Source organism: Cornus florida, unplaced genomic scaffold (genome assembly GCF_030987335.1).
Source record: "Cornus florida cultivar Cherokee Brave unplaced genomic scaffold, ASM3098733v1 CherokeeBrave_3.0.0_Hap2_Chr01, whole genome shotgun sequence".
Taxonomy (NCBI): domain Eukaryota; kingdom Viridiplantae; phylum Streptophyta; class Magnoliopsida; order Cornales; family Cornaceae; genus Cornus; species Cornus florida.
The window spans coordinates 29133617-29277795 of record NW_026775571.1 but is presented as its reverse complement, the minus strand read 5'-3'; the positions used below and the strand labels follow the sequence as shown (position 1 = coordinate 29277795).

Sequence of the window (144179 nt, the reverse complement as noted above, 5' to 3'; positions counted from 1 at the left end):
TACATAACCAACAAGCTAAAAAAGTAGCTAAGTAAGTCTTCTCTCGGATTTCAGGGCCCACTCCAAGACTAGAGAAAACTTCCTCTCCTTGAGATGACCTTTTTTGAATGGGTCCAATGGCTCCGGTGGGATTGTGCGTCTCTCGAGGTCGTTGGGTCTTGTTCGTGGCATTCTTTGTAGGTGGCTTTTTGTGTTTTATTGGGCCCTTGAACCAAAAGTTCACCCAGTCATGGATCTTCACAGAAAGCGCTCCTTTTCTCTTTTTGCAAAGACGATGAAATGCCAAAAACAAATGATGACAACTTAACGGAAGGAGAAGCTTGCCATCATCCCCAGTTTTAGAAAACTCCTCTGCATGGGGAACAACTTAGTAAAAAAATTTTCGTCAAAAGGAAGGCCACCAATTTTGTTCAAGTCCCATATGGAAATGGACAGTTCACCACTGGAGGTGTGAAGCGTGTTAGTGGAAGGACACCAAGATTCTAGAAACACTTTCAGCACATGTCCATGACGATCATGTGAGAACAAAGAGGCGAAAACAGCATCATACAACCTCATTTTCTTGAGGAAATCCCGATGGCGGGCCAAAATATCCTCCAACCATGCCCAATAGCCTTCCACGAATGATAAGTCCCCCACGATCTTAAAAGATGTGTTCCACTTTACTTCATTGGACTGTATCTTGTGACCCAGTACCTGAAATTGGTCTACTACATCCACCGATCTATTATGGTGAGAAGGCTGTAATGTCAAGGCTCGGGGAACAGGTGTGATATTTGGATCTTCTATCTGGCCAATGTTCGAAAGTTCATAAGGAAATTTGCCTGACCACCATTGCAGATGAAGAGAATTATCGAGGCAGGGAACCTTTAGTGCATACTGCCCCATGAGAGGTTTGTGAACGTCCAACGTCGTCCCACCTTCGATAGGGTCGCCTCGTTTCTCAATAATAGTCATGGTCCCTTCTTTGAAGGGTTTGATGTATACCATGGTGCAATACAATTCCTGCAATATAAAATGAAACGATGAGTTTACAAGAAATTATTTTATTCATAAATACACGTAATTTACAATCCAGCCTTGACACCAAACAAGCCTAGAGTAGGTAAGGCAAATAGGCGAAGTCGAGTCTCCAAAGATGAACAATAAATCGTATAAGACGAAGTATGGCACGGTAAACCGAGTCAAATGCAGGCAAGCCCCCGTGGTTGACCAGTAGTACCAGACATAGTCATTGTACAATGAATCAGAAGAGCGTTGTAGGGTGAGCAGCAAATAACACAAGATAAAGTCTAGCACGATAAACCGAATCAGATGCAGATAAGGCTCCGCGATTCAGATGCAGATAAGGCTCCGCGATTGACCAGTAGTGCATGACAAAATCAATGCATGGTAAACCAAGTCAAATGCAGGTAAGCCCCCGTGGTTGACCAGTAGTACCAGACATAGTCATTGTACAATGAATCAGAAGAGCGTTGTTGGGTGAGCAGCAAATAGCACAAGATAAAGTCTGGCACGGTAAACCGAATCAGATGCAGACAAGGCTCCACGATTGACCAGTAGTGCATGACAAAATCAATGCACGGTAAACCGAATCAGATGCAGGCGAGCCCCCGCGATCGACCAGTTGTACTAGACATAGTCATTGTACAATGAATTAGAAGAGCGTTGTTGGGTGAGCAACAAATAGCACAAGACAAAGTCTGGCACGGTAAACTGAATCAGATATAGACAAGGCTCCGCGATTGACCAGTAGTGCATGACATAATCAATGCACGGTAAACCGAATCAAGTGCAGGCGAGCCTCCGCGGTTGACCAGTGGTACCAGACAAAGCCAATGCACAGTTAGTCGGATCGGATGCAGGCGAGCCTCCACAAATGAGCAGATACAATAGGCATGTTTGGTGCAAAGGAAACTAAATACGAATTCCCAATTCATGCTTATCAAATATCAAGTCTAGGAACCTTTGCTGCTTGCGTTCGCTGCTGATGCTGACATAAGTATGGTTGGAAGTTTGATAGTAGATTCTAACCAATTTAGTTGATACAAAAAAAAAATGTGGTGCTTTAGTAATTTTCTTACACATCAGAAATGCAGACACGCCAACAAGGAATTTTGATTCGTCAAGACTAAAGGAGGCGGATGAACCTAAATCTGAAAGTAGTGAGCAGACAATAAGGAAGTCTGCAAACCATGAAAGAAAAGTGGCAAAGTCGATATATGATTTTCTTAAATAAAAAAAAAAAAATGAGGGCAAGTGGTTCAACATGCAATCATCTCCATGTGGTATGAGCCAAAAGGGGAATATCTCAATAAAGGGGTGGTCTTTTATTCTGCATAAAAAAAATAATAATAAAAAAAATAAAAAATAAAAAATATGAGAGATGAAAATTGTGCTTACCTGATATGATCGGAGGCTAGGCCATGACCCTGAACGAGTATCTAGCTCCCACACAGAATTTTGTTGCCTCAATATGAAAATCTCCCTGATCCGACGCGGGAAAGAGAAATCTCTATTTTCTGTTAAAGAATAGAGCAATATCAAGTCATAAAAAAAAAAAAAAAAAAAAAAATGCATGTGTATGGATGATGATCATGGTGACCCAGTTCATTAAAATATAACAAAAAAAAAATGTCATAGTTATTGTGGGTGAAGATTACCAACAGTGAAGCATGGCCAAAAGTGTGCTTAATATATGTGTGTTGTGGGAGATTTGAATAAAAAGGCCAATGTTTTCTCCGTAAAGCAATGACTTTGAGAGCAAATTCTAAAGCACGTTATGTTTCTCACTTAAAGCCTAACAAACTTCTAAATGGTTCTTCACAAATAGATGTGCCCAGCAGTGGAATGGCTACATATTCACATTTGTTTAGATTGGACGAAACAGAGATTGTGGTGTTCATTTCCTTGAATGCAATAATGTCTCAGTAAAATGAAAGAAAATTTACTGGGCATTACATATACATATCCATTAAATACGGACCTGAATTATGCCCACATGTGCTGAAGACGTTTCTCTCCAAGAACAAGGCCAGAATATGCTATGTATATGGCACGTATCAGAGACAAATACATGGTCTTAATACATATGAAGAAGAAAGCGGTGTAGTGCTTAGAGTTTGACTCTAATGACTCTGTATGTCTATAAATAAAATGTGCTTGATATATGTGTAGTGGCGATAAAATAGTCTGGCAGAAAAAAAAAAAAAAAAAAAAAAAAGAAAAAAAAAATTTCAGCTACGAGGAAGCAAGTGATGGATTGCTCGTGTCCGGATGGTGTGCCGCCACTAGCCAGTGATGGAATAAAAATATGGGCATGTCGAACATGATCGAGTGTGACCAAGGAGGCCGATTACGATGTCCTCGTTTATGTATTTAAGTGCAACACAAATGGGACATTCATGGGCCGTGCTACTGGGGATTGGTTCATGTAATTAAGTGGAATTATTCCCCTTGCAGTAAACCGAATATATATATATATATATATATATATATATATATATATATATATATATATCTGTTGATGTCCAAACTGAAGAAGGTTCAAGAGAAAATATGGTGTCCAAGTAAACTCTTGTGGCAACAAAGCAACATGCATTCATATAACCCATTCGATGTCAATTGCAACGGAAGCTTTGAACGCAAAATCAAAAGTGCAGACGTGTGTATTGTGGCAATAATCAACATTTTGATCGCAAAAATAGATTTTTTTTTTGTAGTGATACAATCTGGGCAGTTTAGAACAGATTTACACTCACTAACATACTAGGCACACAAGCATGAGGATAGGAAGAATATAAATTATGCTCCATGCAATGAATGTACACCCTGCGAAATTGAGAAAAAATAATAATAACAATGATATCTAATGATCTTACGGGGTTTGGTTCGCAAAGTGGGCATGAGCATAAGCCCGTAAGAAGTGTGGAGTCGGAGCATGGCCAAGTCAACAAGTTGAACCCATGTAACAGTTTGCCTAAGGATGGAAGTAAAAGTAAAAGAAGAAGAAAAAAATACTCACTGTTGCGATGCCAGAAATTGCCTTATCGGAGTAACGTGTTGTATGATTCTTGGGAAACGTGTGTATAAACATCGTGTCAATTTACTCACAAAAAAAAAAAAAAAAAAGAAAAAAAAAGAAAGGGAAAACTGTGTCTACATGCAAAGAAGAACGGAAATAATATTGCTATTTTTTTTTTTTTTTTTTTTACCTCTGCAAGCGGCGATTCTTTGAATCACAAAAAGATCGAGCAATTTGGGATACGGCATTGTGTTTTATAAACAGGAAAACCCTAAATGTGCGGTGGTCATCCTAAAAAAGTCAGAAGAATTTGCGCAACTTTGGAAAGGTGAGGATCGTGTTCACTAAGTTTCAATGCCAAAAAAATTGGTGTAGACGACGAGAATGAAGGAATGCATGAGTCAACTTTCCTTACTCATTCCAGCCATCTCAATCCATCATTATGGGTATTGGACTGCACAAGCAAGGTGATGTATAGGTTTCCTTTGTGAGTCATAATATATATATATATATATATATATATATATATATATATATAATGACAAACAGCTTTCCTTTATGCTCTAAACTTTAAATCCATTCCCGGTGCACTAAAAAAAAAAAAAATGGCGTGAGAAGATTGCCTTGCATAAAAAAAAAATCTTTGACAAGTATAGGATGGAAGACTTTGGTCCACCCTTTTGTTACACAAGACCCACGTGATACAAAGTATGGAGATTTCACAATATTGGTCAAAATTGTTAACATGGAAAGTGACAACTGGAATTCGAAGTAGAAATCAAAGCATCCATGGAAAGAAATCCCCAGTACATAAGTATATTCATCCTCACCAAACAAGAGAGAAAATTGAACTGAGGGGTGGGTTCGTCCGCTAAAGGTTTTAACTCTCCAATCCGACCTAAAGATGGGAAGAAAATTTTGCCATCATTCAAAACAAATATATATATATATATTTTGCAAAAATTGGAGTTTCCCTTTTATGATGGATAATGAAAATCTTTCAATATTGCTGGCCAAAAAAAAAAAAAAAAAAAAAGAAGAAGAAGAAGAAGAAGAAGAAGTCAACTTGCTAAACTTTGTGTCAGTAACTAAAAAAGTGAAAGGAAGGTATACATTGGGCAGCATGAAGTGGGCTCCTTTACATTTTCATACAAATGAGAAAGGAATCAAGTAACGTAGCATATATTAAAAGCGCCAAAATGGATTTGAGCCAAAATGGAAAGGATTGAGACTAGGGAGAACCAAGAAGTCAAATAATTAATATGGCAACTCTATTTTGGTCCATTTTGGTATTGTGTTTCACTCTCTCGGAGTGCCAAACATGTCCATGCATGGAGGCCTAGTAAAAAAAAAAAAAAAAAATTAAGAAAACTCGTTTTCCCATCAATTGGGTCAACTTTCCATTTTGAAGCATGGACAGAACATTGGATTGATGGTGCATATCTAATTTGGCTTGAACTTCTTGTTCAACCATGCAAAAGAATTCCTACATCAGTGCTGCTTCGAAGACCCATTACAAATATCCACGTGAGAAGACTTGTTTCCGGAGTATTGGGTCAGAATTGTTTGCATAAAAAGTAATGCGGAAATTCGCAATATGTATCAATGATTCAATTAGAAGAAGTTTTCTAGTGCACATATGGCATCGCACCAAGCAAGAGATGAATTAAACTCGCTTACACTCCAACACTTGCAAATCAAGTTTAGTAAGTGCTTTTGATTTTGGGTAGACTCAAATTCTTTCACAAAAGGTAGCATTGAGCGTTTAAAAGTAAATAAATAAAAGGGCGCTGACAATGAAGTGCTCGATGCCACACCAAACAAATACACTTGGCCGAGATAGAACCAAGATATATCGGCGGACCAATAAATACTTCAAAGCTCATTGTCCATGTATGGCAAGCACACATGTTGCCAAGCTTTGAAGTGGGGGCAATTTATAGACGCTGAAAATTTGTGATGGTCTAATCATCGTCCGATTAGTCAAGAAGTCAAATATTTCTTGATTAATTAAATTTCACAAATACGGGTCCCATTAATGGACACATGTTAAAATCCTAAAGGTGCATACCTTTAAAGAAAATGGCGTGTAATTCAAATTCAATTCAAATTTGAATTTGAATTGATTTCCATATAAAAGGAAATAAATCTCTTATTTATGGAAAAATCGCACAATATTGGGAAGTTTCCAAATTGAACAGGCCTATAAATAGAAGGTCACCCCTCACATTTTGAAGACACACAGAGAAAGAGACAAACAGAACATTGAAGCTCTGCCAAAGCTCTGACTCAACAAAGGCTCCGAAGTTTCAGAAGAAGAACAAAAACACTTCGAAGTTTTTTTGAAGAAGAACAACAAGCACAGTTCAACCACCGACCTAAGATCAAGCTTCTGAAGCCCTTGCACCGAGGTTCTAAGGAGATTTAATCAGAGGAAGATTCTAGTTAAAGTAGAATCGAACACAGAGGATTGTACTCCATTTATTTTCTGATATTATTTAATAAAATTATTATTGGTCGCATTTATTTTCTTTCCCAAGTTTTCCGGAATCAAAATTTGTGTGTACATATATATATATATATATATATATATATATATATATATATATATAAGTACGCTACTGAAAAGGCACAAGGAAACAGTTTGCTCTCAGATTTAGGAAGATAAGTACCAATCCAAGAAAAAAACAGTAACTAGAGAAGGGTCCAACTCCTCGCCTATGATCTTCGGTGAATTCACCTCGTAACAGTCCGGTGGCGCTCCATTAAAAGACCCACTTTGAGCTCCATTAACAAACCCAGTTCAGCGAGCTTCAGTTTGGTCAGTCTCTAAGGAAATAGAAAGAACATAATAGAGAGGAGAACTCCAAAATCTTCATCAACGGAGAGTTCCATAGAAGTTCAACAAGTAACCATTAATTCCGGCGAAACCTAAGCTGCACTTAAGTTCTATTTCAGTCCAGCGAAGCCCAAAGAACAGCATCTTAGTCCAGCGAGGTCCGGTGAAAAAACAGCTACTTCACGACCTGCATCTGAGCTTCGGTGAACTGACAACAGGCTTCAGGACCTGCTTGCCTTCTCCGGTGGCAACTATTTTGAATGATTCCCTTATTTTTTAGCAACTTTTCTGTTGCAGATTTGGAAGATGAAGTCGGGGCACCTTTCTGTTGCAGATTTGGGTTGAGTGAATCAGTCGCGATCGCAACGACTGTTTCCATGAACGTCGACCCAAATTTCTTGAATTTCCTAAAAATGATTTTTTGATTTTCTAATTACCGTCACCGTCTTCGTCGCCGGAGAGTTGAGGTGTGGTTTTCATTTGTGGGTTATTGGATTGCATTTAGCAGGCAAAAACCTTCGGCGATGGCAGGAATTTGAGTCTCTGCCGTTGGTCCGTGCCGGAGCTCGACGATCCAACACGTCTTCGGCGAGGATCGCCTCAGCTTGTGGGAGAATTTTACTCCGGCGAGGGCAAGTTTTTATCTCTTAGTTGTGTCTTAAGGGCTAATTTTGTCCTTTTAAAAAATTTTGACCCCTCACGTGACTTGTGCTCTCATTTCTGTTAAATTTACGAGGTGAGTTAACATTTGCAACAAATGGAATAGTTTAGGGAGTTAAGTGTCTTTGTCATAGTTCAGGGGGTTTTGTAAGAAAAAAAAGAAAGTTCAGGGGGTTTAATGCACTCTACCCTTTATTATTATTAATTATTTACCTTGTGAAGAAAACTTAATATTACAACACCAATAGTTCATCACCTTTCTAGTTGTCGTGGAAGCAAAGTTGTGTGTGTATTATACAATATATGTTAAGGAAAAAATATATAAAAATATGGTTGCTAAAACTATATAATGCTTGATTTTGGAGTGACAATCACTAATTTGATTATAACATAAAATTAAAAAAAAAATTATTATTTAGGTGCACTGAGATTCTGGTCACTTCATTATAATGACCTAGGTTGGTATTGTGCGGAAATTTTGTGAAAGGTTTTTCAATGCACCGTAATGCATCATTTTCAACACTTAGTTTTGGAATTATTTCGAAGCTTATAAATATACTTAAATCAATATTCAAAATGGTTCTTCTCAACATGTTCATGCACTTTGGGCCTATTCCGCTAATGTTTTAATTTTTTTTTTTTTTTTAGTATACTGTAGCGAAATAAAAGTACAAATCATATTTGATAATATTTTTTTGACATTTAAATAGTACCGAAACACTTTCGAAAAAGAGGCCAAAATCCTAGGTTGGTATTCTGCAGAAATTTTGTGAAAGGTTTTTCAATGCACCGCAATGCATCATTTTCAACACTTTTTTTGAAATTATTTCAAAGTTTATAAATATACTTGAATCAACATTCAAAATCATTCTTCTCAACGTGCTCAAGCACTTTGGGCATGTTCAACTAATGCTTTTGCTTTGTGTTATTTATTTTTTATTTTTTATTTTATACATTTGTTAGTGTACTATAGCGAAGCGAAAGTAAAAAACATGTTTGTAATGTTTTATGTCATTTGAATAGTATTGAAACGCTTTCGAAAAAGAGACCAAAATCGAAAGCATAAAAACAATGCTTTTATTTACTTCCGCATTATAACAAAATACTATTAAAAATAATAATAATAATAATAATAATTCTAAAATGATATTTTTAACTAGCCATTTAATTTTTCAAACTTGTAATATTTTTTAACCAAACATGCTTTTCATGCTTTTGCTTTCAAAAATATTGTAATAATGTAAAACACACTCTAAACCAGAAATAGTGCTTCTAATTTGAGTCAAAGTAAAAACACAATATAAAGCGGTTGCCAAACAGTGCTTTATGGTTCAAAACAGCATTCTATGGAATTTGAAATAAGTACCACTAAGTCAATACATGTCTTTATTGAATGATTTTTTCCTTTTTTTAAATAAGTCACTCTTGGGTTCAATTACATCAATGAGACTAAAGAAAGTTTGTTTCATTTCTATTTAGAATTGCTTTCGTCGTGCATCTTTTACACGTGATACCTAAGACATTATTCTTGAGTTGGTTAGTTCATGTACTTACTCCGTGTGAGTAAAGTTTTGGGCTAACAAGTCATATGCATTTCATAGTATGATTTTACATGCACTAACACTCAGCACAATGACTTACTTTTATGTTTTATGCTTTGGCTTGTTGCCTGCCCGCAGCTTGTTAGTTTGATAAGTTGGTCATGCTTCCAACAATGTAGAGGCGTTTCCAAAAAAAGCACCCATTCTCTGAAGTAAGAATTTGGTCCTTCCACGTGTTTTAGGCACTGTAGCAACATAAGTGGATCGGGTGGGTATAAAGGGAAAGTTGGAAGCGTTTTGGTCCATTTTCATCAGAATTTTCTGTCTCCTCTGTCGTAAACAATCCCATAGAAGAAGAAATATGCATTGTAAATTAAAATTTCCAGATAAGCAACCTAACACGTAAGCAACTATTAACATTTAAAAGTTCCACGTAAGCAACCTTGTAATTTTTTTTATTATACCCTCCTAAATTTTTGCCCCCCCCCCCCCCCCGCGCGGTCCTTTTTTTTTTTCAAAAGACTTATTTATTGGCCTTAATTACAGTGAACTTAGAAATAAGTGTAACTTATTTATATATTTGTAAATTATAGCTTATATTTTTTCAACATTAGTAGAAATTTTAATTATTATTATTTTTTTAGCCTTACTTCTTAAGTCCAAATCTTCTTAAATAAAAAATTAAGTTCATTATTTTAGTTTTCCTTCCTATAACATATCATTACGCATTTATAATATTGATTATATGATATTTAATAAATATACATGAACATTTATTGTAAGAAATTTTTTTTTTTTTAAATCGTGTTAATAAGGAAAATATCTAAAATTATATGTTGATCTCCATCAACGAGGCCAAAAATTCTATAGTTATTCTTTGTATAAGGTATTAAAGTATTTCTCTATTTTGTTCTTTATAATCACGTTTTATTAAAGCTAGCAAGATTTAGTTCGGTTAAAATGATACTCTATTTATTCCTAGTTTTTCGTCAAGGTAATTGTCGATGCAAAACTCTGAATGATTTGAAGGGGGTGTTTCCACCTGTAGCGCCCCAAATTTTACGATTCGGTGCATTAACTAAAATGATTTAACTTGACCTGAAACCCGAGTAAAAAACGCGGAAGCTGGTGGGTTGAAATATGTTTACCAATAATAATCAACACTTGCAATAGCACAAATCATTGTAAAATAGGGTTATCGTAAGAGTAAGTCAAACCACAAGGATTGCTAGTTTGTGACAATCAAGGTTCTAAAATCACTTTGCTTGATGAAAGAGGTGTATAAGGTTTGATTTGTTTGTCACTTAGAACTAGGAATTAAAATTTGCATAAAACAGTAAATGAAATGAATTTAAGATGAATTAAACTTATGTAGAGAGAGTTAGGGAAATGAATCCACCACTAACCATATAAACATGCTTGCTTGCAATTAACTTGGGGAACAAATTATATATGTGACCATGATATGTAGAAATACATGATTACTACATTATCTTCAAGAATTTCATAAAATCAAGAATTAAGTATAATCCATCAAAGTTTTACATGCTTGAACTACCTAGACTAGGGTGTAGCTTATGACATGCTCACTAAGCTATGGACTATCAAATTTCTCAATAAATATGATGAGAGCATATGAAGTCAAAAACTAAGCATAATCTATCAAAGGGGGGGCCCTAAGCTATGGACTATCAAAATTTCCATACAACATGCCATTAAAAACTATTTCATAATCTCATTTCCATTCTCACTATGAAGATGTAAGCAATATAATCATGAGAAAATACAATCTAAGACAAGATAATAAGTTCAACACAATCATTTATTGAAATGAAGAGCCATTACAACTTGTGTAAATCTCTAGACTATGAAACTATTATATACATACTTCATTCCCCACATTAAAATACAACTAGAGCATGCTTACAAGGAAGGGTTTCATCACCTCCCTAGGAAGGAAGTTAGTTACCCATAACAACAAGGGAGGAAGAGGTTGAAAAACTCAACCCTTCCATCTTTCCCCACCTTCAGAAAATACCCCCCAAAAGCTCTCAAAAACTAAATATTTCTCTCTCTAGAATTAACCTCCAACAACTCAATAATGTTTTTTACAATCATCACCCTTCCTAAAATAGACAAGATGTCTACCAAACCTCCTCAAAATCGAGGTCAATGTCCCCCAAAAGTACTTGACTAACAACCTCAATTAAGGAGGGAATCAAATTGAAAGGTTCAAAATGCCAGCTGGGTCTGCATTGACTGGACAAGCGCTCGTCCAATGAAGGGACGAGCGCTTGTAATTACATTTTATTTTCTGCCTCGAGTTAGACTGCTCATCCATGAGGGACGAGCGCTCGGGTGACATGGTGCGCGCGCCGGGTGCTGATGCATGCCGGACGAGCGCTTGGTGTTGATGAATGCCGGACGAGCGTTCGGTGTTGATGAATGCCGGACGAGCGTTCGGTGTTGATGAATGCCGGACGAGCGTTCGGTGCTGATGAATACCGGACGAGTGCTCGTCCATGCCTTAGAACTTTTCTTTTCTCTTGCTTTGAACTTCTTTAAATTCTTTCAATTCTTCAAGCTTTTGATCCTCTTTCACCTTGGTCTTGGTTTTGGGTTATTGAGTCCATCCTCTGCCCTTTTGTTTTGTAGAAAGTAACCATAAGCAAAATTGGGCCAATTCCTCTTGGAAATCATATGATGCTAAGGCCTGGAATGACTTGATCTTCAAAAAGCCTTTAAGACTTCCATTTTATTTATTTTTGGGGAATGAACCTGAAAATATACAAAAAAACGAAACTGAAGATAATCTATATAAAATGGATCAATTAATGGACTTAACTAATGCAATTAAGGGCGCTTGAATATGCAATATTTGTTACTTATCACACCCCCAAACTTACATTTTGCTAGTCCCTTAGCAAAACAAAACAGAACACAAAATGAAATGACAACAATTCTCCTCTTTCATGAGAGTGACGGTTGCATTTAGTATATGCAACAAGCTTTTTAAACCTCTAAGCATCCCTAGAGGACGAGTGAAGTCTCGTGAGGGTTTAACAGGAATGTTACCCACAAACATCAAACATAGTGCATGAAAATACACAAAGCTCATTTGCAAACCTGGAACATAGAGAACATTGGAGATGGGATTATTATGAAGACTACATTATGTATCTGAAGCATTGATAGAACAAAATGGCTAATCATCTTTCAACTCTCATGTATTAACACCATAATCTATATAAATACTTTAATTGTCATATCTATGATAGAAATCATCTCTAACTTCATTTAAAGTGAACTAGATTCCCAATATGCAACTTTTACCCTCTTTTTCCAATTTCAAGAACACAAGTTTTCAATTCATTGAATTTCCTTTTAAATGAGGTCTCTAAGGTATGATTTTATTCAAAGCACATTTTTTTTTTTAAAATGGTTGTGCAATGTTGAAGTCCCTTAAGCTTTCTAACCAACCCATGTAGCAAGTGTTAGGCCAACAACTCCCAAACCGGATGGCTTTAGGGTGCTAAGTGTAAGGACATTCCAAGGGCTTAGTAACTTGAGTTAGCTAGGCTACGAATTCAAACAAACCATATTTATTTATTTTTATTTTTGTTAATGACCGTGCAATGTCTAAGTCCCTTAAGCTTTTTAACTAACTCATGTAGCAAGTGTTAGGCCAACAACTCCCAAACCGGATGGCTTTAGGGTGTTAAGTGTAAGGATACTCCAAGGGCTTAATAACTTCAGTAAGCAAGGCTACGAACTTAAACAAGTCATTTTTTTTTTTCATATATTATGCCAAAGATATCCATTCATTAGGATCATCAATTCAAATCAACTTAGTCATTGTGATACCCCTCGGATCCGAGATACGGGTTGATCAGGCCCAGGCCCAAACCTGATGGAATATCAAATAATTAATATTTTATAATGAGCACGGAATACAAAATAAATTAAGAAATGAAATTAAAGCTAGAAGGAACTAAAAATAGAATCCGCAAAATATTATAATTATTAAAATCCATCAAACCCAAACTCCAAAACTCCATCAGTTTACAACTTGGGAATCCATCTCTAGTGGACCCCTATTAAACATCCAAACGGAAGATAGAACAACTGTAATAAACGTCCAGAAATAAAACTATAGAGAGAGCCCTACACCATCGGAAGAGTAAATAGAGACCTCTGCTCAGCACGAACACGTCTAAGCCTGGAATTGTCCAAACAGAGGCCCGATACGCATATACATCCTAAACCATTCAACAATAGCTGATAGTCTGTAAATATATATATAGTCACACTAAAGGACTCTCACTGGACTACAGGCCGGTCTCAACCTGAATAGAGGTAACATGCTAAAACGTACACGAAGTGGGCATATGTACCTATACCTAAACAGGGTACACCTCCAACCATCGTAGCCAGCTACACATCCCGATGCATATACGCTCCCTAGCCATCGGTCCTGAGGCTCAAGCTCATACCGAGGCACCATAACAGTACATATATAAAATCCATCCAAAATCCCTGGTATTGCCGCTCAACAAGTAGTTGCCATGACAATACAAATCCACGGGACTTAACTTTTAGTTAATCCCATCCTTATTCCAAGTAGGTGGGTAATGGTATTGTTTTAAAAACCAAACCTATCCTTAGTATGCCACCGTCCCATACCGGTGTCTACTTTCCAATCCTCCAGTAGTCAATAATACCAATAAATCAAGTATATATCAACTAAATTCCAACATCTAACATTCAATGTTAGCAGTGATAAAATAAGCATTGATAAACAGGGTCACAACAACAACATATACATGCCCAATTTAAGTTGTTCCCTTTAGTCTGATATAAAGACAGAATTAATTAAAACTTCCATTTAACACCTTACAAATGACATACAGATATGTAGGGTATGTATCACAAAATCCTAACCTCCACAGTTGATACTAACTGTGATAATGTAAGCATCAAAACAATATTCACAGTATGTATGTAGACATGCTCAAATTATAGTGTTCCACAAAACCGATCTAGTGTTAAACTCAAATCCTCCTAGTATTTAAGTTCCAACAGTTGCTATTACAGAAGTTAAGATAGCTATCATCTAGACCCATCCTTCCAATAATTTATACTAGCAGTGGTAAGGAAAAACGTGAACCATAGAACCACAATGTATCCACAAACATGCTTAGTCTAGGTTGAACAAGCATACAACACTACTGTAACTACCAGTTTCATAGCAAAACAGATATCATTTTAGTTTGGTTTAATCTTCATTAATCCTGGAATCATTTAAGAGTGCAAAGAGTATGAAGCCTAAGGGAAAGAGTAAGGATAGAATCTTGCCTCAGAAACTTTTGTCCAAAGTTTCAACGTCGTCTTCTTAAAAAAACATCCCGGCGAGTTCCAAAACCCGGTTACTGTTCACGGGTACGAAACACTATTCTAGAACTCAAAATCTGATCTCCACCGTCCATATTGTGCGACATTGAGTTATGAACCTATCCTCCAAATTTCAGCTCGATCGGACAACGGACGAAGCGGGATCGGATGTTTGATGAAATCTGGGTAGAATGGAAAAAAAAACCTGTGCGACCCAGTTACTGTTCACGAGTATGAATCACTGTTCCCGAGGTGAAACTCTGATCTTCACCGTTCAGATTGTGCGTCACTGAGTCGTGAACCTATCCTCCAAATTTCAGCTCGATCGGACCACGGACAAAGCGGAATCGGATGTTTGATGAAATCTAGGCAGAATGGAAAAAAAAAACCTGTGCGACCCAGTTACTGTTCACGAGTACGAATCACTGTTCCCGAGGTCAAACTCTGATCTTCACCATTCAGATTATGCATCACTGAGTCATGAACCTCTCCTCCAAAATTCAGCTCGATCGGACCACGGACGAAGCGGGATCGGAGCTTGGATCAAACCTTGGCAGAATGTGAAAAACTGCGTTTTTCCTTCTCCACTTCCACAAAACGTGTGCTTTATTTAAAAAACCCTACACAGACGTCTACTTTATACTTGCAGAGTTTTCCTAAACCCTAGGTTCATTTAAGTCCAACTCACAATCCTAACCGGCCCATCCAATTAACGTAAAAACCTACGACGGCTATAATATAAAACCTTAATTTATACTGTAATTAAAACCCTAGTTAGATGTATTTACCTAGTTACCCTATTCACCATTAAATACTTAACAAATAATCTAATTGAACAAAATAATAATTAGTAAACCCAATTAAACCAAATAAGACACACATAAAATAAGACACACATAAAATAATTAAACCAATTACACTTAAACCATTAATGCCAATTAAATAATTAAAACACTAACAAGTAATTCAATCAAATAACTAAACCAATTACACTTAAACCATTAATGCCAATTAAATAATTAAAACACTAACAAGTAATTCCAATCAAATAACTAAAAATAAATATCATTTAAATAAATTAAATCACCACAAAAGAAAACAATTAAGCACATAATAAAAAAATATAATGACATATAATCAAATAAAATGCACTTAAATAATAAATTAAATACCATTAAATACCAGGAATATCCTTTTTAAAATTAGGGGTATTACATTCTTCCCCCCTAACAAAAGGAATTCCGTCCTCGGAATTCACTCTTACCTTCTTCCAATATTTCAGGAAACCGTGAGCGAATGACATCCTCTCGTTCCCAAGTGGACTCAGACTCATTGTGATGACTCCACTGAACACGAACCAAAGGACTAACCTTATTACGAAGAATCTGATCTCGTCGGTCGACAATACGACACGGTGGCTCTAAATAAGTTGCATCCGGCTGTAACGCAATCTCCCCAACATCGATATGCTGATACCGATCCTCATCTCGAAGAAATTTTCGCAACATGGAAACATGAAACATGTTGTGGACGCGATCCAAAGTATCCGGAAGTGCCAACCGATAAGCAACAGCTCCAATGCGATCCGTAATCATGAATGGACCAACAAATCGCGGTGACAACTTCCCTTTCTTCCTAAAGCGCATAACACCCTTCATAGGAGACACTTTGAGTAGAACCTGATCCCCAACTTGAAACTCCAAAGCCCGAGTACGACGATCAGCATAGCTCTTCTGCCTACTTTGGGTAGTACGCATGTGATCTCGAATAAGAGCAATCTTTTCAGAGGTATCCTTGATGAACTCAGGACCTAAGAATCGATTCTCTCCAACCTCCATCCAACAAACAGGCGACCGACACGGTCGACCGTACAATGCCTCAAATGGTGCCATACCAATAGTCTTCTGGAAACTATTGTTATAAGCAAACTCCACAAGTGACAAATATTCCTCCCAGTGGCCCTTAAAATCCAGAACACACGACCGAAGCATATCTTCCATAATCTGATTCACCCTCTCAGTCTGTCCGTCAGTCTGAGGATAATAAGCAGTACTAAGGTGTAACTCCGTACCTAAAGCCTGCTGAAAACTCTTCCAAAATCCAGATACAAAGCTCGAATCCCTGTCCGATATAATAGACAATGGAATGCCATATAGCTTCACAATCTCTGAAATGTAAAGCCTCGCCAACTGCTCCGAAGTGTAGTCAGTGCAAATAGGCAAGAAATGAGCTGACTTGGTCAACCTATCCACAATAACCCATATGGAATTATGCCCCTTGAAAGAATTTGGCAACCCTTCCACAAAATCCATAAATATGCTCTACCATTTCCACTCCGAAATTGGTAGTGGCTGTAGAGCTCCTGGTGGCCTCTGATGATCAATCTTAACCATCTGACAAGTACTACATTGAGAAACAAAAAGAGCAATGTCCCTCTTCATACCTGCCCACCAAAACTGCCGCTTCATATCTTGATACATCTTATCACCTCCTGGATAAACAAAGAACTCAGAGTGATGAGTCTCAGTCATCACATCATTCCTCAAATTATCAGCAGAAGGTACCATTAACCGTCCCTTATACCTTAAACCTCCATCAGCCCCAACATAGTAAAATGGAACCTCTCCGGAAGCTATCTCTGCGACCTTGTCGACACACTGTTGATCGGTGAATTGTGCTTGTAAAACCTTACGAATGATGGAAGGTGTAACCACCATGCAAGCCATAAAAGCATCCGATAACTCATCCACACTCTTTAAAGCGTTCCACTCAGTAGTGAATAAAGCAGAAAAACTACCAACAGGTCGGCGACTGAGTGCATCCGCCACTACATTCGCTTTCCCTGGATGGTACTGTATAGAAAAATGATAGTCTTTTACAAACTCTAACCACCTACGCTGTCTCATATTTAGCTCCCGCTGAGTGAACAAGTACTGCAGACTCTTGTGATCACTGAATAATCTGAAGGACTCACCCAACAGATAATGCCTCCAAATACGCAAGGCAAAGACCACTGCTGCCAACTCCAAATCATGTGTTGGATAATTAAGCTCATGAGGCTTAAGTTTCCGAGATCCATAAGAAATCGGTTGCTCATCCTGCATCAATACACATCCAAGACCCTGCAACGAAGCATCCGTGTAAACAAGATACTCTATCCCGCTTGCGGAGTAGCCAGAACCGGCACAGAAGTCAGCTTCCTTTTCAGCTCATCAAAAGCTCGCTGACAGTGTTCATCCTACACGAACTATACACCCTTCTTGGTCAGATGAGTGAGTGGTCCTGCTATCTTGGAGAACCCCTGGATGAATCTCTTGTAATATCCTGCCAGACATAGAAAACTCTGAATCTCAGTAGGTGATGTAGGCTGTCCCCACTCAACCACCACTGAAACCTTGGTCGGATCCATTGTTATCCCCTTTTCTGACACCACGTGACCCAAAAATTTCACCTTCCGCTGCCAAAATTCACACTTCTCAAACTTGGCATATAACTGGTGCTCACGAAGCGTCTGCAAGATTATGCGAAGATGTCTAGCATGATCGTCCTCCGACCGAGAATAGATCAAGATGTCATCAATAAAGACAATAACAAACTGATCCAAATAAGCCCGGAAGACTCTATTCATTAAGTCCATGAATACTGCAGGTGCATTAGTTGTCCCAAACGGCATAACTCGAAACTCATAAGAACCATATCGCGTGAGAAATGCTGTCTTAGGAACATCCTGCTCCCTGACCCTCAGCTGATGATACCCAGAACGCAGATCAATCTTGGAGAAATATGTGGCTCCCCTTAACTGATCAAACAAGTCATCAATCCTGGGCAAAGGATACTTGTTACGAATCGTAACCTTGTTCAACTCCCTGTAATCTATATACAGACGAAGCGAACCATCCTTCTTCTTTACAAACAGAACCGGTGCTCCCCAAGGTGATGTACTCCTACGAATAAAACCCTGGCTGAGTAACTGCTGAATCTGATCCCTCAGCTCTCTCATCTCTACCGGTGCCATCCTATAGGGTACCCTAGCAATAGGCGCAGTGCCTGGAGCCAAGTCTATCACAAAATCGATCTCGCGACTAGGTGGCAACCCTGGAATCTCCTAAAATACATCCGGGAAATCCTGTACAATCGGTATGTTATCCAATGACACAGTAATCCCCTCCTCATTTTCCTCCTCCACATGGAACAAATAGGTGCTACCGCCCCCTTTAGAACGTGGCGTAGCTACTACATACATATCCTGACCAGGTATGGTAAAAATAATAGATCTATCAAAACAACCAACTTGGGCATGGTAGTGAGACAACCAATCCATCCCAAGTATCACATCATAAGTGTGCATGTCCAAGACCAATAGATTGGCTAGAAATCTGAGTCTACCAATATCTAGTGTCACAGGCCCATCACTCTCATGTATAATAGCTGTATCACCCAATGGTGTAGAAATACCTTGAGGTCTAGTGCATACCCTCGTCCTCATCCCAGACAAAGCAACAAAAGTCCTAGCTACAAATGAGTGTGTAACACCCGTATCAAATAAAACACGTCCATGCAAACCATGAATAAGAAACTTACCCTCAATAGTCTGAGGTGCCTGAACATCCTGTGGCATGGGGTTATACACCCTGCCATAGTGCAACTGTTGTGGTGTCTGTCCCTGAGTCTGCGGCGGTGCCGGTAAAGCCAGATGTTTCTGTCCCTGAATCCGTAGAACCTGTGGAGCTGGTAGAGGCACTGGCGCCCTCTGTCCCTACTGCACATACTGTCTCTGTCCCTATCCTTGTCCTGCTTTAGGACACTGCCTGGTGGTATGACCATACTCTCCACGAGTATAACAACTACCCTGGAAAGTACCAAATGGCCTCCTCTGTCGGTTAGCCTGTGGCTGACCCTGTCCTGCCTTTGGTCCCCCATTCTGTTGCCTCTGAATAAGTGCCCCATTCCGGTGAGCATCTGAACCACCTTTGTGCTTCTTCCAAGGCTGTTGTCCTTGGAACTTGCCTTTGTCATTCTGCCGGTGACCATTGCCATTCCCCTTTTCAGCTGACTGACTAGTAGAGTCTTTATCTCCCCGCTTCTCACCACGAGCCTGTCTGATGTCCACAGTCAACTGATACTGTTGTAGAGCGGCGTCTACCACCTGAGCATAGGTAGTATAGGCTGGACTACCTGTAATAGCTCTCTTGATAGACCACATCAGTCCCTTGTCAAAACTGTTGAGCTTCTTCTCCTCTGTATCCACCTCCTCTAGGTTGAGCCTGAGAACACAGGTGGACTCCCCTTTGTGAAAGAGCTCCTAGCCTTTCCCGAAGAATCCGTCTGAACCACTGGTGCTGGTAAAGGTGCCGGCTGTACCTGAGGCTGATTCCGAAGTGCAGCTGTTACCCCAGCCTCTATAGCCCGAGCAACGAGGTCATTGAGGTGAGGAGGAATCTCTGGATCTCTGACCTGGTCCAGAGTCTGTTGAACATTCTCCTGTTCCTCCTGAAACTGATCCATGTCATCATGAAACCCAAGCCTTTGCTGCTCTTCCTCCATTTGCTGACGCCGTAGGAGATATTGTTGCCTACGTGCCGTTCTCCTTTCCTTCCTAGTTCCTTGCATGTTCTGTCCATTTCTAGCGTTAACCATCTATTAACACGAAAAGACAGACGTCAGTACCCTTTCTATACGAACCATAAGGAATACAATGAATCCTAACTTAAGCTCTATTCAAGAGAAAACGCTACACGGAAGACTTAATACGAAAACATCCTAGAGACACTTAAACCTGGAGTGCTCTGATACCAACTGTGATACCCCTCGGATCCGAGACACAGGTTGATCAGGCCCAGGCCCAAACCCGAGGGAATATCAAACAATTAATATTTTATAATGAACACGGAATACAAAATAAATTAAGAAATGAAATTAAAGCTGGAAGGAACTAAAAATAGAATCCGCAAAATATTATAATTATTAAAATCCATCAAACCCAAACTCCAAAACTCCATCAGTTTACAACTTGGGAATCCATCTCTAGTGGACCCCTATTAAACATCCAAACGTGTGATACCCCTCGGATCCGAGACACGGGTTGATCAGGCCCAGGCCCAAACCCGAGGGAATATCAAACAATTAAAGTATTTTAAAACGAACACAGATGACAAAAAGAACAATAAAGATAGAATAAAACTGCAAGAAATAATAATAATAAAATCCTCCATGTGTAACTGAAAATTTAAACTCCAATCCTTCAAAACTTCAAAGTTACAACTTGGGAATCCACAGATGGACCCCTAACTAAAATTCAACTGAGACTGAAACTGAAAATAGATAATACTAGAAACATCGGGGGAAGTCCTACGTAATCCGGTGAAAGTGAGACTGTCCTCGACAAGCACGATCAAGCTCTAAGGCTGGAACCGTCCTGTACCTGAAAAGAATGATAAAGGAGTGGGTCAGACCCACGAGCAAGTTCTAATCTAACTGCAATCCATATAGTGACCCAATACGAAGATACACCGTAGACATCTCACAATATCTATCTAGTCCATACGTATAAATATATCCACACTAAGGGACATTCACTAGTCTATAATAGGGGTCTCAACCTGAATAGAAGGCAACATGCGAATACGCACCCAAAGGTGGGCATGAGTACCTAGACCTAACAGGGTACACCTCAACCTATTATAACTAGCTACGCATCCACTGCATATACGCACCCTAACCAAAGAGTCTGAGACTCAAGCTCAACTCGTGGTACCATAAACATATATATAAAGTCCGTCCAAATCCAGGGTAAGCAGTTTAACTATTTATTAAATTGACCTACAATAAACCAACTAGTTAGTCACTCAACTTATTCAGTGGATATGACTTAACTACCATCCGCTAATCCAGGAAGTCATCCAACTTGGTTACAGCTGATCTGACTTAGTCACAATTAGGATTCGATATCTTACAATTCATTCTATTAATCCATTAGGTTAGGTCTTAGCGTTTTGAAGCTAAACCATCCCTAGTATGCCACCGTCCCATACCGGTGCATATAATCCTCCATATCAATGCCAATTACAATATAGAAATCATAATTTAATGAATTACATTCCAAAACATTATCCAAATAATTGCAGGAAGATATTTGATGTTCTAGCAATTAAAAATCCAAACGATAATCCATATCATTGCAGAAAGTATGTATTATTTCAACAATTAGCCTCCAAAGCATGTATAGGTCAACTTCAATACATCAATGACCCTATAATGTATTTAGAACAATTTATAAACATATTAGATCCCACTGGAATGCTCAAAAATAAGCTTGAGCAATTAAGTCTTCTTCCAGCCTTAATCGTGTACAATGTGCATAAATTTTATACAGTTTATTCCGTTAATTTAGAGGTAAACTTTAAATCAATTAAAAGACTTATTAATACCCAAAGTTAACTTCTTAATCACTATGGCAAGTCCCAATATTTTTTTTTAAAAATAGTTCCAACACACAACAGCTTCAAACAGTGCATTAAACACCTTCCGGAAGCAAACTGAGCGAGAACAGGTTATGAACAAAGGTGGAGCCGGCTCCAATTTTTATTGGAGCCTGCTCTACTTGGGTAGAGCCGGCTCTACACCTCCTAGAGCCGGCTCTACACTAGGGGGGAGCCGGCTCCCTCCTCCATGGAGCCGGCTCTCTCCCTCTCTGAGAGCCGTCTGTCCGTCTGTGACTTCTGCGACCTTCTTCTTCAACGCCGGCCGCTTCCCATCCGTTTTATTTAGTTTTAGACTGTTCCCAAGGGTCCTAACTATGTTCAGTATAATCCCCATGGAGTGTTTACAACAGTTGAAATCAAAACAAAAACTACAAGTTCCACAGACAAATCATGCTTAGGAAAACAACTACTGTAATGAACTTTAAAAAACCATCACCGAATTTATTCAAGGCAAAGATAAGGTTAAATTGACATATAAAAACATGCTTAATTCAATTATTGATCCATTAGAACCCTAGAGTATATCTAGGTGCACAGAACACAGGCCAACGGGAAAGAGGAAGAAAAGAACTTGCCTGAAGTTTTGGACTCAAAACTTGTCGCCGTCTTCCCAACGTCCGGTAACCACTGCAACACTGTCTAGCTTCCTAATACCTCTGCCCTTCCCTTCTCCTAGGTCCAACCCTGAAATCCCCATCGAATCCCACACCAAACAAAATCTGTTCTCTCAAAACCTCACTCTGTATCTCTCTGTTTTTATGTTACGCGAGTAGAGTCTTTTGTTTTTCCAATCCTTAATACCAAGAAGCATGTATATATATAGGCGTACAAATCCCAAACCCTAATCCTTGTTTAATAGAGACAGAGCCCTCCTTGGCCCATAAACCGACCTATGATATATACATTGCCGGCTATAAACTGAAACCCTAATATAACTATATGTGTCCCATACAATCCCGTGAAAACCAAATTAAACAAAACAAATAAATTTACCACTTAAATAATTAACTATAATTAAATAAATTAAATCAAAACAATTAACTCAAATAAATTAAAACAATTAAATCAATTTACTAATTAAAACACTTAAACACTTAAACAATCAAATTAATTCAACTAATCACTCATAATCAAATTAAAATGCAGTTAAATTAAATTAAAACAATTAAATCCATTTACTAATTAAAACACTTAAACAATTAAATAATCAATTTACGAATTAAACGCTTAAACAATTAAATAATCAAATTATGAATTAAAACACTTAAACAATTAAATCAAATTAATTCAACTAATCACACATAATCAAATAAAATGCAATTAACTACTAAAATAAAATCCCCGGGATATCCTTTTTAAAATTAGGGGTATTACATTCTTCCCCCCTAACAAAAGGAATTCCGTCCTCGGAATTCGCTCTTATCTTCTTCCAGTATTTTAGGAAACTGCGAGCGAATGACATCCTCCCGTTCCCAAGTAGACTCAGCCTCATTGTGATGACTTCATTGCACACGAACTAATGGCATAACCTTATTACGAAGGATTTGATCCCGACGGTCGACAATACGACATGGTGGCTCCAAATAAGTTGCATCCGGCTACAACTCAATCTCCCCAACATCAATATGCTGATACCGATCCTTATCGCGTAGAAATTTCCGTAACATAGACACATGGAATACGTTGTGTACGCGGTCCAAATTATCCGGCAGTGCCAACCGATAAGCAACAGCTCCAACTCGATCCGTAATCATGAATGGACCGACAAACCACGGAGACAACTTCCCTTTCTTCCCAAAGCGCATAACACCCTTCATAGGAGATACTTTGAGAAGAACCTGATCCCCAACCTGAAACTCCAAAGCACGAGTGCGACGATCAGCATAGCTCTTCTGCCTACTTTGGGCAGTACGCATGCGATCTCGAATAAGAGCAATCTTTTCAGAGGTATCCTTGATGAACTCAGGACCTAAGAATCGATTCTCCCCAACCTCCATCCAACAAACAGGTGATCGACACGGTCGACCGTATAACGCCTCAAAAGGTGCCATCCCAATAGTCTTCTGGAAACTATTGTTATAAGCAAACTCCACAAGTGGCAAATATTCCTCCCAGTGGCCCTTGAAATCCAGAACACACGACCGAAGCATATCTTCCATAATCTGATTCACCCTCTCAGTCTGTCCGTCAGTCTGAGGATGATAAGCAGTACTAAGGTGTAACTCCGTACCTAAAGCCTGCTGAAAACTCTTCCAAAATCCAGATACAAAGCTCGAATCCCTGTCCGATATAATAGACAATGGAATGCCATGTAGCTTCACAATCTCTGAAATGTAAAGCCTCGCCAATTGCTCCGAAGTGTAGTCAGTGCAAATAGGCAAGAAATGAGCTGACTTGGTCAACCTATCCACAATGACCCATATGGAATTATGCCCCTTGAAAGAATTTGGCAACCCTTCCACAAAATCCATAGATATGCTCTCCCATTTCCACTCCGGAATTGGTAGTGACTGTAGAGCTCCTGGCGGCCTCTGATGATCAATCTTAACCATCTGACAAGTACTACACTGAGAAACAAAAAGAGCAATGTCCCTCTTCATACCTGCCCACCAAAACTGCCGTTTCATATCCTGATACATCTTATCGCCTCCTGGATGAACAGAGAACTCAGAGTGGTGAGTCTCAGTCATCACATCCTTCCTCAAATTATCAGCAGAAGGTACCACTAATCGTCCCTTGTACCTTAAACCTCCATCAGCCCCAACATAGTAGAATGGAACCTCTCCGGAAGCTATCTCTGTGACCTTGTCGACACATTGCTGATCAGTGAGTTGTGCTTGTAAAACCTTGCGAATGATGGAAGGTGTAACCACCATGCAAGCCATAAAAGCGTCTGACAACTCATCTACATTCTTCAAAGCATTCCACTCAGTAGTGAATAGAGCAGAAAGACTACCAATAGGTCGGCGACTGAGTGCATCCGCCACCACATTCGCTTTCCCTGGATGGTACTGTATAGAAAAATGATAGTCTTTTACAAACTCCAACCATCTGCGCTGTCTCATATTCAGCTCCCACTGAGTGAACAAGTACTGCAAACTCTTGTGATCACTGAATAATCTGAAGGACTCACCCAACAGATAATGCCTCCAAATACGCAAGGCAAAGACCACTGCTGCCAATTCCAAATCATGTGTTGGATAATTAAGCTCATGAGGATTAAGTTTCCGAGATCCATAAGAAATTGGTCTCTCCTCCTGCATCAATACACATCCAAGACCCTGCAACGAAGCATCCGTGTAAACAAGATACTCTATCCCGCTCTGCGGAGTAGCCAGAACTGGTGCAGAAGTCAGCTTCCTTTTCAGCTCACCAAAAGCTCGCTGACAGTGTTCATCCCACACGAACCACAATGCATCCACAAACATGCTTAGTCTAGGTTGAACAAGTATACAACACTACTATAACTACCAGTTTCATAGCAAAACATATATCATTTTTAGTTTGGTTTAATCTTCATTAATCCTGGAATCATTTAAGAGTGCAAAGAGTATGAAGCCTAAGGGAAAGAGTAAGGATAGAATCTTGCCTCAGAAACTTTTGTTCAAAGTTTCAACATCGTCTTCTTAAAAAAACATCCCGGCGAGTTCCAAAACCCGGTTACTGTTCACGGGTACGAAACACTATTCCAGAACTCAAAATCTGATCTCCACCATCCAGATAGTGCGACATTGAGTCATGAACCTATCCTCCAAATTTTAGCTCGATCGGACCACGGACGAAGCGGGATCGGATGTTTAATGAAATCTGGGCAGAATGGAAAAAAAACCTGTGCGACCCAGTTACTGTTCATGAGTACGAATCACTGTTCTCGAGGTCAAACTCTAATCTCCACCATTCAGATTGTGCATCACTGAGTCGTGAACCTCTCCTCCAAAATTCAGCTCGATCGAACCACAGACGAAGCGGGATCAGAGCTTTGATCAAACCTTGGCAGAATGTGAAAAACTGTGTTTTTCCTTCTCCACTTCCACAAAACGTGTGCTTTGTTTAAAAAACCCTACACAGACATCTACCTTATACTTATAGAGTTTTTCTAAACCCTAGGTTCATTTAAGTCCAACTCACAATCCTAACCGGCCCATCCAATTAACGTAGAAACCTACGACGGCTATAATATAAAACCCTAATTTATACTGTAATTAAAACCCTAGTTAAATGTATTTACCTAATTACCCTATTTACCATTAAAAACTTAACAAATAATCTAATTGAACAAAATAATAATTAGTAAACCCAATTAAACCAAATAAGACACACATAAAATAAGACACACATAGAATAATTAAACCAATTACACTTAAACCATTAATGCCAATTAAACAATTAAAACACTAACAAGTAATTCCAATCAAATAACTAAAAATAAATATCATTTAAATAAATTAAATCACCACAAAAGAAAACAATTAACCACCTAATAAAAAAAAATAATGACACATAATCAAATAAAATGCACTTAAATAATAAATTAAATACCATTAAATACCAGGAATATCCTTTTAAAATTAGGGGAATTACAGTCATGGTCAAGGTAAATTGGGTTGCATGCCTCATAATTAAGTTTCCGATGTGCATATGTGAAGTATGAAGCATAAAAGAGAATGATACTCAAAGATATTTTAATTGAAGCATTTATACAAACCATTTTGAATCCACGTGTTCATTTCAGTTTTTCCTCATTTTATAACTATCATTTACCTCTATACACAAAGTATTCAACACATGTTTCAATCTCCAACAAATTCCAAAATTCCAAAATCATTACTTCCATTTTTTTTTTTATTTTAAATTTTTCAGTTTTATAACAATCTACTTGAACAAAATAGCAAAATGCAAACACTATACAATACACAATATCCCCAAACTATGACACATTGTCCTCAATGTGTGAAAACAAAGATGTATAAATAAAGAGCACAGGGGGTAAAAGGAACAATAATACCAAGTGAGTGAGACAACTTCGGCATTGTAGCCGAATGCAATCCCATGAAGAGATGCCAAAATGATCTTCCCCCAAACTTTGACATAAGAACCTATGAAAACAATACTAAAGCACAAAAGTATAAAAGCATAGGCACACAAAAACAAACTAAAAATGTGCAAAGGAAACTAAATTATGCATATCCACAAGTTCGTGAAATCAAATCTAAAATGCCTCAACAAAATTAAAACATCCAAAAGAAAAACAAAAAAAAAAAAAAAAAAGGCAAAAACTGAAAAAAAAAAAAAAAAAAAAAAAAAAAAAAAATAAAAAAAAAATCTAACTACAAATCTCAAACTAAGTTTTACCCTATACCATGTCTATCTAGAGAGTCATGCTTCTCTAAATAAGAAAGTTCCTTAAAAAGTGGAGGAAATAAAGCTTGAAGATAAAAATTGAGAAGAGGTAAAGGAAAGACCTCAACTCACTCTTCTTCCTCATTTAGGAACTTTGCATTATTTAGAGGCTGTTTTGGATTATGGGAAGGTGGATCAAGTGAGGGCACATCAAGGAAGGACTTGTGAAGGGTCATATTTAGCACGGGAATTCCCGAAAAAATATCCTTCAAACTTTTAACATTCTCCTCACACTTATCCGGTGGTTCGGGCTCAACATCTTGAGATAACTCAAGTGAAAGAATGGGAGGAGGGGCAAACTCCTAAGAGAGAGAAACATTTGATGCTGCCCAAGGAGGAGAGTGAATGGGTGGAGGAATATCAAGTAAATAATTTACCTCCCAAATAGATTTTTCAACATTAAAATCCTCACAATTAAAATGTGCCAAGCAAGCTTTTAGAGGATCTTCCATTGAAAGAGGTGTATCAAGCGAATGATTTTTTAAGGGTTCTTTTGCATTAGGGGAGACAATCTCTTCATCATTATTTTTCTCATTTTGAACCACAATTGCTTCATTTTTATATGTGGCAACAACTTGATCTTCAACCACCATTTCAGCATTTTCACATGTGGTAACCACTTGATCATTCTCATAATGAAAGTTACTAGAAGTAATCTCATCTTTCATAGAATTCTCTTTTGGATTGGCCATAAATTCAAATGAACATGCTTCTTCGTCTTTATGATTTTTAGCATTAATGCTTTGTTGAATTTAGGATATTTGGTCATCTATCATTGCACTAACTTGGGACTTGTGGTATGATACCACTTGATTGATAGACTCTATTATGGATTGCATGCTAGCAAGGGTAACCAATATTTGCTTGTTGGAGTCCATCATGGAGTCCAGCATTTCTTTATTGTTATTGGCAATCATTTCTTCAAATTGAGAGGGCATATGAAATGAGGGCTGGAAATAATGATCATGAGGTTGAAAATTGACTTGAAAATGTTGCCCATGAGATTGTGGGGCTAAATTTCCTATGTCATGCCACAAGAAGTTTTGATGATCTCCCCAACCCGAGTCATAACCATTGAAGTATGGATCATTACCCAGTTCAAATAAATTTATATTTAGTTGCTCTAGATAAAAATCTGAAAATTATCCCAATGGAGGACAATCTCTTGAATAATGTGTATGACTAAAGCAAAATGCACATAACTCCTGTGGTATGTAAAAATGAGTTGAAGGAAAATTACCCTCCATTTAGGACTAATTCAACCACTTGTTTAGATACATAAAAAAAAAAATTCACATATAACATATATACAACATGAATAAGATACACAACAATCACAACAACCCTTTACCAAAACATCCACATGCAATGATCCCTTTCTCTTTAATTCAGCGAAAAATGAAAAACAGAAAATAAATAGCCTCAACAAGGGCTTTTCAATCAAAAATCACTATATTATACTCGTGCAAAGTATTCACACACTTTAGAACTAGAACTTTGAAAAACTTACCCGAAGTCCTTATGACTTTCAATTTTCAGTTTTTTCTTGGCAAGCTTTGAGTTCCTAAAATCTCACAAAAACGCTTAAAACACAAAAAACAGAAAAACAAAATAGAAAATATACACAAAACAAAATATTCACAATCAAACAAAAGGTAATTTTTTAAACCTCGATCACAAAATCGTTTGCAATCCCCGGCAACGGCGCCAAAAATTGGTGGGTTGAAATATGTTTACCAATTTGATTTCGCATTCAATTCCAAGTTGACAACCAATGCTTAATTGTGACTTGTAATTTTAGTTATTGGTGAATTGATGTTGTTAAGTACATTGATATAGATATTGTGTTGTGATAAAATCTTTTAAGTTAGCTTAAGATGATCCTTTAGAACACCTTGAACATAGACGTTAAGTGGAATAATCCCTTGTATTCGTCAATATTAATCCTGCAATGATATTAAAACTTTAGGGTATACGCATATGCTTTTTCCTACGAGTAACTTGATTACTCACCCTAATTGTTTGTGTTATTTTACAGGTAAGGAGACTATGTTCTCGGATGTTCATCATCCTTAGAGGCTTATGATCATTTAGAATATTTTTGTATATTGACATGCAAATGTTTAGCATGCTTTACTTTTGATGATATATTTTGTATACCATGGGTGTATGATATTTTAGAAGCTAATGTGGCTTCCTTGATGTGTAATGTGTATCTAAGTACACTTTTTGATGCTTATTTTGTATGTATGACATGAGGCCAAGGGCCATTAATTTTAAAGTTCACAAGTATGTTTTAAAACTCAAGTATTGCAATAATAGCCTATTTTGTGAAAATTAGAAGTTTGGTATGTCAAAATTCATAAATGGATTGTAATGAGGCCGTACGCATTGTAGGGCGTTTACTATATCATTTTACGTTTGCGTACATGTTCATATCTCACAAAACTCTTAAGTTACGACTTTAGAACTATTTTTGGATGATTTATGAATTTTTATGCAGAATTCATGCATTGGGGTATGATTTAAAGTTTCTTTTTGTTTTAGCATGTTATGGATGCTTGTATGAGGTTAGGGAATGTTTATAAACTTGTTTCAGATCAGATGGGATGCATATATAACTTTAGAATTGGACCAGGCACCTTCTATACACATGAAAGTAGCAATTTTTATTGATATCAGGTGCATCAGTCGGCTGACAACTGATATCAACCGGCTGATAGCCTCTCAAGACCAATTCCAGAGAGTTTGCTAGTGAAAAAGGTCGTTTCGGCCGGTCAATCCTTGCCATCATCTGGCTAATGATTGAGTTTTGGCCAGCTAATCCTTGCCATCAGCCAGCTGATCCTCCCTGAAGCCTTCCCTTTTTAATTTTTCTTGGACAGCTTTCTTATACCAACTTCAGAGGGTCATATCTCCTTCATTTCTAATCCAAATCAGGTCATTCTTAAGTCTAAATTCAAGAGCTTGAAGTTAGATTTCCAATGATACCAACCATATATCAAAACTCCAACCATAGTGAAAGTTATTATAGTTTTAGTGAGATAGGGTCGTGGTATCTCTTAAATGGAGAATGCCACTTTATTCTTTTTTTTATATCTTTTCCGTTCGGACTCCAAATTAGGCGATTCTTCAGTCTAATTTCATTTATTTTTTGTTGTCTTTCCAATGATGTGCACGGTGGAACCCATTTTAGTTTGAAATAACCCTTTTACCCTTGGATCATTTCTTATCGGTTTGAAATCCTTGCTTCATTACTAGACTCATTTGAGTTTCGTGGCTTCATGAGGAGTCATTTTGGTGCCTTAGGGATGACGTACATCTTTAGAAGCCATTTTACTTCTTTTAATTCCGCATTTCAGATCCGTTATCAGGTTATCTTTAGGTTATCACTGACGCACCAGGTTTATAAAACCTTAGGATAACGGGTTTTAGGTGTATATCATGCTTTTGTTGATCTACTTTGATATATTCACATGCCTTTGATAATATGTTTTGGTGTTGTAACATGTTTACGTGTTTCTTGATAACACGCTTGGTATTATGACATGTCTCTATGCTTATATGCTTATGTGTTTAAAAGCATCCTTGTTTGATATGTATGCTTATTTGCTTACTTACTTAACTGTTTAAAGAGCTTTCTTTGATTTCTTTAGTATAACCTTATGTTGTATACCTTGTCTTGCTTCGTGTTTCGTGCATTCATAGTGTGAGTTGCATTCGGTCATAATAGCTTGTGTTATTATTGACCTCTTTCCTTACGTACGTATAGCATCATGGTTGTCACACGTGGAGAATCTTTACGTCAGGGTATTGAGGAGCAAGTGGACGACACCGAGTTTACGAAGGGTCCGGGGAGGCCCAGGATTCCAGTTTGTGGCGTGGATGCTAATCCGCCGCTGGCACCGACTTACGAGGAGCAGGTGGCTCAGGGAATTAATCAGGGGATCACTGAATCCCTATAGGAATTGATACGCAGGTAGGTGGTAAAGATACAGATTCCAGAACCAGCACCGGCACCGATAGTCAATGAGGCAATAGAGTACTTCATGCAACTACAGAGGGTTAAGATTGATCCATTTGTGGGGAGTTCAGATCCGCTATTCTCAGAGGCTTGGTTGGACCTTATGGTTCCCAAGTTGGACAATATGGCGGTACCCACGGGCAGGTTAAGGATTTCTTTAACTGCCTCTATGTTCATGGGAGATGCAAATATCTGGTGGAGGTCTATGACTAATATCCACAATGTTGAGTTGATGACTTGGAATGAGTTTAGAGATTTGTTCTTCAAGTGCTTCTTTCCTAGGGCTATGAGGCGGCAGATAAGGATACAGTTCATAAGTCTTTATCAGGGCACTATGAGTGTCATTGAGTATGAGACATGATTTACTTCTCTCTCTTATTATACCGAGGATATGGTGGCAACAGATGAGGCCAAGGCAATGAAGTTTCAGGATGGACTACATCTTGACATCAGGTCACGGGTCTCAGTTCTTGATTTGAGGACTTACAAAGAGGTGGTCCAGAGGGCTATGCTAGTTAAGGCAGAGGATCTGGATTAGTTACGGATCAGGGGTTTATATAAGTAGCCTCGCGGAGACACTTCGTTACTTGCCGAGAGTCAGTGGAAGAAGGCCAAGGCAGGGAACAATACGCATTCACAAGGGACACCACAGCAGATTCGTTCTGCACCCACAGTCCCTGTATCTTTGGGATCAGCCCAGGGTATGATTTGTCACCATTGTCAGCAGCCGGGGCACATCAAGCCTCGCTGCCCACAGCTTCGACCACAAGCCAGTCAGACATCAGTTTCTACGAGAGCAGGGCAGGGAGCTTGCTTTTATTATAGGCAACCAGGTCATCTCAAGAAGGATTGTCCAAAGTTGTTGAATAAGTCACATAGTGGCACCGATTCACAGATAGTACCAGCACAGTTTGCAGTGGTTCAGTCTGGTTTCAGAGTTCCTTAGGCACCACAGCCAGTGGCGCCAGTTGGCACTTATCCAGCCAAGGGCTCTACACATCAGTCATGCTATCATGGTAGTTCACAGCAGGGCTCAGGGACGGGCCTACGCTCTTTCACAAGCAGATGCTTCCGCATGAACCTCTTCAGTTCGAGGTATCTTTCTAGTTTTCAATTCTTGGACATGAGTTCTTGTTGACACGAGTGCATCACATTCTTTCATTTTTGCATCATTTGCACATTCATTGGGTCTAGAGGTCACACTTCGAGACAGTTTTCTCTTTGTTGACACGCCAGTTAGGGTCTAGTATCTTTGGATCGTGTTTATCAGGGCTGTGCTATTAAGATAGCTGGGCGGACCTTAGAGTTCGATTTTGTTGTTCTCGATATGACAGGTTTTAACGTCATTCTCGGGATGGATTGGTTATCATTCTTTCGGGCTACGATTGATTGCTTCCGCGGGAGGGTGTCCATTTGCACTCCCAAGGGAGATTGTTTCCTTTTTGTGGGAGATCGGAGCGATTCCAACCCGACGATGATTTTCAGCATTGCTGACTGGAGTCGCCACAAGTCTTACTTGGCTAGTTTGCTAATCGATGAGGATATGAGTTTAGGCCGTGTTCTTCCGACAATTGTTGAGGATTTTATTGATGTCTTTCCAGAGGAACTGACAGAATTACCTCCTTTAGGGGAAGTTATTTTTGCCATTGAAGTCATTTTCAGTACAGCGCCCATCTCTATGGCACTGTACCGTATGGCACCGACAGAACTTGATGAGCTGAAGGGTAAGTTAGATGATTTGAAAGATAAGGGCTCTATTCGTCCTAGCGCTTCACCATGGGGAGCACCGGTTCTTTTTTCAAAGAAGAAGGATGGGTCTTTAAAACTTTGCATTGATTATCGCAAGTTAAATCATGCTACAATCAAGAACAGGTATCGTTTGCCTAGGATTGATGATTTGTTTGATCAGTTGAAGGGAGTGACATACTTTTCGAAGATTGATTTAAGATCGGGTTACTATCAGTTGAGGGTTAAGGATGAGGATATATCCAAGACTGTTTTTCGTATACGGTATGGCCATTATGAGTTTCTGGTGATGTCATTTGGTTTGGCCAATGCTCCAGTAGCTTTCATGGATTTGATGAACCGTGTATTCAATGACTATCTTGGCAGATTTGTGGTGGTGTTCGTTGATGATATTCTCGTGTACTCAACTTCGAGGGAAAAACATGAGTATCACTTGAGAGCTGTCTTGCAAATCCTTAGGGATAACCAATTGTATTCTAAGTTCAAGAAATATGAATTTTGGCTATCGAAGGTGAAGTTCATTAGATATGTCATGTCAGGGGGCGATGTTACAGTGGATCCGTCAAAGATTGAGTCTATGATGGATTGGGAGCGTCCGAAGACTGTGTTTGAGGTTCGAAGCTTTCTTTCGTCTAGTGGGACCTATGACTTGACTTACTCACAAGGGAGTCAAGTTCATATGGAACGAGGCTTATAATTCTGCTTTTCAGGAGTTGAAGGTTAGGTTGACATCAGCTCCAGTTTTCATCATACCTGAATGTGGTTTAGGTTACGTGGTCTATTGTGATGTTTTGCGAGAATGTTTAGGGTGTGTTCTGATGCAGACTGAATGGGTGGTAGCTTATGGGTCTCGATAGTTAAAGAGTTATTAGTTAAACTATCCAACACATGATTTGGAATTGGCAGCGATTATCTTTGCCCTAAAAGGGTGGAGACATTATTTGTACGGAGAGAAGTTTGAGATTTTCTCCGATCACGAGAGTCTCAAATATCTCTTTTCTCAGAAGGATTTGAATTTGAGATAGCGCAGATGGGTCGAGTTCATGGAGGACTATGACTTTGAGTTTCAGTATCATCCGGGAAAGGCCAATGTGGTGGCCGATGCATTGAGTAGGAAGTTACGGAGTACTCTTGTTAGCATTTCCGTCCACAGATGGAAGATGCTAGAAGAGCTTGCAGATTTTGGTCTACAGTTTTATGAGGATGTTTCACCGGCTATTTTGTTTAGTGTTGTGGCTCAACCGGCTCTAATTAGTAGCGTTATTGAGGCACAACAGAAGGATGGGGAGATGAAGTCCATCCACGTTCGAATTTCAAGTGGCGAGAATGTAGAGGGTTGGATCTTGCATTCAGACAGTGCTTTCAGGTACAGAGGAAAGATGTTTGTTCCTTTGTCTTATCGTGACATTGTTCTTTGGGATTTTCACCATTCTTAACTCGCAGTTCATCCTGGTGGTACCAAGATGTATCACAATTTGCAAAGACAGTTTTGGTAGAGAGACATGAAACGGGATGTTTCTCAGTTCGTGGTTAAATGTCTTACTTGTCAGCAAGTGAAGGTAGAGCATCAGAGACCAACAGGTTTATTATAACCACTGTTGGCCTAAGGATTTTATCTAAATGTCATTCTTATATTTTGATGATTACAAACCATTAATGATGTTTGAGTACTAATATTTTCATTAAGTGATATATAGTTAATCAGTATTCAATCCTCAATAATGAGCTAGATAATCCATCTCAAGCATTCCAAGTACTCAAGCTATGAATTCAAGGAAGCCTCAAAGTTGCAAGAAATCAATGAAAAACTCAGACTTCAAAGATCATTCAAGCATTTCAAAGAAAGAAAACAAGTCTTCATCAAGTCTAAACGATCATGGTCAAGAAATGAAGAAAAGGGTAGATAGGATGGTGAGAGCTTAAGATTTAATGTTAAAGTTTATTTGAATATATTTTGAAGCTCAATTTTAGGTTCATGCAGACTCATTCTAAATTCAGTATTTAAAATGCCTAAAATCTATTCATGAACCTTATATATACAAGCTACACATAATAAAAAGTGCATAGAACTTAGTTAATTTTATTTTTTAGTCTTGCACAGCAATGGAGCCGCCTCCACTCAAGGTAGAGCCTGCTTTCTTCACTCTAGTAGCTAAAATTGGTTCCCAGAACAATTTTTCTTTAAAGGAGCAGCCTCCCATTTTTGGAAGCCTGCTCTACTCATATTAGATCCCCCTCTACTTAACGTAGAGCCTGCTCCATTAATATTGGAGCCTCCTCCATTTTTACAAGAGCCAGCTCCTTTTGAGGGATTAAAATTACAATGGCAATTTTTCTACATTTAATTCCTCCAACCACTTCTAACAGCTATATTGAGCTGCGATTTTATATATATACAGAGGGGTTATCTGCTAACAAAAAAACACCATTTTAGAGACATTATATTACGTTGCAAAGAGAGCTTTTGTTCTTATCTTCTCTTCATCTCTCTTATTTCACTCTTATTCTATCTTGAGAGATTCCAGTAAAGATTAAAAGGGCTTTTGCTCTTGTTGTGATCTTCATAGAGTTTTTGCTCTATTATACACTTGAGAGATTCTATTGAATTTATAGGAGCTTATTTTCTTCACATATTTCATCTTCTCTCATTCATTTCATTCATAGAGTTTGAGCTTCATTTATATTCATCAATACTCTAGTTGTGAGCTAAAAAAATTGTACTGCTATATTTGAGAGATTCATTGTACACTTCATTTCTATTACAAGTTATTGTAAAGGGTTGGTGTGACCCAAAAGGAAGCCTATGAGAAGGGTGTTCTCCTAGCAAGAAAGAGAAGCAAGGTTTTGCTTCAATTGAAGGTTTGCTTTCCACCATTAAGGAGAAGCTCTAAGGAATTTGGAAAGTCTTAAGAGAGATCTTGAGCCAAGGAGTAGGAGTTTCCGAACCTCGCAAAAATCGCTGTGTTATTGTTTGCAATTTCTCTTCCCTTATCTCTTTTACAATTGTGCTAAATTGATTACTTTCATATCTTTATTATTACATAATTGGTTATATTATTGATTAGAAATTGGAGTTCTATAATTTACAAAAATTGGCCATTGACTCTATTCACCCCCCCCCCCCCCCCTCTAGAGTCAATTCTTGGGTAACAATTGGTATCAGAGCCTAAACTCTATTATAGGACTTAACCATATTAGAGTACGATCATGGCCAACAATGGTAGTATCACATTCTTAGAAGGACAACCGAATGATAAACCTCCTTATTTTGATGGAAATGATTATATTTATTGAAAAATTAGAATGAGGGCCTTCTTAAAAAGTATTAATATTGATTTATGAAAAGTTGTAGAAAGTGGTGATCATATCCCAACCAAAGTTTTTGAAGGAAATACAATTCCTAAATCTAAAGGGGAATGGTCTGAAAATGAGCATAGATTAACTCAATGCAATGTTTTAGCTATATGTTATCTCTATTGTGCATTAAGCAAAGATGAGTTCAATAAAATTATCCTTTGTAGAATGGCTAAAGATATTTGGAACTCATTTGAATTAACATATGATGGTATATGTCAAGTTGAGAAATTATATATACATCTTAATGAATATGTTTCTCTTAGCATCAAAGACAATGTATCTTATCATAAAATGTATTCTTGTTCTACTAACATCTCTAACCATTTGAATGCCCTTGATAGAACTCATTTGTACTCCTATAATAAAGAAGATGGAGTAACTCAAAAGAAGAATATAACTCCTCAAGTTTCTAGCAAAGAAACAAGTGCCATCAAAGAGGAAATTAAAAATCATGAAGATGATGCCTTGTGTCTTATGGCCTCCGAAGAAGAAGTAAATTCCAACTATGATTCTTTTGATTTAAATGCTACCTATAATGAGTTAGTTGATGATCATAATAACTTGCATGATGCGTTTAAAAAGTTACATGGTGTGCTAGAAAAAATGATTGTGAAATGTGCTTCTCTTAAAAAGGAAAATCACAATCTCTCTCAAAGACATGAAAAAGTCAAAATGGAAAATGATTCTTTGAAAATGGAAAACCATTATCTTGTGCAAGAATTACAAAAGATCCAACTTGAAAATGAGTCCTTAAAAAAGGAAAAGGATAATGTACTATCTATAGAGCCACCATCAATTGATTGTATTTTCGAGTATAATTTTTCAAAGGAAGTTATTGATGATCAAAATGGCACTTTAGCAAAGACAACCAAAGGAAAGGAGAACTTAAGTTCTATGCTTGGAAATATGATCCTCACACTAAAGATGCATGCTTGTTAAGAAAAAGAAATCCTTTTGTATGATCATTTTGTCAAGAGTGGTACCCAATCCTCTAAATGCAATTATTATAAAAGATTAGGACATAAGATTCATAATTGTCCATTTAGAAAGAAGTTGAGGTCCAAGAAAATTTGGGTTCCAAAAGGAACTTATGCTCCATTACCTAACTCATATGGACCCAAGAAAATTTGGGTACCAAAAAGAGAATTTGTAACCTTTCCTTGTAGGGTTACTTGATGACATCTTCTTCAATCAAGGATTAGGAAGGAAGCATCACACTTGGGAACAAACCCAAGGGTTAGGTAATTGGTAAAACTCCACACAATCTTTCCATACTATGAATTGTTTAATTCATGGTTCGTTGAAATCATTCATATATTGTGGAAATTTTCTTTTAATTCAAGTATTCATCAATTCTGCAAACTATTTTTAGTGCATGATTTTTAAGGATTGAAAAATTATTTTTCATGCATTACATTCATATGAATTACTTGTGAATTATGTTTGGAATGATACATCTTAAACAAGAAGATAGATTTTGCTTGCTTAGAAGGGAAATTAGAATGTCCTCAGAAGAGGAATTAATTAAGTGAAGCAAGCAGCAGCAGAGCAAGCTCCATGAAGAAAAAGAGCCGTCTCTACACAAAGTTGAGCCAGCTCTACAGATGGTTTCAATGTCTATGCTCTCGGCATCTCCATGGAAAGTTCATAAAATAAGAAAGAGCAGGCTCCAATTGATGTTGAGCCGCTTCTAGGAATAAGAAGAGCTGCCTCTAGAAATATGTAGAGCCGGCTCCATTAGTGCTTTCAAAAAAAACTGCTGCTCTCGGAATTTCTCTGAATATTACTTGTTGCTCTCGGGATCTCAAGTAAATTTAGAGTGAGATCCGGCTCCATACATACACGAGCCGGCTGCCTATCAAGATCTAAAATGAGTGGGTCGGCGGAGCAAAGAAAATACACAATGTTTTGAGCCATCATAGTGAGCTCTACTGAGCTTCAATGAAAAGAGACACAGAGAGCTGAAGAGAGGAAATATTAGAGAGAAAAATCTCAAGAAAGAATTGGGTTTTTCATGCACTGAAGGTAAAAATGGATTAACCTTGAAAGAGAAGAAAAAGGGTGAGACCAGCAAGCTTCACCATAGTCAAAACCCAAAAGCTTCAACATTGTCAAAATTCATGGATGCCAACGAGAGCTCAATTGAAAGTGGGAAATCGAGAGCTCGCCTCTGAAGATCAGTGAGCAGAAGTAGCCATTGAAGACTTACTGGTGCTTTTCCAGTGAAGACAGACAGAGTAGCTTCAGCGTCCAAACAAAACGGAGAAACAGACCCATTTCTGATGTGCTCAAGTTCAGATCGGCGAATCTTTAAGCTACAAGACTGAGTTCACGACCAGCATACTTTCACCGGTGATTGATCCAGAAGCTTCATCCATTTCTTCCACCGGTGATAGAACTATGAGTTTAGTGACCAAATCACAAACTATCTCCATTATTACCGGTGAGCAAAACCAACCAAACCAGACCCAGCAACCTCCACTGTTTCCGGCCAAGCTTCATTCACATCATTAATGTCTGGCGAAGCTCCGAGCTAGCACGACCAAGTAGAAGAAGCCTATAGTAGCAGCAGCATGCTCCAGCTGAGGTGAACATCACTTCCAATTTGTTCCAGTCCGACGAACTCAATTATTGTGTATATCAGTCCGGTCAAGATCTACAGCGTTCCAGCAAGCTTCAGTCAAATCCAGCAAGTTGTAGAGTCTAATCTATTCCGGCGAGATACACAGTGGCGTCTCAGTCCCGCGAGCCCAAATAAGCAGAATTTCAGTCCGGTGAAGTTTCCATTGATCTCGGAACGAAGAAATCATTGATTCCAGCGAGCTTCACTCTCAGGATCTCTCAAAAAGCTTGCTAGAGCCGGCTCTATACACTTGTGAGCAGGCTCCATCATTGATGCTAAACTCCTATACAGGTCTCGGCACTTTCTGTTTTGGGCATTTAAGTTGAATCATTCCACAGAGCTTTCCAAAAGCTACAATGGGTAAGCATTTCGGCTAAGACACTTGTTCATTCTTCTTGTGCATCTTCACAAGTAAGCTTCCTTCATCAAATTCTCCTTAAGGTTCATATGTTCTTGCCTTATAGATGAAATTTCAGTGATTAATTTCTAAATTCATCACCTTTAATCCCTCATTCTATGAAACCCTTGATTGCACTGTAGCTTTTATCTTTCACATGTAAAAGTCTTATTCTAGTAAAAAATTGCTTAATCTATAACCTGCAAATTCAAAATTTCCAGGATTTATGCATAAACTACCATTTATGTTTTGTTTAATCTATTCATCCATTATACATAGATCAAATCTTAGAGATATATTGCATATATTTTATTATCAAATTCTATTTGATTTTGAATTTATCCTTGAATAGTTTACACATATATCATCTATGATTCATTTGGACAGTGTTTTGCAAGGTTCTACAAAATTTATATGCTTTTGTGATTTTAATTGCTTATCTACATTTTACTGGTATCACTTCTTGCATATATGAAATGAGGTTTTTGGACTTGAAAATGTTTATATGAACTTGAGATAATGAGAAATCAAATAAGTCCTCATTTAAGATCCTTAAGGATAAAATCTTCTTGGAAGAGCCATTTCATGAAAATTAAGAATAGGAATTTATAATGCCTTCCTTAAAGTTGTTGAAGTTTTCATCTCCATTAGTTTAATCAATCATTGGTGAATATTCTATAATGGCTTGCTAGAGAAACCAATTTTTTTTAGTTATGCTTTTAATTTTGCTCCTATACTATGAAAATCTACATCATAATAAGTAGTATAGGTCATTCTTGATAACAATTGGCATAATTATGATTATCCTTAGGCATAATTATTTATTATGATGATCTCATCGTGATACTCATCTTAAAATGTTTATATGAAGATTTTCATAAAAAGTGGCTTGTTTTGGATTATGTGATTTGAATTTGCTAGCATGATTCTACTCTCAATCTTATCATGTTATAATATGCATTGTGGATCATTATTAGTAACTAAGCTAGAATTTATTCCCAAGGGATCAACTAAGAAAAATGTCTTGATAATATGTCTGTGTGCACATGTGACTTTGATTAAAGCAATAATAATGCTACATGTTTTTGCATGAAATGAATTTTATCAAATTCATGACTTATTGACTTCATATCAAAAAGTTTATTAAAGAAAAATCACCCGGATTTAAATTGTATATATTTTGAACTACATGATTTGCTAGCTTTGGGAAACCCATGAACTTCAAATGATCCATCTTATCATATCCATTAATGAATTAAGGATCTTTGAGTATGACTTACTTCATGATATATCTTAAAGCATATTTTACCTATCATTGCTTCAATCATTGTTCCATTAGTTGCATAATCATTGAATGATATATGATGTAAATGGAAGCATGTTGATAGGGGGAGATTATTTGTAATCTCTCGTGAATGAATATTGCATGATTTGCTTAGCTTAATTGACTTATCTTGTATATTGTCAAAACATGCCTTAAAATGACTTTTTGGTCATTATATTCCGTTCTTATAAGCTTTCATAACTTTGAGATTTTTTTTCCCTCTTTCTTGAAAATATCAAATGGAAAATTTATATTTGGATTGAAGCACACTTAAGTTCTTAGATTTGCCTCTACAAAGGTTGTTTGCCTTTTGGCTTATTCTAATCCATGCTTCATTTTTTTATTTATTATGCCTTATGTATACTTTTGTATATGCTATGAATCTTAATAATCTATTGAACTCTTGCTATCAATGAAATTAGTTTCTTATGATATAATTGCTTACATATTTCATTCCAAAGCACATGATAGTCATTAATACTATTTCTAATTCTTCATTTCAACTACTTCACTATGCTAAACGATAAATGCTCAATGAAGTTGTCTAGGACTTCCACCTTTTGAGATGACAAAGGGGGAGAGATATGTGATGTGTGAAATGATCTTAAATGCATGTTTATGTCTAAAATGATTTATGATATAGAAAACATGTTGTTTTATAACATTATGTTCAATGTGTGCATAATGATAAGGGGAGCATTCCTTCAAATGTAACTCCTCTTTGACAATAAACACATCAATGTTTTGTCATCATCAAAAAGGGGGAGATTGTTGGCCTAAGGATTTTATCTAAAGGTCATTCTTATGTTTTGATGATTACAAACCATTAATGATGTTTAAGTACTAATATTTTCATTGAGTGATATATAGTTAATCAGTATTCAATCCTCAATGATGAGCTAGATAATCCAAGCATTCCAAGTACTCAAGCTATGAATTCAAGGAAGCCTTAAAGTTGCAAGAAATCAAAGAAAAACTCGGACTTCAAAGATCATTCAAGCATTTCAAAGAAAGAAAGCAAGTCTTCATCAAGTCTAAACGATCATGGTCAAGAAATAAAGAAAATGGTAGATAGGATGGTGAGAGCTTAAGATTTAATGTTAAAGTTTATTTGAATATATTTTGAAGCTCAATTTTAGGTTCATGCATACCCATTCTAAATTCAGTTTTTAAAATGCCTAAAATCTATTCATAAACCTTATATATACAAGCTACACATAATAGAAAGTGCAGAGAACTTAGTTAATTTTATTTTTTAGTCTTGCACAGCAATGGAGCCGCCTCCACTCAAGGTAGAGCCTACTTTCTTCACTCTAGTAGCTAAAATTGGTTCCCAGAACAATTTTTCTTGAAAGGAGCCGCCTCCCATTTTTGGGAGCCTACTCTACTCATATAGGAGCCCCCTCTACTTAACGTAGAGCCTGCTCCATTCATATTGGAGCCTCCTCCACTTTTACAAGAGCCGGCTCCTTTTGAGGGATTTGAATTACAATGGCAATTTTTCTGCATTTAATTCCTCCAACCACTTCTAACAGTTATATTGAGCTACAATTTTATATATATACAGAGGGGTTGTCTGCTAACAAAAAAACACCATTTTAGAGACATTATATTACGTTGCAAAGAGAGCTTTTGTTCTTATCTTCTCTTCATCTCTCTCATTTCACTCTTATTCTATCTTGAGAGATTCCAGTAAAGATTAAAAGGGCTTTTGCTCTTGTTTTAATCTTCATAGAGTTTTTGCTCTATTATACACTTGAGAGATTCTATTGAATTTATAGGAACTTATTTTCTTCACATATTTCATCTTCTCTCATTCATTTCATTCATAGAGTTTGAGCTTCATTTATATTCATCAATACTCTAGTTGTGAGCTAAAAAAATTGTTCTACTATCTTTGAGAGATTCATTGTACACTTTATTTCTATTACAAGTTATTGTAAAGGGTTGGTGTGACCCAAAAGGAAACCTAGGATAAGGGTGTTCTCCTAGCAAGAAAGAGAAGCAAGGTCTTGCTTCAATTGAAGGTTTGCTCTCCACCATTAAGGAGAAGCTCTAAGGAATTTGGGAAGTCTCAAGAGGGATCTTGAGCTGAAGAATAGGAGTTTCCGAACCTCGCAAAAATCACCGTGTTATTATTTGCAATTTCTCTTCCCTTATCTCTTTTACAATTGTGCTAAATTGATTACTTTCATATCTTGATTATTGCATAATTGGTTATATTGTTGATTAGAAATTGTATTTCTATAATTTGCGAAAATTGGTCGTTGACTCTATTCACCCCCCCCCCCCCCCCTCTAGAGTCAATTCTTAGGTAACAACCACTACCAGTGGCAGAGTGGAAGTGGGAACACATCACTATGGATTTCGTGACGGGACTTCCGAGATCCAAGGCAGGGAATGATGCCATTTGGGTCATTGTTGACAGATTGACTAAGACAGCTCACTTTTTGCCTATGGTAGTGACAGATAACGCAGAGAGACTTAGTGGACTGTATGTGGGGCATATTTTTAGGCTTCATGGGGTTCTAGTATCTATTATTTCATATAGGGATCCCAGGTTCACGTCTTATTTTTGGCAGAATTTTCAGGAGGCTCTTGACATGGGGCTTCATTTCAGCACAACATTCTATCCTCAGACTGATGGTTAGACGGAATGTACCATTCAGATATTGGAGGATATGCTACGGGCTTGCATTTTGGATTTTGGGAGTAGTTGGGAAGACTACTTACCCTTGGTTAAGTTTGCCTACAACAATAGTTACCAGACCAGTATTGACATGGCACCTTTGAGGCATTGTATGGCAGACCTTACAAATCTCCAGTTTGTTGGATCGAGGTAGGTGATGTAGTCGTCTTGGGTCCCGATATTATCTTTGAGACTACAAAAAAGATTAAGTTGATTTAGCAGCGATTGGCTACAGCTCAGAACAGGCAGAAGAGGTATGCCGACAGGAGGAGGAGATCATTATCTTTTGAGGTAGGGGACCACGTCTTTCTCAAGATTTCTCCACGGAAGGGACTTCTGAGATTTTGGCAGACAGGCAAGTTGTCTCCTAGGTTCATTAGACCATTTCAGATTTTGGAGCGCGTTAGTGAAGTTATTTATCGTTTGGCGTTGCCGCCAGACCTGGATAGGGTTCACGACGTCTTTCATATCTCTATGTTGAGAAAGTACGAGCCGAATCCATCACATGTTTTACAGTGGACATATGTTGTTGTTGATGAGGACGTGACCTACGAGAAGAGTCCAGTCCAGATTCTTGATTCCTGGGAGCAGGTCTTGCGGACCAAGACCATCCCATTGGTTAAGGTCTTGTGGAAACATCACAGCGTTAAGGAGGCTACCTGGGAGCTCGAACAGGAGGTTCGCTCTCGGTATCCCAATCTGTTTTCTCTTTCAGGTACGACTTGATTTCGAGAACGAAATCCTTTTAAGGAAGGTAGGTTGTAATGACCCGGTCATTTTCCTTCCTTTCTTTTTTGGGTAATTTCTTTTTCTCGTCTTTTTCCCTATTTCGTCTTTTTCCCATTTATTGTTTTTCCTTGCATAACCTCACCTTTTGTGCTCGGATTTGATTCTGGCTTTGCATGCATCCATAATATTTGATTTTCAAGATAATTGTATTTTTACTTTCGTAGAAAAACATTCTAATTGTTTACTTTTTTCGTAAAGGGCATGGATGCATAGTTTCTTGGAAACATTCTTGATTTTTGGGATTTTAGTGTAATTATGTAAAGTAATTATTTTTCGTATTAGAGACCATTTTGTAATTTAATTTGGAAGATATTTTGAAAAAAGACCTTTTTGTAATTTTTTGAAAGTGTGACGAGTGTCACACTCTCATGGAGTAACTTTTTGGCATTGGGATGGAGTCACTTAGAAGCTTTATCTTATGATATGTGGAGGGTGGAGATTCACCCACTTGTTAGCCTAGGATAGGTGCACTTGTTGGCTTGGATGGTTGACAAGTGTAGGCTTAGGATTAAGTCTAGGAAGGAGTCATGGATTAGTGACAAGTGTAGGTTCCAAATTAAGTCTTACACTTAGTGTGTGTGTGTGTGTGTGTGTGTGTGTGTGTGTGTGAAGACCATGGTGTAAGATTACATAGTGAGTGGAGGAATACTAAATCCTCCACTCACCTCATTTCATTTCATCTTCCTCGCTCTCATTATTTTCAAAACCCTAACCTAACCACCATTGAAGAAAAGCTTGGCATAGAGCTTATTACTTCTTTTTGGCCTCCTTCCACTCACCTTAGACTTTAAACCTTGGGAAGTAAAAGTTTCATCTCACTCTCCTCTACAAAACCCTAGTTTAGTTTTCCATTTTATGTTTGGTTGCTTTGGATTAAAGAGATTCAATTCTCTATTGAGGTAGGGGTGGTAGTATGTTTATATTTTAAGTGTTTTATGTTCCCTTGGGGTTTAATATATATTGTGTACATGCTTTTTGTATTGTAGTCTTGCATATTATAGGAAATCCTCACATTTGACTTAGGGTTTGTTGATTTAAGCATGTATGATATGTATTTATCTTGTGTAGAATTATTAAGGTTATCTATTATTCTTATTGACGTGAATTGCTATATTTGTTATGGTGATAATTCTATATTCTTGTTTATTACTATTGGTAATTATTTTAGAAGCCTATTACTATAATGTTGTAATCTAGTATATAAAGCTTATTGTTGAGGCATGACTTAAGTAGATAAGTTGATAGTATTATATTATACATTATATCATGATAAAGACTTGTCATTTGGTATGCCATTTTAGACTTAGAACCCTAAGACATGGTTTGTGTGATTTCAAATTACTTGTGCATGGAAGGTGGTTTATATGCCTTAATTATTGTCTATAAGTTTTGAACTTGATTATCATTTTGGATTCTCTTGGGACATTGTTACAAATGACATGGCTAGAGTTTGGCTCTAGTGCAGGAGGTACGAGTTCTCCTCATTTTATAGTGCGCACTAGGGTGGTATTCCCAGCGAGTTAGTACCCGGAATAACCGTTTAGGTCTTGGTTTACTCCGGGATTTGATGTCCAAGTTTTCCACTTATTGATTTCGCATTCAATTCTAAGTTGACAACCAATGCTTAATTGTGACTTGTAATTTTAGTTATTGGCGAATTGATGTTGTTAAGTACATTGATATAGATATTGTGTTGTGATAGAATCATTTAAGTTAGCTTAAGATGATCTTTTAGAACACCTTGAACATAGACGTTAAATGGAATGATCCCTTGTATTCGTCTATATTAATCTTGCAATGATATTGAAACTTTAGGGTATACGTATATGCTTCTTCCTACGAGTAACTTGATTACTCACCCTAGTTGTTTGAGTTATTTTACAGGTAAGGAGACTATATTCTCGGATGCTCATCATCCTTAGAGGCGTATGAGCAATTTGGAATAATTTTGTATATTGACATGCAAATGTTTAGTATGCTTCACTTTTGATGATATATTTTGTATACCATGGGTGTATGGTATTTTAGAAACTAATGTGGCTTTCTTGATGTGTAATGTATATCTAAGTACACTTTTTGATACTTATTTTGTATGTATGACATGAGGCTAAGGGCCATTAATTTTAAAGTTCACAAGTATGTTTTAAAACTCAAGTATTACTATAATAGCCTATTTTGTGAAAATTGGAGGTTTGGTATGTCAAAATTTGTAAATAAAATGTAATGAGGCCGTAGGCCATTGTAGCGTGTCTACTATATCATTTTACATTTGTGTGCATGTCCATATCTCACAAAACTCTTAAGTTTCAACTTTGGAACTATTTTTGGACGATTTATGAATTTTTTTGCAAAATTCATGCATTGGGGTATGATTTAAAGTTTCTTTTTGTTTTAGCATGTTATGGATGCTTGTATAAGGCTAGCGAATATTTATAAACTTGTTTTGGATCAAATGGGATGCATGTATAGCTTTAGACTTGGTTCGAGCACCTTCCATACAATTGACAGTAGCAATTTTTACTGATATCAGGTGCATCGGTCGGCTGACTACTAATATCAGCCGGCTGATAGACTCTTGAGACCAATTCCAGTGAGTTTGCTAGTGAAAAAGGTCGTTTCGGCCGGCTGATCCTTGCCATCAGTCGGCTAATGATTGAGTTTCGGCCAGTGCTTAAATGTTTAAAGGCCTTTCTTTGATTTCTTTAGCATGACCGTATGTTGCATTCTAAGGCAATATGGCACAAGATAAAAGAAATATGAGATCAAGCTCTAGATAAAACATAAAAGTAGCATAACTACACATAAGGGCACAATGGTAAAACAAATTTTTGTATTTTTCATTTTATGACAGCATGTATAAACAAAATGCAAATAATAATAATAATAATAAAATGCAAAGATGTATAAACAAAATCAAAAAAAAAAAAATAAAGAAGTCAGAATAAAACTATATGCACAATGAAAGAAAAAGAAACAATATGTTTTTATTTTTTTTATTTAATTTTTTTTTTTGCTTCGATCGATCGAACCTTTCAACAATCGATCGAGATTTTCCACTGATGAGAGCTAAAAAGTGCGTATTTAAACCCCTTAAGCTTAGGTATTCTAGAACCTTTATCTATCTTATTTTCCCGTTTTGTATTAATTTCATGTTATTTCCATTTTCAGGTACTTATCCCCAAAATAAGCTAACTCAGCCAAATAAGAGCAGAAATGAAGCAATTCTGGGATGAATCAAAAAAAGGAGTAAAGTAGAGCAAAAGGAAGCAAAATGTGGAATTTCAGCACTTCGATCGATCTCAAGAAAAGTTCGATCGATCCAACTTTCATCGATCTCAGCACTTCAAGATAGATCCAGGCCATAAAGTCATCTTCAGAGATCCCACAAGTTCGATCGATCCAACATCATTCTCTGATCGATCGAACTTTCTTGTCCTTATCCACATGTCAGATCTTATCCAATTGTACCACCCTACCAACCACTTTTGTCCTTTTCCCAAAAATATCTTCAAAATATCTCAGATTTATTTTTATCCAAAAAGGCGCCGCCATTGAGGATCGATCCAGCTTCAATTCAATAGATCTCAGCCATGTTCGATCGGTCTCACCACAAGTTCGATCGATCGAACCTCCCAAATCCTGAGAAAAATCCAAATTTCAGCTCATTAAAAGTTATCTCATATCTAATCATTAGAGGATTTTTGGTGTACGAACCTAGCTCATTTGGGGTGATATTTGACCTACCTATATAAGGAATATAAGCCACTTTTAGAGAAAAAAAAAAAAAAAAAAAAAAAAAAAAAAAAAAAAAAAAAAAAAGTGAAAATAGACATACTTAGAGAAGATAATACTTAGGGAGGAAGCAAAGGAGAGGAGGAGGCTAGAGACACCATTGGAGACTCTTCATCAACCAAGGAGCAAATTTCTTCTATGAAGCTTGCCCTTGAGGGTTGGAGGACATCATCCATGAGTGGCTAGACATCCTCTTGGGGCTAGTGTTAGCCCTGAGCATGCTTTCTACCTCTTGATTTATGTATTTTTGAGGGGATTTGTATTGTGATTCATGTATTGACACTTTTATATATATATATATATATATCTTGTTTATTCAATTATTTATGTGGTTTAATGCTTCCAATTGATCATTTCATTTTATCCATATGTCTATGTATACTAGAATAGATGTTCATGCGTTTGTCTCTATTTCTTGTGTTATTGATGCATGTCTATGTGTATTGATACCATAGATCTAGAGATTGTCAAGACATAGTGCTTAATGGCATGTTCTTGTGGTTTATTTGATGGTTCATACTCATTTCTTGATGGATTGTACATCTCCCTTAGTTTAATTAGTTTAATTTCATGTCATTAGCCTAGTTGTAGTGTAGTTGTTAAATGGGAGGACAATCCATGCTTGTTGTTGATGTTCCATACTTATGAAAGCAAGTAAAATATATCTCTAACCTTGTGATATGTTTGGATTGTGAGCTTAAAGAAAGGATTAATAGCTTAATTTGATATGTTGTGCTATCCACCATGTTATTTAGACAATATATTCTTAATTTGTCATCCATACTTGTTGGAACAACCACACACACGCACTTTGTTGCAATATGTTTTTCCCCTTATTAATCATTCATTAAAGTTGTAGAAGAGTATGCTTAGTGGTGATCTCTAAACCCCAAGATCTCTCTCTCTCTCTTTCATTCTCTTTATTGCATTATTGTTCACTTTAGTTTAAATAGCATCTTAGTGTAATTCAACCACCAACCACTATTTTGATCACTCGACCTACTAACCCTAATCTTGATTCCTCAACCTAGTATAATACCTCAATCCCTTGGGATGATCCTTTCTCATTCATACTACATAATATAGGTGTTAAGCGGTTTATAAATTTAAATTATGGTGCCCACTTGATATTAATTTTCAAACTCAAAGTGTTATGCATTGTTTTGTGCGCACCCTCGGGAAGCCACCATAGTTTTTGGCGCCGTTGCCGGGGATTGATTGATTAGCAACGTCGTATTTGTGGAGTTAATTAGGAATTAGTACTCTTTTGATCGTATCTTTACTTTGTTTTCAATTATTGTTACTTATTGTATTTGTTCTTGTTTGACTAGGAGCATTGGGCTAAGAAGGTGAGCAAAGGAGTATTCCAAGCAAAGGAGCTAAGTAAGGAAAAAGGCTAAAATCAGATTGCTAAGCTAAAAGCTAAAAATTTGGACTCGAAGTGCTAAAGGATCTTTGTGAGCTTTTTCTTACTCAGACCTTTAGTTAAATCGTCGGCCTGCGTGGAGGCTTGTATTTCAATTCTTAGATAAATCGTGAGCCCGCGTGGAGGCAATTTACTTTTCTTGCATATTGTTGTTAAAGCATGGGAGTATGGGAACATTGTATATGGAGGAAGTTTGTTGATTATTGACTTGTTGTGAAGGTGAAGTGTTTGTCATTATTTCTTGTCATGTCGCATTGTGCATGCATGGTCGTAGATTATTGAGACCCACTCTTGTCCCTTTAAATTTTCATCTTGAATCCATTGTTCGAAAGCCTAGGGGAAGAGCTAGTTCTAGTTAATCCATTTCATCAATGGAAGTTAACAATGAGGACTATGTGGAGGACCTTGGTCACATAGACCAACAAGGTATCCTCCACCCCAATGTGCATCATGATAACATGCAAGTTCCATTAGGCATGCCAAGGCCATTCGTTCATTCACCACAACAATAAGGCCAAGTTCCATTGGGAATGCCAAGGCCAATCTATGCTCCACCACCTCCCATCATTCAAGGCAACCAAGGTGCCCATGTTGCACCTCCAATTGTTAATCCTCCCCTTGCTTTAAGAGATCACTATGTGCCTAATGAATATAATGCACCCACATGCATTCAATTGCCACCATTTAGAGCACACCACTATGAAATCAAACCACAAACCATTCAAATGCTTCCTAACTATCATAGACTTCCAAGTGAAGAACCTTACAAGCATTTGGATGGGTTTCTTGAAGTATGTTCCACCGTGAAATATACAGACATGTCGGAAGAGGTCTTAAGGCTTAAACTTTTTTCATTCACCCTTAAAGATAAGGCAAAATATTGGTTTAACAATCTTAGGCCTTTTTCAATAACTTCTTGGGCGGAAATGCAACAAGAGTTCTTGAAGAAGTACTATCTGGTTTCTAAATCCAATGCCATTAGAACTTCAATTAGGGAATTTTCACATGGGGATGGGGAAACATTTCATGAGGCATGGGATGCTTTAATGAATTTCTTAGGAAATGTCCACATCATGACATGCCCAAATGGCAATTAGTTTAATATTTCTTTGAGAGCTTATCGGATAATTACAAAGGCATGGTTGATGCTTCCATGGGTGGCTCTTACATTGATAGGCATGAAGATGATGTGTGGTGTCTTTATGAGAGTATGAGTGAAAATTCTTTGCATCGTACTTTATCTTCGAAGAATGGTAGAAATTCTAGTGGTAGGAAAATTGTTGGCTTACATCAAGTCAACCACTCCAATGAAATTGCCGCTGAAATAAAATCATTATCTCAAAGGTTTGATCAACCAAAACTCAGCGAATCAAGTATCTTCCTTCCCTAACCATTCTCATCATGCATCTAATGAGACATGTATGACTTGTTCAAGTATTTTATATTCTACTTCCAATTGTCCCTATGGACATGTGCAAAGTGAGCATCATGAACAAGCAAATGTTGTTTTTGCTAATCAAGGGAACAATCTTTATCGCAATCACTAGAATCCTAGTTGGAGGAATCACCCGAATTTCTCTTGGAAAACCCAAGGGGAAGGCTCAAACCCTTCCCAAGGTGGTTTTCAAGGAAAGTACATTCCACCTCCACTACAAGGCCAAGGTTCCTAAGGTTTTAGATCATCATACCAATCAAAAGGAAACCAATTTTCTAATTCTCATTTTCCTAATCAACCATCATATTCCCAAGGAATTGTTAGAAGTCCCGCTTTTGAAGAGAAAGTTTTGACCGCTTTGGGCACTTTAGAGGCAAACACTCAATTACTTCATTCTCACTCTCAATCCTTTGCAAAGCTAGAGACCCAAATAGGGCAAATAGCTAGCACTTTAAATGCTAGAGAGAAAGGAAAAATGCCTTTGAATGCCCCACAAAAGCAACAATGTGTTGTGGAGACTCATTCCTCATCGGAAGGTCACACAATAGAGCATGTCAATGTGGTGACTACCTTGAGAAGTGGAAAGGTTGTGGACAACCGAGTGGGTATGTCCAATGAAGAGAGTGAACCGGTATAACCAAAAGTTGACACCCGTCCTGTTTCATATCATATTCCTCCTTCATTACATGTGCATGACCATATAAATGATAATGTATTGAAAAGTGATTTGAAAAGTAATTTTGAAAAGAAAGATGTGCAAAATGATTTGAAAACTTATTGTGTTGAAGAGACTTCAAAGAAAAATGCTGAAAAGGTTTTTGAGCCAAAAGCTCCATTTCCGGATGCCTCAAAAGGATCCATTTCAAATGACAAGTAAAAGGCCAAAGTAAATAAAATCATGGAAGTGTTTAGGCAAGTGAAAGTCAATCTTCCACTTTTGGATGTAATCAAGCAAATTCCGGCTTATGCCAAGTTCTTAAAAGACTTGTGCACCCAAAAGAGGAAGAACAAAAGCCAAGCACCTAGAAAAGTGGTCTTAACCGAGCAAGTAAGCTCAATTTTGCAGCATAACACTCTTCCCAAGTTTAAGGACCCCAGTTCACCTACCACTTCATGTATCATTGGTGATCATATCATTAATCGGGCTCTTCTTGACCTAGGAACAAGTGTTAATCTTCTTCCATACTCGGTATATGTCAAATTAGGCTTAGGAGACTTGAAACCGACGTCGGTAGTTTTACAACTTGCCGACCGATCAATCAAAAAGCCTAGGGGTATCATTGAGGACGTATTGATTAAAATTGATAAATTCTTCTTTCCCGTTGATTTCGTTGTCATTGACACGGAACCGGTCCCAAATCCTAAGAGCCAAATTCCCGTTATCCTTGGCCATCCTTTTTTGGCAACCGCGAATGCCAACATTAATTATAGGACGGGGATAATGAAGATTTCATTTGGCCACATGAAAGTAAAGTTGAATATTTTCAATCCAACCCCCAACTCATTTGATAAGCATGAAGAGATTAATGTTATAGAGAAATGTCACGACCTTAAATGTGAAGGAATTGAGTTTTTGTGTGAGACCAAAATTTCAAAAAGTCCATCTTCAACCTTGAAACCAAAGAAAGTTGTTTCAAAATCTTGTTTTGAAAGGGCATGGAAGCCCAAAGATTGTCTTGACCAAGGACCGAAAACGTCTTTCGAGCTTAATCCAACAAGTTCCTTAAATAATCATTTGTTGGGTGGAGTTCAAAGCACTTATCACCCCATTAAGGAGGGGATGCACTACAAGATGTTTGATCCAGGCTAAAAGAGCCCAACGTCTTGCTAGAGACGTTAAAGACTAGCAAGACATTTCATAGGGTGTCAAAACCCTATTCCTCCCTCATTTCTATCTTTAATTTCATTTCTTGCGAAGTCTAGATATTGGCTTTGGGTTCATATGCATTGCTAGGAACTGTGATTAGGATTGCATGCACTTTTATGTTGAAATTGAGCATTTTTCATAAGTTCGATCAATCTCAAAATGAGTTCGATCGGTCGAACTTCCCACCTGCATCAAAACCTGCATCCAAATCACTTTCTGTCCAATGGTTCAAACAAAACCTGCATATGTCAGCTCTCTATCCCATCGTTCGAACTTGTTCCTAGATCGATCTAAACTTCTTCGATCGATCCAACTTCTTATTAGATCAATCTGCAGTTCCAACACTTAGAAAAATTTTGAACCTACATCCAAAAGCCTCTTTGTCTCATCGATCAAACATTTCTTCAATTCTATGCATTTTCGATCGATCGAAGGTATTCTGCAATCGATCTTGGAAAGATCGATCTTTGTTCTTTGATTTTCAATTTTGACTTTGTTTTGACTTTGTTTTAAATTTCAAAAATTCTAAAAATATATATATATTTTAAATTTTATTATTTTTATTTTCCAAAAATATATTCAATTTAAAATATTTATAAAAAAAAATAAAAAAAATAAAAAATCATAAAAATACTTTGTCACTTAAGAGGAGAGATTGATGTCAGTTCGATCGATCTGAAATTCAGTTCGATCGATCGAACTGGCAAGGGAATGTTTTTAAAATCGATTCAGGGTCATTCGATCGATTCAACAAGAATCAATCGCAGACCCTCGTTTCCCCTTCGCCGCTGCATCCCAACTCTTCTCCATCTCCGACGAGACTCCGGCGAGCATCCCAGGCGTAGAATCACTCTCTCCCCTCTCGGATCTTGATTCGAATCTCACCCCTTTCGCATCTCCACTTCTCTCTTGATTCCGGTGAGATCCGAACCTCACCTCTTTGATTCAAGATTAGATTTGATGCATACATGCTCTAAATGATAGATCTAAGTTGTTTCCATGATGAATAACTCTATTGATGAAGCTTTGAGCTCTTTGTATATATATATGTATATATATTTTTGTTTTTTTCATGATTTTGATTTGATTTCGGAGTTTTGCGCCGAACCAAGTGACCCAATAGGTTGATTTGTTGTGTTGATGGGCCCACGACCATGTTCGTGAAGGCCCCGTGCCATTCACGTCACAGATCTGTGACTTTTCGAATTTCACTTCACAGTTCGAACGATCAAACTTTTTATTCGATCGATCTGTAACAGATCGTTCTCACTCATTCTTGATCGATCGAACTTCACAGATCTGTTTCACACATCTCACACACCATCTCTTGTGTTTCATGCCATCTCATACATGCCCAATGCCTGTGTTTTCCACATTGGATGCATTCCATACTTATACTGTCTAGCATGTTTCACATCATGTCACTTATTCCTTGTCACTTAAATAGATCCATGTTCCCTAATTGTTTTGTCTATCCTATTTGACATACATGATTCTATGAACTGTACTTTAATTCTTTATATCGGCACTGACTTCCTTTGCAAGTTTTTCCTTTTATTTTCCAGACCATGGCTAAGGTCAAGACTGTAGCCCGCGGACACTATCACCGCCGGGGCAGGCCGAGTTTGGATGATGAGGCTGGTCCATCTCATGCCCAGGAGCCCACTCCACCTCAGTCTCCAGTTGGCAGCCGCCTACAGTCTTCAGACGGAGCATCTTCTTCACAGGGTGATGCTGAGGCTGAGCACATACCATCTCCACCACCACAGCCAGCTTAGGAGTTAAACCAGCCATTACGTAGATACTCACGCCTTCGAGTGGCGCATGAGTCGGTCTTCGACACAGACTTCTTTTCCCGATCGGTGCTTACCCGGTCAGCATAAGATGATATCTTCAGACGGAGCATCTCAGCCATACTAGCCCCTGTCTCATACTCAGTGTACCCGAGGTTGGTCCGGATGTTCTACCAGAACCTCCAGCTTGCCCCGAGTAACCTGGCGGAGCTGTGGACCACCATTGATGGCTACCCGATCCGCATCACGGTGGACACATTGTCCAGATCTTGCCAGTGTCCACACATCTGCCCTCCAGAGCTACAGAACACATATCCCACTCTCTACAGGCCCACATATGCAGACATGACCGTTTTACTCATAGGACACTATGCCGGTGGCGAGACCTATGCCACCCAGACCTATCTTCCAGATGACCTGTGATTTTTTGACTCTGTCTTGTTCAGTAACATCTTTATGGCCGGCCATAAGACACAGAGGCGCGGTGACTATTTGACAGCTCTGTCAGCAAGGCCAAGCCCAAAAGGGCTAGGTATCTTCCATTTGGCCATCTCATCACCGAGATTCTACGAGACCAACGCTATCCCTTCCAGCCACGGGAGCAGACTGAGTCTAGGGCCTGTTCCTTCAAGAAGAAGGACTGGAATAAGAGCTATAATGCTCTTATCAAGAGTCTGAGGGACGATGCTATAGAGGCAGCTGAGGAGTTAGAGGCAGAGGAGCAGGCAGTAGCAGCAGCAGACCTGGCAGCGAATGATATACCAGTCGATCCGGCTGTCGTACATATAGACATTGATTGGAGTAGCCTGCAGAGGACGCAGAACAACACTCTTCAGTTGCGTCACCCATTCACGATGCAGAGCAGGCTCAGGATCATCATTCTCCCACTCCAGTGGTACCTGAGGCTCCAGTACAGACACCCAGTTTTGGAGAGCGACTCCAGGCTTTGGAGGATGCTGTAGTATCTATCCGCGCCGACACGGTCTCTCTCCGAGAGAATGCTGTCTCCATTAGAGCTGATATTGCTTCCCTTCGTACGGATGTCATGACCGCATTCAGAGATCTATCTAGAGACATCTGCGGAGCGCAACCTGCCCGTCCTACCTTTTCTTCCTGATCTCTCTATCCCTTTCCTCCTGTCATTTAATATATCTGTGACCTCCGCATACTTTTGATACTGTTATATTATTCTTACAGCCGTGTCTGTCGGCTTTGATACTGGATGTACTGTACTTTATTTTTTTTATTTATATATGTTTTCTGTATGGATGTCATATTTTCATATTCTTATAGCTATCAGTTTGACTCCATCAGGTGCATCCCAATGACTTCAGTGAGAGAGAGTACTGCCCAAAATTTTCAGGACCACCCTTTTACCTCTCTCTATTTTCAGTTGCTATCCCATTTATACTTGCATGCCCACTGTGCACTTTATTATCCCTTTTGTTATCTGATGAGTTTATCCAAGTGCCAAAATTTCAGGACCACAGTTCATTCCAAGTTTGGGGGGGCTATGCCACCCACTTTGGATACTTCTGTCCCAGCCATTCTTTGCCTTAATTGCACTGGTATACTCTTTCCTTTTGTTCTCTTTGCACATTGAGGACATTGTGCCATTTAAGTTTGGGGGTAATGGTGTTTTGCAGTGTTTGTTTTTAAATTCAAAATTTTGAGCATGACTTGTGTATTTGAGAGATTCTATATGATTGGTCCATTCTAGCTATGATTTTGATCTTTTGAGGACTATATTGCTTAGAATTTAAAAATTGCATGACTTGAGAGTCCAATACTCCTTGTATGCCTTGTGGATACCATTTAGGAGTAAATTTTTCGAAAAATTGATATCTTGCTTGCACTTGTGGTCCACATCATCCTGATTTTGTGATTACTTTGAGATTCACCCTAGGATTCTACACTAGCATAGGCGCACACTAGTATTCATTTGTGGGGTACATTCTTTGTTGATTATTGAATTGGTTATATCCCAATTGGGCTAGTAGTGCATTGAAAGCTTTCATTCTTGATAAAGGTGGATAACAAACCCTTTTCACTAAGTAGCCGGGATTCTAGCCTCATCAAGCACTGAATTTCTCGCGCCGAAAGGTGGTCGGCCCAAACTCTAGGTTAATAATTGAATTTTAAAAAAAAAAGTTGCAAAAGCAATAAAAATTTGAGGACTTCTCCCAAAATGTGAGAAGTGGGAAATGATTAGATGGAGGTTTTTTTGATTTGTAGCCTAGTTAATTTGTGCTTGTAAGTCCGTAGGGGTGTTTGAACACCTAATGCCCTAAAGCTGTCTGGTTTGGAAGTCATTGACCTAACGCTCGACCTCATGAATCGCTAGAAAGCTTAATAGATCAAAACATTGCACCATGCTTCCATCTTAAAAAAAATAATAATAAATATATATATATATATATATATATATTTGAGTGAAAAGAATAAGTGTACCTAGATCAATAAAGCTTTAATAAAAGGTCCACTCTTTATCTTGATGATCGGTACTAGATTTGTGTGCTAGTTTGAGGGTAAGGATGTGATCATTTCTTTAGTTGGCTAAGATAGCAATATATTTGATGCCGGTCCACTCAAAAAGGATTCTAGAGTTGTTTTGATTTACATGATCATTTTCTTGATGTGTGGAGGACCATACATGGTTACTTGATGTTAAAATTTTGGGAGATTTTTTGGAAATGGTTGAAAAATTGCATACTTGAGGTAGTTTTCTCCCGATGCTTGTTTGCAATATTGGTGCCTCTTTTGAAAGAATGAGCTTAATGTTTATGGGTATCATTTATGGAAACCCTCACGAGACTTCACTCGTCCACTAGGGGTAACCTAGGGGTTTAAAAGGCTTATTGCATATGCTAAATGCAATCGTGTTCCCTACGAAAGTGGCATCGTCTATTTATTATTTTCTAGTTCATAGTTGTTTAGTTGTTCATTTCATTCCTTTACTTTATAGTTCATTGCTAGGGACTAGCAATATTTAAGTTTGGGGGTGTGATGAGCGCTGAAATATGCGTATTTAAACCCCTTAAGCTTAGGTATTCTAGAACCTTTATCTATCTTATTTTCCCATTTTGTATTAATTTCGTGTTATTTCCATTTTCAGGTACTTATCCCCAAAATAAGCTAACTCAGCCAAATAAGAGCAGAAATGAAGTCATTTTGGGATGAATCAAATAAAGGAGCAAAGTAGAGCAAAATGAAGCAAAAGGTGGAATTTCAGCACTTCGATCGATCTCAAGAAAAGTTCGATCAATCCAACTTTCATCAATCTCAGCACTTCAAGATAGATCCAGGCCATAATGTCATCTTCAGAGATCCCACAAGTTCGATCAATCTAACATCATTCTCTGATCGATCGAACTTTCTTGTCCTTATCCACATGTCAGATCTTATCCAGCTGTATCACCCTACCAACCACTTTTGTCCTTTTCCCAAAAATATCTTCGAAATATCTCAGATTTGTTTTTATCCAAAAAGGCACCTCCATTGAGGATCGATCCAGCTTCAATTCGATAGATCTCAGCCATGTTCGATCGATCTCACCACAAGTTTGATCGATCGAACCTCCCAAATCCCGAGAAAAATCTAAATTCCAGCTCATTAAAAGTTGTCTCATCTCCAATCATTAAAGGATTTTTGGTGTACGAGCCTAGCTCATTTGGGGTGATATTTGACCTACCTATATAAGGAATATGAGCCACTTTTAGAAAAGAAAAAAAAAGAGAGGAAAAAATAGACATACTTAGAGAAGATAATACTTAGGGAGGAAGTAAAGGAGAGGAGAAGACTAGAGACACCATTGGAGACTCTTCATCAACCAAGAAGCAGATTTCTTCCATGGAGCTTTCCCTTGAGGGTTGGAGGACATCATCCATGAGTGGCTAGACATCCTCTTGGGGCTAGAGTTAGCCCTGAGTATGCTTTCTACCTCTTGATTTATTTATTTTTTAGGGGATTTGTATTGTGATTCATGTATTGACACTTTTATATATATAGATCTTGTTTATTCAATGATTTATATGGTTTAATGTTTCCAATTGATCATTTCATTCTATCCATATGTCTATGTATGCTAGAATAGATGTTCATGTGTTTGTCTTTATTTCTTGTGTTATTGATGCATGTCTATGTGTATTGATGCCATAGATCTAGAGATTGTCAAGACATAGTGCTTAATGGCATGTTCTTGTGGTTTATTTGATGGTTCATACTCATTTCTTGATGGATTGTACCTCTCCCTTAGTTTAATTTCATGTCATTAGCTTAGTTGTAGTGTAGTTATTAAATAGGAGGACAATCTATGCTTGTTGTTGATGTTCCATACTTATGAAAGCAAGTAACATATATCTCTAACCTTGTGATGTGTTTGGATTGTGAGCTTAAAGAAATGATTAATGGCTTAATTTGATATGTTGTACTATCCACCATGTTGTTTAGACAATATATGCTTAATTTGTCATCTATGCTTGTTGGAACAACCACACACACACACTTTGTTGCAATATGTGTTTCCCCTCATTAATTATTCATTAAAGGTGTAGAAAAGTATGCTTAGTGGTGATCTCTAAACCCCAAGATCTCTCTCTCTTTCATTCTCTTTATTGCATTATTGTTCACTTTAGTTTAAATAGCATCTTAGTGTAATTCAACCACCAACCACTATTTTGATCACTCAACTTATTAACCCTAATCTTGATTCCTCAACCTAGTATGACACCTCAATCCCTTAGGATGATCCCTTCTCATTCATACTACATAGTATAGGTGTTAAGCAGTTTATAAATTTAAATTATGGCTCCAACTTGACACTAATTTCCAAACTCAAAGTGCTGTGCATTGTTTTGTGCGCATCCTCGGGAAGCCACCATCCACGATCGATCGAAAAGCTTGAAGAATGATGCCCTGGGAACAAAAATTTCCGACATAATTCCGATCAATCGAAATTATTTTCGATCAATTGAGAAAATGTTCGATCAATCGAAAGGAATTTCGATTGATCGAAAAGTCCTGGGAAGAAAAAAATTTTATTTTTTATTTTTTTTGTGCCTAACATGCATGAAATCTTCAATGAAGCTCAATGGAACATATCTAGACATCGCAAGAAGTGAAAAATAAAAAGAAATGGGAGAGGAATAGAGTTGAAAACTCTACGAATGCTAATGTTTAACGTCTCTAACAAGACGTTGGGTCGGCTCACTAGTCGAACGAATCAAAAACCGGATATAAAACATCTTTATTGACCCTCTTTTCAATTTTCTTATTTAATGCCTCATTTACGACAATGAAATCATCCTCCAAAAGAATGACTTGAAAAGAAATGAAAGAGATGATTTCGTTCCTTTTATCCACGGTCTTTAAAACAAAATCAATAATGGTTTGCCTTGCCTCATTTTTGTACTCTTGAAGTGTATTCAAAGAATCATTTCCTTTGTGAATTAGCAAGTCAATGTCTTTCAAATGTCTCATTTGAAATATCAAGAAACACCTTCTCTTCATCCTTTTTCTCTTCCTCAAAAATTACCATCTCCTCACCTTCCAAATTAGCTAAGGAGTCCATTAGAGAGTTTATTTCATTTTTGGAGCTTTCAAGGTCAAAACCACAATTTTTATATTTTTCAAAAAGGCATGTCTCAAGAGGGCATTTGGAGATAATAGAAGGAAGGCTCTCTTCAACAAGTTCCTCCTCCTCCTCCTTTCCTACCTCTATATTGGTCATCATCTCCTCACTCTCTAAAGTAGCAATGGCCGGGATAAAATCATGATCAAAATAAGGAAAATCCTCATTAATCATGTTGTGCTCTATTGGATTAGCCACTAACTCACTTTCCACTTCCTCCTCTATACAAGATAGAGTGTCAGGCATTAGCTCACTTGTCTCATCCTCCTCATTCTCCTCATCCTCATCTATATAAATTGAAATTCTTGCCATTTGTTCATTTACCTTTTCTTCCTCCTCTTGACGAGAAAGAATATTTGCAATTTGCTCAATTTGAGCTTATAACTTGGCTAAAGTTTGAAAATGAGAATTAATAAGTTGAGTTTGTGAAATATGCATATCAAGTAAAGCTAACACTTTTTCTTGAAACTCGGCTGAATAAGGTGATGGAGGTGATTTTTCATAAAATGGTGGAGGAGGGTAGTAGTCATAAGAAGGATTAAAAGTGATCAAGTCCATAATAAGATGATACATAAAATGAATTGGACTCAATCTCATAAGGATTAAAATATAATGGGGGGGCATAAGGTGAAGGAATGTAATTTCCTCCCAAACTTGGATCAAACAATGGCTCTATCTACAATCAAAATCCAAATGCAAGAAAAAAAAAAAATTGGCCTTGACACGGGCTGATGCTCAGACTTAAAATAAAGCAATGAAATTAGCCTTAAAAGGGCTATCACAAGCATGCAAAGAAGTGAAACAATTAAACTACGAGATTTTTAAGAAATGCTCACAAAGGTCATTAAACAACTTCAAATTCCAATGCTAGTTTTAAGCTCCAATGATTGATTTAAGATCCAATGTTTGCCTTCTTTGTAGTCAAGTACCTAATTGAACAAATATTATCAAGAATGAGAAAAGAATATACAATGGAAAATAAAATAAAAATAGATACAATCAAATAAACACTATTGTCTAGTCTAACTCCAACAAAACCGTTAATCCCCGGCAACGGCGCCAAAATTATGATGCGACCCGAGTGTGTGCACAAAATAATACACAACACTTTGAGTTTGGAAATTAGTGTCAAGTGGGCATCATACTTTAAATTTTTAAACCGTTTAACACTTATACTATATAGTATGAGTGAGAAGGGATCATCCCAAGAGATTATACATGTTGGAATTTAATTTCGACTCTAATGTATCAATTGATAACAAGGAGAGATTGATTGATTAAACTAAGGTGTAATAAAATTAAAATGCAATTAAAACAACTAAATTGATATAGGGTTTGATTGGTAGGAAGAGAGGTCTTGGGGTGTTGGAATCGCCACCAAGTTCGTTCACCAAACCACACAATTTTAACTAATTTGAGGAAAAATATTCTTGTGAACAAAATGCGACTACTAACTGCAATATTAAGCATGGACCAACAAATTCAATAATAAATTGTCTACCTAACCAACAAATAAACTAAGTGTAGAACAACCCATCAATTCTAAGCATGTCCCATCAAACTAGTCACAATTGTAGCACACATCAAGTCAAGTCTAGATTGTCTACCTACCTACAAGTATGAATTAAATTGTAGAATAACCCATCAAGCATAAGCATAATCCATCAAATTAATTGACAAACCCATCTAATAAAAACCATGTCTAGCCATCATTAGATTCTCAATCAACCACACATAGACATGCAATTAATATAGAAAAACTAGTGTAGAGAACAATTCCAAAATAATCACACATAAGACAACATGTAATCACATAGAGAATCAATAGAAAGAATTCATTCATAAAAATCAAAGGAGAACCCAGGATTCATTAAATTCACAAGGCTAAAACATTAATCACAAGATATATTCCCCAAAAAGTATGAAAGAGATAGAGTTTTAGATTACAAACTTGGGGCTCATCCAAGCCCTAAGGAGAAGTCTAGCCAATCATGGAAAAGGTGGATGTGATCTTGGAACCCTCAAGGGAAATCCCCAAACATGGCTCCATCTTCTTTCTCTTCTTCTTTGTTGAATTCTAGAGAGAGTGTGTATATAGATCTTGAGATGTGTTCTTGGAGCCTCCACTCATCTCTTTCCTTCTAATCTTAATCTCTAACTTTTCTAGAGAGAAAAACTAACTATTACAATGTAAAAGTAAAATAAAATTCAAGACAAAAGATAGATTACAAAATGGTTCAATTCCCTTTAAATACAAAGTCCTTGGAGTAGTGAACAAGTCAGAAAATAAGCCTTTAAAATATCTAATCCCGCAACTATCGAAGAAATCTACGATCGATCCAAACCCACTGGTGGCAAAATTCTGCATTTTTTACCTTTTTTTGAATTTTTCTCAAACCTTCTCGGAACTTTTGCTTGACTCCAAAAAGGCTGTAATGGACCATTTTTAGCCCGTTTGAACTTTATTGACCTAAAAATAGACAAAAACATAAATTAGTACTAAAATGAGAAAATAAAGATAAATGAATGGACTAAAATATCCTAACTTAAGTGCTAAAATGCATCACATTTGAGCACTCATCAGTAGGGCAAATAGCTAGTTCCTTGAATGCTAGAGAAAAAAGGAAATTACCTCTTTATCCCGAGCCAAAACCATAATTTGTGGTAGAAACAACTCCCACATTGGGAGGCACCATACATAAACAAGTGAATTCCATCACTACCTTGAGGAGTGGGAGAGTGATTGACAACAAAGTTGATGTCTTTAGTGAAGAGAGTGAACCGGTGCAACCAAGTGTTGGCACCCGTCCCATATCCAATCCTATTCCTCCTTCACCTAGGCAAAGTGTTCACATTGAAGAGAAGTTATCATCCAATGTTTTTGAAAAGCCTTATGAGCTAAAGTCTCCATTCCCGGATGCTTTGAAAGCTTCCTCATCTTTGGAAAATCAACAAGGGAAAGTCAATGAAATGATTGAGGTGTTTAGGCAAGTCAAAGTCAATCTTCCTCTACGTGATATCATCTATCAAATTCCGGCTTATACAAAGTTCTTGAAACTTGTGCACACAAAAGAGGAATTCAAAGAGCCAAGCACCTAGGAAAGTCTTGCTTACCGAGCAAATGAGCTCAATTTTTTAACATAACACCCTCCCAAAATTCAAAGACCCCGGTTCTCCTACCATATCATGGACCATTGGTGATCATGTTATCAATAGGGCTCTTTTGGATTTAGGAGCGAGTGTGAACCTTCTTCCCTATTCGGTTTATGTTTAATTGGGTTTAAGTGATTTGAAGCCCACGTCGGTAGTTTTGCATCTAGCTGACTGGTCTATTAAAAATCCCTGTGGATCATTGAGGATGTGTTAATCAAAGTTGATAAATTCTTCTTCCTGGTTGATTTCGTTGTCATAGATATGGAACCGGTTGCCAATCCAAAAAGTTAAATTCTCATTATCCTTGGGCATCCTTTCTTAGCCATCGCCGATGCTAATGTCAATTGTAAGACGGGGGTAATGAAAATATCTTTTGGCCATATGGAAGTGAAGTTGAATATCTTCAATCCAACTCCTAACTCTTTTGACAAATATGAAGAGGTTAGTGTTGTAGAAAAAATTGTTAAAGAGAAAGTTGAAATAACATCTCTTGTTGATGTACCAAAATCAAGTGTTTTACTCTCTAATGATTCTTCTCAAGGTGTTTCAAAAGTCAAGTTTGAAAGGGCATGGAAACCCAAGAGTCTATCTTTTAGTTTTGACAAAAGTCCTTTAGGCTTCCTTGAACCAAATTCAACAATTTCCTTAGGGAATGGTTTGTTAGGTGGGGCTCAAAGTGCATTGCACTCCATTGAAAGGGGAATGGCAAATAAGATCTTTGATCTGGGCTAAGTAGCCCAACGTCTTGCTAGTGACGTTAAACACTAGCATTCATAGGGTTTTCAAACCCTATTCCTCCCTCATTTCTTTCTTTTGTTATCTTTTGCGTCGTCGAGATAAGTTTCAATGTGTTTCATTTGAGTTTTCGAGCAATTTTGAGCATTTACTGCACTTTCTGTGTCATTTTCGATCGATCCAATAACCTTTTTGATCGATCGAAGTCTGCAGAGTCCATTTTTGCCTAGGAATCACCTCTCGGTATCTATCCTTCGTGATTGATCCCGATCAATCGAAGTAGCTTCTCGATCGATCGAACCTGTGAATTAAAAATTTCCATCTTCCAGAGTATTGTTCGTCAACTTGTCGATCAATTGCCACCATTTTCGATCGATCGTACTAAAGCCAAAATTTCTTCTTGAAAAATCAAATTTGATTCGCGATGGATCGTGAATAAGTCATCGATCGATCGAACTGGGATGTTTCAAATTTCAAAAATGCTTTGGCCGTTCGTATTCTAACCCCAACCCTAATTTTTTTAATTTTTTTTCTCTCTCCTCTCTCTTCTCTTTTCTTTCCTTTTCCTTTTTTTCTTTTTCTTTTCTCTTTCTTCCTCTTTCTCTTTCTCTCTCTAAGCTCTCGGCCTCCCTTACTTCTTCTCTCCCTCGCCGAAACAAAGCAAGCCACCACCACCCACTCATCTCTCAATCTCCATCAACCGCGAACCAAACCCAAACTCCATCTCTCTATTCTCTGTCCGACAAAATTAAAGCCCCAAAGTTTCCCCACTATTCACGCCACCGCTGCCATCTCCATTGTTTCTGGCCGAAGCTCTTGGCGAAGGGTCAAGCCTCCCTTGTTCTTTCAATCTCAGTCTATCTCTATCTCAATCTCCGTCCAGTAAGGCCAAGGAGATACCGGCACCCACCTGCAATTTCCTGCAAGTTTTTTTGCGTCTTTTCATCTTCTCTGGCCGCGATTGGCCAGAAGCTCATCGGATTTTTCCCTCTCTGTTTTGATTCCCTCTCTTGCGAGTATGTACCAATTTCATTTTTTAATTTTTAATTTTATTTTTGTTGTTTTTCATTTTATTTCATGTATATATATTTATGCTTCATTGTGACTTTAAAATTGAAAAATCAAAACAAAATGAGAAAACAAAAAATTGAAAACATTTAGATAACTGAAAATGGAAAAATTGAATTAGAAAACAGTGGACTGAAATTGGAAGATGAAAATGGAACCTTGGGACTTATGCACTGTGATGTTAATTTATATGAATTTGTAGGCTGTGACCCTTGTGGATGGAAGTTGGGATATGTTGTTTTGTTTGGGCAGAAGTGAATTTGTGGGCTGTGACCCTTATGTTGATAAAAGGAGTATGGGCATATGTGACTTGATTTTATGTGGTTGTTGTGTTGATAAATGGAGGATGGGCATTTTCAATGGATGAAATTGTTGAATTGGTTTTGTGATGTTGTTGTGACATTGAATAAGATTATATACATGTGTATGCCTTTGCTTTAAAATTCTATAAATTACATGTGTTGTGATGTTTAGAGATAAGGAAATAATATAACACTTGTGTTTTGGTTTGAAATTTTGTTGGAAAGAATTTGATTGTTGATTATTGAGTTGAAATGTTTAAAATGGAAACTGGAATTGTTGTTTGGAGCTCACTTTGTGAAGCATGATTGTTAATATGGAAGTTGGTTTTGAAAAGTTTGAATTGAAAATGAAATGAAATAAGTTTGTTCTTGAGAAATGAATTGTTTTGAAATGAAAAATTCTTAGAAAATGTTTGATGTGCACACTTTTGAATTGGCAACTTGTGAGCATGCTCCCATCTTTTGTTTCATTTGTTTAGCCTAAATGTAGAATTGCATAGATGTCGTTTGTTCTAAGTGTTTAAATGCATGAGTTTTGTGACTTGAAGTTGAAACTTTTGCACTTAAGTCTTAAAAATGCAAAGTCAAGTCTAAATGCGTCAAAATTGATTTCAAATGGAACTTTTTACAAGTTTTTGAACTTAATTTGCTATATGCTCATGGTTAAGCTCTAAATTTAGAAAAATGATCTTTTAAATATTGGAAATTTCTTTTGTAAACAAAGTTGTTGGTTTTGGAAATTGAAATTGCCTTTTGGACTTTGGAATTGAAATGTGAAGTTGAATTTTTAAATTCCTTCAAATGTTGAATGTTCAATGCATGATTCTTGTTATTATGCCTATCTGCAATGCATTTAAGCTCTTGAACCATAAAGTTTTCAAAATTTTCAATTTTAAACCACAAGTTTTGAAATTTTCCAAAGTTATCCAAAATGCCCTTAAATGAGTTGAACTTGTTCCATTTGCTCTATTCTTCATCCAAATGCATGTTTCAAGTGCCATTGAGTTTATTCTTGTCAAATCTTGATTCTTGCCATGTGAGGGTGTCTAGTTGATATTTTTTGAGCTAAGTTGTCATGAACTTGAACTTTTCTTAAAAAATGTGTTGAATTGTCATCTTGAACCAAACTTCTTGAAGTCAAATGTTCCTATGTTGCATAATAAGCTTGAAATTGGCCTAATGTGATTTTTCTTGGAATAAGTGTTGTGCCTTTAAGTTTCCTTGCTTGTATATACATTTTTCACATATTGCACACACTTTGCTTCACATTCTTGGTTTACAAAACATGTTTGCTCTTTTGAATAAATTTTTGTTTAAAAATAATAATAATAATAATAATAAATATTTTAGTAGGCTCACCATTGTGCCCTTTTGTATACTTCCATATTTTATATTGAGCTTGATCTCACATTTCTCCCTCACTTTGTGTCATATTTCCTTAAAATGCTTGATTTGCTTATTCTTTATCACATTTGATATTTGATGTGAGTTTGCTAATGTGGTTATTCAAGTAGGTTGTTGATTCCAAGTTTGGGGGAGACGTCTTTCAAAATGGATCATTGCCAGACTTCATAGACTTTTGCCACCATGATATACTCTTTTCATCTCTTCCATTGTTCTCATTGCACATTGAGGACAATGTGTGACTTAAGTTTGGGGTAAGATAGTTTTGATGCATTCTGCTTAAAGTTTTAAGCTTTAATTGCATGATTGAGCTTTAAGATTCAGCTTAGCAATGATTTTGATATTTTTAAAGCCATGATACTTAGAATTCAAAAATTGTTTGACTTATGAGTTCAATACTCCTTGTATGCCCTTGGGATGTCATTTTAGGGAATTTTTTTTCAAAAGATTGACATCTTGCTTGCTTTTGTGGTCCACATCACCTTGTTTGTATGATTATTTTGAGATTCATCTCTAGAGTTCTACACTTGCACATGTGCACACTAGTATTCATTTGTGGGGTACATGTTTAGTTGATCATTGCTTTAGAGGTAGTAGAGCTTCGAAGCAAGAAGAAGATACGCCTATATTCCTTTAACTCTATCCAAGGATGCTACTCTTAGAGTGACTCTTCTTCTCTACAAATGGCTTAGAGTTAGCAAGCAACCTTGGCCTCTTGGCAGGAGGGTCGCTGTCCCCCTCCTTTCTTTTCGGTCTGACCTAGTCATTCATTCACTATCAATCCTATTTTGTGAGCAGCTGATGTTCCCGGATTAGTGAATAATGTTTCAGCAAAAGCAGCGAGCAGCGGTTCTCAGTGAGGGAACGTCTAGTCAGCGTTCTTTCTCAAGATCTCCTCTCCTTCCCCTCTGCACTTCCATAAAACCTTTCCCAACGGAATACTACTCTTTTAGTAGCAATTGTTGAAGACGTGCTTGCCAAGTTGAGTCAACAACAACGGCCCATCAGGTCAGGTTTCAAGCCTTGGATTATGAGCTTAGATAAAGTAGCTCTAAAAGCTCCGACATCCTTAAGGACAGGTTGCGATGGATAATGGCATGAAATAGCCAAGCCCCATTAAAGACCTACGTTATCGGGCAGATTTGGCCAGATGCTAGTAAAACCCATTCCTGGTATTATATTATAGAAAGATAAGTCTATGGAATAGAACAGCCATGGAAAGCAATCCGCTGACTTTAAATAATCAATAAAGAAGCGACATCATAAACCTGTGGGGCAATCAATATCCTTCCAGTAAGTCTAGAAAGGGCTACAAGTGCCTATGCTTTGCGGAAGAGGGAGAAAGACAAGGCTATACACTCCAAATTGAATAAGGAGATTGGATTAGGGGGGGACTAGTGATGCAAGTTTTTATTTATCAATAATAAAATACTACTCGCAATAGAACGAATCCTTAAAGGATAGGTCTATGTTGAGGGTGTCGAACCTCAAGGATTGTGGTGGTTTATCAAGACTTCAATTAATACTATTTTAAGAAAGAGGATTTGATTTGTTGTGTTGTGCTGCAATTCAATAACATAAAAGAAAATAAACAGAATAAAATGACTGAGATCAAGAAAAGAAATACTTAGGGATCGACTTCACCACGAACCTCATACTAAATCAACTGTTCAACCTTGGGATTTCAACAATTATGCATTGTATGGAATTAAACTCAATAACATTCATTTAATTCAGATTTAAAGAAATATGTTTCTTTAAACTTAGCTGTAATACCCCTAGTTTTCAAAAGGATATAAAAGGGATTTAATTAAATATTTTATTGTCTTTTAGGTGCTTACGTGGTTATGTACTTATGTGGCTTCATGTTATATGCTTATTTATTTTAATTGCTTGTGTAGTTTATTTGATTAATTGGGTGTTAAATGATGTGCGGTTTACTTGTAATTATTTATTAGGATTAAATGATTTAATTGCTTTATGTTTTATTTTATTTTATATTTGTAGAAGGAAGGATTTGGATAGTAGTAATAGACCACTCACTTGGGTCACATGGACTACTTGGATAGGATGAGTAACGGGTATGGATATTTTACACATGGATGTTGCTATATATATATATATATGGGTCTATATGTATACTTATGGATATTATACTTATTAGTATTTTAAATAATTATATTAATAAGTATAGTTAGTTTATGTATATATATATATATATATAGTATCAGTTAAATTTATATATATATATATATATATATATATATATTTTTACGTACAGACTTCATAAATATGTATTATGTTTTATTTTTATTTTTCATTTATTTTCATTCTCTTATTATTAGACTTAGGTTATGAATAGGATTAGGGTTTGTTATAAGCCTATATATACTTCTTAGGTTTGTCTGTCAAGGGTTGGAAGAAACCCTATTCACGCCACTTTTTAGAGACAAAGAGTTTGAGAGAAAAACTGAGAAAGGAAGCTAGGGTTTTGGCCAAGGATTGAAGGCCGGACCAAGGAGGAAGGAAAAGGGTGTGTTCGTGGGTAAAACCAAGAACAGAGAGGGTTCTATTGCAACCAAGGTCACCTGAAAACCTAGGAAGAAGACGGTTAAAGGTTTCAAACCGAAACCTTAAGAGGCAAGTTTTACTTCTATCTCCTTCCCTTAGACTTCGTGTTCTATACAGGCCTAAGTTAATTCCAGGAACTAATCAGACTTTAAATTGATGTATTATGCATGCTAATTCTGGTTTAAAACAATGTTAGATGAATTTATTTGTAATTGTTTTATCTTGTAATTTATGCCATAAGTATTTGTTTTAATTGATGTTAATAATGCATAATTGATTTAAATAAATTACTCGAATGATTCGGGACTTAGTTCAGACTCTTACGACCATCAACAATGGAGAACAGAGAGATTTGAAACTCATCAAAGATGAGAAGATGATGCAGATCAGGGTGAGAGCCGGCTCCCAAGGGGTGAGAGCCGGCTCCCAAAAGGGAATTATTTTGACGACTCTCAGGGAGAGAGAGCCGGCTCCATAGAGTTGAGAGTCTGCTCCCTCAAGATGAGAGCTTGCTCTCAAGTGGATAGAGCTTGCTCTTAAGGGTGCAGAGCTTGCTCTCAAGTTGACAGAGCGTGCTCTCAAGTGGACAGAGCTTGCTCCCATAAGAACAGAGCCTGCTCCCTTAGTTGGGAGCTTGCTCTCGCACTGGATTTTGCAGAAATTTAATTATTTTAAGTTTCTGTTTGGCAGATTGGGTTGTTTAATGATGTTGTTACAATTTTGGATGAGTTAGATGGTTGAAATGATGGGACTAACTCCTATAATGCATAATCTACATTAACAAGTTATGGACTTGAACAATACGACACTTTAAATAGGTCTGCATATTGTTATTGGATGATTTAATTGCTTACTATTATTTAGCAATTTAAATGGAGGAATATTCGTATTAAACTAGTTTAATTAATTAATTGGATTTAAATAGTTTAATTATGTCCTAGAGGTTAAAACAATCTATTTGAGATGCATGTTAATATATTATTGTAAAAAAATTAAATGCATTCTACTTAGAGTTGTTATTTTGCTTAAGTATATGGAAGGATTATATATGTGATTTTTATCATGTTATTTTGGATTATATGATGTACTGCTTTATCTGTTGCATTATGTATTGGATTGTATGGATGTAATGCACCAGTATGGGACGGTGGCATTTTAGGGACGGATTAACTTATCAGTTAAGTCCTACCTATTTTGTATAAGGGAATGGATTAACTAAAAATATTAAATCCTACTTATATTCGTGTCAACTCAACTGAACAAGTTGAATGACCTATATGGATTATTTATGGATAGATAGGATGGATTTTATATACATATAGTTATGATGCCATGATATGAGCTTGAGTCTCAGGATCATGGTTAAGGTGCGTATATTGCCTAGGATGAATAACTGGACATAGTAGACATCTGGGTGCCCTAGTAGGTCTAGGTACTCATGCCCACTTTATGGGCGATTTGCATGTTGCCTTCTATTCAGGTTGAGACAGACCTATAGTCCAGTGAGCGTCCTATAGTGTGTATCTATATATATACGGACTACTGATGAGCTCTAAAAAGTACGCATTTAAACCCCTTAAGCTTGGGTATTCTAAGACCTTATCCTATCTTATTTTCCCGTTTTATACTAATTTCATATTATTTCCCTTTTCAGGCATTTATCCCCAAAATAAGTTAATCCAGCTGAATTAGACTATAAAAGATGCGATCTCAAGCTTAGTGGAAGAAATAGGGATGGCAATAGGGCGGGGCAAGGCGGGGATCTCATTCCCCATCCCCATCCCCGCTGAATTTTTTAATCCCCATCCCCGCCCCCATCCCCGCTTAAAATTTCACTACCACCCCGATACCCGCCCCCGCACCCGACCTCTTATCCCCATCCCCGCCCCATCCCCGGCCCCGATTAACATATATTATTTTTAAAAAAACATAATTTTTCTTATTTTCATATATATAATAAATCTAATTTAGTAATAAATTATTAAATGTAAGGGTATATTAGTAATTTAATACTTAATCGGGGCGGGGCGGGTTTACCCCATCTCCGCCCCCGGCAAGTTTTCAAAATTTACCCCCATCCCCATCCCCGTTTACATAAAAGAGTCCCCATCCCCGCTATAAATAGGGTGGGGACCCGATGGGGATGGGGAATTTGCCATCCCTAGGAAGAAAGGAGAAAAGTGGTGGAAAATAGGAATCTTCGATCGATCAGACCAAGCTCAGATCGATCTCACAGTGATCGTTCCAACCATGCCAAGATGGATCGAGCCTCTTGTCCTTATCCTCAGGAAATTCCCATCTTTGATCGATCCAACATTACTTCGATCGATCGGACTTCTTTAATCTTATCCCCACCTACCACTTTTGTCCTTTTCCCAAAATATCCAAAAAATATCTCAGATTTGTCTTTATTCCAAAAAGGCGCCGCCATGGTTTGATCGATCTAACCACCCTTGTGATCGATCGAACCTCCTCAAGTGTGAGAAAAATAGAGTTCCAGCCAATTAAAAGGTGTGCTTGTGGTGTAATCATTTGGAGGTCCTAGTGCACGAGGTCTGACCATTGTGTGTGACACTTAAGCTACCTATATAAGGATTTTAAGCCTTTTACACATATACAATCTTAGAGAAAGGAACCAAATACACAAGAGAGGTTGGAGGAGTCTAAAGATTAGAGAGACACACCATTTAGGAGTTCTTCCACTTATCTACAGTTTCCATCAAGGAGAAGAAAATCATTCCTACTATGGAGATGGCCCTTGAAGGTTGGATAACTACATCAATGAGTGGCTAAACCATTCTCTTGGGGCTAGAGATAGCCCTAAGCATGCTCCTAGACTTTGATGTTTTGTATTTTGAGGGAATTTGTGTTGTAATTCTTATCTTGACATTTGATTTATATATGAATCTTGTTTCTACAATAATTTGTGTGGTTTAATACTTCCAATTGATCATTTCATTCTATTCATATGTCTGTGTATGCTAGAATAGATGTTCATGTGTTTATCTTTAGGTTTTGTGATATTGATGCATGTCTATGTGTGTTGATGCTATGAATCTAGTGATGGTCAAGGCATGGTGCTTCAATGGAATACTCTTGTGTTTGTTTGATGGTTCATACTCATTTTTTGATGGATTGTGCATTTTCCTTAGTTTAATTAGTTTAATTTTCATGTCCCTAGCTTAGTTGTAGTGTAGTTGCCTTACTTTTTTAGATGGGAGGACAATCCATACTTGTTGTTTGATATTCCATGCTTATGAATGCAAGTAATATATTTCTCTAATTTGATGATGTGTATTGATTGTGGACTTAAAGGAAGGAATAATGGCTTAATTTGATATGTTGTGCTATTCACTAGTTTGTCTAGACAATGTATACTTAACTAGTCATCCATGCATGTTGATTCAATCAATAACACACACTATTATTGTAACATATAATCCCCCTCATTCATTACATATTGAGTGTCTAGGAATGTGATGTTTAGTGGTGACCTCTAAGTCCCAAGATCCCTCTCTTATATTTTCTACATTTTACTTTATTTCAATTGCTATACCTTACATCTATTTAGTTGACATTGTAGTTTAATTAACCAATTAAAACATCTTTGATCACTCGACCTACTAATCCAACCTTGATTTCCAAGCATAATACACTCCATTTCCCTTGGGACGATCCCTACTCACCCTAACTATATTTATAGTTAGAAGTGGTAGTGGCAATCTCTAAATTTAAACTTGGCCACACTACACTCCACTTTTGCAAGCAATTTGGTGCATAGGTAGGTGACACACCAACTACTAGTTATTGTTGGATTGACTAAGATGTATACGTGTATCGGGTCTCTGCTTGGATTGTAGTAGAGTAGAACTTATTTGTGGGCCTGACCCACCTTTATTTTTTAGGTGTTTGTCAGGAGTAAAGGTTGTTCGTGCTAAGCAGGGATTAGTCTACTTCACTCTTCCAGATTATCTACTTAAGAGTTCCTTTATGATTCAATATTCTGATGTAGACAGTTATTGCTGTCATTTGTCCAGTTGGGATTTTCTAGGGGTCCACATAGTATAGATTCCCAAGTTGTATTATTTGGAGGATTAATTATATCAGAAGAGTTTATTTATTAATGAAAATTTATTTTGAGGATTTTAGTAATGGATTATTATTTTAGTTTCTTTCAGCAATTTATCTATTCTTGTTTATCTATTTTGTACTCTATGTTCGATTATTACCGATTTGTTTTTTATATCCTCGGGTATTCGGGCGTGGGCCTGGCCAACCCGCATCTGAGAATCCAGGGGTATCACAGTTGGTATCAGAGCACTCCAGGTTCAAGTGTCCTTAGGAGTGTCTTCCGTTATGTGACTTCCACGTTGCGTATCTTAAAACTTAGAGCCCATATTAGGATTCGTTGTACTCGATTTACGGTTCGTTAGGAGGAGCTGATGTCAATTATATTCTGTAGTTACAAAATAGTTGACACTAAGAAGAGGATGGGGGTCCAAGGTGAAAGCGATAAAGACCCAAAGGAGTAAAGGAGTACGTTATCGGTTTCTTTGCCAGAAGGTAGAATTTGAGATCGAAGGTTTAGTTCTGGTTGGCGCTACTTTAAGGTATAAGCCAATGAAGGATTTAGGTATGAGTGTTAGGTCACTGCATATCAAGACCAACACGACTTCAATTTTTCTCATAAAGGAGACAAGCAAAGAGAGGAGCCCGAAGAGGATCCTAGTGAAGGAAATTTCAGAGTATACAAGACAGAGGGTACTAAATCTTGAAGATGAAAGATTGTGCGAGGTGATCTTAATTGTTAGTAGTATAGCGAATCATATTTGTAAAATTGGTATTGATCAATCTACATATAGTTAAACTTTTTTATCATCTCTAAAAGAGGTATATAAAAAGTGCTCTTCTGGAGTATGGGGATTTAATGGAGTTCTTATCAGAACGAAACGTATGATTTATATCACATTCAGGAGAGTATTGGTATTATGTTGTGATATTCTAATCTGTTTTATAAAGCCAAGTTAGACAGTTTACATTCCGCATATAAGGAGGATAAGGGTTAAGCCATTAGTATTTGCTTAGGCAAACATATGTTGCTTTTAAACTATCTTTAAAGGATATATTTCGAGGTTGGATGATTACCTATGAAACTATAAAAGGAAATTGTGAAACAATCTAGTACAGTTGATTTCAAAGGAGATTTTCTTTTCAAGAAAGAATAATGTCTTAAGTAGGATTTTATTTTGTTTTATTATGTATGTCATACATGTTTTATTTTCGTTAATTATTCAGGATTTGATATGTGGTTTAGTTGGGGATGCAAGTATGTGATTAGCCAATTACTATTTTTAATAACATGGAGTAACAGCGCTAGTTATGCTAGGATTGTAAACATGAGGTCATAGGATTAGGTAGATACACATAAATCTAGCTAATCTATTGGACCTGAATATGTGTCATTATGGTATATTATTTGGGATGGGATAGTTAAACCATCAATACGAGTCAAATAATCTAGAACGATTAGTTTGATATACTTTACGCTAGGTATGGATTCGTATCTTTTTATAATGCAATGATAATGGTGGTTGTTAATATTTTGGTATTCCCGAGGTTGTGATAAATAAAGACCACTATAACGCCACGATGGTTTATCAAAGGTGTCGGAGGTGCAAAACATCTTCTTGGAAATTCCAGAAGTTGTCACCAAGTCAGAAGGAGGATTTTGTATTGGTTTAGGTACTTATTGGAATGACACTAATTGAGGATAGTAGACTGAATAAATCTTCATTAGTCTATTCTTAATCAAGAATTTTATTCACAAGGGCATGTCATTTGGAGGAGTTATCATTGTTGCACATGGAGGAGGAAACAAAGTTTCTTCACTACATAGATAATATAGAGAAAAAAAAAAAAAAATTTGGTCATAATTTGCAACAATTAGCTATTGCTAGGACATTTATGACTTATTTAGAGGATGGAAAGGTTCCATATTCTTTTCAAGTTAGACAAGAAGTCTGATTGTCACTTACTTATGTTAAAAAAGCAGAGTGAGTCAAAGACAAGATGGTGAGACCGATCACCTATATAATAAGAAGAGGTGCACGGTGTGTGTGGAAAAGTTATAGCAAGTTGATTTTTTATGAATAGAATTTTCGGTTGATTTTCATTATCGGTAAGTTTATCACAGATCAGTGGTCCATGGATTTAGTTGCAGAGTTAGCTTTTGAAGATGCTCCAAATTAAATAATGGGTGCAGACGAAAGCTGGCGGTACCAGACTATCGATACTTTCTGTAGACAAATTGGAAGGAGGATGTAAGGACTGAGATTCACAACTCTTAGTTCTTTATATATCCTAGTAGAAACATAATACTTCACAGTATGAAACAGATGTTTGGAGAACAGGCAGGAGGAGGGACATAGTGATTTTGTCTCCCATTCTAATCTTTATAAGATAATCGAGATGGACCATCAGAGATCACTAGATCCTTGTAGCCATTTCCTATACTAAAGTGGAAATGACAAAGTATTTTCCACGGATTTAGTTGAAGGATTGCTGATTTTATACAAGGGTCAGGATTCTGGTTGGGATATTGGTTGACTGATAAATTAAATCAGCTTAATTTTGTCTATTTTGAACTGGTAAGATATCAGTTCATACGAATAGAACGGATCACGAGATGGTTAGATGAATAGAAGTGGTGATTCACACTTTGCATTAAGTTCAGTCTGATGGAAGTAATTATGGAAGTGGATGCTCTTAACAACCGATATGGTAATTAAACCTTTGGGTAGTTGGTGAGAAATCAGTTGAATTTATAGCATGTGTAATAACAACACTTGCTACTACCAAGGCAATTAAGGAGATCAACTTAGAATATCGGAGCTGACCTTAGTGGAGGTGTTATCTTACTCAGATAGAGTTTAAGGTACTGGAGGAGGATTAGTAGTTTCTGTAAATGATGTCGGAGTGAATGAGATGTAAAATTCGTAAATTTTTCTCGATGCACTCAAACGATTATAAGGTACAACAAGACATCGAATGTCAGTTCTAGTGAATAGGTTTGAGTAGAGACATGTACATAACTGTCTATAAGAGTAACACCTGTTATCAAGGTGGAAACTTGATAATCGAATATCGTTGGAGATTTTTGCCACTTCGTATCTCAAATTAGGAGTAGGACTATTCAGGACTAGATGGTCGGTAGGAATTATCGACATTGAATTGGAATTTTGTTTCCATATAGGTTAAAGAATGGTGGATTGGATAGGTTGTCTTTTGGACATTGTTAGAGTAGTGTTCACTTTGGAGCTTCATATCAGTTTTACATCGCACTAATAGTAATGTTCTAGCATGTGGATGCTCATTCTAATGGATGCAAAGTGCTATTTAGAAGGAGCTTTATGAGGATTTTGGAGCAGCAGTTTTGCTTCATATCTCTAGACGAGGGATTTGATCGAGAAATTTTATTTGATCATGGAGGATATGCTTGGGACATATATCCTAGGTTTTCATGGATAATTGGAAGTGTTTACTTCACTTTTCAGACTTTTGTCTATGGTATTGTTGGCACAAGGAGGTTGGTGTGACAACGTTTGAGGTTTTGTATAATACATAGTGCAGACCTCTCATCTGTTGGTCTGAAATGGAAGCAAGGGTTGTACAATAAAACCTTAACTTCATTTAAGGATACATCGGAGAGAAATACTCTCTTTTGTAATGATTACGCGCTGTTTGGAGGCAGCAGTAGGATGCTGTAAATAGTTGAACTCATATATTAGAGTTTTCTATCAGGAAACGGTTGTTTGGGATGTCTTCCATATAAGAAGCAATGTTTTTTTTTTTGGAGGAAGGTCAATTGACTTTTCACGGATTGTGTTTATCAATTGAGGCAGTAGCCTATAGATTAGTGTTACCAACTTGTTAGCGCTGGATGCATAAGAATTTTGTACATATATCCTATGGAACTTGGAAGAATAGGAATCGTTACCATTAACTAAATATTGGGTAAGATTGAGTCGTTGTTAGATACAACCTAGGAGTTGTACATTTATTGTGTTTCTTAAATATAGAAACCTTGTATATTGTTGGATGCATTGAAATTCGGTGGAGCCATACACAGAGGTTGAGTCGACACGAGAACGGAAATGAATTTTAAAAGAAAATAATTCAAAATTTCGTGTATTTTGAGGACGAAATTCCTTTTGTTAGGGGGGAAGAATGGAATACCTCTAGTTTTCAAAAGGATATAAAAAGGATTTAATTTTTTTATTTTATTGTCTTTTAGGTGCTTACGTGGCTATGTGCGTATGTGGCTTCATGTAGTATGCTTATTTGTTTTAATTGCTTATGTGGTTTATTTGATTAATTGGGTGTTAAATGATGTGTGGTTTCCTTGTAATTATTTGTTAGGATTGACTGATTTAATTGCTTTATGTTTTATTTTATTTTATAATTTTAAAAGGATGGATTTGGATAGTAGTAATGGACCACTCACTTGGGTCACATGGACTACTTGGATAGGATGAGTAACGGGTACGGATATTTTACCCATGGATGTTGGTATATATATATATGGGTCTATATGTATACTTATGGATATTATACTTATTAGTATATTAAATAATTATAGTAATAAGTATAATTAGTTTATGTATATATATATATAGTATAAGTTAAATTTATATATATATATATATATATATATATATATATATATATATATTTACGTACAGACTTCTTAAATATGTATTATGTTTTATTTTTATTTTTCCTTCTCTTATTATTAGACTTAGGTTATGAATAGGATTAAGGTTTGTTATAATCCTATATATACATCTTAGGTTTGTCTGTCAAGGGTTGGAAGAAACCCTATTCATGCCACTTTTTATAGACAGAGAGTTTGAAATAAAAACTAAGAGAGGAAGCTAGGGTTTTGGCCAAGGATTGAAGGCCGGACCAAGGAGGAAGGAAGAGGGTGTCTTCGTGGGTAAAACCAGGAGCAACAGAGAGGGTTCTACGGCAACCAACGTTGCCGGAAAACCTAGGAAGAAGACGGTTAAAGGTATCAAACCGAAACCTTAAGAGGCAAGTTTTACTTCTATCTCCTTCCCTTAGACTTCGTGTTCTATACAAGCCTAAGTTAATTCCAGGAACTAATCAGACTTTAAATTGATTTATTATGCATGCTAATTCTGGTTTAAAACAATGTTAGATGAATTTATTTGTAATTGTTTTATCTTGCAATTTATGCCATAAGTATTTGTTTTAATTGATGTTAATGATGCATAATTGATTTAAACAAATTACTAGAATGATTCGGGACTTAGTTCAGACTCTTAGGACCATCACCAATGGAGAACAGAGGGATTTGAAACTCGTCGGAGATGAGGAAGATGATGCAAAACAGGGTGAGAGCCGGCTCCCAAAAGGGAATTATTTTGACGACTCTCAGGGAGAGAGTGCCGGCTCCATGGAGTTGAGAGCCTGCTCCCTCAAGACGAGAGCTTGCTCTCAAGTGGATAGAGCCTGCTCTCAAGGGGGCAGAGCTTACTCTCAAGTGGACAGAGCTTGCTCCCACAAGAACAGAGCCTGCTCTCTTAGTTGGGAGCTTGCTCTCGTGCTGGATTTTGCAGAAATTTAATTATTTTAAGTTTCTATTTGGCAAATTAGGTTGTTCTAATAATGTTGTGACAATTTTGGATGAGTTAGATGGTTGAAATGATAGGACTAACTCCTACAATTCATAATCTACATTAATAGGTTATGAACTTGAACAATACGACACTTTAAATAGGTCTGCATATTGTTACTGGATGATTTAATTGCTTACTATTATTTAACAAATTAAATTGAGGAATATTGGTATTAAACTAATTTAATCAATTAATTAAATTTAAATAGTTTAATTATGTCCTAGAGGTTAAAACAATCTATTTGAGATGCATGTTAATTTATTATTGTAGAAAAATTAAATGCATTCTACTTAGAGTTGTTATTTTGCTTAAGTATACGAAAGGATTACATATGTGATTTTTATTATGTTATTTTGGATTATATGATGTACTGCTTTATCTGTTACATCATGTATTGGATTGTATGGATGTAACGCACCGGTATGGGACGGTGATATTCTAGGGATGGATTAACTTATCAGTTAAGTCTTACCTATTTTGTATAAGGGAATGGATTAACTAAAAATGTTAAATCCTACTTATATTCGTGTCAGCTTAACTAAACAAGTTGAATGACCTATATGGATTATTTATGGATGGATATGATGGATTTTATATACATATAGTTATGGTACCATGATATGAGTTTGAGTCTCAAGATCATGGTTTGGGTGCGTATATTTATTAGGATGGATAACTGGACATAGTAGACATCTGGGTGCCATGGTAGGTCTAAATACTCATGCCCACTGTCACAACCCAGACCGTAATTCAGGTTGTGAACATAAAACAGAATAAGGAAATGCTCGTATTCAGAATTGTCTGACCGAGCCCTAGAACACTGATCAAAAATTTTAAAAAAAATTTAATATTCGTGGTTGATAATAAGAAAATCCCTTATTTCGAAAATCATTTTAAATAGAGTACCCTGTCCCAAAACACATACACAAAAATCCATTCATACGTAAAACCCCATAATCCTTTAATTACAATAATTAAATAAAATCTGTTTGGAAGAATATTTATATACATATTGGTCTCAAAATATACATTTCCCATTCATACAAAGATATACAACCAAATAGAACCTAACATCCATCCATGGCTGTAGAGGAACTCCCTCAACGACCTCTTCTCCATAACCTGAAAAACATGTATATATAATAGGAATGAGCAACCACAACTCAACGGGAAATACCTAACCACCACTCCTTAATACCCCCATGAATCCAAACAAAGAATAGGAGTCAGAAAGGGAGTCATACAAATCAGGGAAAAATAATCATCACATAATCATGCTGTCTCACAAAACAGTCAACATAGAAAAATATGAAGTGTCATATAAACAGAGTCCAAACCATCTCCCTTATTACAACCTTCTATATAAAGTATCACATTTCTAATTATCGCAACCATCAGTCTAAAACTATGCCCATGTACCGTGAAAAGATTATCCTTCTATTAATACCTAAGGAACCCTTTAGTATTAATAATTTACTGAACCTAGACAAAAGGATAACCACTCTTGTCTAATCATAAACACAAACTGAGAATATCCATCTCTATTACTCCATAATTACCACATTCTTTCCAATCAATATCTTAGCTGGTCCTAGACCCTTGTACCATTTCCTTTCCTTCTCTTTCAAATACTAGAATTCACACCACTTCCGAAAGATACCCCACATATAAGGAGTGCACATATAACAGATGTATGAAAGAGAACAGGAAACATGATAGTCCGAATAACACATGTTGAAATAAAGTGTCATGAAATATAATGACTCTTCTCAACTATTAATATGATATGATAAATGAAGTGTCATGCAATGCCAATGCCAATGCTAATGCCACTAACACTTCTCACTTCCCGAAACCTTGTTTCATCACAAAAAGTTAATGTAATCCGCTCAGGGCTGCTCCCTAGTACCATGAAAAGAAAGTTGGTCATCCATCCCTGATAGAAGGTAACTCCTTATGATCATTTGGGGCTCTAGTGACACAACTACGCGTAGAGCCTCTCCCTACGTCTCCTCTAGATTCCCATTAACTGCACAGACATAAGGCCACTCCTTTGTCCGATTTTTAAATCATTATTCATTCCCAGTTTCTAATCTCACGGATATAAGGCACCCCTTGTTATCCAGTTTTCAAATTCATTTAATGAAATATTCCCACTTTCATTTTCATTCCAACCTCCATCCCTATGACCATGCAATGCAACCCATGCTAAATGTATTTCATAACAGCATACCATGTCAACTGTGTAACAACAACACTAGGATAAGATACCATGTATAATGAATACAATATGGACTCTAACCATTGCCCTAATGTAGGTAGGAACCCACCACATCCTCACAATACCATGCATAATGAATGCATGCAACCCACCACGAGATGCTACAACATTGCTATGGCAATAGTGTACTCACATAAGATACTCAACTCGAAGAAGAACTCTAGAACAACCCCGACCTCAATTGGAATGAAAATCCCCATTATCACCGAAATGTAATCGCCCCAGATTTTTCGTCCGCAAAACAGAATATTCAGCTTGTTACCTTCAACTTTGAAAATTCACAAAAAATTCAATTCTTTATCAAATTGAATAATTCCAAAGCCCAATGAAAGCTTAAACACTATAATTTGAAAATATCAATTTAGTTTCACTAATTCCTTTCCCCATTGAAACAGTTTTAAAACACAACTTCGAATTAGATTCTGCCCAGAAACAGATTTCCAGCCTGAAGAAAATTCAATTCTCACCCAAATTAAGTGAATCCAAATACCATTGAAATTTTAAAGACTATATTTTCAATATAAAATTTTACTTCACCAAAATACCTTACCATTTAAAGAAAGTTTGATGAGAAAGACTCGGACAAAATCTGCCCCAACCCAGAATTTCCAGCAAGAACACTCTAACTTCAAAAATTCATAGTAAATTCATTCCTCAACCAATTTATGTGAAACTAACTCTCAATGAAAGCTAATTAACTATATTAACATAAAATCAAATCATATATAAATGATAAATTACGAATTTACATGAATTAGAGCAAAACAGTAGCCTGAATTTCAGCAAAATAGCTTCAGCATGTTGCACAGAATTTCAGTTTAAGTTTTATACAGTTTGCGATTTAAATTAAAAGAGATTAACTCACTAAAGGCAAAGGAATTGAGGGTTAGACAATCCTACCTCAAGGGAGTTCAAACCCTTGGCACAAACACCTCAAAGCTAACCAAGTGGTAGATCAAAATCACCAAAAATGGAGAAAATGAAGAACAAAATTCCTCCTTTGTAGCACAACCAAACTCCTTCCTTTCCAAGGCAAATTTGAATACTAATGATGAAGGAATGGGTTTACTATCTATATCAATGGAAAACTCATACCCTTGGGAACATTTTTCATTCACATAGTACCATCAAACTCTCACCATAAGTCTCTCAATTGTGAGCTTAAAGATGGCTCACCATGAAGGAAATAAAAGGAAGAAAAAGATGATGGAAAATGACACAAGAAACTACAGCTGAAGTTCTGCATGAGGAGTCATAAAACACTCCCAAAAATCTGCCAAGTATATATGTAGGTGGCAACCAAAGCCTCGGTCAAAAGTGTGACCTTGCCAAAAGACCAAATTGCCCTCACCTCCTCATTAAACTACTACAACGCCACCACTTCTTCAAATGACCATTCCACCCTTATGAATAATATAAACGACATCTAAATAATTATTTTCAATTAAAAAAAATAACCTGAAATCCAAAAATCCCGGCGTGGGACCCACACGGGTCGCTCGGGCCAAAAATCCAAAAATTGTCCAAATGGTTCCCGAAGCATATTGATTTATTCCAAATTCAACAAAACATCCCAAAACACTATAAAACCTTCGTGACATGCAATCCCATGCATGGCATACAACTCAAGACAATGAAATGAATTAATATGCCAAAATGTGAAATGCTCAAAAAATCAGAAAAATGAGGGACATTACAGTCTACCCTCCTTAAAAAGATTTCGTCCCCGAAATCTACCCTCCTTAAAAAGAAAAAGTTGATGTGCCTATCAAACTCACAAAACTCGCCAAGAACTCGAACCAGCATTACCACACAATCTGCAAAGCCTATGGACTCATATCATACAATAGACACAACAGTCTACAAAATCCCCTTCAACTCTCTAAATACTAACGAGGACAATGCATCTACTACCAACTGACTCCAAGCTGCGAATCCAAAGCCTGACAAGTTTGTGCCCTCAAGCAATAATGGATTCGAATCCCACAAAACCCAAGCTAGCTCAAAACATAACTGTCAAGATACCCATAACATTATTCTTGATGTCTACTCTTATCACCAGTTAAGTTAAAATCAATCTCTAGCATCAATCCGTCCTTATTAATAACCGGTATTCAACCAAAATACAAGTCAATTAAATGATAACCCAAAACATCACCATATTACTCTACTATCGTCACCATCCTTATCCATATTCTAACCCAGGAATTCATAATCATGACATTCTACAGAATTGAGAAATCCATAACACAATCACTGTCATGAATGTTAATGTGGCAATCCACCAATCCAGCATAACACCAATGAAAAACTGACAATCCTCAACCATCATAATCATTAAAGAATACAGCTTACCATGATCTGCTAGTCTGACTAGCGACTAGTGTCTGTCAACACATACTCATAAGAATGGTAGCCTCGTTGGCGTCTAGAGCCCGCCCACACATACTCGTCAGCATAGTAGCATAGTCGGCAACTAGCACCCGCCCACAACGTCCTCATATGAAATGTGACATCACCAGTGCCTAACACAATCCCATAGCATATCTTTTTCCTAAGACAACTATGACGTCTCTTGAAACCGTAAGTGTTTCCCATGACACACCAATCGTCATCCTTGTTAGTGTCCTGACATTTCATTTAGAGCTGGGTATGGTCCACAATGTCCAGCCGGTCCATTTGGCCATCCCATGCCCAAACAACAATTACATTATCACTAACCCACTTTATTCGAATCATAAGTCACTAAGACTCAATTATGCAATCGAAAACTTTTCTAACATCAGGATCCAACTCTAAACTTCTTACTACTAATCACACCTGAACGTTCCGCTGTTACATGCATGAAACACCCACATATGCTAAACACTAATCAGTGCACATCAAAACTATATCCTCATTGGTAGAACCTCACAATACCAGCCAAGTCGTGTCCATTAGGGACATCTGACAACGATGCAAAATGCCATGATAACCACACATGTTTATGCTGATAAGCCATCCACAAAAGACAACGCTACTGGCGTCAATCCTACCATTCATTTCCCAGACAGGTCAATGCATTAGTCATAAAACCATGTATGCATATGATGCATAACATAACAAAACTGGGAAATGCACAGATACCAATCAAAATATAACTCGTAACATATAATGAGATGTACCTCAGTATATCCAATAGTCCCGGCCCATTGCCCTTACTAATCCTCACTACAAAAATCCAACTAATGAAAGAGTACACTAGGACCAGCTCCTCTATAAAACCATAAGTTCTGAGAATTCTACAGAAAACCCACATCGCCTATCCTACTATCATCTTCCCAATGGATTTGCTTTTATTCTATGATTTGACTTTCCACAAGTGAAACATCCATTGAAACTAGGTCAGCCCCGTGGCTCTCATAACTTCCTGAACAATGTGACCAACACCTTCCTAATTGAACCCTCACCCTCCTCAGTAGGTAGTGGGATAACATCCTGTTTTCTCAAAATTGTGGAAGTCAACACTCTTCCCAATATGCCCAATAGTAAGCTTATTTCCCAGACCTCTAAGTGCCTGACCTTTCTTACGAGGCGACATACTACAGTGACATACAAGTCAACAACAGTGACACTATCCACAGTCCCAACCTGACTCACATGGATACAAACCTTGAAACAAATAGCCTGTTTAATCTTTAAACAATTAAACACTTATCACATAAGCACACAAGCATGCTTGCAAGACCAATACCAGGTAAACACATAGCCACGTAAGCAAGTAGGCATGCTTGCAAAACAAGAAACACGTAAGCATGTTAAACAACACAAACCAGAAAACCCTTAACCGTAGACAGACCACTACCCGTCGTCCCTAGGTTAGACGAACCATGCTCTGATACCACCGTTGTCACGACCCAGACCGTAATCCAGGTTGTGAACATAAAACAGAATAAGGAAATGCTCGCATTCAAAATTGTCTGACCGAGCCCTGGAACACTGATCAAAAATTAAAAAATAAATTTTAATATTCGTGGTTGATAATAAGAAAATCCCTTATTTCAAAAATCATTTTCAATAGACTACCCTGTCCCAATACACATACACAAAAATCCATTCATACATAAAACCCCATAATCCTTTAATTACAATAATTAAACAAAATCTGTTTGGAAGAATATTTATATACATGTTGGTCTCAAAATATACATTTCTCATTCATACAAAGATATACAACCAAATAAAACCCAACATCCATCCATAGCTGTAGAGGAACTCCCTCAATGACCTCTTCTCCATAACCTGAAAAACATGTATATATAATAGGAATGAGCAACCACAACTCAGCAGGAAATACCTAACCACCACTCCTTAATACCCCCATGAATCCAAACAAAGAATAGGAGTCAGAAAGGAGTCATACAAATCAGAGAAAAAAAATCATCACATAATCATGCTGTCTCACAAAACAGTCAACATAGAAAAATATTAAGTTGCATATAAACAGAGTCCAAACCATCTCCCTTATTACAACCTTCTATACAAAGTATCACATTTCTAATTATCACAACCATCAGTCTAAAATTATACCCCTGTACAGTGAAAAGACTATCCCTCTATTAATACCTAAGGAACCCTTTAGTATTAATAATTTATTGAACCTAGACAAAAGGATAACCACTCTTGTCTAATCATAAACACAAACTGAGAATATCCATCTCTATTACTCCATAATTACCACATTCTTTCCAATCAATATCTTAGCTGGTCCTAGACCCTTGTACCATTTCCTTTCCTTCTCTTTCAAATACTAGAATTCACACCACTTTCTAAAGATACCCCACATATAAGGAGTGCACATATAATAGATGTATGAAAGAGAACAGGAAATATGATAGTCCGAATAACACATGATGAAATGAAGTGTCATAAAATATAATGACTCTTCTCAACTATTAATATGATATGATAAATGAAGTGCCATGCAATGCCAATGCCAATGCTAATGCCACTGACACTTCTCACTTCCCGAAACCTTGTTTCATCACAAAAAGTTAATGTAATCCGCCCAAGGCTGCTCCCTAGTACACGAGAAGAGAGTTGGTCATCTATCCCTGAGACAAGGCAACTCCTTGTGATCATTTGGGGCTCTAGTGACACAACTACGCGTAGAGCCTCTCCCTACGTCTCCTCTAGATTCCCATTAACTGCACAGACATAAAGCCACTCCTTTGTCCGGTTTTAAAATCATTATTCATTCCCAGTTTCTAATCTCACGGATAGAAGGCATTCCTTGTTATCCGGTTTTCAAATTCATTTAATGAAATATTCCCACTTTCATTTTCATTCCAACCTCCATCCCCATGACCATGCAATGCAACCCATGCTAAATGAATTTCATAACAGCATACCATGTCAACTGTGTAACAACAACACTAGGATAAGATACCATCTATAATGAATACAATATGGACTCTAACCATTGCCCTAATGCAGGTAGGAACCCACCACATCCTCACAATACCATGCATAGTGAATGCATGCACCCCACCATGAGATGCTACAACATTGCTATGGCAATAATGTACTCACATAAGATACTCAATTCGAGGAAGAACTCTAGAACAACCCCGACCTCAATTGGAATGAAAATCCCAATTATCACCGAAATGTAATCGCCCCAGATTTTTCGTCCGCAAAACAGAATTTTCAGCTTGTTACCTTCAACTTTGAAAATTCACAAAAAATTCAATTCTTTATCAAATTGAATAATTCCAAAGCCCAATGAAAGCTTAAACACTATAATTTGAAAATACCAATTTAGTTTCACTAATTCCTTTCCCCATTGAAACAGTTTTAAAACACAACTTCGAATTAGATTCTGCCCAGAAACAGATTTCCAGCCTGAAGCTTCCAACTTTGAAAAATCATGGAAAATTCAATTCTCACCCAAGTTGAGTGAATCCAAATACCATTGAAATTTTAAAGACTATATTTTCAATATAAAATTTTACTTCACCAAAATACCTTACCATTTAAAGCAGGTTTGATGAGAAAGACTCGGACAGAATCTGCCCCAACCCAGAATTTCCAGCAAGAACACTCTAACTTCAAAAATTCATAGTAAATTCATTCCTCAACCAATTTATGTGAAACCAACTCTCAATGAAAGCTAATTAACTATATTAACATAATATCAAATCATATCTAAATGATAAATTACGAATTTACATGAATTAGAGCAAAACAGTAGCCTGAATTTTAGCAAAATAGCTTTAGCATGTTGCACAAAATTTCAGTTTAAATTTTATACAGTTTGCGACTTAAATTAAAAGATATTAACTCACTAAAGGCAAAGGAATTGAGGGTTAGACAATCCTACCTCAAGGGAGTTCAAACCCTTGGCACAAACACCTCAAAGCTAACTGATAAGCGCCGAATATTGTATATTCAAGCGCCCTAAATTGCATTAGTAAAGTCCGTTGTATGTTCATTTATGTAGATTATCTTCATTTATATGTCTTTATACATTTTCAGGTTCATTGGCCAAAATGGAACAAGAATAAGGCCTTGTGGAATCTTGAGCAACAAAAGGTGCCAATGCTGAATTCGGGCAGCAGTAGAACCTGGACTTCGCTCGCCATTTTGACCTTCCAAATTCGAGAACTGGACTTCCCTCATAACATGAAATATTTAGAGCTCTGAATTAGCTTTCGAAATCTTCAAACGGTTTGTCATTCGGAGCTTGGAGCAGAGAGTTATGGCCTTGTTACCAGAGGTGCGTAGAACTGCCTGGCAGCAATGAAATTCTGCCTTGATCTTCATTTTTGACCAACCATTCTTGAGAATTGGATCTCCACCAAAACATTCAGTATTTAAATCTCTGAATTAGCTTTCCAAATCTTCAAACGGTTCATCATTTGGAGTTCGGAACGCAAAGTTATGGCCATTTCATCAAAGTAGGTCCGGGCGGAGCAAATGGAGAATAGGGCATTCTGCCCAATTTTTGAGTGCTCGAGGCCCTATTTCGAGCACTCGAAATTAGGGCAGAATTCTACACGACTCAGCCCACTTGTGCTCAGATTTTACCTACTTTGGAAGCTTTCCTTTATGAGTTGGTTGGGGATGTTTCTTGGAGGAGAGAGAGAGCTTTTTGGGTGGATTTCTTATCTAGATAAAGAGGGGAGAGCCACACATTTTCATTATCCTTCATTCTACAAGATTTTGGAGAGAGAAGAGAGCAAGGAGAGAGAGTTCTTCAAGCTTGAAGAAGGGAGCACGAAAATGGAGGAGGCCTTCAAGCTTCTTCCTTCTTCCATTGCTCCTATGGGTAACTAAATCTTCTCTAGGGAGGTGATGAAGCTCCTCCCTTGTAAGCATGTGCTAGTGTAGATTTTATTTTGGGGAGAACAATGTATAGTTTTTGGTTATTTTATGATCTAGAGCATCATATTTGTTGTAATGAACTTTAATGTCTATACATGATTATTTTGAGTTATTTCTCTTGTCTTAGATGATTGCTTCTCTTAATCATAATGCTTACACTTTCATAGTGACAATGGAAGTTAGATCATGAAACGGTTTTATTGACATGAAGTTGGAGAACTTAGATAGTCCATTGCTTAGGATCCCCCTTTGATGGTTTATGCTTAATTCCTAATTTTATGTGCTTTCATCATTCCATTAAGGACTTGATAATCTTAGGCTTAGGGAGCATGTGAAGGCTACACCCTAGTTTAGGTGGCTTGAGTATGTGAACCTTTGATGGATTATTCTTGTTGTTGATTTAATGAACTTCTTGAAAATACTATAGCAACCAAGTGTCGCCATGTATCATGACCATCATTTGTGTTGTTTTTCCCCAATTTAATCTTAATCTAGCATGTGTATAGGGTTGGAGTGAATTCATCTCCCTAGTCTTTTCTACTTGTATCTCACTTCTTCAATTTCATTGCAATTTATTTCTTTAAGCACATTTCAATTCTAGTGACTAAGTGACAAACCAACAAAACTCTATATACCCCCTCATCATTCTAAAAGTAATCTAGACTCTTAGGTTGTCATAGACTAGCGCAGTCCCAGTGGTTCGACTTACCTGACCAATAGCCCTATTTTACAATGATTCGTGCTATTGCGAAGGTTGATGTTAATTGACCAACCGATCAATTTTTGGCGCCGTTGCCGGGGACTGCAAACGGTTTAGCAACCGAAGTTTCTAAGGTTAAATTTAGTTTAATTGTGAATACTGTGTTTTGTGAATATTTCTTGTGTGGTTTAACCATTTTTGTGTTGTAAGTGAGATTCTAGGAACTCGAACCTCGTCGTGGGGAATGCTAGCAAATTGTAAGTCTAGAGGACCCCGGGTAAGTCTCTTGACCTTCTAGTTTCGAATTGTGAATATCGTGCATGTGTTAAGCTTAGAAGTAGATAAATTGCAAGCCCTTGTCGAGGCTATTTCAATTGTGTATTTTCAATTCCAAGCATCGGTCCTTGTCGTGGCCATTTTAATTTTTGTCTTGATAATTGAGGAGAAAGGGAATATCATTGTATGTGGAGTTGATGATAAAGAATTGTTGTGTTGATTATGTTGTGTGTTGTTGATGTTTAACTCCTAGATGGAGAATAATTATCTCCCAACTCAATTCTACACACCACATGCGTTTTGTGCTTTTTGCTCTAGTAATTCACATCATACAAGAGATTGTCTTCCAACGAGACAATTCTCGAATTTTTATCTAGAGCAACCAAATGAAAATTTCTTTGAACTGGGTAGTGATCCATACTTCAATGGTTACAACTCGGGTTGGGGAGACCAACAAAACTTCTTGTGGCATGACATAGGAAATTCAACCCCACAATCTCATATGCAACCTTTTCAACCCAATGATCATTCTTTCCCGCCCCCTTCTCCTTTTCCACCGTCTCCATTGGATGAGCTAATTGTTGCTAACAAACAAATGATGGAGTCTATGCACACGCAAATGATGGACTCCAACAATCAACTATTGGCTTCCCTTGCTAGCATGCAATCCACAGTAGAGTCTATCAATCAAGTGGTACCATATCACCAGTCCCAAGTTAGTGCAATGATAGATGACCAAATATCTCAAATTCAACAAAGGATTAATGCTAAAAATCATGAAGAGGAGGAAATATTTTCATTTGAATTTATGGCCAATCCAAAAGAAAATTCTATGAATGATGAGATTACTCCTAGTAACTTTCATCATGAGAATGATCAAGTGGTTATTACATGTGAAAATGATGAAATGGTGGTTAAAAATCAAATTGTTGCCACTCATAAAATGGAAGAATTTGTGGTTAAAAATGAGGAAAAAGATGATGAGATTGCATCCTTTAAAACTCCAGAACAACCCCTAAATAATCCTTTGCTTGATGCACCTCCTTCAATGGAGGATCCTCTAAAAGCTTGTTTGGCTCATTTCAATTGTGAGGATTTTAATGTTGACAATTCCATTTCAGAGGTGAATTCTTTGCTTAATATTCATCCACCCATTCATTCTCTTCCTTGGTCAACATCAAATGTATCTCTTTCTTGGGAGCTTGCATCTCATCCCATTCCCTCACTTGAGTTGTCTCAAGTTGTTGAGCCCGAACCGCCGGATAAGTGTGAGGAGGATGTTGAAATTTTGAAAGATAAGTTGTCGAGCATTCCCGTGCTCAATATGACCCTTCAAAAGCCTTTGCTAGGTGCACTCTCACCTACTCCATCTTCCTATAATCCAAATCAGCCCCATAGTCCAAAGTTCTTCATTGAGGATGAAGAGTGGATTGAGGTCTTTCCATTACCTCTTTCCAACTTTTGTCTTCAAGTTCTTTTTCTTCCGCTTCCAAAAGAACTTTCTTACTTAGGAAAGCTTGAATCTCTAGAGAGACATGGTATAGGGTAAGGAGGACTAACCTGATCTCGGTATGTCTAGCTATCGAGATTTTTGAGGATTAGTGCCTACTCTAACTTCGTCTAGCTATCGACATTAAATTTAGCAAAGTAAGGGAAGAAATTCTTTCGATGTTCAAGCTTCCCTCTCCCAATAAAATTGCCTGAGCCTTGAGTTTTCTGGAAATTCGCTAAGGAAAGCCAAAAATTTGACCTCCTCCGGAAGTGTCTCTAATTGCGTTCCAAACTTCACATTAGGCTTTCCTAGACCTTCTGAAATTTTTTTTTTCACTCCTGGAAATTTTCAGCTCTATCCGGCAATTTCATTGGCTTTGGAATGCTACTCATGTGCATAAACTCTCATTTTTATTGCATTCTTAAAAAAAAAAAAAAAATTCTCAAAAATTTTCAATGAATCGTGTGAGGTTGCAAAAGCTTAAAGTGATGTGGAATGGTTTGAAATTTTTCCCAAATTGTTGCAAAGTTTGAAGAATTTTCAAAAAATTAATCCATGCATTGGATTGACATTGCAAGTTTTAAAAATTTTCCATGAATTGTGTGATGTTGCATTGAAGAGATATTCAAAAATTCCAAAATTTTCACATTCATTCAAAGTCTAGAAATTTTCCAAAGATGATGCAATTTAAAAATTTTCTTTAATTCATTCAAGCATTATGAGACAATTTGAAAATTTTCAGAAATTCTTCCATTCCATGGGAATGACATGCAAAATTTTTTGTTTCCAAGTCGCCAACTTGCAAAATTCCTGGAATGATGTTGCAAATGCATCAAAATGCATGAAAATGCATGCAATAGTGCTCACTGTCTCCCATGGAATGAGATTGCAAATGCAAATGCATGGAATTTCCATGCATGGACTCCATTTTGAACAGCTTCCATTTCCATGTTGCTCACATTCCATATTGCATTGCAACAAATTCAACTTCCATGGTGCTCACTGTCTTGCATGTTTTCCCTTTCACTCCTTGCTTCAATCCTCACAGCCGAGCTCACCCCCTAGCCTACTGAGCCATTTTCGAGCACTCTAAATTCTAGTTTGAGCGCTCGAATTTCATGCCCCAACCCACCCAACTCACTGCTCTCAGTTCGAGCACTCATCAAGCCTATTTGGAGTGCTCGAACTCCACCTTCTTTCTCTCTCAATAGCCAACCCCAACATACCGAACCTACTGGCTCCATTTCGAGCACTCGAGCTCCCCCTAGCGAGTGCTCGAACACCTCATGCCAACGCCCCGAGCACTCGTTGCCTCACCCTCATCGCCTTCTCTTCCTCTCGGCCATCTCATCTACAAACTAAACCACCCATCAACCCATCCCATGCATACAAACCTAGTCCTTACCACCCACAACCAACCTCTCCCCCAACACAACACCACCCCTCGGCAAAACCAACCAACCCTCCCTAACCCCATGACCTCGCACACACAGCATTCTCTCTCTCTCACCCCAACTATCCCAACACTCATCATACAACTCCTTCTCTCTCTCACCTCCCCACCATCCCCTCATGCATGCCCATCATGCATGCTCTCCTCTCTCTCTCAACCAACATCACACACACCTCCCCATCCACTCTTCACCACCCGGCAACTTCACCCTCACCACCATGCAATCTCCACTAACCCATCCCTCTTAACTTATCCCACAAACCATCCCCACTCTCGGCTACCACCAAACCCACCACAAACCTTCCCTCTCTCTCTCTCTCAACCCGAGCCATGCCACACACCAACCCTCCATTTCCACTCTCTACCGGTTTCTCGAGCACTCGAAGAAGCATTTCGAGTGCTCGAGCTTACTCGACCTTCCTCACACCAAACATCCCGAGCTCACTGCCCTCCATTCGAGCTCTCTCACTCCCCTGCCGAGTGCTCGAAACACCACCCCACCATCCAACCCTCACCCCAACCCAACCACCTCTCGGCACTCCTTCACCAACCCACCCAACTTTCTCGGCCTCCCTCTCATCCCACCATGCAAACCCACGATCTCCATGCATGCAGCAAGCTCCTCAAACCATGCAAACCCACACCCTGCATACACCTCCAACCACCTCCAAACCTCTCTCTCTCTCGGCAACTTCAAGCTCCATCAACCTACCAATTATAAACCACCTCAACCATATAATCTAACCGAGCTCATCTCAACCTCAAACCATCATTCAATCATACCAACCTAACCATCAAACCCCCATGCAAACCCCTCCTCAACCTTGCATGCACCAAACACCCTCTCTGCCAAATTCTAGAGTACTCGAAGCCAAGCTTCGAGTGCTCGCCATTCCTTGAGTTTTTTCACCTCTCGGCATCCTCCCTCACCAACCCTCTCTCTCTCCACAACCCAACCATCCAACCAACTTCACCAAACTTCCTCATCCAAACCACCACTTTACCACCTCCAAGTCACAACCATCCAACCCCAACACACATCCAACCCTCATCTCTCTATCTCGGCAAACCACCAACCTCCTCTCTCTCTTTAAACCCTCATGCATGCCATTCAAAAAAAAAAAAACCAAAAACAACAAAAAAAAAAAAATAATAATAATAATAATAATAATAATAATAAAATAATAAATAAATAAATAAATTTGTTGTGCTCATTTTGAGGAGTGTGGGATTGACAATTTTGGAGGGTTGATTATGATTGTTGATGTTGCTCTAGGCTAGAGAGCATTTTTGTCTACAAATTTTTGGGTTTTCATGCACCATACATTGTCTTTGCCTAGAATTTTTGTCTTGCACACCACCTGTTCGACAAAATTCCTGAGCCAACTTCATCTCTCTAAATTCCCCACTTTTGGCCCTATTTTGTTATCTATTTTAAACTTATGGCTAATGTCTGCATTTGTGTTTTGTTTAGATTTTTATCTTGCACTAAAATTCAGGTTAGTGTTTTTATTTCTGTTTTGGTTTTTCTTACGAGCCTATGTTTTTACCTGTGTAGATTAGTTATGTTTTGATAGGTCTTCATGTCCAAGTTTGGGGGACGCCGTTGCGCACTCACATGGCTGCACATCTACGTCGTCGTCACTCCACTTGGTATTATTGTTCTTTTCCCCCCTTTGCTCTTATTTTGGTATGCTTGTCTTCACACATTGAGGACACTGTGTTATTCAAGTTTAGGGGTGCATTTATGCATTTTTGGTTTTGCATTTTTGCTAAGCAATGATAGTATAACTTGACACTAGTTGGAGATGAAGCATATGTTTAATACCTTGTGTATAGAAGCAATTGACATTTTTGAAAATAAAGAAAAATTTGAGTTGAAATGATCATGTGGATTCAAATCAGTCTATATAAATGTCTCAATTAGATTCTCGCTGGATTTGACACTCTTTTAAGCTTCACAATGCACAGATGCACATTGAAAACTTAACTGTGAGGCATGCAACTTGATTGACCTTGACCTTGGCCTAGTTAATTTGATTTGATGAACCTGATAAATGAATATCTTTGGCATGATTTAAGTTGTCTAAAAAAAAAAAACTGAGAAAGAAAGAAAAAAAATGACCAGTTGACGTTCGTAGCCTTTCCAACTCGAGCTATTAAGCCCTAGGAGTGTCTATACACTTAGCACCCTAAAGCCATCTGGTTTGGGAGTTGTTGGCCTAACACTTACTACAAGGGTTGGTTAGAAAGCTTAAAGGACTTAAACATTGCACGGTCATTCAAAAAAAATTGTAATAAGCATGGTTCGTTGGAGTTCGTAGCCTTTCCAACTTAAGCTATTAAGCCCTAGGAGTGTCTCTACACTTAACATCCTAAAGCCATCTGGTTTGGGAGTTGTTGGCCTAACGCTTGATACATAGGTTGGTTAGAAAGCTTAAGGGACTTCAGCATTGCACAACCATTCTATGTTTCGCTTATGAGTTACAATAAATTGTCAACAAGCAACAAAAGTTGTCTTGTAAATAAAATCATGCCTTAGGGACCTCATTTAAAGGGGAATTCAATGATTTGAAAACTTGTGCTTGGAAATTGGAAAAGAAAGTAAAAGCCGCATGTTGAGAATCCAATCCACTTTCACTGAAGTTAGAGTTGATTTCCATTTAAGAGATGACAATTGAGTTATTTATATGGACTATGATGTTGATACATGCATGTTGAAATGTGTTTAGTATGACCCCATCTCCAGCTCTTTTTCTGTTTCAAGTTATTTTTGAGCTATGTATATATCTCATTTTACTATGGATGATATTTTTGTAGTAGCATGCCCATGGTTGTCTTTTCATTAAATTTTTCATTGTAGTTTTGTTAAGGGACTAGCAAAATGTAAGTTTGGGGGTGTGATAAGCGCCGAATATTGTATATTCAAGCGCCCTAAATTGCATTAGTAAAGTCTGTTGTATGTTAATTTATATAGATTATCTTCATTTCTATGTTTTTATGCATTTTCAGGTTCATTGGCCAAAATGGAACAAGAATAAGGCCTTGTGGAATCTTGAGCAACAAAAGGTGCCAATGCTGAATTCTGGCAGCAGTAGAACCTGGACTTTGCTCACCATTTTGACCTTCCAAACTCAAGAACTGGACTTCCCTCATAACATAAAATATTTAGATCTCTGAATTAGCTTTCTAAATCTTCAAACGGTTTGTCATTCGGAGCTCGGAGCAGAGAGTTATGGACTTGTTACCAGAGGTGCGCAGAACTGCCTGGCAGCAATGAAATTCTGCCTTGATCTTCATTTTTGACCAACCATTCTTGAGAATTGGATCTCTACCAAAACATGAAGTATTTAAATCTCTGAATTAGCTTTCCAAATCTTCAAACGGTTCATCATTCAGAGTTTGGAACGCAAAGTTATGGCCATTTCATCAAAGTAGGTCCAGACGGAGCAAATGGAGAATAGGGCATTCTGCCCAATTTTTGAGTGCTCGAGGCCCTATTTCGAGCACTCGAAATTAGGGCAGAATTCTACACGACTCAGCCCACTTGTGCTCAGATTTTACCTACTTTGAAAGCTTTCCTTTATGAGTTGGTTGGAGATGTTTCTTAGAGGAGAGAGAGAGCTTTTTGGGTGGATTTCTTATCTAGATAAAGAGGGGAGAGCCACACATTTTCATTATCCTTCATTCTACAAGATTTTGGAGAGAGAAGAGAGCAAGGAGAGAGAGTTCTTCAAGCTTGAAGAAGGGAGCACGAAAATGGAGGAGGTCTTCAAGATTCTTCCTTCTTCCATTGCTCCTATGGGTAACTAAATCTTCTCTAGGGAGGTGATGAAGCTCCTCCCTTGTAAGCATGTGCTAGTGTAGATTTTATTTTGGGGAGAACAATGTATAGTTTTTGGTTATTTTATGATCTAGAGCATCATATTTGTTGTAATGAACTTTAATGTCTATACATGATTATTTTGAGTTATTCCTCTTGTCTTAGATGATTGCTTCTCTTAATCATAATGCTTACACTTTCATAGTGACAATGGAAGTTAGATCATGAAACGGTTTTATTGACATGAAGTTGGAGAACTTAGATAGTCCATTGCTTAGGATCCCCCTTTGATGGTCTATGCTTAATTCCTAATTTTATGTGCTTTCATCATTCCATTAAGGACTTGATAATCTTGGGCTTAGGGAGCATGTGACGGCTACACCCTAGTTTAGGTGGCTTGAGTATGTGAACCTTTGATGGATTATTCTTGTTGTTGATTTAATGAACTTCTTGAAAATACTATAGCAACCAAGTGTTTCCATGTATCATGACCATCATTTGTGTTGTTTTTCCCCAATTTAATCTTAATCTAGCATGTGTATAGGGTTGGAGTGAATTCATCTCCCTAGTCTTTTCTACTTGTATCTCACTTCTTCAATTTCATTGCAATTTATTTCTTTAAGCACATTTCAATTCTAGTGACTAAGTGACAAACCAACAAAACTCTATATACCCCCTTATCATTCTAAAAGTAATCTAGACTCTTAGGTTGTCATAGACTAGCGCAGTACCAGTGGTTCGACTTACCTGACCAATAGCCCTATTTTACAATGATTCGTGCTATTGCGAAGGTTGATGTTAATTGACCAACCGATCACTAACCAAGTAGTAGATCAAAATCACCAAAAATGGAGAAAATGAAGAACAAAATTCCTCCTTTGTAGCACAACCAAACTCCTTCCTTTCCAAGGCAAATTTGAATACTAATGATGAAGGAATGGGTTTACTATCTATATCAATGGAAAACTCATACCCTTGGGAACATTTTTCATTCACATAGTACCATCAAACTCTCACCATAAGTCTCTCAATTGTGAGCTTAAAGATGGCTCACCATGAAGGAAATAAAAGGAAGAAAAAGATGATGGAAAATGACACAAGAAACTACAGCTGAAGTTCTGCATGAGGAGTCATACAACACTCCCAAAAATCTACCAAGTATATATGTAGGTGGCAAACAATGCCTCGGTCAAAAGTGTGACCTTGCCAAAAGACCAAATTGCCCTCACCTCCTCATTAAACTACTACAACGCCACCACTTCTTCAAATGACCATTCCACCCTTATGAATAATATAAAAGACATCTAAAATAATTATTTTCAATTAAAAAAAATAACATGAAACCCAAAAATCCCGGCGTGGGACCCACACGGGTCGCTAGGGCCAAAAATCCAAAAACTGTCCAAATGGTTCCCGAAGCATATTGATTTATTCCAAACTCAACAAAACATCCCAAAACACTATAAAACCTTCGTGACATGCAATCCTATGCATGGCATACAACTCGAGACAATGAAATGAATTAATATGCTAAAATGTGAAATGCTCAAAAAATCAGAAAAATGAGGGACATCACACCCACTTTATGTGCTATTTGCATGTTGCCTTCTATTTAGGTTGAGACAGACCTATAGTCCAGTGAGCGTCCTATAGTGTGTATCTATATATATACTAACTACTAGTTATTGTTGGATTGACTAGGATGTATACATGTATCGGGTCTCTGCTTGGATTGTAGTAGAGTAGAACTTGTTTGTGAGTCTGACCCTCCATTAATTTTCAGGTGTTCGTCAGGAGTAGAGGTTGTTCGTGCTGAGCAGGGATCAGTCTACTTCACTCTTCCAGATTATCTAGTTAGGAGTTCCTTTATGATTCAGTATTCTGATGTAGACAGTTATTGTTGTCATTTGTTCAGTTGGGATTTTCTAGGGATCCACAGAGTATGGATTCCCGAGTTGTATTATTTGGAGGATTAATTATATCAGAAGAGTTTATTTATTAATGAAAATTTATTCTGAGGATTTTAGTAATGGATTATTATTTTAGTTTCTTTCAGCAATTTATCTATTCTTATTTATCTATTTTGTACTATGTGTTCAATTATTACCGATTTGTTTTTTATATCCTCGGGTATTCGGCTGTTGTCCTGGCCAACCCGCATCCGGTAATCCGGGGGTATCACATTAGCTAACTATAACCTATCTTCGGTTGGCACAAATTATCTACCTATCTACTTCTAACTAATATTGCAATATAACTCGTCTTCCCTAAGCATAGACTATGAAAGAGTTGATTCATGAAAAACGTTTGAATACTATTGCATGATCTCCATTCTTATGTTCGACAGGGCTCCGCGAGATATCGTCCAATAAGAATGGGTTGAGAATAATTTATTAGCAGTTATATCTAAGACAAAGTAATAACTATTCAAAAACTATTAATTAATTAAACACCAATTGAGTTGGCTCAATTGCCCATCATCATACAATCAAAATATATAATATATTAAATTCCCAAACTATAGAGCAATCAAACCATTGTATTCGGATTCGAGCTACATCAATGCCCTAAGAGATGAATTAACTACTCATGACAACACAAGATATCATCTATGTTGTTGTGGTCTTCATCACCATAGACTACCAAAACTCCTTTTGGATCTTCTTCTCCAAAACCCTAAAAGCCGCCGTGAGAGAGAGATTAATAACTATGGAAGAGAGAGATTTTATGTGCCCTTCTCCTCTTCTTTTATAGTGGAGAACAAGTCACAATCCCCTTTGGATTGGTTTTACAGCTTTTGGTAAAATTGGGCCCATAAGGAAACAAAGAGGAGTCAAAATATATAATTCCCGCATGTATTTTTAACCTTCAGGACGTCAAAGCTCGAGCTCTGGAGTTAGGGCTCGAGCTTCACCTGCCAACAACTTGTTCTGACATTGTAATGTGATTTTGACCCATTTAGAGCATGAATCTTGAGATGTCTATTAGAGACAAAAACATCGGGTTTCGAGTCTTCTTTCTAGAGCCATTAAGTTTGTTCAATTTGGAATTTTGAGTCAAAAGTTATGCCCAAAATACTGAAGCAGCCCAGAATTTTCAACAATGCTCGAGCCCTGAGTGGTTGTGCTCGAGCTTTCTGAGTTGGGCTCGAGCTTTGGGAGCAAAAATTTTCCGAAATGTCTTTTTATTGTTGGTACTCGATCCTCTCTTCATGGTGCTCGATCCCAAGGTGTTGGGCTCGAGCTCTTGGGCTCTGGGAGGTGTTAACGGTTGATCCTTGAGGCTTGGCACGAGGTCCTGGGAGCTTGGATCAACTTTTCACATTTTGACGCATCATGTGCTCGAGCTCTTAGGCAAAGGCTCAAGCACCCAATGGTTGGGCTCGAGCTTTGAGGGTCAGGGCTCGAGCTTTCTTGCCTTTGGAATTTCTTGTCTTTTTCTACTAAGCTCGAACCATAAAACTGTGGCTCGAGCTCCTGAACTTGAAACTCCACAAAATTCACCATTTTGACTCTCGGCTTGCTTTGAATGACTGGCAACAACTTGATAAACTTCTTTATCATTCTTTTCATCATAAAAGCTTGGTTTTAATTGTTTCAGTGGGAAAGTACCTAAAAACACGAAATACACAGAAATAAGTCTAACAGTGGATAGAAGTATCACTTTAGGTCTTAACACACCAATATTTAGGGACTCGAATATACAATATTCAGCGTTCATCACACCCCCAAACTTACATATTGCTAGTGCCTTAGTAATACAGAACAAAAAAGCCGCTTTCGTGGGAATCACGGTTACTTTTAGCTTATGCAACAAGCCTTTAAACCCCTAAGTTACCCCTAGTGGATGAGTTGTAGTCTCGTGAGGGTTTCAGTGAAGATACCCACAAATTTCTCAAATCAGTGCCTTAATTGCATGGTAAGCTCATTCAAACCTATTTTCATATCATAATGTCCCAGCAATGCATCAGTTAATCAATTACAACAAGTGTAACAAGTTATATTAATCAGGGAAAATTTCAAACCTTCAATCTCAATTTAGTAACCATGGTCCCCATATGTCAGTTTAGTCATTTATTCAATAATCTCAATCCCTAAAATCCTTTTTATAGTGAACTCACAGTTTCAAACATGTGGCTTACTATCCATACTTATATCCATTCCATGTTCTCCCTCAATTTACTGGCAAACTTTTCAAATTTCAATTCCCAAGGTATTTTTTTTTTTTTCTTCAGGTATATATTTTTCAAAAAGGATACTGTGCAATGCTCAGGTCTATTAAGCTTTCTAAATTACCCATGTAACGAACTTTCAGCCAATGACTCCCAAACCAGACGGTTTTAGGGCATTAAGTGATAAAGCACCCCTCTGGACCTAATTATTCAAGTAATCTAAGCAACCTAAGCCCCTTATGTAACAAACTTTCAACTAATGACTCCCAAACCAGATGGTCTTAGGGCATTGGGTGTTAGAACACACCCCTAAGGACTTAATTGCTCAAGCAATCTAGGTATAGACCTGAACTTGACCATTTTTTACTTTTTTTCTTCACTTGTTTTTTCATTTTTTTTTTCTTTTTTCACATTGGTGAAGAATTTTTTTTTTTTTTTTCATTTATTGCATACATACCAATTCTTTCTTTCCTTTCTATATTTTTTTATACATTGGTTATCAAATTCACCTTCTCATCTCAATCTATCACAAAACAAAACAAGACTTCCAGTTTATACCCTACAGAATTCATGCATGTCTGAATATGTGCAAAGTGAAGTATTTCAAAGATAAAAATTATCAAACAATAATCATCCTGACAAAGTGGACCACAGGCCACCAACTGATTTCAAAAAATTTCAAAAATTCCTTTTCAATATAAATTTGGCATACAAGCCATCTTTAACCAATATCAGACTGCATATGGATATCACAACAATCAACATACTCAAATTATGCTTAAACAGTTAAATTGCATCCTCTTGTGCACAATATATCATTAACAAAATTTTAAAAGCACTGCCTTACCCCCAAACTTAAGATGCACATTGTCCTCAATGTGTGAAAACAGATGTAGGGTTAGAAAGATATTACCAAATACGCAGAACCAGCAAAGGTCATGAATTATAGCACAAAAGGGAAAAAATAGGTTTCTCACCCCCAAACTTGGTCCTGAGTACCTGACAAAACAATTACACTCCAACACACATCAGAGTACCAAGTATATGGAGTAAAACAGATATATATCATTATGCATAAGTCAAAAAAATTTATTTTTAGTCAAAACTAACCTAATCTAAAAATAAAAGAAAAATACACAAATAAACTAAAAACCTAGAAGACAAAAAAAAAAACTAAAGAAAAAGAAAATAAATCAAATCAAACTAAAGTACAAACCTACAAGTGCTAAGTTTAACGTCGATAGCTCGACAACATGCTAAGTTTAACGTCGTTAGCTCGACAATACACCACTCCCTAGTCTGTATCCAACAACTCAACTGTCTCCCTCATCCCAAAACCAGTCCTGTGGGTGATTATGAAATTCGAAACAAGAGGAACCAGTGTGGTTCCATCAAGGCCCAAGAAAGAATACTCAAACTTATCCGGTGGTGGCTTAGGCTCAAGTTTGTTAGAAGACTCACAAGAAGAACAAGGAGGACTCAAAATCAAAGGAGGAGGATCTTTTGTTAGAAAGATAGTGACTGAATCCTCATCAATGACATCAATAAAGAAGCACTCATCTTTCTCTGAGGAATATGGAATAGCATTGAAGATGTTTAATTTGAGCTTCATATTTCCAAAAGAAATATCCATAACCCAGTCCTACAGTTAATGTTGGCATTCGCTGTAACTAAGAATGGACGACTAAGGATTATAGGAATATATCTATTGGGATCGTGAACAGGTTCTGTATCCAGGACAAGAAAGTTAACCGAAAAATAAAACTTGTCCACTTTAATGAGAACATCTTCAATTATCCCACGTGGTTGCTTCGTAGATCAATGAGCAAGTTGCAACACCATTGACATGGGTTTAAGCTCTCCCAAGCCTAATTGCTAATACACCGAGAAAGGAAGAAGATTAACACTTGCTCCAAGATCAAGAAGTGTTTGATCTATCATATTATTTCCAATGATGCACGAAATGGTAGGAGCACCAAGATCTTTGAACTTAGGAGGAGTGTTATGCTGAATGATTGCACTGACTTGCTCAGTGAGATAGATTTTCTTAGAGACTTGGCTTTTTTATTTTCTCTTTTGAGTGCACAAGTCTTTCATAAATTTAGCATAGGCGGGGATTTGATTGATAGCATCTAGGAGAGGAATATTGACTTTTACCTGTTTAAAGACATCTATCATGTCTTGAATTTTCTCTCCTTGCTTACCAAAGTAAGAGGGTCCCTTGAGATGTTCAGGAAAAGGTGCCTTTGGCTCATAAGCTGTCTCAAGGTTGGGAGTAGATGAAGAAGTGACTTCACCTTCAACTCCTTTAGAGCTTGATGGATTAGAATGTGAGGGAACATCTGTGGGATGTAGAATTGGAAGAATGGGATTGATAGGAATCCTACGCCTCTCTTTTTCTACCTTTTTTTCCTCAACTTGATTATCAATGATCTTTCCACTCCTCAAAGTAGTGAAGGCATTAACTTGCTTATGACGAGTACCTGAAGGAATAGTCTCATCAATCATGTAAGTTTGCCTGACTATATTTACAATTGGCTAACTAGGCAGTTTTCCTTCCTCTCTTTGAGTCAACACTTTAACTATTTGCCCACATTGAGTCTCTATCTTGGCTATAGATTGGGAATGGGAATGTACTAATTAAGCGGTGGAATTAAAGTCATTAATTGCAGCCAAAACCTTATCTTCAAACTCAAATGAGTACCTAGGAGGAGGAGGATCTAGATTAATTGGTTCCTAAATTGAGGAGGACAGTAGATGGAAGATTGATTGAAATAATTATTTAGCAAAGGATTGGATGAATTATGGTACTGTCTCTGAGATTGGGGAACAATATTGCCTTGGCTTTGATTCTGCCATGATATATTGGAATGATCTCTCCAGCCAAGGTTATAAGTATTGGAATTTAGATTGTAACCTAAACTGGAGAATGCAACATTGGTTTGTGCTTGTGGAATTTCAAAAGATTGCCCCATGATAGGACAACTATTAGCATAATGAGATGGACTAGCGCAAATAGAACACACCTCCTTTGGCAAAGAGGAGTGCTGAGAAGAACTAAAAGTATTAACAGCTGACAAAACTTGGTCAAACTTTCGATTCAACACTTCTATTTGAGTGGCTATCTCTCCAGTTTTCTTACCCTCATACCAACTTTCAACCTGATGGATACCAGGAGTGGACCTAGACCTAGAGGAAGAAGCATGTTGAACAGAATTTTCACTTAGGGCCTCAAACAGTTCCCAAGCATCATCTGGGCTCTTATGCAGGAAACCACCATTACTAGAAGCATCTACTATGTTCCTATGTGGATCATGTAATCCATCATAGAAGATTTGCACCAAATGTCATTTAGCAATATCATGGTGTGGACACTTTCTCAGAAGATCATTGTATCTCTCCCAAGTATCATGAAGTTTTTCACTTGGGATTTGGGAGAACGCCATAATCTCTCTTCTCATTTGTGTGGTTTTACCCACAGTATAGCATTTTTTTAAGAACTCTTGTTGCAACTTATCCCATGTGTTTATGGAATTATGAGACAGGGAGTGCAACCAAGTTCTAGCTTTGTCCTTGAGAGAAAATTAGAAGAGTCTCATCCTAAAAGTATCATCAGAGAGAGTAGACAACTTGGTAGTTGAACACAATTCTAGAAATTCATCTATGTTCTTATAGGGATCATCAGTAGCAAACTCATGGAAAGTTGGAAGCATTTGGATCATAGCTGGCTTGATCTCAAAGTGGGTTACATCAGATTATGGAAATTGAAAGCAACAAGGGGATGTATATGAGGTGGGAATGAAGTGATCCCTCAATTGTGGTTGTGGTGGAAGAACAGATGTTTGTGGCACATGTGCCCCATTTGTATTATCACCATTATTAGCCATATCTAATTTAGAGAATTCTCCTAACAATTTAAGCTAAGTTCAATGGTAACAAGTAGTAATAAAAATAAAAATTTTAATTGAAGAAAAACAACAAAAACTCACAAAAGGTCCTAAAACCGAAGCTTCTATTCCTTAGGCATCTTTGTCCTTGCTGCTAGATTCCTGCACTTGAAAAAAAATAATAATAATAAGGTGAGATATCAGAAAGTTCTAAAACTATAAATTAAACTAAACTATAATTAATCTCTAACTCAACGAAACCGTGACACATTCCCCGGCAACGGCGCCAAAAATTGATGTGAGTTTTTATTTATCAATAATAAAATACCACTCATAATAGAACGAATCCTTATAGGATAGGGCTATGTTGAGGGTGTTGAACCTTAAGGACTATGGTGGTTTATCAAGTCTTCAATTAATACTATTTTAATTTAGAAAAAGGATTTGATTTGTTGTGTTGTGCTGCAATTCAATAACATAAAAGAAAATAAACGGAATAAAAAAAATGAAATCAAGAGAAGAAATACTTAGGGATTGACTTCACCACGAACCTCATACTATGGTCAACTGTTCAACCTTGGGATTTCAACAATTATGCATTATATAGAATTAAACTCAATAACATTCATTTAATTCAGTTTTAAAGAAAAATGTTTCATTAAACTTAACTAACTATAACCTATCTTCGGTTAGCACAAGTTATCTACCTATCTACTTCTAACTAATGTTGTAGTATAACTCGTCTTCCCTAGGCATAGACTATGAAAGAGTTGATTCATGAAAAACGTTTGAACATCATTGCATGATCTCCGTTCTTATGTCTGACAGGACTCCGCCAGATATCGTCCAATAAGAATTGGTTGAGAATAATTTATTAGCAGTTATATCTAAGACAAGGTAATAATTATTCAAAAACTATTAATTAATTAAACATCAATTAAGTTGGCTCAATTACCCATAATCATACAATCAAAATACATAATATATTAAATTCCCAAAGTACATAACAATCAAACCATAGAATTCAGATTCGGGCTACATCAATGCCCTAAGAGAAGAATTAGCTACTCATGACGACACAAGATATCATTTGTATTGTTGTGGTCTTCATTACCATGGACTGCCAAAACTCCTTTTGGATCTTCTTCTTCAAAACCCTAAAAGCCACCGTGAGAGAGAGATTAATAACTATGGATGAGAGAGATTTTCTGTGGCCTTCTCCTCTTCTTTTATAGTGGAAAACAAGTCACAATCCCCTTTGGATTGGTTTTACAGCTTTTGGTAACAATTGGGCCCATAAGGAAACAAAGAGGAGTCAAAATATATAATTCCCACGTGTATTTTTAACCTTTAGGATGTCAAAGCTCAAGCTCTGGAATTAGGGCTCGAGCTTCACCTACCAGCAACTTATTCTGATGTTGTAATACGATTTTGACCCATTTAAAGCACGAATCTTGATATGGCTATTAGAGACAAAAACATTGGTCTTCAAGTCTTCTTTCCATAGCCACTAAGTTTGCTCAATTTGAAATTTTGAGTCAAAAGTTATGCCCAAAATACTGAAGCAAGTCCAGAGTTTTCAACAATGCTCGAGCCTTGAGTGGTTGCGCTCGAGCTTTCTAAGTTGGGCTCGAGCTTTGAAGCTTAGGCTCAAGCTCTGGGAGCAAATTTTGTCCGAAACGTCTTTTTATTGATGGTGCTTGATCCCAAGGTGTTGAGCTCGAGCTTTGGGGCTCTGGGAGGTGTTAGTGCTCGATCCCTGAGGCTTGGCAAGAGGTCCTAGGAGCTTGGATCAACTTTTCATATTCCGACACATCATGTGCTCGAGCTCTTAGGCAAAGGCTCGAGCACCCTATGGTTGGGCTCGAGCTTTGAGGGTCAGGGCCCGAGCTTTCTTGCCTTTGAAATTTCTTGTCTTTTTTTGCTGAGTTCGAACTATAGAACTGAGGCTCGAGCTCCTGAACTTGAAACTCCCCAAAATTCACTATTTTGACTCTCGGCTTGCTTTGAATGAGCGACAACGACTTGATAAACTTCTTTATCATTCTTTTCATTATAAAAGTCCGGTTTTAACCATTTCTTTGGGAAAGTACCTAAAAACACAAAATACACAGAAATCTGTCTAACAATGGATAGAAGTATCATTTTGGGTCTTAATATGCGTATATTTAGGGGCTCAAATATGCAATATTCAGCACTCATCAACTAGCCACCGGATCAGAGATCACCGGCTCACTCCTTATTCGCATGAAGAAGACTCGGGGGGATTTCCCAATGCTTACAGCAAAGCGACAAGGTAGTTCTTTCAAATGGTTGCTTTTGACTCATCCTTGAGTTGTTATAACAAGAAGGCAAAATAGCCAACTTACACATCGAATAATTTCAACAAAGCCACAAGGAAGAAAAGAAGTTTGTTTGTTGTTTGAGTAAGGCTTAAGTTGCCTGTTACAAGGAAGCCATTACGTGGATTTCCTTATTTGTCCATCATATGTACTTGGTTTTACCTATACTCAATGGAAGAATAGTGGATGGTTGCTAGGTTCATTAAAGCACTTCTGTAAAAGGACTATCAGCTCCGTTAAAAGAAGGATGTGGATAAATGGAAGGAAGAGAGAAAAAAAGAAAAAGAATATCAATGATATATGAGTCCAATATGTAAGGTCTATGAATTATCTTATAAAAGGCAGTGTAATAAAGCATCAATACTGTGATTCATCCATAATTAAATGAAATTGTTCGTTAGAGAGAATCTCAGCAATGAACTGAAATGGATCGCTGGTAGACATAACTAAGTGAATTAAGCTGTTATCCGATAGCATTATATCCCAATTGAGCTAGTAGGCTTTAAAAGCTCTCATTCTTGACAAGATGACCTTGCATGCTTAATAACAAACCTTTTACTGAGTAGCCGGGATTCTAACCTCGTTAAGCATTGAATTCTCGCGCCGAAAAGTGAAGGTCCACACAATAGTAAAAAAAAAATTACAAAAGCAAATAAAATGAGCGCTCTCACCAAAGGTGGAAGTAGGGAAATGATTAGATGAGACTTGTATTGATTTGTAACCTAGTTGATTTGAGCTTGTAAGTCCTTAGGGATGTCTTTACACCTAATGCCCTAAATTCATCCGGTTTGGGAGTCATTGACCTAACGCTCGTTAAATGGATCTTCTAGAAAGCTTAAGAGATCACTACATTGAACTATACTCTTGTCTTTAATCCCATAAATAAATAAATAAAGAGTGAAAAAGAAATAAAAAGAGAGCATGTAAGAAATAAATTGAATAAAGAAGTTCATTCTTTGTCTTAATGATTAATACTACATTTGTGTGCTAGCTTGAGACCGGTTGCGCCCATTTCATTGATTTGCTAAGATAACAACATATTTGATGCTGGTTCATTTAAAAAGGATGCTAGAGTTGTTTTGATTTGTATGATCATCTTGCTTGATGTGTGGAGGACCATAGTTGCTTGTTTGTTGTTGAAATTTTGTAAAATTGATTAGAGGTGATTGAAAAATTTTCATACCTGAGGTAGTTTTCTTTCAATGCTTATTTGGAATATTGGTGCCTCTTAAGTGAGAAAGAGCTTAATGTTTGTGGGTATCATTTTTGGAAACCCTCACGAGACTTCACTCGTCCACTAGGGGTAACCTAGGGGTTTAAAAGGCTTATTGCATATGCTAAATGTAACTGTATTCCTTACGAAAGTGGTGTTATCCTTTTATTACTTTCTAGTTTGTAGTATGTATAGTTGTGATGACCTTGGATTTTTACAAAACCCAGTGTGTCATGTGATGACCCGAAACGGATCCAGAAATGTGGAAGCAAAAACATAGACAAGTTTTTAGAGATGTACGTCATCTCTAAGACATAAGAATGGCCTTCCAAGGAGTTTCAAAACTCAACGGAAGCAAAACGCAGACAAGGGTATCAAAACTCTACGAGAGAAGGGCCAAGGGTAAAATTACCATTTTACCCTAAAAGGAAAGAATTTAACTTCCAACAAGTCATATGAGATAAAAAAAAAAAAATACCCAAAAACATCCTTTGGTAACTTCACATGAAGTCCCGAGGCTAAGAGAAGAGAAAACCCAAAAGAACCCTATCCCGGTTCGAACCAAATTCTGACACCCTCTCAATAAAACAAGGATATATCGAGTTAGGAGAATAATCTAAAGTTGAAATTGGTACCATTAGAAATCTTACTCCGATGCGGTCTGTTTAGACTCACGAACAGACTAATTCGGAGTTAAAACAAGAAAGTCATAACAATTTTAAAATGGAAGGTCAAAACTAAACCTGCAGGAAAAAAAGTTCTGGAGGACCTGAACCGGTTGAGCACCCCTGAACTGGTTCAACATGGACAAAACATCCATGTTGGACCCAAAAATACACCTTGAACCAGTTTAGCCCCTCTGAACCGGTTCCACCAAACCTGATGGCAAAAAAAACAGCAGAAAAACAGAAAAATGGAACCGACGCGGGGTTTTCGAGACCAAGACGACATTTTTTGGAAAAACGCCGTGAAACCCCCCCCCCCCCCCCCCCCAAAAAAAAGAATCCCATTTTCCAAGCGGCTATGTCAAGGCCGGAATTCATTTCTCAAAGGAAAAACCCCAAAATGCCCCTAAACCAGAGTTTGCAAAGAAAATGCAAAATGAGTCCATAGGAGTCTCATTTCACCAAGGAAAGGGTTTTGCCCGAAAACAATCATGCATGCAAACGTAACTTACCTATTAGGATGCTCTACAATGATTCACGGCTTAAAAATACCACCGATGCAAAATATGACATATCCAAACCCCAATGCGTGAAAAATTCTCTTTAAAGGCAAAACATGCAACAATCGGACCTAAATAAAATCAAAAGACCGTTTAGCCCTTGGCCACGCTTCATGCATATTAAATGAGTCCTAGTGAATGTGCTCGTGCACACTTTGCACCACCCGATTTGAAAATAGACCCTTAAAGCCTCTCATTTTCCTATTTTTGCCCAAAAATGCAATATATGAAACCAAAATGCAAAATTAAGAACAAAATGGTGTTTGGCCCTTAGCCACATCTTATACATGGTAAATGAATGCCAAATGTAAATTTTCATACACAATGCACGCTCCGGTGCAAAAATGACATGCTAAAACCTTTATTTTTCATATTATTCACATTAAAAGCAAAATTCTACATTTATTACATTCATGTGATTTTAAATAAATTTTGGCCCTTGGCCTCATATTATATACATGAAATAAATGTAAAAAAATGTGCTTATACACACATTACAAGTTTCAAGGCAAAAACGACATTTTGGCCTAATTATACATTACAACTTGAAAAGGCAAAACGATGAATGCTAACACTTGAATGCTCGTTAAAATACATCAAATCACATCAAAATATATAAGGTGACCTAGGGATGTTATGCATCCCAAACCAAGGTATCCGTACCTGAAAAATAACTCAATAACTTAGGGTGAGTAAACAAGTTACTCATAGGAAGAAGTGCATACGTATACCTTAAAGTTTCAAATGCTATGCAAGTTCAACATAGATCATCACAAGGGATCATTCCTCTTAACGTCTATGTTTCAAGGTGAACTAAGGGATCATCTCAAGCTACTCATGCAATTGAAATGAACTATAACATACAAGTATACATACTCAAATATACAAAACAATGTTGAAACACAATGCACGACATACAAGCATACACTTTTTAGTATACTAAACCATATTAAAACAAGTTATGCAATGTCTAAGCATATATACACAAGTATACAATTAATATGGAAAACTCGTAAATCAAATATACAAGTACAAGTATACTAAGCTAAATGAATTACGAATAAGACAAGTATACACGGCACAAGTATACTAACTGAAATTTAGACACACGGAACAAATATGCAAGTTCAAGTATACCAAATGAGGTTTAAATAAACGAAGCAAATATACAAGTTCTATGCTAAATGAGATTTTAAAACACAAATAAGTACACAAGTTCAAGTATACTAAATGAGATTTAAATATGCAAGGCAATCACCAATTCATAAGTTACAAGTAATATATGATTAACTACTTGGAATTTAATGTGAAATCAAATAGTGGAAAGACTAGGATACTTAGTCACAGACCAATCAAGTTATTCTGGGTAATTACGACCCACAAGGTACTACCTAGTGCGCGCATGTATAAGTTATTCTGGGCAATTACGACCCACAAGGTACTACCTATTGCGCACTTCATATGACTTATGAAACTATTGTCTCCGTACTAGAGCCAAACTCTAGCCATCACATGTATATTGTCCTTACAAGCCTTCCAAAATCAATAAGTTCAAAACTTATGCAAAATCAATAAGTTAGACCAAATTTATACAAAATTAAGTAATGCATAAAAACCATCTTCCATGCACACATAAGGTTGAATCCACACAAACCATGTCCTAGATTCAAGTCTAAATGATATATGACTAGTCCAGTCCTCAATATACAATTTATACACAAAACAAGAATATTTTATAACAATTGAGCCAAATTACCATCCTAAGCTACAAGTACTAAATAAGCTACAATTTAGTAACTAACTTTCAAGGTAATCAATTGTAATATTCTAAACAAGCTATATACCTATGCAAGGTATATTTAAACAAGCTTTGCAAAACAATGATATCATATATTATGCTAAGTCCAATTACCTTTTTAAAAGGCCACAAGTACTAATTTTATGCAAGTTTAGTATTATGCTCACAAGGTAACCAAATATACTATATTTCAAGATATTATCATCCTAACATGAAAAGTCTCTAAAATCAAATAATTTGGTAAATGAAACAATTTACCTACGGCAAGATATACGTACTTCCAAGGCTTTGAATTATCAAACAAGTTATACAATGCATATATACTATAATTCCTCAAGCCATATATATATATATATATATATATATATATATATATGCTAAGTATGCCTCTAAATCATGAATTTAGCTACACAATATATATATAGACTACAATTTGGCAAGCTATACAATATATATACACCAAATATGCTTTTAAATCACTAAACCATAAGTTATTTCAAGGATTTACAACCTATATACAAGACTATGGTTTAGTAAGTATGTAAACAATATATATTAAGCTCCCAAAACACCTAAACACTAAGAAAATAAACATACAACAACCCATACCTCAATTTGAGATGAGATCTCAAATCCCACCGAAATGAAACCTTTCCGAATGCGACACCACTTCGAGGTTTAGTCGGGGACAACAAGGTGAACCTTAAAGCCTTAGGCGGCAACACCAAAATCCAAACTTGACTTCAACCCTAAACTCGAAAAATGGCTAAAACAAGATTCCAATTGGTTGGAATCGAAGGTCTCGCCAAGGCCGACATTAAAGCCGAAGACATCGTCGAAAAAATCCAAGAGGAGAAGGTCCAAAAGAGAGGAAGAAGGGTGGCAGCCCTTTGGGCTGCCATGGCTTTTGGCCAATAGAGGGAGGAGATGAAATGAAATATCTCACTCACCCCCTATTTATAGAAAAACTCAAAAAGTCACCCGAACGGGTCCCGCCCGGCCCGAAAAAGTGGAATTTGCGCAGACGCGCTCAAACGGTAAAACACCGGAATAAAAAAGAATTGAAATGAGAAAAAATGAATAACGAAAGAAACGATGTCGAAAGCTGAGTCCCGAGTAGAGAGATATACCCCGAGCAAGTTCGGCGGCAACCGGGGTCAAAAACCCAAAAACTGAGGAGATCGACCGCAAGAGAATTCTAGGAGTACATGAGTTGACGAATGTGAAAATGAGTCCCGTACGAGGATCCAAGCTCCAAGGAGACACTTTCTAATTAACTTTCATTAATTGCATAAAGGCCCCTACACAAAAGGATAACTACGCAAGTGACCCAAATGAAAATATCTTCCAAAAGATATTTTCTTAAAAAACCCCAAATCAAAATATCTTGAAAAGATATTTATGAAAAACACTCCAAGAAATGAAAATATTTCTGAAGAATCTTTTTATCCACGCCCCTACGGGAAAAAGAAACAACCGGCAAGCTTTTCTCCAAAAGTAAAGCTACTCATTTCAAGGAAACCAATAAGAATGAAAGCACGTGAAGTCAAAAATCAACTCCGACCACGAAGAGTGAGGTTACGCGAAAGGAAATTTCAACGAAAAAAATTAATCCGTAAAAATGGAGAAAAAGGAAAGGAAGGAAAATGACCAGGTCATTGCAATAGTTGTTCATTTATTTGTTTTCTTTCCATAGTTCATTGCTAGGGACTAGCAATATCTAAGTTTGGGGGTATGATAAGTGCTCAAATATTGCACATTTTAGCACCTAAGGTAGGGTATTTTAATTCATTCATCTATCTTACTTTCTCGTTTTAGTTCTAATTCTTATTTTTGTCTATTTCAGGTCAATAAGGTTCAAACGGGCTAAAAACAGCCTATTAAGCCCTTTTTGGAATAAAGAAGAAAATCTGGAAAAAGTCTTAAAATTTGTCTTGGAGCAGTCTCGATCAATTGAAGATTAATCCACGATCGATCGAAGGTTAGCGATCCTTTAAAGCCACGTCAGCAAAGGGATAAGACTGCCACCTCATCATTCGACCAAATTGGCAATCGATCAAAACTTTTGGCAATCGATCGTAGTGCCACGTTAGCGCCAGCTAAGCAGATAAAGTTGCCAGTTGTTAAGATAAGCATGCCACATCATTCACGATCGATCGAAGTACTTAACAATCCATTGAAGACCCTGACGATCGATCAAAATCTTGTTGGCAGTAAGCTGTTTAATTCTCGAGCGAGCCCGAATTCGACCTAACTTTTGGCTACGGGATTAGACCAATGAAAAGGCTATTTTCTGACTTGTTCACTACACAGAGGGGCTTGTATTTAAATCAAATTGAACCAATTATATGGGGTTTGAAGTTTTTTTCTAACTTTTGTGACATTTTACATAGCTAGACATAGTTTCTCTCTCTATAGATTAGGGTTTTTGAGCAAGAGAAGAGGCAAGAAAGGAGTAAGAAGATGAAATCAACCATGAAGATAGCCCTTGAGGGTTGTAAGACAACATCCATGAGTGGCTAGATCCTCCTCTTGGGGCTTGGAAGAACCCCTAGGCTTGCCTTCTAAACTCTAGTTATTGACCTATTTGCGGACTTTTGTTGTAAATAATGTATTGACATTGTGATTTAATAAATCTTGTAATTTGCATGATTCAATTCTTCTAATTAATCTTCCAATTTGTATACATGTCTATGTGTGATAAAATGGATGGTTATGTCTCTACATTAGATTCAATAAATTTGATGCATATCTACGTGTGTTTGAATTGTGAATCTAGTAATGGTCATGCATAGTGCTTATTGGTTACACTTGTGATTGATTTGATGGGTTATGCTTGTGCTTGATGGATTGTTCTACAACCTTAGTTAATTAGCCTAATTTCTTTGTCATTAGTATAATTGTAGTGTAATTGCATTTAAATTCCAAGATAGGTAGACAATCCATGATTGAATTTGATGATCCATACTTATTGTCACAAGATGTACATTTCTCTACATTGATGTGTGCTACAATTGTGGGTTTATTGAATGGTTAATGTCTTTACTTGATGGGTTGTGCTACACACTAGTCTAAGTTGACAACTCACACTTGTTTAGTCATCCATGCTCATTGTTTCAATTGTTAGCACACACTTTGTGATGACCCTGTAGGTGGGTGTGCCGTGGGCGGGTTCGAGATACTGACAGGCTACCACACTGGCGAGCTACGGGTGCACAATCCCACATCGCCTAGGAAAGGGAAAGGTGAAGTGCTTATATGTATGTGTGTCATTCCAATTGGTATGAGACCTTTTGGGGTAAAGCCCAAGAGCAAAACCGTGTGGGCTCAGCCCAAAGCGGACAATATCATAGTATGTGGTGGAGTGGGTTGTTACAAATGGTATCAGAGCCTGACCCAGCCGGAAGTGTGCCGATGGGGACGTCGGGCCTCCAAGGGGGGTGGATTGTGATGACCCTGTGGGTGGGTGTGCCGTGGGCGGGTGCGAGACACTGATAGGCTATCACACTGGTGAGTTACGGGTGCACAATCTCACATCGCCTGGGAAAAGGGAAAGGTGAAGTGCTTATATGTAGGTGTGTCACTCCAATTGGCATGAAGCCTTTTGGGATAAAGCCCAAGAGCAAAACTGTGCGGGCTCAGTCCCAAAGCGGACAATATCATACCATGTGGTGGAGTGGGTCGTTACACACTTGGTTTACAACATTGAATTTCCCCAAAATTGTCAAAGAGTAGTGGTTTAGAAGAAGAGCTTAGCGGTGATTCCAATACCCTAAGATCTCTCTCATATTCTCTCACCTTAATCAATTTTAGCTTGTTTTTTACATTGCATGCTTTCAAATCAATAGTAGTTTAATTAAACCAAGCAAACCCCTCTCTTGATCATTCGACCTATTAATCCGAATTTAATTCCGAATACGCTTGCGGTCTCTTAGGACGATCCCTACTCTCTATGCTACATTATTAGTAATAGTAGTAGTGATTTTATAAATTTAAATTTGACCGAAAAGGCTTCTTAAACCACACTCCTAATTTGACGGTTGTGATGAGACCGTGTCACTATCCATGAATTAAAAGGAAACTATTTTAATGAATTTATAACCATACATTTTTTCAAAGATTTTGTCTTTTATAAAAATAATGACAAATTTGATATTCATAAAGTTTCTTAAACATACTAGCCGTCCCTTCTATTTTCTTTCTTTCCCTTCCAACATTTCATTATACCAAATTGACTCTAAGGTTATGGTAGTAGCACTTCTGCCCCTTATCCCTCATCTGCATAAAATCACTCCGTTTTGTTAGATGGAAATATTAAGAAAATAAAAAATTTCTGAACACTTAAGAAGTTTGGTTAGTAGGAAAAAAAGTTTTTTGATGGAAAATTACTTTTCATAACCACCTAATTTTTTCATAATTTTTTTCTAAAACAAAACACAATTTTTTTTTTTTGATTTATTGAGAAAGTTTTATGAAAAGTAATAAGTTTCATACAATTCAAATTATAAAATGTCATTTATTTTTTGAAATTTTTTCATATTAATTAAATATATGATAAAAAAATTATTTTCTTTTCATCCATTTCAATTTTATTTAATTTCACTTTTCATTTTCATTATTAATTTTCATTTAACCAAACAGAGGTTTAAGTGACAAAATTGCCCATACTAAGGTTATGGTATTAACACTTCTACCCCTTCCCTCATCTGCAAAAAAATCATTCTGTTTGGTTAGATGAAAATATCAAGAAAATAGAAAATTTCCGAACACATTAGAAGTTTGGTTAGCAGGAAAATAATTTTTTTGATGAAAAATTACTTTTCATAACTACTTAATTTTTTCATAATTTTTTTTCCTAAAAACAAACACAATATATATATATTTGATTTATTGAGAAAATTTTATGAAGTTATCATAATCTCCTTTCCTTTGTAATAAGTTTCATGCTATTCAAATTATAAAATGTTAATTTTTGGAATTTTTTTTCATGTTAATTAAATACACAATAAAAAAGGGAGGCGATATTCGTACTCCACTTTTCTCTATTTGCACTACACTCTTAAATTAAATGACAATTCTAACCTTAACTTTACAAATAAATGATTTATATTTTAAATGACACAACTGTAAGATCTCTTACAATTATCTAATCTTTAATATTTTAAGTCTCTTTTGAATAAAAAAAAGGAAAAGAAAAAAAGTTGAATAACACTTTGTTTACAGGAACAGAAAAAAAAAAAAAAAATGTTGAATAAATTGCCTTTTTTGACCGTACCAAAAAAAAAAAAAAAATGTAACCATTGTAAAAAATTATCTCTTTTGACAGAAAAAAAACCCAAAAAAACTAATTTATTAAAGAAATTATCTCTTTTGTCAAGATCAAAACAAAAAAAGTACAAAAAAAGAAGATTCAAAAAATATATATCTCTATTGAATAAATATCTCTTTCGATAAGTCCCAAAAAAAAATATTTATTGAATAAATTATTTCTTTTGACGGGACCCTTAAAATATCACCCAAAAATAGTTGCCTCTTTCCACAAGACTGAAAAAAGAAATTAACTTTGTTGAATAAATAATTTGTTTTGATTGCACAAAAAAAGAAGAAGTTATTATTGAATAAATTATCCCTTTTAACATCCACTTTGGATATGACCCAACAATTTACTCACTGGATTTTGGAGCTTAATAAGCCCAAGGTTTGGGGTTCGAGTCCCGCTGAGTGTTCTTTATGGCTAGCCTCCGCTGCCCTACAGTGACTTACCCGGTTGAGGTGGGGAGGTGCCCTTCCGGGTTCTCGGAGATTAGTCGGGTTGTTGAGGGGGCCTAAGGGTTCGTGCCATCCCAGACACTCCGGGTTAACTAAAAAAAAAATAAAAAAATTATCAAAAAAAATATTTAATGAACTAAAGAAGGTAAAAAAAAAAAAAAAAAGTTAAAGTTGTATAAAAGGGTAGTTATGTTATTATGAAATAAGGAATATTGTATTAATGAATTGAATGGAGTTCTTGTCATTTCCTTTAAAAGAAGAAAAAAAAAAGGTAAATATAGTATAATTGATAAAAAGTGGACTGATCCACTGATTTCCCTCACGCTCACTGATATGGCACAATGGTTTACTCGCTGGACTTTGGAGTTTATTAAGCCCAAGGTTTGGGGTTCGAGTCCAACTGAGTGTTCTTTGTGGTTAGTCTCCGCTACTCCTGCAGTGACTTATTCGATCCGGGTGAGGAGGTGCCCTTCCGAATCAACGGGAATTAATCGGGTTGTTGAGGGGCCCTAAGGGTTCATGCCATCACGAACACCTCAGGTTAACCTAAAAAAAAAAAAAAAATTATATAATTTTCATCCCTTTAATTTTCATCCAATAAAAAACAGAGGCTTAAGTGACAAAATTGCCCATACTTATGTCTAATCAAACTCCTTTCCTTTCTTAATCACTCTTCCATCTGTCTCCAACCTTGTCATCTTCTCATTTTCCCACAAAATCCTCCCTCCAGCTCTCTCCCTTCACTCTTCCCTCTCATCGCCTTCATATTTCAAAACCTCCCGTCACCCCCCAAAGGAAAAAAAAGAAAAACCCTAGAACCACAGTAGTTGGCTATGGCGACGAAGGCACCCAATTTAGAGTGTCGAATGTACGAAGCTAAGCTCCCGGAGGTGGACACGCCGGTGATGATTCGGGTCAACAACATCGGCGACGTGTGCACGTATGTCTCTCTCCTTGAATACAACAACATCGAGGGAATGATCCTCTTATCGGATCTCTCTCGGCGGCGGGTACGGAGCGTCGGAAGCTTGATCAAGGTTGGTCGAATCGAGCCAGCAATGGTTCTTCGGGTCAATCCGGAAAAAGGGTACATCGATCTCAGCAAGAGGAGGCTCTCGGAAGGGGATATTCAGGCGTGTGAGGAAAGGTATAGTAAAAGCAAGCTAGTTCACTCGATCATGCAACACGTCGCTCAGACTGCAAACGTCGATCTTGAGGTACTTTGGGGTTTGTCTGCTCATGATATGCGTTCCCTTTAAGCTATGTTTGTTTTAGTGGAATATGCGACCATTTTCCCGGTAAAGACTTAATTATATAAATATATGGAGAAATGATATTTGCACTGCACAGAAAGGTAGTGACACAATTGTTTCTCAAATATACGATAGAATATTTGATCAAATTGTTTCTAAAAGACACAACTGTGATAGAATATTTGATGCCAAATCGCCAGTCGTTACCGTGCTGCAGCATAGTTTGAACTATAGTAACAATAGTGCCTCAAACCCTAGCAATACAAGATTATATGGTTGGCTGTACTACCAAACATAAATTCAATTGAAAATAGAAAAGTTGCTTAAAGTAATTACAAAATTGCTAAAAGGGCAGCAATTGCCCGAAAATCTGGTCTGTGTTTTCCTTCCCCTATTTCTTTCCTATTTCGGGTGCTCCCAATATTTATAGGAAATCTTCACCTAGTTCCATAGCTGCATCACTCTCCCCGAAGTTGTTGAAATCATCTTTAGAAGAATGAGTTGTATGGAATTAAATGATTTACTATTTCTTTTGAATACTAAAAGGCAAGAAATTTGATTAATGATTCAGGGACATAGTGCAAAGAACATTACCAACTATGGAACAGATAGAACAGATCTACAGCGATATTATTTTGAATATACACTAGGATCTTTAGCTAGAATAACTTCGCCAATTTACTCCTAAGAGCCCACCTGCTAAATGGTGTGTATACACACCAGTAGCCTCTCAATGCACAGACACAGAGACAACCAAGAAATTACGAGTTGCTGACTACCATTCCTGAATATCTTCAACAATAGCTTTCACCATCACTGGAGACACAACTTGATCATTCACTTATTTTTTTTTTTTTTTGATAAGTAAAAATAACATAAAAAAGGCGTTCAAAAGGGAAACGCGTCCCAATTACAAAAGTGGAACCGGGACTAAGGCCCCAAAGAATCCAAGAAAGTAATTAAATCGTCAGAAGAAGAACAAAAGCTCCCATTCACATAATTGAAAAGAGAACGAAGAATGTAAAGTTTGACCATTGCCGTAGGCGACTCTTTCCCTTCGAACATTCTGCTATTGATCATTCACTTATTTGATTACCACCTCCGCATCTCCCTCAAAAATAACCTTATCAAATTCCCTTTCCAAGACAGTAAGCTTTGACTTTCGCAGAACCATGGCTTCATCTGTGGTAGGGTCTATAGCCAATGTAAAAAAGAATTTGGCTCCGTGGATAACAGTTCCCATATCATCTCGAATCACCATACGACCTCCAACTTCTCGAGAAGGGGCATGAAAAGGTGCATTAACCTGAAAAAAATATATTGGGGGAGGTCTCCAACCCAACCTACTACATTGAGAATCAGAGAAAGAAACCCATTGAACTGATTGAGATGGAGATGTCAAGGAGGCTTCAACAAACTCCCAAAACTGAAGTTCAGCATTGTACGCTATAACTTTTGCATTCCACCAATGCTTCTGAAAGACCCATTCATTTCTAGCTTTCCATAACGGCCAGCACATGGATGCAGTCATATCTTTCAAAATTCAACTATTTGTGTTATTATCCCATTGATCCATCCGTGTCCTCAACCACCTGTCCCATTGACCATTGGCCACGCTTAGATCCCCAATTCTCAGTGAGGAGATTTTCCATACTTGCACTGCTCTGGAACACCTCAAGTGATTGGCTTAAATAACATCCGATGTGTGAATAAGTGAATCAATCATTAATCTTTTTAATCACCTTGCATAGACCAATCATTCTGACCGCTAAACACATATCAATAAGCAAAGAAGATCATCTACTCAATGCATCAGCTACATGATTGATTGTACTAGCTTAAAAGTGAATTGTTGCAAGTTACTCATTTTATGTTGGCTATTGAGGTACCCAGTACTTTATTATCTGAATGCAATATGAATTCCTTATAAGTACGGTAGTGTCACCAATGTCGGAAGTATTGGACAATGGCAAAAACTTTACATCATAGGTTGTAGCTTTCCATCACTAACTCTCTTAGTGAAGTATGCAATAGGTCTTCCTTGTTGACTAAGAACTACACCAACGCCAATACCTAAAGCATTGCAATCTACCTCAAATACCTCTTCAAAATTACGTGGAGCAAGAATCGGTGCTTTTGTTAATTTCTTATTCATTATTTGAAACTTTTTCCGCCTCTTGGGTGTAGTCAAAATGACCTTATTCATGCAATCAGTAGGTGGAGTTCAAATAGTGGTATAATTAGGAATAAATTGCCTATAAAAAGTTGCTAAACAGTGAAAGCTTTGCATGTCACGCATTATGTGTAAGCCACTTAAGAATTGGCTTCATCTTGTCCACAACCATCATGATACCCGTAGAAGAGACTACATGACCCAAAAGTACCAATCTGTGTGCTACAAAACTTCACTTCTTCAAGTGAGCATATAAACATTCTCTCTTTGATATATCAAATTGAACGGAGATGTGTTAAGCAGTCTTCAGTGTTGCAACTATACACCTAAATATCAGCAAAATAGATAACTACACACCTGTAGTAAGTTGGCTTCTCTGCACTTGAGTTATCATCACAGTGGTTTTTTTTTTGGGTGGGCGTAACAAGAATAGAAGTCGTAAAAGGACTGTTCTAGGGATTATGTACTCTATAAATAAGGTCTTCCTGTGATTGTAATAAACGACTTGTTGACCTTTCCTATAGTGATTTTTGGACGTAGCTGCTGTGAAGGTAATATAGTGTACCACTTGTATTATATTTTATTTGAAATTCCTTGAATTGTATCAGTTGGTAGTTTAGGATAGGATTTTGACTATTGATAATTTGAGGAAGAGGTGTCACATTGTAGTAAAATTGGTGTTGCATTTGCGAAAGGGATGAGGAGTCAGTGAACTATCTCCTTTTGAATGTCAAGTGGCTAGGGATTATGGGCCTTGTTTTTCACTTTTCTTTGTGTTCATTAGTTACACTGGATTTCACAAAGGGCATGCTTGAAGCAAACAGGATGCACCTTCCACAAGGGGTTTGATTCACCCAAGCAGTAAGAGGAATAGCATGTCCTTTGATGGACAGGAAGTTCGTATTGAAGTGTTAAAACACTCCATTTTGAGTTCTTGGTTTTTTTTCAGTAAAAAACAGGTATTGTAATTCTGTTGACGACTTTGTAGATTCTGTGGATAGTTTGAGAGTATAGTAGGTCTTTTGTTGGCCTCTTGTGAAGTTCTTCTTAGGCATGCACCCTTTTGAGTGCTTTTTAGTGATATTTTACTTATAAAAAAATTAATAATGCCCAATACCTTGTAAAACAAGATTATATAGCGGTTTTCTACTCAATCTCAGTCATGATTGGCTGTATTACCAAATATAAATTCAAAATAAATTAGAAATGTTGCTAAAAATAATAATAAAATGCTAGAAATCAGAATTATTGCTGAAAATCAGCAATTGTCCAAAAATCTGGGTCATCTTGTCCTTTTTCTACTTCTATCCTTTTTCAGGTGTTCCTGATGTCATAGGAAATCTTGCGCTGGCTCCACGAGTACATATTACTGAAAATCACAAATTGCCCACAAAACTGGTTCATCAATATTTCTCTGGGACTGTGTGTGTGTGTCTATATATATATAGTATTGTAATTTTATAATAGTCTCCGGATGCAAGACATGATTGGTGTATTAGAGTAAGTTAGGGAATTATATTATATATATAGATGTATGCATCTAGGAAGTGTTATAAAAATTTTAAGTTAGCATTGAGCGTATAACACAAAGTAGAAAAAATATTAAATATAGAACAAAGTATGAAAAGGGTGAAAATAGATTGTTGTGTAGGACATGATTGGCATTATTGAACAATTTATAGGATGAAAATGTTAAAATAAATATATCAATACCACTATTATCATCATAAGAAATGGCCTTAAGAATGTAAGACATGATAATTATTCTGAAAGAGGTGCGGAGTTGCAAATATTATGTAATTGTATATGATTGCAATGCTGTAGATAACAAAATAGGATTCGTGTAGCTAATCCAAATTATTTATAAAGTAACTATAACAATCCCAAAATTTTGGGACATGGCTTTATTTGAGTTGAATGGTATAATAGCCTTGGGGCAAAGAGGTAAAACAACATTGCACAGGGAAATGGAGACCAAGATCCTGTTTTTATTTTTTTAGTATATGCATATAAATGTGTGTATATTTAGGATAGTACTTACCTTCTCACCAGTGAGGAGGTACTCTCTCCTGGCCACTGATGTGGTCTAATCCTTCACTGGCACATCATCTTTAGTTAGTTATATATATAAAGTACATATCACATCCATAATCAGGAAAAAATGGGTCAACTTTATTCCCATTTATTTTTATTCTTTTATTGACAACTAAAGATGATGTGTCGGAGTAGAAGGTTGCACTGCTTATGTGGTCAGGAGAGAGAGAGTCCCTCCTCACTGGTGATTAGGTAAGTATTGTCCATATATTTATATGCATATGTATACACACACACAATTGTTATAAATGACTAAAGGCATTATAAAATTCTTCAAGGTTCAAGTGTATTTATCCTAAAAAAACGTATCCAAAATGGGCTAATAATAAATAAAATAATTCTTACTTATCAAAAAAATAAAATAAAATAAAGGACTAGTAAAAAAAATTAAAAAACCCAAAAAGGTATTAATTTGTCTATTTCAACTGTAATTATCGTCAACATTACCTCAAGTAATCAATAATCATTAACTAAATGAAATTAAATAGAAGAGACTATATTCAAATAATTGATGGTTATGAAACTTTTTCAAATATCCATGTTTCTTGAAATTTTATTTTGGGTTTAAAAAGATAAAACGATCAGTTTCCTTAAACATGCATAAACATGATTCAAATCACTAAAAATGAATCTAAATTAAAAATCTAATCCTGAAAATCTAAGAGTTGTAATCTAGGGTCAAAGATGAGTAATAATATATGTTGAAAGACAAAATCATAACAAACCCTCCTAGATTATGAAAGTGAAATTCTAATAGGCAAGATTTGACACCTAAAGATTCCTTAAGGTACTCAGCCCCAAGGAAATCTGAAGGTTATGTCACAAAACTCTTCAACTCCATCTCTGGTTTATGTAGTGTGTGGAAAAGAAAGAAGCAAAGTAATAATAACAATAATAATAATGTTAATTATAACCCCCCTTGTTTGACAAATTACACTAACCTCCCCCGAGCTTTGTGACTTGTAAACATTTGCCACCCAACATTAATGGCTGTTACCAACTCTCTCTAGGTTTTCTGTCTCCACAAACCCACTCTCACGAAGCTCTCTCTCCATGAAGCCTTCACTCTTTTTCTATTTCGAAAAATCATGTAACCTAAAACTCACGATTCTCAGGTAAGCATGAACGTGGTTTGAAATTCATTTACACGAGTCTCTCTCTCTAAAATACAATGAAAATTTCCTTGAATTTCCCTCCTACCACAATCAGCTTCTCAAATTTCCTTAGAAAAACATACGAGAACAAAACTAATATTTTTGAATTCTCACTCTTTTCTGTTCTTCTCTCTAGATTTTCAAATACTGAGATATCACCGTTTTTCTACTCTTCTTGCAAAACCCATAAAGTGAGTACAATTACATTTCAAAATTTTCAACAACACACACGCACACGCACACATGCACATATTATTTTTAAAAAAATCACCAATCAATTTCCAGTCATTGTATGGTAAGAACATAAAACCTTTCAACATTTTCGAAGCTGTAATTACCATGTGAATAAAAAAAATATCGGAAATTAAACATTCAAAATACACACCCACACACACACACACACACATTGATATATGATATATTTCACACACAGAAATATTCTCTGTAGGAATACATATACAAATCCTCAGAGGCTTGATTTAGGCAAAACCCTAAATGAAACCCTAAAACAGATATATGATGATAAGATATTGGTTAATGAGAATTGGGGTTAGACTTTGATCATGGTAGGTGAAGGTGATTTTGGCTTTAGTGAGGTTTTTGTCTTTTCAAAATCCATCTTTTTTTGCAATAAAATATAACAAATATAATGAGGTTAGAAACGCAAATTCACTAGAACTGTTAACGGCATCCATCCGGCCCACAACTTTGACTAGGGAGGTCAGTGTAATTTATCAAACAAAGAGGGAGGTCTGAGTAAGTTGGCTGAACCTCAGGGGAGGTCAGTGTAATTTTCCCTTATAATAAACTTGACTCCAATGGAGAATCTTTTTAGGATATGTTCCTTCTTGCACTATATAATTGGTTTTGGCTGCTACTTTGGTTTGGTTTTATAATTTGAATATTGAGTAGCTTAGTTTTGATTTGATTCAAGTTGATATGATGTTCCTGTTAAGTTTAGGACTGTATCCGAGGCTCTGATGTATGAGTTAGTGCAAGGCCCAATCTAGACCTAACCAAATACGAACTGTAACTGAATTTCAAATTTCTATTATCACAATTAACTAAAATTTAATTATCAATCAATAAGCATGTAAATATTAAGTAGATTACAGAATTATACAGCATTAACATGCACAAATATGAACACCAATTTTAATGCGGAAAACTCCAACGGGCAAAAACTATTGGGACCTAATCCAGATAGATAAAATCCATTATGAGAAAGAGACCACAACTAAGTTACCAGTTTCTCAAACCTTAGAAATCCTAGTTACCTCTTGGCACAAAACGATGACAAACTCCGCACTGGAGTCTCTAGGTCGTCGGCTACGTCAACAAATCCGCTCCTGATGTGATTTGCTTCTCCACGAACACTTTGATCTACTCAACTAGTCATTCAGGTCGGTTGTTTTTCATGCGGAACTTATTGCAGTGTTGAAATCCTTGAAGCTCTAGGAAATTATATGTTTCAACACTCGTGAACATTCACCATTTATATGCATTGAAATCCTTGAAGCTGTAGGAACTATATGTTTCAACACGCATGAACACTCACCATCTATATGCATAAATGATGAATGAGAGAAAAAGTCTAGCAATTAGATTGCTAGGATGCAAAATACGCTCTCTAAGTCTCTATGGTTGTTACAGGTTTGCAGTTTAGGTTTAAAAGAGTTCAATTCAGATTTGGAAAATTGAGCATCCCAAAAGCTACACAAAGGCCAAAAGCTCAAAAGGGATCCTAAGGACCCAAAGAACCCAAAAATTCAACAAAATCCTCACCATCTCATGGATATCCTGATGGCAGGAGGCCAGTCCACGTGGTCGAGTGGATGGGATTCTCCAACGTTGTCACGGTTGGAAAGATTTTTGATTTCGGGAGATTTGGAAGAGAAATTCCCGGATGTTTCTCAGATGGCTTTGGCCTGTGCTATTTCGGACCACATACCTATCCTCCTTGATTGTGGAGGAGTGAGGAGAGGGAGAGCGCCCTTCTGGTTTGAAAATATGTGACTCTGGTTTGATGACTTCAAAGATAGGATTCAATTGTGGTGGACGGAGTGTGAGGTTAGGGGCAGTTCGAGCTTTGTGTCTTTTTACAAGCAGCTTCTTGAGGAGATTGCCAGTTGGAGGCCTCTTCTTGATGGGCTTGAGTTTGCGGTAATCTCAGAAGGTGATAGAGACTAGCTTGAAATGCCGTTTGCGAAGGTAGAGGTGTTGGTGGCTTTGAGGAGTTGTGATGGGGATAAAGCTCCTGGGCCAGATAGGTTTACTTTAGCTTTCTTTCAACAGAATTGGGAGGTGGTGAAGGCTGAGGTGATGGGGGCAATCAATTTTTTTTTTTCCTGCATGGCTCCTTTGAGAAGAGTCTCAATGCTTCCTTCATTACTCTTGTCCCCAAAAAGAGCGGAGCATGTGAGGCGAAAGACTTTAGACCCATTAGTCTTGTTAGGGCAGTGTATTAAGATTATTGCGATAGTCTTTGCCATTCGGTTGAGGAGAGTTCTCGATGGGGTGATCTCGGACTCCCAGAATGCTTTTGTTGGATTCTGGATTCAGTTTTGATTGCTAGTGAATGCATTGAGGCTAGGGCGAGAAGTGGTATCCCGGGGGTTGTGTGCAAACTGGATATCGAAAAGGCCTATGATAATGTTTGTTAGGATTTTTTTGTTGTATTTGATGGAGAGAATGGGTTTTGGGTAGAAGTGGAGGGCGTGGATTCTTTTCTGTATTTCAACTGCTCCGTTCTTTATTTTAGTGAATGGATCCCCTGCTGATTTCTTTGCTAGTTCTCGTGGTTTGAGGCAGGGGGGCCCTCTTTGCCCTTTCTCGTTTATCATTGTCATGGAGGCTTTTAGCTCGCTGATGGGGAGGGCGGAAGAGCTTGGGTTCAGTCAGGGATTCTTAATGGGAAGAGTTCCAAATCAGTTAGTCATCGCCTGCCTGCTCTTTGCAAATGACACTATTGTCTTTTGTGATGCTAGCCTCCTTCAGTTAAGGTATTTATGGTGTGTGTTAGCCTGCTTTCAAGTTGTTTCCGGGTTGAAGATTAACATTGGGAAAAGTGAGATTGTCCCAGTCGGTGAGGTGGAGGAGGTTCAAGACTTGGCTGATTGTCTGGGGTGCGGTGTTGGCTTTCTCCCGATCTCCTACTTAGGACTCCCTTTGGGAGTCTCGTCAAGGAGAGTTGCTGTGTTGGATCCGATTGTTGAGAGGAGGCTTGCAGGTTGGAAAAAGCAATATTTGTCCAAAGGGGAGAGGGTTACTCTTATGAAATGCAAGCTCTCAAATCTCCTGATCTATTTTATGTCGCTCTTTCTGTTGCCTAAGTCAGTTGTTCGAAGACTCGACGATATTCAGAGGAAGTTTTTGTGGGGCTGGTTAGGAGATGAGTTCGAGTACCACTTGATTAACTGGGAGAGAGTGTGTTCCCCTATTAATAAGGGGGGTTTGGATATGCGAAGGTTGGATGTGTTTAATAAGGCGTTGTTGGGCAAGTGGTTGTGAAGGTTTGGAGGAGAGAGGACCAAGCTTTGGAGGCGAGTTATCGCTTGTCATTATGGAGAGGGAGATGGAGGGTGCCACTCAAAGGAGGCTAGAACCCCAGGAATGGGCTTCTGGAAGCTAATCCATAGAGGGTGGGATGAATTCTCCAAACGTATTCGGTTCAAGGTTAGAAGCGGAAGTTATGTCAGGTTTTGGGAAGACAGATGGTGTGGGGATTTGGCTTTAGCCTTCAAATTCCCACGTCTTTACCGGATTGCTGTGTTTAGAGATGCTGTGGTTGCTGACTATTATTGTCTCGATAATGGGAGGGTGACTTAGGATGTGCAGTTTCACCGACAGTTCCATAATTGGGAACTTTTGGAGGTTTTAGACTTCCTAACCTTCATTTATAGCTAGGTGGTGGTCGGGGTGGGTAAGGATGCGATGCTGTGTGTGGGTACCTAAAGCGGGGTTTTCGAGGTGAAGTCCTTCTACAATTGTATGTTGGAGCGTTCGGGCCCCATTTTTTCTTGGAAGGCCATTTGGGGGTCAAAAGCTCCACTGAAGGTTGCTTTCTCTTCTCATGGACCGCTGCTCTGGGAAGCATCCTAACTATTGATAACCTTAGAAAAAGAAGTCATATTGTGGTTAACAGGTGTTGTTTGTGCAAGACAATGGGTGAATCTGTCACCATTGTCTTATTCATTGTTTGGTGGCTAGGGATGTTTGGTCTATGCTTTTGGTTGCATTTGGTCTTCCATGGGTGCTTTCAGAATCCACGATAGACTTGTTAGAGACTTGGAAAGGGTGTACAGTGGAGAGCCGAGTCAGAGATGCTTGGAGGGCCACTCCCCTTTGTATTTGGTGGGGTCTATGGCGCGAGAGAAATAAGGGATTTTTTGAGGGAGTGGAGTCTCCCATTTGGGCTATTAAATACAATATTCTTACTTCTTTATTCTTTTGGGTAAATGGGCGGGACTGTAATTCAATGGATTCTCTTTTGGATTTTGTGGATAGCTTAAAGCTATAGTGTCGTCTTGGACGGATGTTGTCTTCTTTGTTAGCGCTCCCCTTTTGAGCTCCTTTTATAAAATCTTATATATATAAAAAAAAAAATCTCCCCGTAACCCAACAAAAAAGAGAGCTAATAGTAAGAGATTTTAAAGCTCGAATAGAAGACTCCTCTCCATCAAAGGATCTTCTATTCCGCTCCTTCCATAAACACCACCAAATGCATAGGGGCGCCACCCTCCAAAAATCACGAGCATGGGATCCCACGAGGCACCCTCTCCAAGCATCAATCAAGCCTCTCGAAGACCAAGGCATGACCCACTGAACTCCAAACAAGCCAAAAAGAAGACTCCAACAATCGAAAGCCACGGGAGAATGCAAAAGGAGATGGTCAATTGACTCTCCATCCATCTTACACATGCAACACCAATTGACACTGACTTGTCTTCTCCTTCTCAGATTATCAAGCGTTGGAATCTTGCGCCCCACACTGCAGTTCAAACGAAAGAGGCCACCGCAAGAGGATTGTTTTAATAGGATTTGACTTTCCAAAGATACTTTATGCATTAAAAAAGATGTCGAACATGCAATTTAAAAACTCAAACATGGTTAATAATATGAAAGAATGCATATGAACCTAAATTGGTGAGTGCACAATATGGAGAATTGAATTTACCTTTTTGCCCTTGTTGAAACTTTGAATTCTCCAGTTTGCCGTTGGACAGAGGAAACTCAACTTACCTAGCTTTTAAAACATAAAAAGAACTAAAAAAAAATTACAGAATCCATTCTGTATGCAATTGCATCTACCACCTGGTTTGTGAGAAAATTCTATTGGAATCAATTTCTTCATTTACATATTTTCTTTAAAAAAAAACTCCAAACAAGCCAAAAAAAAGACTCCAACAATCGAAAGTCACGGGACAATGCAAAAGGAGATGGTCTACTGACTCTCCATCCATCTTACACATGCAACGCCAATTGACACTGACTTGTCTTCTCCTTCTCAGATTATCAAGCATCAGAATCTTGCCCCACACTGCAGTTCAAATGAAAAAGGTCACCGCAAGAGGATTGTTTTAATAGGATTTGACTTTCCAAAGATACTTTATGCATTAAAAATGACGTTGAACATGCAATTTAAAAACTCAAACATGGTTAATAATATGAAAGAATGCATATGAACCTAAATTGGTGAGTGCACAATATGGAGAGTTAAGTTTACCTCTTTGCCCTTGTTGAAACTTTGAATTCTCCAGTTTGCCGTTGGACAGAGCAAACTCAACTTACCTAGCTTTTAAAACATAAAAAGAACTAAAATAAAAATTACAGAATCCATTCTGTATGCAATTTGCCAACCAAAGTCTTGTTGACCTCACATTCTGAACAGTCCTTAATTGCATCTACCACCTGGTTTGTGAGAAAATTCTGTTGGAATCAATTTCTTCATTTACATATTTTCTTAAAAAAAAAAAAAAATCCATGCCTTTTCATGCGTTGAGTTGAATTTTGTGTGCGTTTGAGAAATTAGATGAATTCTTCTATTGCTAACTCAAAAGTGAAAACGAGGATGTTTTCTTATTCATAGTTTCCTTGTTGCATTATGAAATCCTTTAAAATTTTGGTGCTTGTTGCCATATTACTTCCAAATATTGTATGCATAGTCAAAAGATTTGCTGATAGTACAACTGATCTAGTGGTCTTTATTCTTCATGTGGGCTGCTTCTAAAAGCAAGTTATCCATGGCAGGATCTGTATATCCATGTCGGCTGGCCTTTATACCGAAAATATAGTCATGCTTTTGAGGTGAGATTGTTCACAACTATTTGAAGGCTTTACTTTCTCCTCAAGTGTCTAGTAAAGATCTAAACTTTTGTGTTTTTTCCCCTCTGGGTAGGCATTCAAGTTGATTGTTAATGATCCTGATTCCATTCTTAATTCCCTCACTCGTGAGCTTAAAGAAATTGGTCCTGGTGGAAAGGAGGTAAACTTTGTTTATATGAGATTTTAGAGCCACTTCTTCACATTGGTTAAAATGGCTTTTTCGGTGTCCATATTCTATAGGTGACTAAGGTGGTTCCTGCTATCTCTGAGGAAGTTAAAGATGTTTTAGTGAAAGACATTCGGAGACGAATGACCCCACAACCTTTGAATATTCGGGCTGAGATTGAGATGAAATGTTTCCAGTTTGATGGTGTTCTTCACATCAAGGTCTTCTTCTTGCCCTTTATTTCTATATATTCTTGATTATTAAAACAGTGATAATATTGTGGAAAGTATTCTTAGTTCAAAGTGCTTATCAGTTTTGAATTTGCATTCATCTGGCTATGCAGGAAGCCATGCGTAAAGCTGAAGCTGCTGGCACTAAGGAATGTCCAGTGAGGATTAAACTGGTTGCTCCTCCATTGTACGTTCTTCATGCTCAGACTCTTGACAAGGTTACTGCAAATCCTCACTAAACGTCTTTTATTACAGAACTTGTTGCCTGTATTACAAATGTGTTTCTGCAATTATTAACTACTCCCTCCGTCCCATTTTAAAATTGTGAGTCACATTTCCCGAAGGCGACATTTAAAATGGGACGGAGGTAGTATTTTATATATACCATTATATATAGTTGTTCTCTGTTCCAAGGCTTGTGCACTCGGAGGAGCAATTCTTTTCAATTTTGTTGGCCACTTGCTTTTGAAGAAGTTTAACTTCATCTTGTCAGCAACTGTTTGTTTTCTATATTCTACCCTGGATGATAATTTATTTAAGGCATGGATGAATATTGCTGCTTAGACATATCGTACACATCTCATGTTGTTTCTATTTGTTAGAGGCAAATTGAGTTTATTGCCGTTTTAAATTGCTATTATAGGGTTTTAGGTCATTAAATGTTTTGGGCTCTTACCACCAAGGGTTATAGCCAAGTGGTATCTCCTCTACCTCCCAAAGTAAAAAGGTTTAGGGTTCAAGTTCCATAGTGAAAAATAGGTGCGCCCCCCCACCCCAACAAAAAAAAAAATGGGGAAAAAAAGAAATATTGATTTAGGTCTATTTCTGGGCTGCTCAATAGATGCTGATGCTGTGATCTCATAAAGTCTTGTGACTCCCGCCCCCTTCAGTGTAATGAAGACCATTGTGTATTTTCCAGGATTTAATTTTCTTATCTGCTGTGTTGTTTTCATTTAGTGATAAAGCAAGATAAAACTTGGGGGGTTCTTAAATCTTGAAACATGGATTTCCTTGTTTCTACTGTCAGCCTCATTAGAACAAGAAAAAGTGATGGTGTAATCCCATAAATGCTCTTTTGACATGACGAAAATACCCCTTGACATCATGTATACATTTTTTCATTTTTCTACCCGTCCCCCTCTTCTCAACTCTCTTTTACAGCTCACAACAAGAGCTCTCTTTCTGTAGATAGGTCCAAAAACTAGACTTTACTAACTAAAGAAGCGAGAAAAGCCCGCTTCGTATCCCTCTTTATGATATGGAAGCCCGTTCCAGTGTACTGTGTTATTTTATAGTTCCAAATCAGTTTAATGGATGTTGTCTTATGGTTCCAAATCAGTTTTCCTGAACTCTTTCTATTGTGAATTTTGAGCATAGATTCTGTTGGTGAATTTTGTCACTCTCAACTTCAATGGCTCCATCACTGTTCACTATCCACTATGCAATAAGCCTTGCTTTAGGTTTAGTTTCTCTCTGTACAGTACCAAACTCTATGAAAATTTGACACCCTAACTTAAGTAATTTTTTTTTTTTGACCCACTAATAACATCAAAACTCAGCGAGGTCTTCACCACCTCTGGGAGCTTCTCTGCAACCCACTTCGCCTCCTTCGCGCCGTCATCGGCAGTGAACTCCACTATTCCCCCTCCCCTACCGCCACTCTGCCCTCTCCGGCGTCACTGGTGGTTTCTTTGCGGGCACCATTGTTTCTCTGCCGGTGGGGAATGGAAGCTAGACACAATTCTTCTGCTGTTGGGATCATCGAATAATATTAAATTGATTGCGCTTGGTGTCGGAGTTAGGATTGGAGCTTGATTGCGGTGGGCATTTTTGTGATTCGGTATAAGAGGACAAAGAGACGCCATGTCTCTGTCCCAAAGGTGAGAAATTTAAAGCTGTGTTTATGGGTATAAAATGTTGTGAAGCTTTGAGTACATCAGTACAGTGAGGTTGTGAGAAAGAGATAAAGGGTGTAGTGAGGTTTTTGGCATTTAAGTCCTTTTCTTTTTCCGTCAAACGAAATGTAACAGATAGTTATTATTTGAACACTTATGAAACTTTTGGGGAGTTTTAGGAACAACATGGGGGTTTACGCACTATATCGATAGTATAGGGGTGTTTTCTGCACTTTACCCTACAGTAAAACTTGTTCCGAATATCATATTAGTAAACGCAATATAATCTGAAAGGTAGTAGGTGGCTGTAAGCATATAAAAACATTATCACAGTTGTACATTACATTCTAGCATCCATTATCCAAAAAATATTAACCTACTTCAACAATTGTTCATTTTGCCACAATAAGTACCAACGAATAACAAAACAAAGTACAGTCAAGAAGCAGAATACAGCACACCCACATGAAGCACACATCATGAGATGATCCATACGCCTTTTGGCTCTGATATGCCTCACGTTTGCTTCTCCATGGTTTGTAAACATGGTTATGCTGCATTTGATCAACTTAGAAAAATGATTCTAGATGGTTCTACAAAGTGAAGATTCTCTTTGGGGAATGGGGTGTCTTTAGATTCTCTGTTCTTAGCACTTTATTTTCTTGGATCTCAAATTGTAAATATTTTTTGTATATTGTAGATAGCTTGAGGCTATAGTTTCTTTTATTTGTGCAGTTGTTCTGGGCCGCTTCCCCTGTTTGGGGACTCTTCATTACAATCTTACTTATTGATAAATAAATAAATTATTATTATCATTATCATAAAATTTATAGGGAAAACTACACATAGGTAGAGTTAGGAGTCTTAAATAACAAAATGGTCTATTTTAAAAGTTCATATTTCGATTTGATTGAATTAAATAAAATAATTACAAATGCATCAAGAATTATTGTTAAGGCCCAAAATACCCAACAAACTCTTATTCTAAAATACCAAAAAGATTGCTAGTAAATTTACTCACTAAACAAGGTACCATATTATTATTGTACAATTTGTTCTCGTGTGATGTATTTGATCCGATTTGTTACTGTTTCTGGTAATATATATATATATATATATATATATGTTTGGTATGTGTTTGTGTATCCATATAATGGAAATTCATGGGTTCATTCACGTGACTTGAATTGCTTGTGTGTTTTTGTTGATATATTACAGTACACAAATATTGAGTATTGCATAAATGAAGATACTTAATTTTGGGTATGATAGGTCTGTTTGTTTATAGTGTAAAATATGATTTGTAGGTGCTCTATTTGAAAAAGTGAATTGACGAACAAGCTTTGGGAGATTTAATTCTCTTTAAATTGAAAATTGTTCTGGTTTGAAGGAGTTTTGCATTTTCCAGTTACATGCCCGTGTATGAATGGGTAAATTGTTTTATTAGGATTTCGTTTATTTATGTGTTTGTAGATATAAATTAGGAAAACCATGAAGACCCCCACATTGGAGAACCAACTCTTGGAGGGTGTTTAAGTGAATTCTGATTTTGTTTTCCACTGGCAAGAATTCTCTACTGGATTGAATGAAGAGAAAATTATTGGATGGTATTTTGGACCTTAACAATAATTCTTGATGCACTTGTTATTATTATTATTTTATTCAACCAAAATTAAAAACCGAACTTTTAAAATAGACTGTTTTGCTATTTAAGACTCCTATACTGGATTGAATGAATTCTCTACTGGATTGAATGAAGAGAAAATTATTGGAGGGTATTTTGGACCTTAACAATAATTCTTGATGCATTTGTAATTATTATTATTTTATTCAACCAAATTGAAAAATAAACTTTTAAAATAGACTGTTTTGTTATTTAAGACTCCTCACTCTACCTATGTGTAGTTTTCCCAAATTTATATTCACTTTTGTTACCTTCCAATCTGGGCACTCATTGAATTATCAACCATAATTTTATTCAGTCTTTGCCAATTCACCAAATAAAACTTGAATTCATCAACCATGACATTGCAACATCAGAAGATATTTAATAACAAGTTCTCCGTCAAGGTAATCTCTAAAAAAATAGATTAGAGAATATTTAATGGTACTTCCTCACCTTCCAAAGTGATGATCAGGTACAAGTCTTAGAGGGAATCTTGTATAGGTTTCAAGTTCTCTTAATTCAAACCCCATCGGAGAAAGCTTGTTGTGGTAGAGATGCGGTTGAAGTCTACTACTCCGACCAGTCACCGGAGTCATAAACTCCGGTGAAATTCTCTGCTTCTTTTTGATTTCGCGTTTTTCTTTCTCTGATTGGGTTTGTTGTTTGTGGTTCTTGTGGATTTCTCGGCTTGGGTGTGTGTCATGCATTCGTTCTTGGTGGTTGGTAGGTTGCCACGTTTGTTCCAAGGTGGTTCTGCGAGATCTGCAAATCTGTATAGAGGGCCCTTGATTTTCTTGGATGACGACTCGGTTGGACGGAGAAGAGATGATATCCGGTCATGTTTGGTGGGAAAGCTTGATAAGGAAGTGGGTGATGGGGCTCAAATCGCTGCTTGGGCATCGCGATTTTGGAAAGTCTCCTTTGGTGTGGGGGTTTCACCTTTGCCAGACTCTCTTCTTCTCTTTCGGCTTCCCTCTCTGGCAGAGGCATCTCGGGTGCTAAAAGAGGGTCGACGGGAATGGGGGAAGGCAACTCTACGTTTGGATGCTTGGAGTTTCAGGGTGGGGTGTTCGGAGGTGTTGAAAGAGAAGGGGCTGAAGAAAGTGACGATTTATGGTCTTCCTCTTCACCTCTGGAGCCATGCTTTGTTCGTGACGGTCGGAGATTTGTGTGGTGGGTTTATTTGGGTGGATGCAAACGAAGCCATTGATGCCGAGAGAGTCCGTATCACAGTGTCGGACGGTAAGGTCTGTCCTCCGTTCGTGTTCATTCATGATGATCGGTTTTGTTGTAAGGTGGTATTTGGGAGGAGAAACATCCTGAGCTTGTTCCAACAACGAATAGTTTGGAAGGGGGGGATGGGTCGCACCTGCTAAAGGAGAAAGAATGGCTGCGGTGGGAATCTTCGGGGAAGAAGGGGATGGCAGAGTTTCAAAAATGGAAGGAGTGGAGGGATGTGTTGTGGATCCGTAATACGGAGTGCTTTAGAAGGCTTTTCTCTCAGAATCGGCGGGATGGTCATTCTTCCTTGACGGATTGTCGCCGGCAAGCAGGTCTCCGACCGAATCAGTGGGGTGGAGGTCTCACCGGAAGAGGCCGCTAGTCTTTCTTGCAGAGATGGGATCATAATAGGCACCGCTATGGCTTCCACGTGCAGCAAGCGCGTTGGTGGGGGGGGGGGGGGGGGGGGGGGTGGGGGGACCTCAACAATACACGTGGTTGGCGCTTAGCACATGGCCATTATAAGTGGAATACAGCTGTACCCATGTTAAATTCAAATGCTGCTCCAAACTCCTGTTCAAACGCATGGGCTAGGAAGGCTCCGAAGCCTATCCGAGATGATGGGCCTGTTTCTGGGCTGGGGAATGGGGCTTTGATGCTTAGAGATGTGTCTCCTTCTGGTGGGCCGAGTGAGGGGCCTTTGGGTTGTGGGCCGGTTTCTCAACTTTCTAATGATGCTTCTGTTGGTGGGACTTCTGGGTTGAAGAGTGGGTTGGGTTCAGACCCTTCTTGCTATGGGATTGGTTTGAGCAATAGGTTTGGGCCTCTTTCCTCAGTGGACGGAAGAACCTCTCATCCCTCTGGCTTTCTCAGTGCTAGTTTCAGGGATGATTGGTGAGGGAAGCCTGTGCAACGTCATCGTCTGTCCAAGAGGAAAGTTCTCCTTCCTGCTCTTGTAAAAGATGGACACGAAAGGATAAGCAGAAATGGGTCTCGCCTTTATAGTCGGGTCCTGAGCCGGGTAAGTCCACTGGTTTTTCTGGGTCTTCTACTTTCCATCCATTCTCTTCTTCCTCTTCTACTTCTGTTGGGGGTTTGAAGAGGTCGTTGATGTTGGAGAAGGGTGGGATGGCCAATGTTTCCATTTCTTTGGTCCCGGTTGGTGAAGGTGACTCGGTGATTGAGTCAGAGGAGGGGCATGGTGATGGGTTCTTGAAACGGCTGGGTCTCGCTCGGCCTCCTGAGGTTTTTGGTAAGGGCGTTACGGTGTGTATGGGACGGGATATGAGGGTGAAGATTGACGATGCTTCTGCCACTGTTCTGTTGAAGGAGATTCGGGATCTTTTTGCTTTAAAAGTTGTTCAGTGTGGGGAGGAACCTGAAACACAGATGACTGATTGCTCCCCTTAATGATTGGGAGGGAGTTGATTGTTCTGTACTTGATGGGGTTTAGATCTGGTTCAGTAGGAAAATCTTGAACAGGTAGTGGACTTGGCTATCCCTTTGGCTGTTGTTCGTCTGGAGGGGGAATACGGCGGGAGGCCCTTCTGATGCTAAAGGAGTGAATGTTTTGGAGGAGGAGTGGGTGAGGGAGAAGGGGATGGATGTGGGCTCTTCGTTGGGAGTGTCTTTCAAGGGTAGGGAGGAGGAGGCGATGAGGTTGTTGCATGAAGTTCTCAATTTTCAACTCAGGGAAAGGGTGGGAGGTAGGGGAAGAAGGCAGGAAGGGGTGGGAGAGATGATGTTGCAGAGTCCCACTGATTTTATCACATATGAAAGGGGGAATAGGGGTCCTGGGAGAGAGATAGTGGAAGGAGGGGAGGGTTTGCTCATTCAGTTGTTTCCCTATGAAGCTACAAATTCTTTCATGGAATGCCCGGGGTCTCAATGACTTGGTCAGGAGAAAAGTGGTGAGGTCGGTTATTCGTAAAGGGGGTGGTCATGTGGTGTGTTTGCAAGAAACCAAGATCGCCTCGATGTCGGATAGGATTGTGCGTAGTCTTTGGGGTGGGAGATTTGTGGAATGGATTGCTTTGGATGCTTCTGGCTCTTTGGGTGGCATCCTGATCATGTGGGATAACAGATGGGTGTCGAAGGTGGATTCTCATGTTGGGAGTTTCTCTGTTTCATGCGTGCTTTCTTTGGTGGAGGATGGCGTTCCTTGGGTTTTTTCTGGTGTTTACTGGCCTACAGAGGACAGTGTGCGTCATTTGTTTTGGGAGGAGCTGGGGGAGGTTCGAAGATGATGGATGTTTCCTTGGTGTGTTGGAGGGGATTTTAATGTTGTTCATTCTCCTTTTGAGAGGTCGACGAGGGGTAGGTGGACTTCAGATATGGAGTCCTTTTCGAAGTTCATTGATGAGTTTAGGCTGATTGATCTGCCTTTGGAGGGTGGGCCTTTTACTTGGTCTAGTGGCTGTTCTCCCCCTACTCTCTCTCGGCTTGACAGGTTCCTTGTGTCCGGGGAGTGGGAGGAGATGTTTTCTGATGTTGTGCAGGCTACTTTGGCTCGTCCTATCTCTGATCATGTTCTGTTGATGTTGGATTGTGGTGGGTTGCGGAGAAGGCGTTCTCCTTTTAGATTTGAAAATATGTGGCTACGGGCTGAGGGTTTTTTGGATAGGGTCCGAGTCGTCCGACTCTGGTGGGAGGGGTTTGGGGTGTTTGGCACCCTAAGTCATTCGCTTGCAGGCAAATTGTGTCTCTTGAAGGAAAGTATTAAGATTTGGAACAAAGGGGTCTTCGGGAATCTTGAGTGGAGGAAAAATAGGGTTTTTGCTGAGATTGTTGATATTGATAGGATGGAGGGTCAAGGGGATCTGGTAGACCACTTGAAAGTTAGGAGGGTGGAGTTTAAGGCTGAGTTTGCGGAGATTGCGATCATGGAGGAGATCTCTTGGAGACAAAAGTCTAAAGCTTTATGGCTTACGGAGGGGGACAGTAACACGAAATTTTATCATAGATTGGCCAATGCTCATAAAAGGGGAAACCATATTGGGAGGATTTGGGTGGAGGGGGAGCTTTTTTGTGAAGAGGAGGAGGTCTGCAAAGGCATTTCAGAGTTCTATGAGAAGTTGTTCACCGAGTCTATTGGGTGGAGACCTTTGCTTGAAGGGTTTCAATTTGCCTCTCTCTCTAGTGAGGAGTGCTCGGATCTGAAGGAGCCTTTTTCTGAAGAGGAAGTTCTGATTGCTTTGAAGAGCTGTAATGGGGACAAATCCCTAGGTCCAGATGGTTTTACCATGAGATTCCTTCTGGAGTGTTAGGAGGTGGTTAGAGGGGAGTTGATAGGTTCTTTTCATGCTCAGGGCTCTTTTGAGAAGAGTTTGAATGCCACTTTCATTGTTCTTATTCCGAAGAAGAAGAAGGAGGGGGAGGGGGGACATTAGGGATTTTTGCCCTATTAGTTTGGTGGGGTGTTTCTACAAGTTGATTGTCAAAGTCCTTGCTTCAAGGTTAAAGAAAGTCCTGGATGGCGTCATTTCTGATTCTCAGAATGCTTTTGTGGGAGGACATCAAATTTTGGACTCAATTCTTATTGCTAGTGAGTGTGTGGATTCCCGCTTGCGTAGTGAGGTCCTGGCAGTCCTGTGCAAGCTTGACTTGGAGAAGGCGTACGACCATGTGAGTTGGAGTTTCCTTCTTTTACCTGATGGAGAGGATGGGGTTTGGTGTTCGGTGGAGGAGATGGATTCTTTTTTGTATTTCCAGTGCTCGCTTTTCGATTTTTGTGAATGGAGCTCCTACGGGTTTTTTCTCTAGCTCGAGGGGCTTGTGACAGGGGGATCCGCTCTCCCCTTTCTTCTTCCTGTTTGTGATGGAAGTCTGAGCAGATTGATGAGCAGGGCTGTTGAGTTGGGGTTTTTGAGAGGATTTAGGGTGGGCAGGGATGCTGCACCCCAGTTGGAGGTCTCCCATTTGATGTTTGCCGATGACACTTTAGTTCTTTGTGATGCGAACGTGTCCCAGCTTAGATATCTGGGGTGTTCTGATCTGGTTCCAAGTTGTCTCTGGCCTTAGGGTGACTGTTGGAAAGAGCGTTTTGGTGCTGGTGGGAGAGGTCCCTGAGATTGAGTCTTTTGCTGATATTTTTGGTTGTCGTACTGGCTCTTTTCCCATCTCTTACTTAGGGCTGCCCCTGGGGGCTCCTTCGAGATGTGTGGGGGTTTGGGACCCTATAGTGGATAGGTTTGAGAGGAGGTTGGTGGGTTGGAAGAAACAGTATCTTTCCAAGGGAGGCCGGGTCACTCTGATTAAAAGCACCCTTTCTTGCCTTCCTACTTATTTTCTCTCTCTGTTTCAGATTCCCTCTTCAGTTGCGGAGAGGATTGAGAGATTGCAGCGTAACTTTCTGTGGGGGCGGGGGAAGAGGTGAAGAGTTCAAGTTTCATCTGGTTCGTTGGGATCAAGTTTGCAGGCCACTTCGGTTTGGAGGTTTGGGTCTTAGAAGACTGGTGCCTTTTAATATGGCTCTCCTTGGGAAATGGTTGTGGAGGTTTGGAATGGAGAGGCAATGGCTTTGGAGGAGGGTCATTGCGAGTCGTTTTGGGGAGTCTAGAGGAGGGTGGAGTTCTCTGGAGGTGCGTGGTTCTCGGGGTGTGGGGGTTTGGAAGGTCATTTGAAAGGGATGGGATGACTTTGCCAAACACGTTCGTTTTCGAATCAAGGATGGCAGGAGGATCAGTTTTTGGGAGGATGTTTGGTATGGGGATTCTCCTCTGGCTCTCACTTTTCCTCAATTTTTCAGGATTGCTACGGATAGGCAGGCCATGGTGGTCAACTGTTATCATCTTGATAGTGGGAGATTGGTTTGGGATGTTCAATTCAGGCGATTGTTTCAGGACTGGGAGATTGAGGAGGTCATTCGCTTTTTGGAGTTGTTGTATCGCCAAAGGATTGTGGTTGGGGATTTTGATAGTTGGACCTGGGCTGCCAACTCTCAAGGGCGTTTTGAGGTTAGGTCCTTCTTCAGATGTCTCACGGTGAACCTAGAGTTCACTTCCCTTGGAAGGCTGTTTGGCGCTCTAAGGCTTCTCTCAAGGTGGACTTCTTTGCTTAGACCTCTGTTTTGAGAAGGATCTTAACCCAGGATAACTTGAGAAGGAGAAATCAGGTGGTGGTCAATCGTGGCTATATGTGCCTTCGGGATGAGGAAACTGTGGATCACCTTCTCTTCCATTGCACCACGGCCAGAGACTGCTGGGATTTGATGTTTGGCTTGTTTGGGTTTCTTTGGGTTATGCCTGGATCCGTTAGAGGGTTGATTGAGGCTTGGAGAGGGTGCCTTGTGGGGGCTTACATTCAGGATGCTTGGAGGGCTCTATGCCTCTTTGTGTGTGGTGGTGTATTTGGCTTGAGAAGAATAGGAGATATTTTGATGGGAAGGAGATGTTGATTTCTACTCTCAAATTCTCTATTCTTTCCACTCTTTTTTGTTAGGTTTCAGGGAGAGATCATAGATCTTTAGATGAAATTGTCGATTTTGTGGCCTCTTTGAAGGCTTAGAGGTCCTTTGTGGCCTTGTATTTCTCTTTTGGGATTCGCTCCCCTTTTGAGTGCTTTTATAAAATTTTACTTATAAAAAAAAAATAATGAAAAATATCAAAGCCCCACCCCAACTGAAACATGTGTTTGGAAAACTCATTCTACCCCTTCCGAATGAGGTTACAAACTCCCAACCCAACTGAAGATCTCACCTCCTTAGAGGTCCACCCTCCTCTATCCTCTACCCCTTACACATAGTAACTCTTCTCCACAACCTGGACCTCTCCATTCGAAATCTCCAAAACCACTTGCCCAACAAAGCCTGTTCAATAAGCCAACCTCATAAGACGCAACCCCTCTCGGTGAATGAAACTTGAATTCATCCCTCTTTCTGTCCCACATAAAATTCCTTTGCAACTTCTCAAATTCCTCGCAACAGACATCAACATGTGAAATAAAAACAAAAAATATGTTGGAAGGCTGGACAAAGTGCTCTTCAAAGGGTAATTTGGCCCCCCTTTCGATAGATATTGTTTCTTCCAACCAGCAAGTCTCCTCTCATACTACTCCACAACTAGATCCCAAATGAAAGTCCTCGTTAAAGGAGCCCCCAGAGGCAACCCCAAGTAAGAAATCGGGAAGGACCCAACACAACACAACCAAGAATATCGGCCAAAAGGCTCAGTCTGCCCAATCTCCCCCATGGGCATGATTTCACTCTTCCCTATATTGATTTTCATCCCTAATATGGCTTGAAAGCACACCAACATGTACCTCAAACACCTCAACTGCTCCTCCGCCGCAACACAGAACACAATAGTATCGTCTACATAGAGAAGGTAAGTTATCTTCATCTGGTTCAGCAACTCCCTGCCCACTTCTTCTTGTAGTTATCTTCATCATTTAAGCACTTTTAAGGCATAGTTTGCTGTCTTGGCTGTTTTGGAGTGTCTTAGTTTGCTGTCATACTAATCATCAACCTTGTCTATGGCAAGTAATTCCAAAGGACTCCAATCAAAATCTCCCAGGGAATCTTGGCTAGATTCTTTTCAACATGACCTAGAGGCAACTAGGCAAATTCTTGCTGAAATTAACTCACTTGTATGATTATTGAGAGTTAATGCACATGTACAAAGCCAAATTTGAAAGAATAGGAGACAGAGTAGGTGGTTTAAGTTGAGTGTAGCGTGAGAGAGTGAATTCGCAAATGTTGTTCCAACTAAAGGGCGTGGGTTTTTATTTTGGATGATTGGGCCTGTAAACAAAAATTGGGACCAGGATGTGTATATGTGTGTCTCTATTTTGACAAGTTAAATTTGGACCATGGTTTTAAGGTCAATGTGGGTGAATTTGAGGGTTCCCTAAAATCTGATAAGTTCCTTGATTTGGTGCATAAGTTCAAAGTTTTTCTAGGGGAAAGATACTCGATAATATAAGAAAGTCTAGTTTGTTGTTATGAAACTCAAACCCTCTTTCTTCTTTGGTGGGAACAAGCTCAAGGTAATAAGGTTGGCAAGGGCAAGGAAAAGTTAAGGTAATGAGATCACATGAAAGAGAAACATTAGAAATTCCTCCCATTTCAAGAAGTTGTACAACCCGTGATGAAACAATAAATCATTGGATTAGTACATAAAAGTTTTACATGCTCCAAGCCCGAAATGATTATAGAAAGATGAGCAAAGCATAGAGTTTTCTCCATGATTTAGCATGGATGGATGATGCAGTGATATCAAGAGAAGGCTGTGCACTTGAATTAGAAAGTCAGGTGTGAACAATATACTTCGTTTTCTTTACATTTTTCTCCGGGGAAAAAAAGTCCGGTTTCAACAATCTGGAGTTCAAATATGTCTCAGGGTATAACTGAGTTCTATAGAACTGTAAATGCAATTATATTATTAATAGAAGACCTCTGATAAGACTAATGGCCATGCCCCAATATGATTCTGGCTATGTGGATTATTGGGAGGGTTTGCTGGAAGTAGACATAATCTAAGAGATTTGTGAGTCATGGTTCCCCGAACATGACACTTATTTTGGGATAGGGAGAGTATTTTGTACAAACCAGCCCCTTTCATACTCATCAAACCCATAGACTAATGCTTGTCAATGTTAATCATTATGATGGCAATATTCCCTGTTTTTAGTAAGAGATAACAAAAATTTATTTGCTACCTATCGTCACCTTGCAAGTCCCATGTCAGAAATGTTTTCAAAGATATATCGTTGCGGTCAAAACTGTCAGGAACAAAGGTTAACATTATTATTAGGGTGCATCGACTAGACAACCTAAACATGTTGGAGGAACTAGTTTTATCTTCGTTTCTGTATGTCACTTTATATTAAGATTTATTCATGCTAAAGACTCTTGGAAGTGCTGCTATGATCTTTTGCCAGCTCCATGCAGAGGGCAACGATCTTTTCAATTGTCGATCTTGTAGGTTTTCTTTAAAACTGCAAAAGGAAGTTGCGAAATATCTAATGAAATCTTGTTATTTGATTGCCACTAATAAAATTAAGTTTCGACTTTTCAATTGGGCAGGAACAAGGGATATCAATTCTTAATAAAGCAGTTGCAGCCTGCACCACAGAAATAGAGCACCACAAAGGGAAACTAACTGTAAAGGAGGCACCAAGAGCGGTATGCATCAACTGTCTTTAGTTTATTTCAACTTGATTTTGCCTTTTGTCCACAGATCTCTCTCTCTCTCTCTCTCTCTCTCTCTCTCTCTGTTCCAACAGTGGAGAATTCTATGTTTTTGTTTAGAAGTTCCATGAATTTCCTTTTAAGATTCCTTTTACTCAATTCCTTTCTTATCATATTGTTTGGCTTTCTTTATATTTTGTGTCTAACATGGCACTTGAATTAGGTGAGTGAACGGGAGGATAAACGACTTGCTGAACACATGGCTAAGCTATACCGTGAGAACACAGAGGTTAGTGGCGATGAAGAAAGTGAAGAGGACGATACGGGGTTGGGAGATGTTGATGTAGAGAGCCGGAGTTCTCAAATGACAGAATAAAAATGTGGCGGCATGGTCAATGACTTCAAAATTTCTCTTTTTGTTTTTTGTAACATGTTTTTGTTTTTGTCCAACCTGTCATATTGTAACATTTTCTTTGTCATCTGAACTGCCATATAAAAACAATACAGTATCCAACTCATCGAAACAGTGCTAAACATTTTGTAGTTATATGTTGAGAATGCAGTTTTTCAGGAGAGCTTGTTCCTATGCTACTTTCTTAGGGCCCGTTTACTCACGCTTTCACTTTCTTGCTTTTGCTTTCTACAAAAGTAAAATTATAATTTTGATTTCTTAAAAGGAAATAGAAAGTGAAATTATGTTTAGTAATATCTCATGTTTATTAAAATTTTGCAAGCAAAATTACAAAATAAAGTTTAATAATTATAATTTTGCTTTTGTTTTTTACCATTACTGTGCACCCAGTTTTTTCTATTTTCTTCACGTGCATGCCCAGTTCTATCATCTGCCAATCCCCATCCCCATCCCCAATCCCCAGCAATCAAACATTGCAAAGTAGGCCTCATAAAAGGCATCAAAACA

General features: G+C 37.7%; 1 protein-coding gene, 1 long non-coding RNA gene and 1 pseudogene across 6 annotated transcripts; 2 read left to right on the top strand and 1 right to left on the bottom strand.

The window, feature by feature from the left end:
* Positions 1-50485: 50485 nt before the first annotated feature.
* Positions 50486-50583, bottom strand: LOC132283921 (small nucleolar RNA R71; annotated as a pseudogene).
* Positions 50584-64577: 13994 nt separating this feature from the next.
* Positions 64578-98572, top strand: LOC132294107 (uncharacterized). 4 transcript variants are annotated; one of them, XR_009477979.1, is made up of 4 exons: positions 64578-65131; positions 67000-67143; positions 94287-94381; positions 98335-98572. It is a non-coding gene; the product is annotated as an uncharacterized LOC132294107 (long non-coding RNA). The 4 variants fall into 4 exon arrangements; XR_009477982.1 differs by lacking the exon at positions 98335-98572 and adding an exon at positions 95741-96701; XR_009477973.1 differs by lacking the exon at positions 98335-98572 and having other exon boundaries at positions 94287-96701.
* A 19062-nt stretch (positions 98573-117634) lies between these two features.
* On the top strand, positions 117635-143830 carry LOC132294095 (eukaryotic translation initiation factor 2 subunit alpha homolog). Of its 2 annotated transcripts, none has more exons than XM_059791832.1 (7): positions 117635-118173; positions 129880-129936; positions 130028-130114; positions 130195-130341; positions 130464-130537; positions 143156-143254; positions 143484-143623. In XM_059791832.1, exons 1-6 carry the CDS (start codon positions 117790-117792, stop codon positions 143208-143210), a joined length of 804 nt encoding a protein of 267 aa, XP_059647815.1. In that variant the 5' UTR covers positions 117635-117789; the 3' UTR covers positions 143211-143254; positions 143484-143623. The 2 variants fall into 2 exon arrangements, with proteins under 2 accessions (XP_059647815.1, XP_059647808.1); XM_059791825.1 differs by having other exon boundaries at positions 117639-118173; positions 130464-130568; positions 143484-143830.
* Positions 143831-144179: the final 349 nt, after the last annotated feature.

Coding starts and splice junctions, on each gene's coding strand:
- LOC132294095 (XM_059791825.1), top strand. CDS start 117,790: ATGGCGACGAAGGCACCCAATTTAGAGTGTCGAATGTACGAAGCTAAG. Junction 130,342..130,463: donor ATGGTGTTCTTCACATCAAG/GTCTTCTTCTTG, acceptor CTGGCTATGCAG/GAAGCCATGCGTAAAGCTGA. Junction 143,255..143,483: donor TAAAGGAGGCACCAAGAGCG/GTATGCATCAAC, acceptor CACTTGAATTAG/GTGAGTGAACGGGAGGATAA.